This window comes from Astatotilapia calliptera, chromosome 7, assembly GCF_964374335.1.
Source record: "Astatotilapia calliptera chromosome 7, fAstCal68.1, whole genome shotgun sequence".
Classification (NCBI taxonomy): Eukaryota; Metazoa; Chordata; class Actinopteri; order Cichliformes; family Cichlidae; genus Astatotilapia; species Astatotilapia calliptera.
This window is the reverse complement of record NC_137428.1, coordinates 40,478,350-40,621,690: the sequence shown is the minus strand read 5'-3', so window position 1 is coordinate 40,621,690 and position 143,341 is coordinate 40,478,350. Positions and strand designations below refer to the sequence as shown.

The window sequence follows — 143,341 nt, the reverse complement described above, 5'->3', positions numbered from 1 at the left end:
AGGAGTACAGAAGGCAGTCTTGGGCCTATCCTCTTCCGTAACTGGGACCTGATTATAGCCACTTGCTAAATCCATGGTGGAAAACCAACGGGCACCAGTCAGCGCATCTAAGGATTCTTCAATGCGCGGCAGGGGGAATGCATCTTTCCTCGTCTTGTTGTTCAGTTGCCGATAATCAACACACATGCGCGGGCTGCCATCCTTCTTCTTAACGAGCACAATGGGAGAAGCATAGGGGCTGCTACTCTCTCTAATCACCTCGGCCCCTAACAACTGGTTAATATGCTCTTTCACAACCTCGTACTCTGAAGGGGGGATGCGCCTATAACGCTGCCGCACGGGGATATCGTCTAAGACTGGAATGTCATGGGAGATCAAGTTAGTGCAACCCAAATCAGTGTCATGAGCAGAAAAGACAGAGCTGTATTTCTTAAGGAGAGACCTCACCTGTCCCTGTTCCTCTGCTGACAGTTTAGACAAATCAATCCCTTCCATCTGATCCTGCACAGTAGGAGTGGCGGTGTGAGATGCCATTGTGGCTACGTTAGGGAGTACTTCTGTCACACCAGCGGGCAAACTGACCACATGAACATCTTCCAGGGTCCCTATAACGGTCCTAGGGTAAAGCAAGACCGCCGTAGTCCCTACATTAACAACTGGTATGTATGCAGTACCTCGAACCACTCGAACCAATGCAGGGGACGCTAAAAGTCCAGCCGGCAAGTTAACATCAGTAGGTTCAAATAACACAGTGGCACCTGAATATTGCTCAGAACAGGTGGCGGCCACTACTTTCATTACACCACCCGGAATGCAACATGCTCGCTTACCCCTCACTCTCACATGGCCAGACAAATCCAGTGGGGCTCTTATACTAACGTCATGGCACTCTTGCAGTGCCTGCACAAGGGGTTTAGGGACCTCTGTGGCAAAGCCCAAACTAAACAATGCTTCACCGTGTTGCCCAAAAAGCTCGTGGTAACACTTCCGAATGACATTCATCCCCAATACACCCGGAACCGTGGAAGGTCCTGCACCTGGAGGATCTTTAACGATCAGCACGCCACACTGTGGAAGGAACTTGTCACAGAGCTCTACACTTAGCTCGATGTAGCCAAGGTAAGGGATGGACAACCCATTAGCCGCTTTAAGCTGCAACCAATGACAAGCTTGGAGGCGCTCTTGACCCCAGGACTCAAAATGCTGGCGGAAAAAACTTTCAGTAATGGTAGAGACCATGGACCCTGTATCAACCAAACAAGGTACTTTTATACCGCCCATGTCCACATCTATATGAGGACAGGAGGAAATTAATTTCGAGACTGCCTCTGGACCATTAGAAACAACCCTTGAGCCAATAGACACCCCACCCGAACTGTGGCTCGGCAATACGGAGGGTGCTAGTTTTCCGAAGCCGTATTTAAAGGAGAGTGCCTGCGATTATGCAGAGGGGCCTGCGAAGGAGGCCGGGAACGAGGAACGCGTTCCCCATCACACTCCCGAGCAAAATGTCCAGGTTGCTGACAACGACGGCATATAATGGAGTCGCCCCGTCCTGAGCGAGGCATTCGATGGGGGCCCTGCAATCGAGCAATGCTCTGAGTGAGCTGATCAAGTTGCTCCTGCTGGCGCGTTAACAATTCCTTCATCTCGCTCATCTCAGACAAATGGGTAGACTGAGCTATTCCTGAGGGACCGCTATGGACCCCATACTGAATGCCATAAACAGAAGGGACAGAACTGCTTCTATGCCTAACGCCACTAGGCAACCCTTCACGTTCCCACCTAATAGCTTCCCCTCTAATCTCCAGCAATGTCAGTGTTGGCTGCCTCCTTACTAGCTGCTTTAACTCCCGCCGCAAGGTACTATCTAAGACCTGTTCAACAAATTGATCTCTTAATAAAACGTCAGCATTGGGCATGCCATTGGGGGCACTCGATTTAACTTTTTCCATAAGACCCAAGAGAGCGAGAGAAAACTCTTGCAGTGTCTCACTTTCCTGCTGTTTTCTAGAGAAGAAAGCTTCCTGCAATGCTACATAGGAGTCTGAACAGCCATACAGTTCTTGCAATATAGTGATTATCTTAGCAGGATCAGTCCTCTCTGCACTAGAGCGATATTTGATCTCCTCACGTGCTTCCCCTTCTAGGTGGTCAAACAGGAAAAATGCTTTATCAGCCAAAGACAAATGGCGTGCTCTAGCACAACCTTCTATTTCCTCCAACCATTCATTCAACCCTATACCTGATTTTCCTCTAAACATAGGGCACTTTCTGTCACGGGGCACAAAAACTAGTCTCTCTGCTACAGAGACACCAGCCGTTGGGGGGTTAACAGATGATGCAGTTGAAGTAGAAGGTGTAGCACTAGTACCTGGCCCAACAGCCCTCTCCTGACGCAGCCTCTCATTGTCTGCTTTCAGCTGCGCGATCAAGTCCCTGAGTTCCTGTAACTCTTCCTCCATCTCTGTAACACAGCTGTGAAATCCCACACCAAAGTAGCTGCTGCTTTGCCTTTATTCTGTACAAAAATAATATAAAAAAAAAACAATTTACGTTACACCAAACAAAAAAAGAACACACGTCTCTGTTTTAAAGAGTATATCCTGTCGACAACAACGCCAAGTTTGTGGCGAGACGAGGATGGGATATAAAGTAAATACTCTTCAGTTTTAAAGAACGACAACGCCACCCTGGGAATTTCACCCAGAGAATACTGGAAATGACACTAAATCACCAAAAAGGCACTTAGGTTCGTTATACTCAATCCAGAGACGAGGTTCAATGATCAACAAATTCACAATTTATTAATAATTATTTAAAACACCATATAAAAGCACAATCATAAATATTCAAGTACAAATATGCTTAAAAAGGTATTCAGAGCTGAGGCTTACCAGTGGAGGGGCAGGGATGCCACACACAAACTAAAGAAAGAAAACACACCCAAAACACAAGTGCAACAGACTATCACACACACTCACACTAATAAACTAGACAAGGCAGGTGTGTACACTCAAGGGATCCCACCACCAAGGCACCCTAGTCTCCTCCACGTCGGCACTCCGCATCTGAATAAAAGAAACAAAGAAAATGTTTAATATATTACAACAAACTAATGTGTAGCACCGGGGGATAACCCAACTGCAGGACCACACTGGTGATCTACAGCTAGAAAAAGGGCCTCCCACCAGTGGTGTAACAGAAAATCCAAACTACAAATCAAAAAGCAATAAAACAACATACAATCTGAATAAAACTCTAAAATCTGGAGCAAACGGAATCGCCGTACTGCTCCAACTTGCCGTCCACACGACGATAAGTTAACAGTCAATCAATATGCATGCCAGCTGACTCCGATAACCGGCATGCATATGGCCGTTGTCCACGCCGACGTCCACTGTAAAAGCTGACAGCAGCAGGGAAAGAATTCTCACAACGGGAACAGACGGTAAAAGCACAGCAAGGCAAAACAGCAGCACTTCAGTTCGCGTAGCTTGGCGCAAAACTAAGGCCCACACTTCCTGCGAAACATAATAAATAATTACTATAAAAGAACAATAGAGCGTAACAAAAGTTGGTTACGTACCAAGTAAGCCGGGTCACAGAATGTAAGCAGAATAGCTCAGAGGAGGCTTCTATAGCTACGACCAGCCGCGATGGAGGCTTCAGAAGAATAACCCACAAACGATCTCTACCACACCGAGGAAGTCAGGTGACCAAAAAGGAGATCACAGGCAAGCGATGCAGAGACACTCAAATGGCCACTATTTATACCAGCGCCCCCTAATGGGCCAGGCTGAAAGTGGGTTGGACTGAGGGATAACATTCATCCTACCACAAAAAGATGAAACTAGCTTCCATCATGGGCCTAAAAAAACGTCAGTTCCTCTAATGCCCAGCAGGGGCTCCAGCAGTGAGTCATAGACTTCCATGTTAAGACTTACAGCAGAAACAAACATGTTTACACTATGATACACAAACTGCTCTGTTCTCTATGGATAATTCCTCCCATCTTATGAAATTCATAACAGTCTTTTTGATACCCTCCTTAGTTTACATTGAATTGTGGTATACTTCAGTTTTAGTAAAGCATCAGGATATAGTAGGGTTTTTACTGAGTAAAACACCTTGAGACGACTGTTGCTGTGATTTTGTGCTTTACAAGTAAAGTGAAATTGAAGTAAATAAAATTGACATAGTGTGAAAATACTAAAGTTTCACACAAAGAAAATGTGTTGTGGTGCAATCATCATCAGACTTACTGTATATAATATTAATATGATGAGTAAAATAACAGAGCAGTGAAAATAGTGGAACGGTTTGTATCAAGTAACATGGGTACAAACCAGAATCTTCACTTAAATTAAATCACCATAAAAGCCAAAGTGACTGGCCCAAACATGGTTTCTTCTTCTGACCATGTGCCAAATAAATTTCATTACAGTTTCTTTACATTTTAGTTGAAGAAAACCAGCAAATCTTCACACCTGAGATACTGGAAGAAGCAAAAGTTCATCAAACTCATTGAAGCTACCTCACAGACTTATAAATCACAGATCCTGCAGTCACAACTGGATTTAATTCTCAATTAAATCTTGATTCTTGGTCCGTTTTTGAAAGATGAATATGATAAGCCGCTGGACTGTTAATGACAGAAACTCAACAAAATTTGTTCTGGAGGCCTTGCTCACACAGGAGCGTCCCCACAAGCTCGACTTATTCACTTTCTTTCCATACTTGACCTGTTTTGTGCTGAGCACAGCTCGCCATGTGCCCCCTTTGGATTTTATTTCATTTTGTTTGATTTTTACGAGAGCTTGTAAAAGACATTTTGATACCCCGAGCTGTTAAAGTGTAAAGAGCCTCCAGAAAAACAGGCCGTCACCGGCCTGCCAATAAAAAATGAAAACCCATTTAAGCCAATGGAGGTGCAGCAGCGTGCCGGCGGTCAGTCAATAAACCAAACAACGGGCTGGGTGGGTCGGATCCGCCTGAGCAAGCGTCCGAGGGAGAAGACAAGGTCACCGAAGGAACCGGACAAAAGCTTCGACACACAAATAACAACAAATCTAAATATCAATACGACCCTGCATACTCACAGTTACCTGCCCAGGTGACAGCTGTGACCTCAGAATCGACTCAAAGCAGCAGAGTCTCTGTAAATTCACACAAATGAAGAAGAAGAATCTCTGAGAGCTGAGACAGTCTGCTTACAGAAACATGATAATCATCAGTGCAGCTGCACAGCTCTCCATGTAGGACGTTAATGACACTGGAGAATACACCTTACCGACAGGTGACGTGTATAAAAGAAGCAGTCGTGATAAGCAGTGTATACATGTGATCGAGAAATGCAGAAAGTGACGTTTGAGAGTTTCGAAAAGCTCAGTTAAACATTTTCCTTCTAAGGACCGTCTCACTCTGTGAAGTTTTTGGGGACAGCTTGTTTCTCTGAGGTGGGTCTCTATGGTCCTGTAGCAAGTACCTACAGGCCACGCCCACAAACATACACAACTTAAAACCATGTTCAAGCATAGCAGGTGTTTTGGTGGGAACAACAGTTAGCGCCATGAGTTTTAGATTGTTCGGTTGATTTTGGCTGAAAGTTGCTTTCTGAGAGACTGCTGCTGCTCCACTCTGTGTGCAAGAGGAGGCACTAACACGCACACCTCTCACCTCTAAGTTTAACCATCACAAACCCAAGACTAAACCTAAGCCTAACACCAAGTCCTAACTGATATTTAATATCAGTTAGGACTTCCATTGAGAAAAAATGGTTTGTATCTGAATCATTAAAAGGAAGAAAAACTTTATGAAAACTTAAGAGAACACAAAACATTCTAATCTAAAACTGACTTCTAAGGTCATCGACTGAAAAATTTGAGGGAATCTGTTATTCTTTACACCATGATTTTCAGCACTTTTAACACTTTAAACCAACTCATTATCAACAGAATACACATTTAAGCTTTTCTGAACATGACTTCACTTCATCTTAGAGAAATACATCCAGCATGCGTCTGCTTATATTCTGTGTCAGATTTTTCTTCTTCCTGACAACAGAAGTTAGGAAGAAGTCATGAAGCTCATCACGATACATCAAACCAGTCACTGGAAGACAGCGACAGCGACACGGCCAACAGAGAAACAGATGATATCTCCAGCATCATGATTTTATTATGGAAAGGAAGAATTTGAAGATATTTGTTTGGAATTTCTAACCCTCACACACCCAGAGTTTAAAGCTTATTTAAATTTAGTTCGGTGTGGTTTCTGTCCTGGTCAGGGAAGAATGGAGCCACTCTTAATCATTCTGAGGTATGTGAGAGTCAGCTGGACAGGACCCAACAGTTCATGTAGGGGACTTGGAGAAGGTCGGTCATGAGTTTATATGAACTTACTCTTAAGTTCTTTCTCCTCAACACTGAAAGGAAACAGTTGAGTGGTTCAGTTATGTGACCAGGATGCTTCCTGGGTGCCTCTGGCCTATGACGAAGATCCAGAACATGCTGGAGAGATTACTTTTGCAGCTCTAAACTAAAATCCAAGAATCAACAAAAAAGTTTTTTATTTCGTAACACACGTGTTTGTAGGGATGTGAAATCACTTTGAGGACAAATCAGAGACAGGAATGGCCCTTGAACGAAGCGAGAGCTGGATGCTTTTAGAGATGTGGACCCTGAAGATATGACGATGGTCGCGGCGCTTGAGTCTGCAAAGAAAAGATTCTCCTCTCCGACATCACTTCTTTATCTATGAAACGTAACGTGCCGCCGAGATGAGATAACGCTTCCTGTGACTTCATTTTTCTTCGCCACGCGTCATGTTAATGCGGTTCCCCTCAGAGGCGCTCAGTGAAAACCTCGTTGATGGTCACATGTGTCAAACGCTCGCCACGGTGACTGAGAGCTCCTCTCTGTAATGGAGTGACGGACACCCCCACAAACACATTTGGGTAATTTGATGGGCGCTCCTGTTTATCATGTGATGCTTTCAGTGCAGGAGGAGGAAGCACATTGTGTGCACAGTTCACTCGCTGCATTTGTCAAAACAGAGATGTGCGTGGAGGCTAATGGTCCCAGAGAAATTAATGAGTCCATAAAACAGAAAAATCCGGCGTCCACACAAGCATGGCGGATCCTCTGACTTTGATAAACCGTTAAATGACAGACAGTCATCAGAGCCTGAATCACCTCTTCATCGCTGCAAGGTGAGTCTGCAGCGACACGCCTCTGTTGTGAGAATTTAACCCGCCAAATTAAAGCACGGAGCTCTTCACAATAAAACAAACCAACAGATAGCATGACCATCCACGCATCTCACGTATTCATGACCTTCAAAGAACTTTATGTAAAAGTTGCACCATGTCAAATGAGTTCAACACTTCTGTCCTGCAGGGTTACCCCAGGCCTGTAGTGGTCCCTTCCATGCCAATGAATATTTAATAAATGTATCCTGTAGGAGCTGAATGTGATTATGGTTTATTGATCTTTGGTAAATATATTGCAGCTGTGGTTCTGCAGGTCAGTCTTTGAACAAGTGAATGTGGCTTATATAAAGTGACAGTCTAGTTTTAATTTTCAAAGTTTTTCCTTTAATTTTTCTACTTTTCTGACAGCGTTGTGGTTTAGTGTTGAGCGTGTGTGGCTTCATGTTAAAATAAATAACTGTAAACAATAAAAGCAGCGCTGTAGCTAACGGACTAACAGCAAGTGTGAATCTGTGTGAATGTCAGGTAGAAAAAGTGCTTGTATGGGTGAATGAGGCATGTTGTACAAAGCACTGTGAGTGCTTAAGTAGAAAAGGGCTATATAAGAATCAGCTTTAGCTTTAGTGCTAGTGGAATGCGCCGGAAAAACACATCGCCACTTTTTTTTGATGCAGTGAGGAAACGGACCAATCACATTTAAGATAACATGGTTAACATTCAGACGTCACAAAAGTGTTTCCAAAGCTGCCAGTGTCATATTTAAACTGCGCTCATGTATTCACGGCATTAACTCGTGCACATATTTGGGCGTTTCCCCCCCAGAGTTTGTCCACTCTGCTCTGAATCAAGTGAGTTTGTAAATTTTGAGCTTTTTTTTTTCTTTTCACGCAGAAAAAAAAAATCAGCCTGCTGATTGGTCAGATGTGTCTGAGAGAAAAAAACAGGAAGAAGGTCCAGTATTACTGCCCACATCTGTTTGCAGTAAAGAGAAAACTCAGCTCATTTCTGGAGGTGTGAAATTAAAAGAAGGACAGCGCCGGGTTTTTAAGTCACATGAAGATGACCTTTATTTGACCTGACAGAAAGTAACAACGTGGAGACGACTGCTGGGATCTTTCTGTTTCTGTATCCTTGTTTGTCCTCTAACTCGGTCATCAGGTTTAAGGCTCTTAAAATGACTTGGTTAGTTTTAGATGCTGAACTGATCACTAAGTTTGTTGGAGTCTGCTACACCTTATCCCGTACTCACCTGCGGCTTTGAGAAAAAAAATCTCCCTTCCTCTGAGACATCATTAAAGCGTGACTCAGACGGCATGTTTCTGCTGCACAAATAGTGTGTCTGCATTAACGGGCCCACAGCTCGTCACACGTCTGTTTATCACCGCATGAATCCATCTCCATTGTTTTAATTTCATTAAAGGCCCGATGCACTTTATTACCTTTTTAGTGTCTGCAATATTTATGAGTGAGAAACACTCTGTGATGGCACTAATGCCAGCTGAGGAGCGGCTGGAGGTGGCGGTGGGGGGTTATACCAGGGAGCCCCCTCCCAAATGAATGTATAATCAGGCTTTGATTCCCAGGCCTGCGTCAGGCAGCTTGGGCACCATCTATTACCGCGGTGCCATTTCCTAAGTGTTTGCTCCCCAGCCCGACCCTGCCACTTTATCTGTTGGTTTTATTTTCAGAGTGCATGCTGTCCATATGTTACCCTAATAGTTGCAATAATTCTTGTGCAACAGGGCTCGTGTTTTATTAGTCCTGAGCAGGAAGAGAGCGGCGAGAATGCATTTTAATAAAAAGCCCTGTAGCAGCACACTAATGGGCTGACACAGGGGTATTTGCATAGAGATGAATTACGGCGGGCCGCCTTGACGTGACTTTTAAAATATGATTGAGGAGGTTATTATTGCTGCACTATGATACGTGTTAACAGGTTATTTTAGCGTGGCTAGTGCTAATAAAATTCCCAACAAAAGACTCGGGTGATGAGGGCAGGCTTTTTCATTGCCAGAGTCTACTGAAGGTGCTCATTTTGTCATTACTTAGCCCAGTCAACCCCCCCGGTCCCACAGAGGGGAAATAACAGGCGGCGTTTCATCGCCGTCCATCCTTCAGGAAGGCCATGACCGACCACAGCCTCATAATTAATCACAATAGTTTGTCTCCATTTTATTCAGAAACAGTGAAAGGTTCAGTCTGCTTCAGGTCAGTATCAGATCCTCCACAGCTGCTCTCCCCCCCCCCATAAGATGAGGTTTCTCTGATTGGACGAATGAATGTAAATGTAAACAGTGAAGGTCACAGACGAGACTGGTGAAGGCTTAACAGCCAACACACCTGATCAGAGTGCAACAAACTCTGTCATATTTAAAATATTCACCGCTTATTAACTGTTTATATTCTCAGTTAAGATGAAAACTATCATTAAGTTGATTTTATTCTGTAGTTGGAATCTTGATTATTTAACATGATTACTGATTAGCCAAAACAACATGCATTCAACCTAAAAAGTAACAGCATCTTTATGAGGGAGAATTTTAAATATCATTCAAATAAATAAATAAAAACTATAATCTTGAGGTGAGTCTAGGCGCAGAGTAGTGCCTGTTTGTGTCTGATTCAAACACCACTTCCTGCTGACAAGGCTCCACTGCAGGATGAGGGTTCAGGGTCAGGGTTAGGCCTAACCCAAAGAAGGCTGAGGACTGTGAATCACAGAAGATCTGCACAGGTGACTGCCTGCTATCACTTCCATTGCTAGATTCTTGGCTCTCCAGGGGCTTTCCTTCACCTCATAGATCATGTTGACTTCAGGCTTTGTTTTTGGTCATCTTGGCAGGAAGTAAAATAAACTATGACTGACACTGGATTTGGGGGGAGCAGTAACAATGCAGTTCTGTAAAGGAAATTAAATACAAGCTTCACAGTAAAAATGAGTGCAAAAAGAACATAAATATTTTATGACATATCTTCACAATCTTTAGAAACCAAAATCATAATCACTGAGCCCTTACCCATGCCTATTGTATTTATTTTCAAAGTTTTCTGCACTGATAAATAAGAACCAGCAGACAGAAACTGAAAGCTCAGAAACCTGAAAAGGTCAGCAGGCTAACAGATCAGGCTAACAGAGGGAAGCAAACATAATGAAGTAAAATCAGAAAATATTTACCTGTGAAATGTGGCAAGGTAGGAGTATGAGAAGAAAAAAACCCACTGAAATAACAAGAATAATAAAAAAAAGTGAGTATAAAACTATGTATCATCTGTAAATAGAAGCATTCACACAGTCTGAGACGAGGTCTGCTACTTTTCAGCTGAGGTAATCCAGACTGTACGCATTGGCCCTGGAAATGTTTGATTTCTGATCAAAGCCCAAAACATAATTTTTATTTAATAGCATAAAAGACCTATAATAAAACATAATTTGCAAATTTGACACTAATTTTATTTTAATATTGTTATACGTTTAAATGTCATATTCAGCTGTGAGAGCAGCGTAGTTCCACTCTATCAGCAGGTAACACAAAAGCAGTTATGAGGTGAAGAAGATGGATACAATTCCCTGGATTATAACACCACATGGCTGGCAGAAATACATTAATGTGATGGGATGGACAAACACATGTTTTAATCTTTAAATATTTTTAAATATTTATTTAAATCTTTATTTTAAAATCTGATGGCTTCTTTTGCATTAAGAGAGAAACTTTCATATTACAACAAATAATTTGACTTTCACAGTAAAAGCAGTGTAAAAACTGTCATTTTAGAAAACATTTTATGTCATTGAAAACAATAACAGTTGAATTCTGTCTCCATGATAACCTTCTTTAGTTTTGAACTCGTTTCCAGTTTGTTTGCAGGTGAGGACACCTGTTCATGCAGAGGAGCTTCTACAGGAGCTGAAGCTCCAATAAAGAGGTTATCGGTGAGCGAGGTCAGCAGCCCGGGCTGATAACAGATCATCTCCTCCATCACAGGTGCTCCTGCTGGAGCAGCACCTGCTTTAACACCTCCTCCTCCTCCTCTTCACACAGGATTGGTTAATGATTTCAGAGGCTGTCATTAAGCTGCTGTAGCACACACACCAGTTAGCAGTGAGAGTATTTCCTCTCTGACAGCTCTCAGAGAGCAGAGGAACGCTGCAGGAATCACAGCTGCACAATGTTTCCACTCAACCATGAATGTGCTTAAAGGGGGACTGCTCAGAGCACCACCATCGCCACCACAGCTCATAATGGAGGATCCCAGGGCGCTCCTTATCACACGGCTCCAGGCAGCATTCAGGGAGATAAGGCTGCCATGTGTGGGAGCTGCGGCCCCCGGGACACATGTCCTTGTGTGTAATCTCTTGTAGTACACAGTCAACTGAGAGCCCGTCAATGGGCTCTTTATAAAGGTCGGCATACGCATTAGTCACGCATACAGACACGGAAAGATCAGGTGGAAGTCAACAGGTGAGTTGCAACAGGTTTGAGTTGGTTTCTGCTCGCTGCTTCTTGTTTTACAGAGAAAATATGATCAGTGTCGCCTTCTGTCACCGAACATCTGTTTTTGTTTGAGTAGCTAAATAAGGAATTTAAAAAAAAAAGAAGAAGAAAAAACTGGTACAAAAATGATTCTTTGAAGCAGGGAGGGGATGAAAATCCAGACGTGCAGGAGAAACCCTGAAGCAAATGTTCCACAGTCCTGGAGATCCAAAGCTGGAAACACGAGGAACAACATGAACAGTCTGTTCTAAGTGTTTCTCTGGCCTTCAACTCAACGTGAGAACAAACTGGAGGTCATGTGATGCACACACAGCAGTATGGCAGGTGATTGGCTGTAAGAGTCACATGGTAATTTAATTCTGACGGAAAACGTTTCTGTTTTTTATGAACTTCTAACAGGCGTGACTCTAAAGGCTATAACCAGCATCTGGTTGGAAAGTTTATCACAGCCAGGCGTTGCAGAATCCGGCATAATATTCAGATTTTCAACTTTCTGCCTGTCCTTATACTAACCGCATGCTGCATGTTTCCTTCATGAGAACACAAACTCTCAGCACAGTGATTTTGACCCCACTCTGACATTTGCCCTTTAACCTGCATCACTTTGATGTCATTCAAACACTTTTATGTCACACTACAATTTCAAAATTCCAATATTGCGGTATTTTAAAAACACTGGACACATAAGAAATTAATAAATAAAACAAATCAGCCCATTGGCACTGGAGCCAATTATTCCATTTATTATTGTACTAATAAGGGGCTTCTTTCTATTGTTATATGTTGTATTACAGATATGTTAAAGGTGTTTAAGTGAAACCTGATGCAACTATCAGAGATTACTGTGGGTAAAAAAACAGAATGGGGCATTGTGGCGTTCCACAGGGCGCTATCATAGATCCTCTACTTTTCATTTACTTTTAAATTATATTCTTGTTTTTCAAAGCACAAAATATTTCCTCCTTCATGAAGCTCAGCTTTTAAAATTGTTTTAAGGCTTAAAGTTTGCATAATTAGAGGTGTGGCCTCTGATTGACAGGGGACTCTAGCTGCTAACTGTTTACTAGCTTCATTTGGAGCCTTTTGGAGGATTTTTAATTACATCATGTGGCCAATAATATGGCTGCTGTGAGGTTACTGTACTAACAGACTGTCCAAGAAGATGGAGCTCCAGGGTTGCTGAGTGAAATCAAGGATTTTAATTGGATATTGTTCCACAGCTGGAGTCCACAGACACCTTCAAACATCACTGTTATCTCACTGCTGCTAATGAGTCAGAACACTCAGTGAGGTGAGAATATCTCAGAAATGTCCTCCAAGCTTTTATTAGGGGACCTCAGGGTAATCTTTTACTGTCTCAGAGTAGGAAAAGGTTCATACTTGCATGGATTCCACTAGATTCAAAGATTAATTTCAGAAGGAAGGCTGTGTTTTCATAAATACAGACAGAAATTAGATTAAATATTTATTTTCCTGTTCGGTTTTGAGGCAGATTTGTCCAACTGAGTTTCATGTGCATAATTTAATGAGAAATGCACGAACCAAAGAGCCGTCTCACGTCAGTTTGAAACGCTCAACCTTTACTGTTTGAAGCAGACGACTGCTGGCCTTGATTGTTATTCAATAAAACTAAATACACCCCAATGCTAAAGCAAAGCACGCTTAGAGGCGGCTTCACGGTCCTGAACTTCAGAGCTGTGCCCTACGTAACAAAACCCACAAAAAAAGCAAACCTGACCCACCTGCTGTTTATGAGGGGCCACCAACCAGAAGAAAGCTGAAAGAGCTTGTTTGAGGGCCTGTAGAGAGGCTCAGTTAGAGGTAAAGAAGGATTATTTTGAGCTGTGAATCATGCAAAGCTGCTCTGGAAGGCTCTAAGAAAAAACAAAGATGGAGCAGAAATATGAACAAAGATTTGATTTTGTTCATATTTAATGCATCAATAAATCACTGCATTTATCATCTCTGTTAGATTAGCACACTGAAGCCGGATGCTTCACCTGATCGCATGCACAGGTCACATGTCTGCCCATTGACTGCTGATTAATCGGCTCATTGTTGCAGCTCTCATGTGCCTGTTCGGGGTCCTGCCCCTCGTGTTGGGAACCTCAGCAATGCTCATCATCTCCTCTGTAACACACGTCGGAGCCTCCAATGATGGTCTTCTTCATTAACCAACCAATCAGCAGCCCTCAGACCTTGCCCTGCAGACACTGCTGTGCAGAAACGTCTGATATGTTTAATTCTCCAGGTTTTAAATATCATCAGCTGGATTTATTCATCTGTTAAATCTTCTCTAGCCAGCCAAAACATAAATTAAAACAGTGAAACCTGGACCATAAATCCAGACAATTATCAAAGAAAAGTGAAAAATTTAAAAATCTGGAACTCAAACTAAAAATGTTTTTGCTTAAACTCTATTTTCATAAACTCAAAGATTAAATTTCTTGGATGTGATACGCTCCAAAAAGTTTATTTCTGTGCCTCCATTTTTTCTGTGGCTTTATTTTGATTAAATTACATAGCAATTACTTTTAAAATAAAATTTACTTTTAAATGTTTATTTTTAAATTTTAATTACATTTGATTTTAATTTAACTTTAAAATACATCTTAATTTTAATTGCTTAAAAAATTATGTTAATTGTTTTAAATTGCTGATGTAGCAGCTGCTGGAAGTGAGTGCCTTGTTGCTCTTCGTTCCTGTTAGATTAAGTTTAAAGTGCAGTAACATGTGAGAGTGTAGATTTTAGATCTGCCTGTAAAAGTCATGTTTCAGAAGCTGATGTTGATGCAGCCAGCAGAGATCTGAAACAGCCAATGAAAAAGGAGGAAATCCTTCACATCCTGCAGGAAACCATGTAAGGAGTTAATGAATGAAACGATCACAGATCAGAGAAAAATCCAGAGCGGCTCAGTTACATGTTACAGCAGTAATCTGACTATGTACACAGACAAGCTGTCTTTGAATACAGAACAAGTTTCAGCACAGAGGAGTTTTTTGTTTATATTTATTTCATGATTCCTGACGAGTCTCTTCCATCTCTGTCCAGATGCAAAAACAAACAAAATTATTTTATTTTATTTGTTATCGGTTTTAATATAAAATTTCTGGAATTTTTTGAGGAAAGGTTGGCTTGCAGCGAGCTTCAGGAGGAAAGCTCGATGATGAAGGATGAAGATGAGGAACTGTGTTCAGGAAATCCAAACATCTGCTGAGGAAAATACGTTTGAGCCTCCGGCAGCTTCTTCATCCATGGAAATGTCTCGAAGCCTCGTCCTCTATGACGCCAACCAGAAAAACCATTAAAACCATTAAAAGTGTCTCTGGCTGTGATGATGGAGGATGAAGGAGGAGGATGAGCCCCTGACAGCAGCTGGGGTCGATGTGAAGGTGTGAGAAGGCCGGCAGCTTCCCTGTCCATCAGATTGCTGACTGATTTCTCCTCATGTGTCGTGTTTGTACAACAAAAAGTTAAAAGATGATCTTCTAACAGGGGAAAAAAACTGCATGAAACATAAAATCATTCATCACTAAACAGCTGCAAACTAATCAATAAATCAATCGATTGGTTGGTTCTTCCAGCTTTATTACAAATACTCAATAATTTTTTTTACATTTCAATCTTTTATTTTCTCTTTTGTTTCGTCTCATTTGGTCCATTAAAAATTAAACATTTTTCTTCCTGTTGAGAAGCTCCACAGAGGTGCCAAACACGAGGGGCTGGACCCCTGTGGGGCCTCAGATGCTCAGTGAAGGCCTGAAGTGCCACAGGTCCGAGTCAGGGCCGAATGAAGCTCCTCTGGGGCCTGAAATGTGACTCTGGGTCCCTCTGAGCCTCGCAGTAGCCCGAGCAGAACCCCACAAATGGAAGGATGAGAGCCGTTCAGCTGACAGGAAATCAATCCGCAGCAGATTTAATAAATAAAAGATGAAGATGTTTTTTGGTTTAAAAATAAAAAGCAGATGAAGACTAAATATTTTATGCTCTGTCAGTTTCATAAAATACACGGAAAAAAGAACATTTGGAATTGTTCATTAAAAATAATAATTAATAACTTTTCTCTGCTGGAAAATGATAGATTAAAAATGTAGTCCTTTTTTCTGTTATTCATCAGTTTCATTTTTGTAATTATTCATATCAGTTATTAAAGTAATGCTTGGTGCTGTGAAGGGTTCATGTAACCAAGCATTACTTTAATAATACTATCAAATAATAAAATCAGAAGCTCCACATAAGTGAGCTGATGTTCAGAGAACATCTGGATCCTTCAGCCAGGATGAGCCCAGCTGTGAGGAGGAGTCCGCGGGAGGAGCCCGGGATGAAGTCCTCACCGGCCTCTAGCTCGTTTTAAAGGGAGAGAGGAAGTGGAGCTCTGAGAGATGCTTATGGCCACCGATTCATCAAAACAAAGAAAAACGAGACAAACATCACTTCGGGACTTCTTCTTCGTTTGTCTGGCTTATTCATTTATACTCAGCTGAGCACAAACAGCTGGAGCTGCACGAGGTCACGGCTTGAGCTGGACTCTAAATTTATAGGCTACCTCAGAAAAATGTTTAAACCATTTCCATCAACGAGTCAATTAATGGATTAATTCACCTCATTAATTACTGAAAGTCACACATTTTAAAACGATCCTTTAAAACGATTTTAAAAAATGTAAATAGAATAAAAGTGCATAAAAAGTCATCTGTATGTTCAGCCGGCCAGGAGCACCGAAACAACAGCGCCGTGGACACAATGACAGCATAATAATAATAATAATACATCAAATTATTATTATTAAAGATTTCAGCTTCAAGACCGCTACGATGGATTCAGACATTTAAAATTTATAAACACGGAAGTTCAGATCTCGCTCTCTTTGGCTTTCACAAATTATAATTTTAACAATAAATGATTTAAAAAAAACCCGGTTCTTATGCTTTATTATTTTTGCCGCAGTTTTTCGTGTCTCGTCAGTTTTTCTCTGTTTCTGTTTGACACAGGAATTTATTATTCATCATAATTCGTCTGGATCAGCTGATCTCTGAGTCTGTCCTCAGATCTGCTGTGTGTTTCACGTTTAACATTTAATTCAAAAATAAAAATTCAGAAGCACAAAAAAGGAAAAATGACATTTGTTTCTACCTTGAGGAGAGAAAAATAAAAATAATTATAAATTATAAAATAAATAATAAGTTTTATAAATTTAGTCACGTGATAAAGAGTCATTAAAACGATTAAATTAATGTTTAGCATTAAAAATGAAAAACCAACTGAATGTGGGGAAAAGAAATCAGCGATCAAATCTCAGGAAGAATCCTCCGAGCTTCAGCTCGGACTTTATTTTTAACTACTTTTAAATATTATTTTCATATTTTCAGCGGCAGTTTAAAACGGAGTTCCTGTTGACTGAAATGTATCCCCATGTTCTGCGTTTTACGTGTAAAAATGTGCGAAAATATAATTTAGACTGAGAAGAAGAGAGCACAGAGCTGCATTAAAACATGCCGGAGACGAAAATAACAAAACAAAACTGAAAAACAGGATTCAAAGTCATTAACGTTCATATCCGCTCTTTAATTATTATCCTAAATGTATAAAATATTTCCAGAAAAACCAAAAACTCGACCCTGCGTTAGAATCACAGAATTAAAATTCATCAGCTGAGCGCTGATCAGGAAACAGAACTCGGATTTAATTGAGCGGTGGCGAGGGTGGTGTTACCGCTGAGGGTGGTGTTACCCGGGAGCGCGGACTGGTCGGGACTGAAGCCGGGACAGAGCAGCGTGCAGCCGGGTGTGACTGCTCACAAACACCGACAGCCGAAGGAGAGAAAAAGCCCCCCAAAACTACAAAATCGTCCATGTTTTCTGCGTGATTTCAGCCGGGTTTAAAAAGGAAATCCAGAATCCGCCTCAGATGAAGCCGAGCATCAGCGACACAAAGCAAACACCTGCAGTTCTTTTTTTATTCAATAAAAGTGCATTACATGAGCCTGCGGGGTACACAACTGCGCAGACGCAACTCACAACCCAGAACATATAAATAAAATGTGCGCGAGCAGAAAAAAAACAATAATAAAAAAATGTAAATGTTTGCGCCGTTTGTGTCTGTACACGTGCTGCGTTCATGGTCTCCTCCTGAGAGGCCTTCAAGGAGCCGCAGCGGGGTGGTGTTGGTGGTGGGAAAGGGGTGGGGATTAAACCCAAATGAAAAGTAGAAAAACATTAAATTTAAATATTCACATTTCTATCCACTCACTCATATTTACAGTCCGCTCCGGCCCGCAGGTAAAAACCAGTCTGTCGTTCAGGTAAGCTCACGTGACTTCAGCTGAGTTCGGACTTCCGGTCCGGTTAGGAGCTGTCCGTGTCGGGCGCGTGCAACAGCAGCGCGGAGCTCGCGGGCTTGTGTTTCTTGAGCAGCTGTGTGATTTTCTCGTCGTCGGAGTTCGGGTCCAGCGGCTTGTTGTACTCGTCGTCCTCGTCTTCGTTGTCCGAAGTGCCCTTGAGCCGCTCCGTCTCAGAGTCCTGCTTCTTCTTGGCGGAGGCCATCTCTGCCGCGTGCTTCTTCCGCCACTTCGTCCTCCGGTTCTGGAACCACACCTGCGGCGGCGGCACACACAGAAGCCCACTCACATTTCGGATGATTTAGCTTTTATTATTTAAAGCTAAGACAGGAAACAGTCCCAGTTTTCACATTTAAATTCCTACAGAAACCAATACAGGCGACTAAACGGCAGCTTATTAAATATGAGAAACTTTATTTATAAAGGCAGATTTAAACTGTGACAGGTTAAGTCATCATTCTTTCTATAATTAATTTTCCTCTTTTGAACTCAGATTTAATTAAAAACACGTATTCTGACCCGATGCATGTAAAAGGTTAAAATTGTGAGCTAAAGCTCAAAAATAATAACTTACCTAAACCTAAAAATAAGATATAAGTTACAAGATAAATAACTTAAAACAACGTACACATGATTGTTAAAAAATGTTTTTGCTTCAAATTAATTAAATAATTTTATTGTGAGACAGGAAAATTAAAACCTGAATTTTAGCTGAAAAACGTGGATTCAAGCCCGCTTTACAAAGAGTGCGAAAGGAAAAACCCCTGATATAATGATTGATGAATTCTCTGCGATTTACCCACAAACACGGTGAAAGTTCCGTTTGTGGAAGCAGACGGGTAAGCAGCAGCACATATTGAAATAGGGGTGTCGGTTACCTTGACCTGGCTCTCGGTCATGCCCAGGGAGTAGGCCAGCCGGGCTCTCTCGGGGCCCGCCAGATATTTCGTTTGTTCGAAAGTTTTTTCCAGGGCGAAGATCTGCTGCCCGGAGAACGTGGGCCGCGTGTGCTTCCGTTTGCCGTCTTTGTCCAATAAGACAGAGCTCTGATCTGAAACGAGAGGCCGACACAGACATTCAGTACACACAGCCCATAGCCTGCTTCTATTCTGTTCTATTATTTTATTGTACGTCATGTTTCTGGGATCTAACACTTGTTTTCCACTCACGGGGCGAGCACGCGAACCTAGCGTCCCTCCAGTGGGGGCTCTGCATCACCCCCGGCCAGAAGATGGGCGTCCTGCCTGGCAGGTCCGCCAGGGGCTTCGGGTACCGGGCCACGGCCACGGCGGCCGCGGAGGGGCTGAAGTAGAGCCCGGGGGGAGGCGGCGGGCTGAGGCTGCTGAACCTGGGCAGACCCGTCAGGATCCCCGCGGAGGAGGAGGCGGAGGCCCCGGCGGAGGTGGCGCAGGGCCGGTTCAGGATGTCGTTAATTCCGTGCGGGGTGGCAGAGGAGCACTGTTGCGGGGAGCCGAGCCCGGAGGACGGGCCGGTGGAGCTCTTGATGCCCGGGGAGGCTGCGGCCATGCCGCCCGGGTTCGGGGAGGTGGTAGCCGGTGAGGTAGAGGAGGCGGGGCCACCGGAGGAGAGCGGGTAGGCCGGGTACAGCGGGGTCTTCATCTCGGTCATGCTATGCAGAGCAGCCAGGGGGGGCGTGCTGAGGAGGAAGGCGCTCTGACGGGACCCGTCCATCGGACCCGCCGCTAACATCCCCCCGGGGGGCGGGCCGGGCTCTGCGGGCAGGGGCGCGCACTAACGCCGCTCTGAGCCCATCCCGGGCCGCTCTGCGCTCTAATCCCACCACGGTCCTCTATGCAGACAGCCTGAGTCCAGCTCCGAGTCCCGGATAGGCACCAGGCGCACGCGCTGCTTCCGCCCGCGAGTTGCGTGAGATAATAACAGCTGATCATCCGCGCGAGACTATCAGCCCCAAGTTAGAGAGGAGGGAGAACAGGGGGACGGGGAGGGGGGCTGAGGACGGGCAGGGGTGGTCTCTCCGGATTGGTTAACCTGGGGGTGACGTAGACGTTCCCGGTTCAGGAGGGCCTCGTGATTGGCTGAGCAGAAATGAGATGAGTGATGGGAAATAAAAAAATGTGAAGAAAGAGAAAAACGAGAATTTAAAGGTCAGAGACAAAAGTATGATTTAAATAATCAGAGGAGCAAAACCAGGTCGGTTATTAAAACAAAATAAAATGAGGTAAAAAGAAATGAAATAAAGTAAAATAAAATAAAGTCAAATAGTGGAAATTAAAATGCATGAAAAAAAATTTAAACACACTCTGCTTTTGTGATTGAAATAATAAACATGATTTCAGTCACGCTTTACTGTTTAATAAAATATACTAAAATTTGTCTTAATAAATGAAAATATTTTTTAATCATTTTAAATCTAAACAGACAAACACTAGCCAGCAGGGGGCGCTGCAATAGCAACGCTTATATTTCGGAGGAATCACCAAGAACATTAAATTCATTTTATAATAATTATCCACATGACTCTGATTTCATGGAAAGGAAAGTGCTGCTTGATGGTTTGATGCCACTTTGTAGAATAGAATAGATGAACAGAAGAATCCTTTAATTGTCCCACAAGGGGAAATTTGGTTACAACAGCAACAAAAAAAGAAGAAGAAAAGAAATGCACATACATACAAACAAACAAACAAACAAACAAACAAACAAACAACAGTGTTTCCAGAACTGTTTTTTGGTTGATTCAAATTAATGCGTTAAACTTAATTCATACATTTTTAGGTTAATTATTGTATAATCTTTGAGTTTATTTATAATAACATTTACTAAATTAAATCTGTACAAACTGCTTAACTTAAAATTAATTAGAGCGCTCTTACTTTGATATAAAATATTAAATGTGTCTGACTTCTCCTGAATTCTTAAAACAAACAGTTTAATATAACGCTTCATTGTTATGCTGACACTGCTTTTTTGCAAGAAGTAAAGCTGACCTTTGTTTATTTATTATGTATTAGCTTTAGTTTGTCTGTAATTGAATAAGTTGCTGTTACTTTCAGTTAACGTAAGAATGGTGAGTTAAAGATGATCGGTCACACAGCTTTACATTTAGAAATAAAAGTTTAGCAAATTTTATTAAAGATAAAGTCAGTAAATGTTTAAGGGTCAAGATTTCTTTTAAAATTCAGAGGGCTCAGATTGCGTTGCGTTCATGTGCCCTGTACACCGCACGGATAAATGACCGCTGGTTTTATAAACAGTTTAACATCCAGCAGGTCACTGAGGACCAAATCCAATTTTGTGGGGCAAATCTTAGTAGCTGGGAGAGTTTATCCATAACAACACACACAGACCAGAAGATTAATCAAACTAAAGGTTTAAAGGAAAGGCTGGATTTTATTTAATTTCTATTTTTAAAAACTTCTTATAAACGTAAATGGAAGCTAAAGTGTATTTTTATAACTGCAAAATGAAGTTAATTAGTTTTTTCCAGAGGAACATTTGAACATTATCATTTTAAACAATAAAGATTATTAACAGCGCACACACAGAAAAAACAAAAACAACAACAACTGTAAAATACAGTGTAAACAGTTTTAAAATGAACATTTTTTCATGTTATTATTATTTTAAAAATTATTTTCCATATTTTCTGTTTTTTTTTAACTACACGTTAAATTTTTCAATTTTACAGAAACCTCCACCCCCCCCCCCCCCCGCCCCCTTTTTTAATTTTTTTTTTACAGTGTAATTCATGCATGAAATGAACGAACAAATAAATTCTGAGAGTGGCAGCCTCGACCGTCGGGCTGTGGATCAGACCTAAGAGGAACGTGTTTGTGTTTCAGCTCTAAACTAAAAAAAGTCTGAGATAAAAACCCTGCAGGTCAAACATGAGCTCAGCCTCTGTAAACATCTGGACGGTTAGTCACAAAGATCTGAGTCATTTCCTGTCTTAAGTTCTCCGCTTTAATTTAATCTCTTCAAACTTTCTCATGACCGCTCAAAATTTCCTTGTGACCCTTTACGGGGACTCGAGCCCTGGGTTTGGAACTCATTTCAGGCTTTTATTTTGAAGGAAATATTGGAAATTTGAAAAGCTGCAGCATAAAAAAGTGCAGCAGGTCCTTCTGGGGGATCATGAAAAGACGTTTTTTTAACACTCATTTACTGCTGATTTTCTATTTATTCGCTTCATCATCCACAAACAATTAATAATCAATGATAATGATGTTCACCTCTAATATAATTACTGAGGTGAAAATATGATCATTTATAATATATTATTAATATATTATCTTTCTCTCTTTTTTTTTGGAATACCTGTTGTTGTCGTTGAAACAAAATAAACCCCTCCCTATGGCAGATGTGGGGCAGATTTTCCTATTTGTTCCTCTAACATGTAAATGTGACAGAGCCAGAAACAAATGAGTCACAGAAAACAGTAACAGGAAGTGATGTCACACCCAGCCCTAGATTTGACCTCTCAGGCTACACTGCAGCCTGCAACTAAGGAAAAATTAGGCTTCATTAGTTTTTAATTAGTAAATTAATTAAATCTAGCAGGTCTTCGGTGATAAATAAGAATAAAAAACTAATAAAGTAAAAAAAAATCTGTTTTATTGCTTCCATTTTCCTAAACTTCAAACCTCTGCTCCTGTATAGAACCGGATGGAGTGATGACATCACAGCTGATCATTAACACAAAACATGGAAAATATGAAGCACTGCTTGATTCAGGTTACTTTAGTTTAGATGTAATAGATTACTTTGAGTCCTTTTAAGTTCACCCAGTGTTACCACAGTACAAAGACATAATACTGCTGCTAATAACAGTAATTAAATAATGTTTTGAAAATCCTTTAAATAAACAAACGATTTTGTTTTTAAATCTTTGAATCTTTGAGAAAATGTGTTATTGATTACAATAAACTACTAATAATTAATAATAATATTTCAGGCTCGATGCATTTATGCGAATAAAAAATTTAACTCGACAGACCTCAGATTGATTCTATTTATAAGTTTATTGATTTTGTATTTTTGATAAGAGAATTGTTGGAGAGAAATAACAAAGTAATCTGGAGCAGCTGGACAGATTAAATTATGGTGTTGTGTTATGATGATGATCAGGAAGATGCTTCAACCTGCTGAAAGAGACTGAAACACAAAATCAGCAGTGCGCAGGCGCCCCCCTCTGGTCAGACTGTGTCAGCACACGGGGTTCATTTTATACACGTGCCTTGTAATCAGCTTAATGAGACTACCTGTATGAAAATCCTACAGTGTTGAAGACATATGTGTAAATCCTGGAAACATGAAGTCAGCCGAGTTCACGACCAGCAGCTGCAGTTTAGTGTTTATGAGTTTATGAACGTGTCACAGAAACACTGATAGAGACTGGACGGAGCCTTCTCTTTGACTTCACTGAGCTCAGCTTTACACTCGCACAAAGATTTAATCCCACAGTGAAACTAAATAAACACCTTTGAAGAGTTGTTTGCATTATTTTATAATAAATCACAGTGATCAGCTGTGTCACTGTTTCTCAGACTGTGGGACCTACAAGATTTCAATTCAGTTTTATTTATATATCATCAAATCACAGCAACATAACTCACAACACAGCAACATAACTAAGGAAGGATTCAGGGTCACGTGGTCCAGCCTATAACTATATGCTCTACCAAACAGAACATTTGAAGCCTAATCTTAGAAGTAGAGATAGTGTCTGTCTCCTGAATCCAGCCTGGAAGCTGGTTCCATAGTAGAGGGGCCTGAAAACTGAAGGCTCTCCCTCCCAGTCTACTTTTAAATACTCTAGGAACAACAAGTGAGCCTGCAGTGTGAGAGCGAAGTGCTCTAATAGGGTGATATGGTACTACAAGGTCATTAAGATAAGATGGGGCCTGATTATTTAAGACCTTGTTTGTGAGGAGCAGGATTTTGAATTCAGTTCTGGATTTAACAGGAAGCCAATGAAGTGAAGCCAATACAGGAGAAATATGCTCTCTCTTTCTAGTCCCTGTCAGTACTCTTGCTGCAGCATTTTGGATTAACTGAAGGTTTTTCAGGGAGTTTTTAGGACATCCTGATAATAATGAATTACAGTAGTTCATGTCCCTAGAACAACACTCTCGCCAGTTAATTAGGAACTGCCTTTTTCAGCTAAGAAACATCTCCAAACTGCGAACTTTGTTGTCTAAATCTGAGTTAGAAATGGTTATTCATACTTTTAATTCATCTCGCTTAGATTATTGTAACAGCCTTTTTCTTTGTTTGAGCAAAAGGAATCTTGACCGTCTCCAGTTAGTCCAGAATGCTGCTGCAAGGCTTTTAACTAAGACACGAAAAAGAGAGCACATTACACCAGATTTACGTTCATTACACTGGCTTCCAGTACATTTTAGAATTCATTTTAAAATCTTGGTACTGACTTTTAAAGCTTTGAATTGTGATGCCCCTGCTTACATTTCTGATCTGTTAGAACCCCATGCTCCCTCTCGCAGCCTGAGATCTTCTAATCAAAGGCTGTTGGTAGTCCCACAAACTCTTTTTAAGACTAGAGGTGATAGCGGTGGCCCCCAGGTTGTGGAATGCTCTCCCTCCATCATTACGTTGCCTTGATTGTATTTATTCTTTTAAAAAGCAGCTTAAGACTCATTTATTTAGATTGGCTTTTAATTAGATTTGTGCTGTGTGTTTTATTATTGATGTATTTTATGTATTTCTTTTTTATATTACTGTGAAGCACTTTGTGGTTTTTATCCTGTGAAAAGTGCTATATAAATAAATTGATTTGATTTGATTTCAGCCTAGAAGTAATAAATGCATGAACTAGTTTTTCAGCATCACTCTGAGACAGGATATTTCTAATTTTAAAGATGTTGCGCAAATGGAAGAAAGAAGTCCAACATATTTGTTAAATATGTGCATTGAAGGACATATCCTGGTCAAAAATCACTCCAAGGTTCCTCACAGTGTTACTGGAGGCCAAAGCAATGTCATCCAGAGTAAGAATCTGTATAGCAGTGAAAATGTATGCTATGCCTACGGGATAGTATACAACGATATTGCCTAAGGGAAGCATGTATAATGTAAACAGAACTGGTTCTAGTACTGAACCCTGTGGAACTCCATAATTAACCGCAGTGTGTGAAGAACATTCTCTATATACATGAACAAATTGGAGTCTATTAGATACAGTGGCTTGCAAAAGTATTCAGCCCCCTTGAACTTTTCCACATTTTGTCACATTACAGCCACAAACATGAATCGATTTTATTGGAATTCCACGTGAAAGACCAATACAAAGTGGTGTACACGTGAGAAGTGGAATGAAAATCATACATGATTCCAAACATTTCTTACAAATAAATAACTGAAAAGTGGGGTGTGCGTAATTATTCAGCCCCCTTTGGTCTGAGTGCAGTCAGTTGCCCACAGACATTGCCTGATGAGAGCTAATGACTAAACAGAGTGCACCTGTGTGTGATCTAATGTCAGTACAAATACAGCTGCTCTGTGACGGCCTCAGAGGTTGTCTAAGAGAATATTGGGAGCAACAACACCATGAAGTCCAAAGAACACACCAGACAGGTCAGGGATAAAGTTATTGAGAAATGTAAAGCAGGCTTAGGCTACAGAAAGATTTCCCAAGGCTTGAACATCCCACAGAGCAGTGTTCAAGCAATCGTTCAGAAATGGAAGGAGTATGGCACAACTGTAAACCTACCAAGACAAGGCCATCCTGTCATGGTCCTGAGCCATGTTGGCCCAGTATTCTTAGTTTTCGTGTGTTTTGTATTTTGTTCCTTATTTATGCCTTGGTCCCTAGGTTGTTCTGTTAAGATGTTCCTTATTTGATTACCCCCTGTGTGCCCCTCTGTGTATCTGTGAGCCCTCGTTTCCCCTCCTTGTGTTTTATTCCATGTTTTCCCCAGCCCGTTATGTCTGTGCTCTCCCTGTGCTCTCTCTCCTCCTGTCTGAACCTCTGTGTACTTCCTGTTTTACAGTCTCTCGTCAGTATGTGTCATGTTGTGTTCACTCCTGCCCTGTCTCATTATGATTATCTGTGTCAGCTGTGTTTCCCGTGTGCTCCCACTTCCCTCATTAACCCTCTGTGTATTTATGTCCGCGTCTCCCTCAGTTCAGTGTCGTGTTCTCCCTCATGACTGTGTGCCCTTCCGTGTGTTTCCTCATGAGTCAGTTCCTTTATGACTTCCCAGTTTAGTTTCATATTATTTTGCATCGTCTTAACTTCCGTCAGCAATAAAACTGTTTTGAGTTCATTCCTGCCTCCGTGTGCTTGCGTTTGGGTCCTCATCCTGCCTGCACACAGCCTATTCATGACACGTCCACCTAAACTCACAGGACGAACAAGGAGAGCGCTGATCAGAAATGCAGCCAAGAGGCCCATGGTGACTCTGGACGAGCTGCAGAGATCTACAGCTCAGGTGGGGGAATCTGTCCATAGGACAACTATTAGTCGTGCACAAAGTTGGCCTTTATGGAAGAGTGGCAAGAAGAAAGCCATTGTTAACAGAAAACCATAAGAAGTCCCGTTTGCAGTTTGCCACAAACCATCTGGGGGACACAGCAAACATGTGGAAGAAGGTGCTCTGGTCAGATGAGACCAAAATGGAACTTTTTGGCCAAAATACAAAACGCTATGTGTGGCGGGAAACTAACACTGCACATCACTCTGAACACACCATCCCCACTGTCAAATATGGTGGTGGCAGCATCATGCTCTGGGGGTGCTTCTCTTCAGCAGGGACAGGGAAGCTGGTCAGAGTTGATGGGAAGATGGATGGAGCCAAATACAGGACAATCTTGGAAGAAAACCTGTCTGCAAAAGACTTGAGACTGGGGCAGAGGTTCACCTTCCAGCAGGACAACGACCCTAAACATAAAGCCAGGGCAACAATGGAAGGATTTAAAACAAAACACATCCATGTGTTAGAATGGCCCAGTCAAAGTCCAGATCTAAATCCAATCGAGAACCTGTGGCAAGATCTGAAAACTGCTGTTCACAAACGCTGTCCATCTAATCTGACTGAGCTTGAGCTGCTTTCCAAAGAAGAATGGGCAAGGATTTCAGTCTGTAGATGTGCAAAGCTGGTAGAGACATTGCAATGGAATCCAATAAATCTCCAATAAAATTGATTCATGTTTGTGGCTGTAATGTGACAAAATGTGGAAAAGTTCAAGGGGCCGAATACTTTTGCAAGCCACTGTAGATATGATACAAACCACTGCAGCGCAGTACCTGTAATACCTACAGCATGTTCTAATCGCTCTAATAGGATATTATGGTCGACAGTATCGAATGCTGCACTAAGGTCTAGCAGGACAAGCACAGAGATGAGTCCACTGTCAGAGGCCATAAGAAGATCATTTGTAACCCTTCACTAAAGCTGTTTCTGTCTGTGATGAGCTCTAAAACCTGACTGAAACTCTTCAAATAAACCATTCCTCTGCAGTTGATCAGTTAGCTGTTTAACAACTACTCTTTCAAGGATTTTTGAGATGAAAGGAAGGTTGGAGATTGGCCTTTAATTACCTAAGTTGCTGGGTCAAGAGATGGATTTTTAAGTAACGGTTTAAGGCCTGTGGTACACAGCCGATTATAAGAGATGTGTTGATCATATTAAAGATCCATCCATCTATACATTTTATTCCACTTATCCGGGGCCGGGTCGCGGGGGCAGCAGCCCAAGCAGAAAAGCCCAGACCTCCCTCTCCCCAGCCACTTCCTCCAGCTTGTCCGGGGGAACACCGAGGCGTTCACAGGCCAGCCGAGAGATAAAATCTTTCCAGCATATCCTGGGTCTGCCCCGGGTCCTCCCGGTGGGAAATGCCCGGAACACCCCACCCAGGAGGCATCGTTGTCAGATGCCTGAACCACCTCAACTGGCTTCTTTCGATGTGGTGGAGGAGCAGCGGTTCTACTCTGAGCCCCTCTCGAATAGCTGAACCTCTCACCCTATCTCTGAGGGAGAGGCCAGCCACCCTTTGGAGGAAGCCCATTTCCAAGACTTGTATCCGCAATCTCATTCTTTCGGTCACTACCCACAGCTCGTGACCATAAGTGAGGGTAGGGACGTAGATCGACCGGTAAATTGAGAGCTTTGCTTTTACGCTCAGCTCTCTCTGCACCACAACAGACCGGTGCAGCGTGCGTATCACTGCAGCTGCAGCACCAATCCGTCTGTCGATCTCCCGCTCCCTTCTCCCATCCCTCGTGAACAAGACCCTGAGATACTTAAACTCCTCAACTTGGGGCAGAAACTCGTCCTGACCTGGAGTGGGCACTCCACCCTTTTCTGGCTGAGGACATTGGTCTCAGATTTGCTGATTCTCATTCCCACTGCTTCACAGTCAGCTGCGAACCATTCCAAGGTGAGCTAGAGGCCAGAAAGCTGGAGGCTTCAATTAATTAATGGCAGGACTTCTTTTAGCACTGTTGTAGGAATGGGGTGTAAAATCAGTGTTGGGGATTAACGAAATACATGTACCGGCATTACGTATTTAAAATACAACATTTGAGTAACTGTATTCCGTTACGTTACCATTTGGAAAAGGTGGTATTCAGAATACAGTTACTTTGTTGAAATAAATAGATTACACTGCGGGTTTTTTTTCTTCCTGTTTCATATGTTAGGCTGTCCCCTCTCTATTCTTGGTAATGGACTACTTGCACTACGGCATGTGACGTATTTCCGTTTCCAAATACTACCGCTTGGGCGTTTCCGGTATGTTTGTTTATCTATCGGTAGCTATGCTAACGTCACTTCAGAATGAGTATAAAAAGGAAAGTATTTAAAACAGAATATTTTCAAAAACAGCAGAAGAAATACTCCGAGCATTGCTGTGTCCCACTTTGTTCGGCTTCAGCCAAATTTAACGGCATACTAAGTTTTCATGGTGTTCCGACCCATTCTGACTTGAGAAGACAATGGCTGGTAAACATTAGTGATGGGACGTTCTGTATCGAGGCTTCGGAGCGTGTGTCGAGTAATGGAGGGGGCGTTTCCGCGAAGCGCGTATCGAGGCTTGCTTCATTTATGGGAGGAGCTGAAAATGATGACGTCCGAAGCCTCGCTGCCCGGCTGTACCACGTGACTGGTTCATGAAGTGGTTCGAACTTTGCCGCGAGATATGACAGCGATATAAACCCCTCAGACTTCAATCAAAATGTGGGTGTTTGATGGAGAGTTGTGGTTAGTGAGAGTTGGAGAGAGTTTGGAGGTTTATGAGAGTGAGGAGAGAAAGTCAGGAGAGAATGGAGCCAGCTAAGAAGAGGAGGATGTCCTCCCTTGTGTGGGAACATTTTGATCTTATTCCTCCCAACAAGGTATGTAAATTTCTACAGAAGATGTATTTTCATGATACTGATGGTGCAATAAAACCTATGTTAAGCTGTCTGTACTTTTGTACAAGGTGAAGTGTTTGCTATGTGCCAGGGAGCTGGGATATAACAACAACATCCATGCTTAGGCACTACAGAGCTTTGCATGAGAATAAGGGGAACACCGATTGTGGAGCAAGACCAGGTGAGCCATCAAATGCAATGATAATATAGCATGCAGTAATGTTACTAAATGATATAACAATATTATACAACTGTTATAAGTTACGTGTGTGATATTTATATTTGTGCTTTGTTTTTATTGTCTTTCCTCAGGAGAACAATCTCAAATAGATGAAGACCTGGTCAGCATGGTGATTGAGGACTCCCAGCCATTTAGCATTGTGGAGGACAAAGGATTTAAAAGATTTGTTAAATCATTAAATCCTAGCTATGTTCTCCCCACTAAAGGTCATAAAAGCAGTGAAAATTTAGTTTTTACAGAATAAAATGTGAACAGGCAGGACTGAGGCTCAAAGCCTCAGTGTGTAGCTGTCCATACCTCAACGTTACAAAAGCACAACTACTGTCCACACCCCAACCACACCTCACAGTAAATGATCATTTCCATTTCAAGCATTTCCAAATAATCATTTCCCATACTGCCACTATAAATATACACAGTGTACTGCCATCACTACAATATACATGTTTTACACACTCCTTTTGTTGTTGACATTTACAGGCTGTGTGCAAAATGCCACACTCTTCAAATTCATGCCAGCTATTATTTTTACGTCCAGTAGGTGTCCTGCTAGAGCAAATGAAGCTTCAAGAAGCTTCGTGAACCAATTGGATGAAAAGCTTCAGTGCTTCATGGGGCTTCATCTGCCCATCACTAGTAAACATACATCATTTCACAATTACCTCTCACACCAGGGTCTGCAGCAGACATTTCGCCAGTGATCAACTCATAGAGCCAACAACCCTTGATGGTCGAAGGTGGCTTATTAAAGGTGCTGTACCAACACTTTTTGAGTGGAATGGCTATAAAGTTGAACCACCCCGGCGTAGTGTTTGGGAGAGGACGGAGCGACGCCCTGAACTAGTTCCTCCTGACGATCAAGAAGAGCACAGTCTTACAAGAGATCATGACTACTGCTCAGTCCCTGAGCCGTCTGCATTAGACATATCTGCATCAGCTGCAGAAGACCTGTCCGAAGACGTGGAGACTCTGAGGAAGGAAATACAGGAGTTACGTGTCCAGCGAGAATTTGGGTTACAGCGTTTTGCTGGCTCCGACACTGACATCCGATTCTATACCAGGTACACCTAAGTTCTATTCAAGCTAACTGTTTAAAATATACCAAGGTCACCATCAGTTAAATTTCGAAAGTGTTTCCAGTCTTAATGAAACACAATAGAAATTTACTTTTTCTCTGCTGATTGTATGTTTCATGTAGATGCTTTAGTATTTAAACGATATCCTAATGCTACAGGTAAAATACAACACCAAATAGACTCTTAATCAGACTATGTTATACAGCATACCATTAGCATATTTGTCACAGTTTATATTATTTTTATGTCAGTGTGTAATGTTAATTAATGATTGACACGATGTATGTCTCTCTCGTGAATAGATTTCCAAGCTATGATCATTTGATGGCATTTTGGTTTTTGATTGAGCCTTGCATCTATAAAATGATCCAGGTTTCAAGAGCCAAGTCAGCTGCCAATAGGAACGAAGAAGTGTTGACACGTGCACGCACATCAACAGTAGGTTATGGGTTTGTTGGTAGTTAGAACTAGAGGTGTAATTTTAATGTATTTATGTACAATAACATTACATTATGTACAATAGCATGTATGCTAAAGGACTCAGCATCCTTTACATACATACACCTGTGTACTACAGCACCTCATTGTTTACCCCATAGTACGGTATGGTATGCATAACCATTACAAAACATTTAGCCAAGAAAAGCGTAATTTTACTACAGGGAGTGCAGAATTATTAGGCAAATGAGTATTTTGTCCACATCATCCTCTTCATGCATGTTGTCTTACTCCAAGCTGTATAGGCTCGAAAGCCTACTACCAATTAAGCATATTAGGTGATGTGCATCTCTGTAATGAGAAGGGGTGTGGTCTAATGACATCAACACCCTATATCAGGTGTGCATAATTATTAGGCAACGTCCTTTCCTTTGGCAAAATGGGTCAAAAGAAGGACTTGACAGGCTCAGAAAAGTCAAAAATAGTGAGATATCTTGCAGAGGGATGCAGCAGTCTCAAAATTGCAAAGCTTCTGAAGCGTGATCATCGAACAATCAAGCGTTTCATTCAAAATAGTCAACAGGGTCGCAAGAAGCGTGTGGAAAAACCAAGGCACAAAATAACTGCCCATGAACTGAGAAAAGTCAAGCGTGCAGCTGCCAAGATGCCACTTGACACCAGTTTGGCCATATTTCAGAGCTGCAACATCACTGGAGTGCCCAAAAGCACAAGGTGTGCAATACTCAGAGACATGGCCAAGGTAAGAAAGGCTGAAAGACGACCACCACTGAACAAGACACACAAGCTGAAACGTCAAGACTGGGCCAAGAAATATCTCAAGACTGGTTTTTCTAAGGTTTTATGGACTGATGAAATGAGAGTGAGTCTTGATGGGCCAGATGGATGGGCCCGTGGCTGGATTGATAAAGGGCAGAGAGCTCCAGTCCGACTCAGACGCCAGCAAGGTGGAGGTGGAGTACTGGTTTGGGCTGGTATCATCAAAGATGAGCTTGTGGGGCCTTTTCGGGTTGAGGATGGAGTCAAGCTCAACTCCCAGTCCTACTGCCAGTTTCTGGAAGACACCTTCTTCAAGCAGTGGTACAGGAAGAAGTCTGCATCCTTCAAGAAAAACACGATTTTCATGCAGGACAATGCTCCATCACACGCGTCCAAGTACTCCACAGCGTGGCTGGCAAGAAAGGGTATAAAAGAAGAAAAACTAATGACATGGCCTCCTTGTTCACCTGATCTGAACCCCATTGAGAACCTGTGGTCCATCATCAAATGTGAGATTTACAAGGAGGGAAAACAGTACACCTCTCTGAACAGTGTCTGGGAGGCTGTGGTTGCTGCTGCACGCAATGTTGATGGTGAACAGATCAAAACACTGACAGAATCCATGGATGGCAGGCTTTTGAGTGTCCTTGCAAAGAAAGGTGGCTATATTGGTCGCTGATTTGTTTTTGTTTTGTTTTTGAATGTCAGAAATGTATATTTGTGAATGTGGAGATGTTATATTGGTTTCACTGGTAAAAATAAATAATTGAAATGGGTATATATTTGGTTTTTGTTAAGTTGCCTAATAATTATGCACAGTAATAGTCACCTGCACACACAGATATCCCCCTAAAATAGCTAAAACTAAAAACAAACTAAAAACTACTTCCAAAAACATTCAGCTTTGATATTAATGAGTTTTTTGGGTTCATTGAGAACATGGTTGTTGTTCAGTAATAAAATTATTCCTCAAAAATACAACTTGCCTAATAATTCTGCACTCCCTATAGTTCATAGCTTAAGGAGTAACATTTTCCCTTTTGTTTTCACCTTCCAGAGGCAGCTGCTACAGCCAATTGACGAGTTCTTTCTTTTCCTGGTTTTCCTGTCAGTTGGTTTGAAGGAGAGGGACCTGGCACATCGATTTAGCATACACCAGTCCACAGTGAGCCGCATTATTGCAACATGGACAATTTTTCTTGCCACTGCACTGGGGTCTCAATGCATCTGGCTTACATGTGCAGACGCGCTACCTCTCTGAGGAATTCAAAGATTTCTCAGACACCCAGATGATCCTTGACTGTACAGAGCTGAGGTGTCAGACACCATCCTCACCACTTCTCCAAAGTGAAATGTACTCTTCGTACAAATCCCACTGTACGATGAAAGCCCTGGTTGGCATAGCTCCACATGGTCCAGTGACATTCATCTCTAATCTGTATGCTGGTTCGGTTAGTGACAAGGAACTATTCAAACAATCAGGCATTGCTGAGAAGTTGACTGAAGACATGGCAGTGATGGTAGATAAGGGCTTCCTAATCACAGATTGTTGTAAATGCAAAGTGTACTGCCCACCTTTTCTATCTAAGCAGAAGCAGATGCCAGCATACCAGGTTAAGGAGACGCAGGCCATAGCCAGACTCAGGGTACATGTGGAGCGAGTCATTAGGAGGATAAAACAGAACAAACTTTTTGATAGCATCATTACCATGTCACATGTTTACAATATCAACCAACTGTTTGCAGTAGCATGTATGCTGTCAAATTACCAGAACACAGCATTAGTTAAAAAAATGGGTTAAGTGAGACAAGATGGATTTTTCCCAAGACACCAGTGCCAGTACCAGGAACTTATGGAAAATGACCTGCAGCTGAGGCCACTACAGTTGCATTTCTTCCTTGACAATACTTGATTACAGAACTGGTACTTGAGTGCTGATAGTTGAGTTCCAGTTATTGTTAATTCTAACTCATTGCAAATGTTGAATGTTAATAATACTGTTTAATTATACTACTATATTACTACTCAGAGTCAACAAAATTGTTTATCAAAATTATAGTTGAATCACTAAATCGTCAGAGAATCACATTTGCTCAACACCTGCCACAGGTGGATGAACCCGAATGCTGCTTCAATACCTCAACTCTTTACGCTCATTGTTATTGTTATAAACAGCTGCACTCACAGTTCAGACCCTCACTGTGGCATTAATATTTATGTTTATTGTAAACTTTTATTCTGCATCTGCTGCTGGAATATCATTTTCAGCTCTGTGAAGTACATGTCCAGTAAAACAAAAGATAACTTGATTTTAATCGTTCAGGGTTGTAAACAGGTCACAGTAGGCTTAAGGTCTTTTATTTTGAAAAGCACAGAGAGGAATAACCCATCAGCTGCTAAAGCAGCAGCTGAGGTTTATTTTGAAGGAGGAACATTGCTTTCAGGTATGCTTGGTGAAAGAAACGAGTCCGAGTCTTCTCTCATAACAAGTTTCAGGTTTATTAGAATTTTACTCGCGTGCCATCAGCTTCTGCTTCTTCAGCTTCTTCTGTGAAACCTGCAGAGAGAAGAGAGAGGCAGAGTTATGACATCATCGATCAGAGAGTTTGCACCGCTGCCTTGGCCAACAGTCGCTCAGTTTTAACAGGGTTGTTTTCATGGAGAATCCAAAGGTGTCCTAAGGAGTCATCACTGCGACAGATGATGAAGAGGAGGAAGGTGACGGGTTCAGATGTGCAGCCAGAGGAGCAGGATTCACTGTGTTTGCTGTGGCATTCATGGGACCTTCAGTAAAAGGGAAATCACAGCTCTCCAGGTCCCAAGAGACTAAGCCAACTTTAATTCCCCTAACCTCGCTCCGTGCTGCATGTTTGAAGCCCCACCCCTCGCTCTTCCCTCTCCACGTTCTCACCTTTTTCTTCTGGGCGACCTCCTCCTCGGGCTTGGGGACGATCTGCTCCTTTTCTGTCAGGATCATCTCAATGTGGCACGGCGAGCTCATGTAGGGGTTGATGCGGCCGTGGGCGCGGTACGTACGCCTCCTCATCTTTGGCGCCTTGTTTACCTGGATGTGCTCAATGACCAGAGAGTCCACGTCCAGACCCTGAAAGCACAAACACGGGTCAGAACCACCACGAGAAAATAGGACTCCATCGATCCTTTCAGAGCTCAAATCATCAGATATTAATCATTTATTAATCAAAGGCTCTGATTGGTTCACCTATTGCTTCCAAACATTTGGAGATGAAGACTAAACGTCACCCGAGAAACCAACTGCAGATCAATAGATGCTCAGACATCAATAATCAAACTGAGGCCTGAAGCATGTGATCATTAAAGTGGTGTTGTCCTCTCGTTCCAGCTGTCTGTGATTCTCAGATTGCTCAGACTGTAATTGTTCTTTTCATGGTTAATACAAAGGTGTCCTAAATGGTCATCACTGCAATCTGCTGCTCACCGATCAGCTCAACAACAACCAGCTCCACAGAGCTGAAACCGAGCTCAGGGTCATCTCAACGTCTCCGCCTGCCCTCATGTGGAAGCTCGCCTCCCTAAAGCCTGCCTGTGATCGCCACCTGTAGGCTGATGTCACGATGCAGATAATCATTTTAAACTTAAAGAACGCTCTTGTGTCATAACTTCATGAAATCAAAGCCAGTGTCCTCAGGGACCTGCTTTCTGTTGGACCAACAAAATCCAGATATGCTCAATAGATTTAGATCAAATGTGCATACTCTGTCACGTTTAAGAAGTTGAAACGCACGACGAGTGTCATTGAGAGAAAAATATTAGTGTTCAGTTTGAGAACCAAGTTAAAATGTGAGATTAAAGTGTCGATAAGTCAAAGCTGCCACGGCTCCTTTAGTTCATAAAAACAGCGTGATGAGTTCAAGGACGTCACAGAGGCAGTACAGAAAGCTGCGTCTGGGAAACAGCAGGATGGATGTTACAGCTCATGCCATACAGACGAGCTACGACTCATCACAGACATAAGACAGCTAACTCATTTGCAGAACAGTCCAACATTTGGACTTTAGTCTTAAAATAAACAAGTATTTTTCATTAATGCGACGCTGACATGCACACTACTTAAGAGACGCCACATTTAGAAAACTAACAACAATTCGATCACACAAACTACTTTGCACATCACTAGCACAGTTTCAGGTGTTTAAAGCTGCAGACAGACGGGTGTGACCTTCAGACTAAATTGGTATCGATCCTTTCAATATAAAAGTGTGTTCCAGGGAGTCCATCTCTGTCTGCTTGCTACACCCGTTGGCCCCTCACCTCCTCATGACCTCACCTTCAGCTCAGCGTTGCTCTCGGCATTCTTGAGCATGTGCAGGAGGAACTCGGCACTCTTCTTGGGCCAGCGTCCCTGGGTCCAGCCGTGCTGTTTGGCCTGAAAACAGAAAACATCAAAGGTGCTTTTAGACCATGCCTCAGAGCTCAGAGGCGGGGTAAATCTGGCCGCCTTCGCTGCTGCTCAGGTTACTAGATTTAGTTTCATCTTTAATCCAAAGGTGTCCTAAGAAGGTCATCAATGCAGCTGTCAGAGTGATGCCACGCTCGCTGGGACCTCACCTGAGCACAGCGGCCAACGCCGCCGTTGTAGCGGCGGAAGGGGACGCACTGGTGCTTGACGATGACGTCCCTCAGGTACTTGTTGGCTTTGCGAATGTGCATGCCTTTGATGGCCTGGGCCGTCTCACGGGTGTTCTGAAAGTGAGGACACAGACGGGTCAGAGACCGGATCAACAAAGTGGCACCTTTATGTCGTAACCTTCATGACATCAGCATGACGTCCAGATGTCGGGTCAGTTCTGAGGGCCTCGGCCGTCACATTAGATTTAATGAAGGTTGAATGTGTTTATAGATTTTAGGGGAGGCAAACAAACCATCAGAGAATCTCTGCGATCTGATCGATTCGACAGAAAACCAAGTCTCTTTAATCCACAGCCAAACAAACCTAGGAGCACTGCAGCCATCTTTAAAACTAGAGCTCCTCCCACTGACATAAACATTAGACCAGCAGCTCATTCAATCACAGCAGATTGTCTATTCAACATTTCTAAACACACAAAAATTACTCAAGCCATTCACAGTAATTTATTTTTCCTGGAAAATCCTGACTTATTCACTCCTTATCCTCGGGAGCAGAGCTTTAAGTACCTGAGCTTAAATATTAACTTCAAATTATATACACAGAAATTCTATGTAATTACGGGAGGATTACACCTGTATTCAAAAGAGAGATTAAAAGTGTCACCAGTTATTTTCAGACATCTCACACATTCTGCAGCTGAAGCAGAGCTCCAAACAAACTGGGCTGTTCACAGAAACCAGGCTCATGCTGTTACCTGAAGCTCTAATGAACAGACCTCACTGAGGTTTATGCTTCAGCGAGACAACAACCTCGAAGGATATTTAACTACACATCACAGACAGCTCATAAACACCACTGACTCCTCCTGTGTGGTCAGTGGTGAAATGTACTGAACCATAATCACTTCTATCAGGACGATTAACCACAGCATCAATGTAAGGATCACTCAAACTGGGTGTGAGGAAGTGGAAAAACTGGGGGGGACAAACGTGTCTGCGTGAAATAAACTAACTACAGTACAGTGTTTCTATTGGCTGGGATCACAGATAGACATAATGCAAGAGTATAAAACATTTCAGTGCATCTCCCATCACTCCCGCAGCAACGAGCCATTCAGTTTCATGACTCTGAAGTAAAATTGGATCATTTTTCTCTACTGAGTCAGAGCACCATATTAACTCTGAACCCACATCCACGTGTGTTTAATGAGTTATTAGAGCCCAGATTCAGAAGCCTGCTGCTGCTCATGTAACCTACTCTGAGCCTCTACACACCTTTACACCTGAGAGAATCTACTTTAACATGGACACGCGTGAGATGACAGATGAACCCTGTGATCCCCTTTGTCTGTGCCCACATGTGGACTCTTACCTTGAAGTGCACCCGGAGGTTGGATCCCCTCGACTTGCATGCTGAAACACAGAGAGAAGCCGTTAGCACCCCCAGCAAAGACCCGGATCACTCCACCAGTGAGTGCGGCAGCTCAGTTGTGTCATTAGTTTGTTTTCATGTGGAATCCAAAGGTGTCCTAAGAGGTCATCACAGCCACCAGCTAACCCCCACACATAGCTGAAGTTCACCTTTACTCACATTTAGTCGGGTTCTCGGGGTCGAGAGAGTAGCGGACCATTGTCAGATATCTGTAAGAAGAGGCACACGTTAGTTTCCTCAGGCTAGCACACAGCAGGTAAGACCATCTTAGACAGCACCGTCTCAGGTGACGTTAAACAGATTTAAACCCCACAAACACGGAGAAAAGGAGCTGCTAGGGCCGCTTTACAACTCCTATCCACGCCACACGGAGCCAACATGGCGGACAGCCGCCGGAGCCACCAACCCGGCGTCTCCGCAAATATCTTCATAAAACTTCATTTAATGGCTCCAGACACACAATTCAACCATCAGCGCACACATTTACACACAGCTGACACGATCCAGATGCTTGCAGCGCAGGATGCAGTATTTTTACTCAGATTTAACATGGATTCTCCGCTTCGTGAGCGGGACAGAACTCCTACCTCTGAGGCCGCGGAAGGAAGAGGAAGTATCCCGGACGGCGCTCCTCTACTTCTGCCTTCCTGTGAGGGTTACCGCCCCCTGGCGGTGAGGAGGAGGAGGACGGTGCTCGGGGCGCAGTGAAGCGGAATGGACAGCAGGGGGTGGTATTTCACACACACACAAAATACGCGAGAAAAATTGTTATCCCGTGGTTACGCCATGATTATGACGTAAACACGATAATAGTGATGGGAAGTTTGTCTCTTTTCAGAGAGCCAGCTCTTGTGGCTCGAATCTCAAAGAAGAGCTGGCAGTTTTGGCTCCCAAATGGCTCTTAATTTATTATCATCTGTAGCCTCATATTTGACAAATATGAATGCTCTGTGTGTTGATAAACCCTTTTGCATTTAGTGTTTTTATGAGATGCCTTATAATTGCCTAATATTGTGTATTTGTTCTGTTAGAAAAGCAGGCATTCTTACTTTTGTATAATATTTTAATCAAACTTTTGATTTTAATTCAACACAAAAACAAAGCACTGCAAACAAATCCACAGAAGAGAAACAGAACCAAACTCAGCAGCCAAACAGTATGTCCTCAGGTTGACATTCAGAATAATCAAATGCCTCAGCTTGATGAGCTGATGCAGTTTCTCATCTTAGTTAGTATCTGCTTCTTCTTTAAGCTGGAGCGAGATGCTGCTTCGTTTACAGTTGTCAGTCATATTTACATGTTTTTACGATGCACTTGGACTCTCATTCTCACCGCAGTCTACTGTCTCACTCACTGACTGAGGAATATCGATACTTCCAATACCAGCATTTCATGTTGCAGGATCAATTCCCATATGAAAAATTATAATATCTAATTTGATTAAATTAGTTTTTAATCATAAATATGACATACAGACAAAAGTCGGCAATACCCTGTTAATAAGAACTACAGTCGTCTTCTGCCTCTCATTCATGCTTTTTTTGTTTTGTTTTTTACAGCTCATTGTGTTCTGCGTCCTGATTGGCTGTAGAGCATTGTCAATCAATCTCCGTGCTGTGTCGCCTGTACAGTACAGAATGTGCTTAACTTGTCAAATTTACATAAAGTGCTGTACTGTATGTTGTAAGTTTTCTCTCCAATAAACAACAATGTTGACGAAATGTGTTGCACCGTCGAAGGCAGAGGAAGATGCTAAGCATTGCACAAAAAGTTGGACTTCTGGACATGCTAACAGAATGTAGGAGTTACTGTATTTTTCAGATTATTAACTCATTCTTCTTGCTTCCTCTACTTCCGTACCATATCGTTGCTGTTGAATTCTCTCACAGCTGCTCTGTTCCCATATTCTGGACGTGAAAACAGGGTTTGATCTTTGGTTTCATTCTGTAATACTGGACTTATTTTTCTACGTAGGTTTGAACTTTGAGAGTGGTTAAATAAGAAAATAAGAAAAGTGTGAAAATGTTGATGCCTGTCTGAGAACAGTGTATAAAATGTGTAGTGAGGGGTTTTACAGCCTTAAAATGTAATTGTGCCCAGAATGCACTTTGTGAATGATGATAAACAGATCAAACTACCAGCGTTAGCTTCTGTTCTTCAATGTCACAGACATGAAACTGCTGTAGGTTACTCCCACTGTGATAAATCCCCCACACTGAGGCTGTGACAGGAGGAGTGAAACAGTTTTTGACATTTTAAAGGTTTTTGTGTGGATATCTACTCGACTTATGAAATGAAAAATGCTGCTAATGCTAAAGAACTGATTCTGGAACCACTCGTGTGTATTCGGAGGGCCTGAACTCAAAAAATATTCGTAGTATGAAGGTAAATCTTAGCATGACTTTATTAATTAAAATAATGTGTCATAATGTGTTTTCCTGATTTTACTTTACTTGATTTCCCTCTAGTGGGGAAGAGAAATTATAATTAAAATTGATTCAGTGGTGGTCTTTTTTTTTTTCACAAGCTGGAAACAAAATGCTTTATGAGGAATTTCAAGTGTCTGATGATTTTTCATTTTAAAAATATAAGTGCTTGTATTCACTCCAAGGACTCCTCCAGTTATCTGCTGCACAAAAATGCTCCACCCAAGAGTTCATAAATGAAGCGGTGGCACAAAAACTGCAGTTCCTCTGATATCCAGAAGAGGCAGCAATGAGACCCATGTTGAAACTTTACAGCAGAAATAACTAAAACTCACCTGTTTAAACTGTATCAAGGCTTAAAGTTTGCATTATTGGGGGTGTGGCCTTTTGACTGACAGGTGGATGGCGACACAGCTGGTTGTAGCTGCTAGTTGACTGCTAGGCTTCTCCTGATTGAATTCTAAACTGAACTGGGCCTCTGGACCTTGTTTGTGCAGTTGTGACCTACAAACTGTACATTTACCCAGTGAAAAGGTGAAACTGTGTTTAGAGCGTGAATGAATGACATGGCCTGCAGGTATTAAAGCAGTCATTGTTTATTTGGTATTTCATGATGAACTGTGAGACGCTGGACGGAGCTACATAGAAAACCCCGTGTGCAGCCTCACAGTGAGTCATGCACATCATTGCACTGTAAAGAAAGTCAAAGCTCGAGTGACGACACCTCAGGCCAACATACAAAAATAAAGATATTATTTACAAACAACAACATTTTCCCATCAGCACGTGTCAGTGTTTTCATCAGACAGTGAAAAGAAGTTCAACATGTAGAAATCACTGTGGTTTCATTAGAAGACGCACAAATATCTGTACACGTGCCACATCCTCGGCCCGAAGGCTCATCTGCTACCTTCACATCAGTGTGTTCATCACAGTGTGTCTGAGAGCGAGTGCAGACCACAGGCTCCGAAACCTCAGCAGCCCCACACCATTGCACACCCCACACTGTGGAAATGTTTGAGCAGCTCAGTCAGAGGATCTCCACACTCAGCATTCCTGTTTCTCACGGCTGAAAAAAATCAGTTTCATCATCTTCAAGTTAAAAAAAAAATTTATTTTTTTATTTTTTTAAATAAATTCTCTCTAAAACCTCGTTACCTGTTCAGTTCTGTTACAGTGTGTCGTGAATAATGTTTGTGTCACACGGTTAAACACTGTGATTGTGTTTATAGTTGCACACATGATAATATGTGATTGTGTGACTGTTGTTGTCCCAGCCCGAAATGTTTTAGGAGAAATATATTCACGAGATAATAACAAAAAAAGAAATGTTCAGTGAACGGCTACATGGTCCTACTAGTGCTGCTTTTTTCATGGGTTTCATGGGAGATGAACTGAACCTAATTTGATGAACATCAGAGAAGGAGAGACAGTAAAAGAAAAAATGTCCCCCTCAAAGCCCTGATGCTCTCAGAGCTTCTACAACTTTGTTCTTTTACTTATTTCATGAACTTAAGTTCATTTATTAATTAAGGTCACTAATAGGGTAAAACACGCCAGAGGAAAAATGGTTGAACTTCCTGCTGTTTTTGTCACCTGTGGTTTTAAGACTTATGCGTTTCCCCGTTAGCTCATCCCCATTCTCCCAGAGCTAACAGAGCCCATCACCAATCATTTACAATGTTTTCTAATTGTGAAACAGTAATTCTCATTATTTCTGCACAGCTAACAGTTTCTACACTGTTAGCTAGTAACCTCATTTTTAAATTGTGAATCATTAATTTTCACGATTTCTGCATTTTGAACCCATAATAGTTTTGTAATTGTTACCTTTAATTTCCATCAATTTTCTAATTGTGAAACGTTATTATCCATTTATCCCCATTGTTAGCCGTTGTTCCCACTGCTTTGCATTGTTTTCCCATTGCTTTTGTATTTTTGTATTGCTAACCATTAAATCCCACTGTTTCCCATTGGTAAGCATTATTTCCCATTATTTTCTCACAGTCATGTGTGAGTTGCTGATATTTTCCATTGTCTGTGTGAAATGAACACTTCCTGATGCTTGATACAGCGTTGATGCTGTAACTGCGTCTGTCCCATCATCACCTGAGATCTCCCGCAGAGCGCGTCGTGATCAGAGTCGCTCTGTGTCTCCAGCGGCGACCCGAACCTCAGTTTCACAGACTCCTCCCGACAAACTGTACGAAATAAGTGAAAATCCAAATGTCCTTCAGTCTTTACAGCCGTAGATTCACACAGGAGGAAGTGGGCGTTACTGTTCAGAGAGAAACGTGTGAAGCAGCGCGACTCGGTAACGGGACCGAGGAGGAGGAACCCTCATTAGATGCTACAGACTGTGTGGATCGCGTCGGGCTCACTGAAGCTCTTCAGATACCGCTCAGTGCGACGTGAAGAGGCGTCAGAGACCTGCAACACAAACAGGAAGTTAAATAGCCGCCAGGTGAAATCAAAGAGTATTTAATTCACTCGGTCTGACGGTCACGTAAAAAATGTAACTGTAGCAACGTTTACATAAAATCAAAGTAAGAAAAATAAGAAAAGCAAATAAAACTTCAAAAGGAAAAATAAACTCCAGGAACACGACAGAGTACGGTCATTGTATAAAACATATACTTTTTTATACTTTGAAATATAAAAATAACAGTAAAAAAAATTAATTTCAATTTAATTTGAATCATAAAGCTTCAAATCACAACAACAGTTAAGATAAGATAAGATAAAGACTCTACAACAATACAGTGAAGCCCCAACAATCAGACGGCCCCCTGTGACCAAGCGCTTTGGTGACAGTGGGAAGGAAAAACTCAGGTCACACTCTCCTCAGTGTAATATCACAATACAAGTAATACTTGTTCATACAGTATTATTAATTTATTTTTATTATTATTTTTTTGAAATATAAAAAATAAATAACCTGATTAAACCGAATGTTTGGTTTTACAGATTATAAAATGTGGAGGTTTTCGATCCATCGCAGTGTCCGTTGTTTTTATGGAGCTGATAAACGAAATCATTATTTTTATTTGTATCACCTGAATGTTTGTAAACAAAAATACAAACATAACAAAACAAAAAAAGTGCATCTGGTGATCTCTGACCTTCGCTGCTGTGTTCTGTAATTACTGACGTACACGTGAAGCAGAGACCCGTCGAGCCGCTCGCTCTGACTGTGGAGGACGCGAAGTGGTGGTTGGTGGCTCAGAAAGGTGACAGACGATGGAAGCCGGAGGTCGGAGGTGGAGGCTCTGGTGACGCAGTGAAGACGAGCCAGGTCGGTGTAGATGGGTGGGCGGGGCTTCATTTGAGACAGGGGCTGAGCACGGTGGGGGTCGGGGGGTAAACGAGGGCCACGTTGACCCGCTCCGAGCCATTCTTTGGACAGACGATCTCGGTGAGGCCTTCGGGCCGCGGCTGGCTCAGCAGCTCACCTGCAACAGCGAGAACATCAAAGACGCTTTAATACAGGAAACAGGAAACAGAGGAAGTAGGACATTCCCGAAACATCACAGAGAAACCATCACACGTACAGAAAGCAGGATGCTCTGGTTTTAGGAACAGAAGAGGCAGCTGCTCTGCTGTTATCAGGGAGGAAAAGTTCTCCTCCAGCATTTCAGATATAAAACAATAAATTATCTGATGTTGGACCAGGATGCTGGGTGGACACTGATCTGCCAGTCAGACAGATCTCAAGGCAAATCCGCCTCCAGCTTCTGGAAGTTTCTCCTGTTCTCGCCTCTAGATTTGTAGTTGTTTTTTTTAATAATAAACTGCTGGCACAAATTTAAATAACTGAAGACTCACAGACATCTACAGGCAACAATAATCCTTCACACTAAACTCCATTTACTTGTCTTTAGTAAGAACCTGCAGCAGCAGAAGCGTTTATGAATTCGGCCACAAGGTGGCAGCAACGTCCAGCTGTGACTTCATGCTGCAGAGCAGAGTCCCACCAGCAGGGGGCGCCTGGTCCTCCTCTGTAAACTACAGTTTAAGGTCAGTCCTGGGTTTTGCTGCAGGTTTAGCTAGTGCACACAGCTGAGGGTCTCTGAGGTCAAAGTTCAGCCTGGATTCAGATTCAGGATAATTTTTTCCCCTCATTTTTATGTAATTTAAAAGTGCGGAGGAATAGATGTGTTTGTGTTACTGGGGTGAATTTCATGACGACGAGAGCTCTGAATTTTCTTCAAGCATGACCTGCTGATAAAGATACTTAAAAGGGGAAATGGTTATAGGAGGTGAAAGGTTAAAGGTCGAGGCAGAGATGTTTAGTTCAGTGTCTCAGCTCTCGTGCTCTGCAGGGCGTTTTTCTTCTACTCTCTCCACTGTTATTAGAACTCATAACAAGGCGAGATTTCTGTAAAGCAGTAACAGGTCTGAGCTCAGAGCTGCACACAGGCGGCTCTCTGACTTCAGTTTCCTGCAGGGCTGAACGCCGTTCCTGTGCACGTCTCCATTTATAAGGCGTCCTCATCGTTTGTGTTTCCGCTGTGGATAAAAATACGATTAAAATCACGCACACACTTCCTGTGTGATCCCTCGTGTGTTTCTCTGGCAAACAAAGAAAAGCTGCCATCTGCAGATCGACACAGCCATCCTTTTTCCTTCATCATCATTATGGCTCCCTCCTCATCGAACAGCTCAGAGCCCAGCCGGCGACTGCTTGAGGAGGTTCACGCGAGCTCCGCCGGGATTCAGTTTCTTACTCAAACCATGTTTATAAATCATTTTAATATCTTTTTCCATCCATGGAAAACTGTGTGAAAACTGGACTGGGTTAGTTTGAGCTTGTAGCCACGTGTTCTGTTTATAACTCCAAGCTGCACTTTATGAAATGATTAGCGCTCTCCATCTTTGGATGGATGTACTGATGAGGGTGGATGACGGATGACCTCAGGAAGCGTGTGACACGCCCTCCAGTACTATTACAACTTGCCGTTCTAAAACACGTTTGAGTTGCTTTTTATTTCCCGTTTTATTTTGACAATCTCATCAGTTTCCACATTTTGAATTAGCATTCCTTATGTTCTCATAAGGAATGCTAATTCTGTTTATGTTTTTCATAATGTACTCTCCGACACTCAGCTCCACCTGGGTGTTTGTTGTTGCAGAGCGCTGATCATTCAGCCGCTAACAGAGACACGCCCAATGCATCACTCTGCTGCACGAACAACACTGAGCACGCTCCATAGCCAGTGCCTGGATTACATTCACTTCATTTTCAGGGCATCAGCACACACACACACACACACACACACACACACACACACACACACACACACACACACACACACACACACACACACACACACACACACACACACACACACACACACACACCCCTAATATCCTAACCTGCAGAGAGATAATACAAGCCTCCTGCAGCTCGGGACTGAAGCCGTGAACATTTACACAAATTAAATGCCAGATGTGCTCGTGATGTTGGATGATTTGTGGCAGTGTGCACAGTGGTGACCTGCCACATTTTGAGCTGACTGATGTTGAATCTCCAGGATTTTCAGAATAATTCTTCCTGGTCAGATCAATCTGTTAATCTGGCTTTTCGTCCCAGTGTGCCTTCAGAGCAGCAGACCAGCAGGTATGGCACATCATTTTGCTCTCCGGAGCAGGAAGGCCAAGGTTTCGAGCTGTGACCTTCTAGCAGCTTCCTGTCATCATTGTGAGTCACTGATATTACACAAAACTGCATCTCAAACGTTCAGCTGCAGTGAGAACCAATCATCTAGCTCCAGAGCTGAAAAGCAAAGTGATGGCTGAGGAGCCAAAACCTGCAGTTCCTCTAATATCCAGCGCGTTTTACAGAAGAAATAAACACGTCCAAGTTATTGTGAAGATTGAGAGTTTGTGTCTGTGAAGTCAAAGGAGCTTGCAAAGAAAAGCGTCTGGACTTCTTTAAGTTGCTTGAAGACGTTTCACCTCTCATCCGAGAAGCTTCTTCAGTTCTACGGTCAGATGGTGGAGAGTCCCAGATATAAACCTAGTGGGAGTAACCCCCCACAGAGGGACAAAAGGACCCCCTGATGATCCTCTAATCGCCTGAGCCGAGGTGTGAAACTGGGCGTGGGTCCCAATCAGCCAGGGTTTCAGGTGTGTTCATTGTGAAACCTGGCCCCACCTTGTCATGCGAATTCCTGAGGTCAGATGGCCCAGGCTGTGAGTGGGCGTTAAGGCGTCTGGGAAGGGATCTCAAAACTGGATTATAGATGGCAGAGAGTTGGTGTCGTAAACCCCCGCCTCTGTTCAAAGATGGTCGCTCACAGTGGACATAGATGGCTTCTTTCACTCCTCTTTCAAACCATCTGTCCTCTCTGTCCAAAATGTGAACATTGGCATCCTCGAAAGAGTGTCCTTTATCCTTAAGATGCAGATGGACTGCTGAGTCTTGTCCTGTGGAGGTGGCTCTTCTGTGTTGTGCCATGCGCTTGTGAAGTGGCTGTTTGGTCTCTCTGATGTAGAGGTCTGGGCATTCCTCGCTGCACTGTACAGCATACACCACATTGTTAAGTCTGTGTTTTGGCGTTTTGTCTTTCGGGTGAACCAGTTTTTGTCTGAGTGTGTTGCTGGGTCTGAAATGCACCGGGATGTCGTGCTTGGAGAAAACTCTCCTGAGTTTTTCTGATACACCGGCTACATAGGGGATGACAATGTTGTTGCGTCTGTCTTTCTTATCCTCCCTCGCTGGTGTCTGATCTTCTTTTCTGTGCCTCTGTTTTGAGATCCCTTCCCAGACGCCTTAACACCCACTCACATCCTGGGCCATCTGACCTCAGGAATTCGCATGATAAGGTGGGGCCAGGTTTCACAATGAACTCACCCGAAACTCTGGCTGATTGGGACCCACACCCAGTTTCACACCTCGGCTCAGGGGATTAGAGGATCATCAGGGGGTCCTTTTGTCCCTCTGTGGGGGGACACTCCCACTAGGTTTATATCTGGGACTCTCCACCATTTGACCTTAGAACTGAAGAAGCTTCTCGGATGAGAGGTGAAACGTCTTCAAGTAACTTAAAGAAGTCCAGACGCTTTTCTTTGCAAGCTCCTTTGACTACGATGACCAGGTCATCGTAGTCAAAGGAGCTTCTTTAAGTTGCTTGAAGACCTTTCACCAAATGGTGGGGAGTCCCAGATTTAAACCTAGTGGGAGTTTCCCCCCACAGAGGGATAAAGGACCCCCTGATGATCCTCTAATCGCCTGAGCCAAGGTGTGAAACTGGGTGTGGGTCCCAATCAGCCAGGGTTTCGGGTGTGCTCATTGTGAAACCTGGCCCCACCCTATCATGCGAATTCCTGAGGTCAGATGGTCCAGGATGTGAGTGGGCGTTAAGGCCTCTGGGGAGGGAACTCAAAACTGGATTATAGATGGCAGAGAGTTGGTGTTGTAAACCCCCGCCTCTGTTCAAAGATGGTCGCTCACAGTGGACATAGATGGCTTCTTTCACTCCTGAGGAGTGATTGAGAGTTTGTGTTAAGAAACATGAGTTCACATCTTTAATGATCCTCTAAAAATCCAGCCGTAAGTATTTTACACCCAAACCAGAGTTTTTCTGGATGCAGAAACCATCAGAGTGGGTAACAAAAACCCAAAGGAGTTCCACAGGCATCTATTATCGATCCTCTGCTTTTTATTGATGTGTAAATTTTACTTTTGTTTGTCAAAGCACAAAAAGTTTCCTCCTTCATAACAACATGGAGCCTTTTGGAGCATTTTTAATGCCATCATCGAACTAAGCACGCCGCTAACTTACCTACAGGCTCCAGAACAGGTGATTATAAATCTACGGGTGGTGTCATGGGGGCTACGACTCAAAGAAATGAAGCAGATTTGTTTCCGACGGATGTTTTTACATCAGCTGCCTCCAACATCACTCACAGCCCGTCTGTCCGTCCGTCTCAGCAGCACTTAAACCATTAGGCTTATTGATCGTGTGCGTTCTCTCAAAGTGTCTGCAGCTGCTGGCTCTGCTGGCCTGAAGCCAGCAGTCACAGACACAGTCAGAGTTACGGTCAGAGACGATTATTTGTAAGGAAAAACAGCTCTATCATAACCATTTCATTAAACCCGAGTACTGCAGAGCAACCGGAAGTACTGGGATATTTTACATCTGAGTATTTCTGCAGGTCTTTGCCACCGGCTGTGTGGCTGCAGGAGCTCCTGCTCCTCAAAGTCACTTCAGCTACAGTTTGTTTCTAACCTGCTGCTGAGCTTTGCTGCCACGGCCGGAGATCAGATGTTTATTTCATCAGTGGACGCAGCTGACGGCTCACACATCCGGCTGTGTGCCCTGAATTAGGCCGCAGCCTGATAACTCCTCCTCCTCCTCCTCCCTCTGACTGAGAAGAGTCACGCAGAAAGCCACAAAGACCTGATTTCAAGGAACAGGAATGTTCCTCCCCCCTCAAACACCATCAGCAGGTAGAGGAGTCATGTCCTCCCTCCTGCTCCTTTGCTGTCAGCCATAAAAGGGAACAGCCGCCACTCGCAGAGAGGAGGAGGAGGGGAAAGTGTACCCGTATCCAGGAAACTCCCACTGGGATGTTTGGAAAATGAGAGAAGTAGTTTCACTCCATTCAAAAACTGCCCAGACCTCCGATTTCATTTCCTCCTCTGTTGTGAGGACGATTTGAGGATTTGTGAGAGAACGTCTGCAGCGGGGAGGTTATTCCAGAGCTGAAACAGGAAGTTAGTCTGCAGCCAGTCCGACCCTCTGGAAGTTTTTCAAGCAACACTGACAAAAAATCTGATGGTTCCACTTTTTAAAACAGTCTCATTTTTTAACTTTTCTCTGCTGAAGCTGAATGTTGGAGTCATTATGAAGAATTTCCAGTGCTCATGCTCTGCTGCCCTGTTTTATTCACTTATTAAAGAGAGATTTTCTTTTATTTCAGTGACTTTTTTGGCCACGATTTAGCTCTCTACATAAATTCATAACACCAAACTCCCCGGTTCCGATTAGCCTGTAAACACAGCAGTCTGTTACTCTGACAGTTTCACGTTTCCTCATCCTAAACAGGAAACTGTGTTCACACAGACGAGCTCCTGCTGCCCCTCAGTAATGTGACGTGACAGTAAAGAACCGTATTTAAGGCTCATCTCATGTTTGAATCAGTTCATCACTGTGAACACAAACAGGTCTGCTGACTGTTCACAGTCTCGCCTCGCTCCTCCTGGCGTCACTCATCCTGCTGGAATATTTGCTGTTTAAATATTTACAGCCTTCGACCTGAAATAGAAATTTGTTCACAAAGCCGGAGAGGCCACACAGAGAAGTCTGCAGAGTCACCCTCGCTCCATATTGATGAGGGACGATCCCGTCTCTGCTTTCACCGCTGCACACAGAGCGAGGCGATAACTGGGCCACGGCGACGACCCGGCTCAGAACAAAACATCACACGGGAGCAGAAATCTGCTTAAATCGCTGCCAAGAGATTTCAGGGGACATCATCGACCTCAGCCAACCCCTCGCTGTCCTGCTGAGAGCCGTGAAGCTGCTGCTGTCCTCACTGAGACTCGTTGTTTACAGGGTGGAGATGCTTCAGCCCATAAGTTATTTTTTATTTCCATAACTATCTCATGAAGCAGCTGCAGAGCCAGCACTCATATACTGTATATAACAGACAAACATGGCCACTGTGACACAAACTACCCGCACAGCAGCCAAATTAGGTGATGCCATTAAAAATGCTTCAAAAGGCTCCAACAGCCAAGCAAACTTTAAACCAAATACAGTTTAAAGAGGTGACTCACCGAAGTGCACTCTCCCGGTACACTTTATCATTTTTCTCTGATCAGGACTGAAGTTTGAACTTTGTGGTTGAGAAACATTTAGTCTCCATATCAGCGACGATCAGTATCAAAGGATCTGATTGATAAAGGCTTCATAGTTTATTAGAGCACACAGCTTAGATGATTGGGGGGTTACTGAGCACGTGCAGACCCACGCATGTGTTAACAGGAGCCGTTTGTCTTTTTCCAGGCCTCACTGTGTGTGTGTGTGTGTGTGTTCCTCTGTTTTAACACACTGAAGTGTTAATCCTCAGACTGAGCCGATGGCCTCTGTCAGCCTGGCAGCAGCTGCTCCTCATTCATTCATTCTCGTCGCTGTGCAGCTTTTCTCGTCGAGGACTATTTGAAGAGGATCCGCGAGGCGGCCGAGCTCTGGTTTCTGCTTTAAAGGTCACTGAATGTGCCTTCACATCTGCTGCTGCTGTCACCACTGTTAGCAGCTCAGGACTCAAAGGTCAAAGGTGAAAAACAGCAGCTCGCGATGTGCATTTCAACCAAAGACCAGCAGCAAAGCACCAGAAAACCTCCACGGCCCACAGTTGACACTGTGAAACAGAGGTGGGACCAAGTCATTGTTTTGCAAGTCTCAAGTAAGTCTCAAGTCTTTATCCTCAAGTCTCAAGTCAAGTCTCAAGTAATGTCAGGCAAGTCAGAGTCGAGTCTCAAGTCACTGGTGTAAAAGTCCGAGTCAAGTCACAAGTCTGAAACTTTGAATTTCAAGTCCTTTCGAGTCTTTAAAAAAAACAAACGAAAAAAGAATGTTGCAGTTATGCTAAATGTAAATATTAGACCATGTAATTTTTAAATCTGTGTTTTTCTCAACACATGACAAAATAGTGAACTTAGAAAATATACACAAATTGTGAAATTGCACCTCTTTAAAATGCAGCTCAATTAAACCTAGCTCCAAGAATAATTTTCACCGACAGTTCTGAGATAAGCTGCATGTTATTCTTGGATGCGGTTGTAGGACCAGCTTTAAAATCGCATGACAAAAATATCATACACATTAAAAAAAACTGTATCACCAACGTAGCCTGGACAACATTTGCTAGTTAGATGAAGTCAGCTATCTCATCGTAGCATATTTATATGCATATTTATAATCATACGGTTCTTGGAGTGAGTGCACACACTCATGAAGTTTAGTAACTTCAGGTCACTGCAACAAGCCCAGGTACAGTTTACCGACGGATGGGTGCAGGACCTTGAAATGCACCGTGTAGAACGAAAGACCATCGTACGTATCATAAGTTTACCAGTCTCACAAATCGTCGTCATAAATACACATTCCTTAACCGTTTATTAATAGGACCTTTGAGCTCAACGGTAATTAATTAGTAGTGGAAATAATTTCTGGTACCCATCACAGAAATGTAGCAGTGACAATAATATTGTATGCTGTAATCGCACTGGGCAATCAGTGATACAAAAAAACTGTTTTATCCTGTGAATAAAAGTATATGTTTTTGTCAATGTACCATAATAACAGAAGCGAAACGCAATATTGTGTCAGGACAATTCACTATTTATGCACAATAAACAAAGGAGCATAGCGCGACAATTTCTGTTCTTGCTTGTAACCTATATCACCAATTATGTTATGAAAATGACGTATTAACTACTAAAAAACACTGACCTTTGTGTAAATGCTTGGAGCAGACTAACCTGTGAGCTGGAGTGTTCTGGGACGTTATATTTGATCTTTGAATGGCTGCAATCCAGGCCATCCGTCCGCGTCTTTGTTACTTCGGAAACATGAACAATTTCTCTTCAACGACGTAATCCGATAACAACCGATCTCTTTACCCGTCGGCTTCCCGTGGCTGTCATGCGACCGGCTATTGCAGTTAATAATACAACAGCTTCTTGACATTTTTGTGTTTCTTTTTATCGCTGTATAACTGATTTTAATTGAAAGCCTGCGTGCGCTATTACCGCTTGCCACGAGTTCCCAGAATCCTTTGCGGTTCTACCCGTGAATGACGTCACATTTTCAATCTCTATATAATATGCATGTTAAATTTTATATTTGGGGTAAAATATCAAGTCTTTTCAAGTAAACCGGTTCAAGTCCAATTCAAGTCCCAAGTCATTGGTGTAAAAGTCCAAGTCAAGTCACAAGTCTTAGAACATTTTTTCAAGTCAAGTCTAAAGTCATAAAATTAATGACTCGAGTCTGACTCGAGTCCAAGTCATGTGACTCGAGTCCACACCTCTGCTGTGAAATACAGCCAACTATAAATACACAGAGAAGTGCAGACCCCGGACACCACACCAGGATCTCAGGCACAAAGAAAAGGCTCTGCTCCATCTCTAACACTGAAACACTCATGAAAAGGACGTTTCAGGAGAATCTAGTAGATTATATTACCACATCATTATTAACTGGCTGAAAATAAGTTTCTCCACAGCAGCTGATAGGAATGAAAAACTAAATCTGCTGACTACATTTCTGCTCTGTAACCTAACAGTAGCATCAGTTTGAACGCCGCTGAGCAGTGAGCTCTGCCGCCCTGAGTCAAGGAAGTGTGCGAGCAGGATCTGCACTCCATAAAATCCAGGATATGTGAAATGGAGCAGAATGAGGTGGCGGGATGAGTCTCAGAGAGCCGCCTCAGACTCTGGCAGACCCAGATACCGTGACCGCACCGCTAATCTCCTGTGATCAGCAGCTGTACTGGCAGTGAGGCCGATCCTCAGGAATGCGTGGCCTACTTCCAGAGCGCAGGAAAACCACCAGAAATAACTGCAGCCGGTCAGCCGGCAGGTCTGAGCGCAGCCACGCTACCCGAGCAGCAGGATTAACGGCAATCTCTGCTGTGGAGGTATGAGAGGAATGTGATCACGCTGCTGAGGATCCAAACAGTGAACGATGGACCGTCTGTGTTTCTGTTCTGGTGATTTACCTGCCAGAGAATCTGAGCTTCACAGGCAACTATTAAAACCGCTCAGGATCGGCACAGCTGCTGTGAAACTCACCAACACTACTACCACGGACATATCTCACTTCTTCTGAATGTAAGGAGGATTCATGATGAAGCATTTCTATTTCCTCTGATCGTTAAATAGAACAAACGTCAGAAACTTTCACTTCCCTGTGCAAAACAGCCTGAAGCTCCTCTCACATCCCGGCCTCGGCTTTCTCTCCAAAACTCCGGGATTCCCCAGAAATCTGCTGCTAATAATCCTCCACTCGCCCTCTGTGTGTGTGTCCAGCTGTTGTGTAATGACATTAAATGGTTTACAGCTGAGCAGATAATTTGGGGTTATTTCAGCGTGGTATATTTCCCACCTCCTCCAACATAAAACTGAATAAACGAGCTGATTATGTAAGCCGCTGAATGCCCCCGATGGAAATCTCAGTTCCAGGAAGCGTATTTCAGTGTTTCCTTTCAGTCAGACAGAAAGCAAACATTTTACAAAAGGGATCTTTTTTGGAAAGGTCACAATTTTTCCACCCTGACGTACTCAGGCTGGCGTGCTGTGACCCAACTTCTGGTTTCAATATGACAGAGTTCGCGTCACAGCGATGCGCTTGCACAAAAACAGTGAGCAGGTAAGTAAAGAACGTTTCTGCTACACGACAGAAAGCAAGTGAGGCTCTGGAACAGAACCAGGATACACAGGATAAACAAAGCTGCGCACCGAGCAGAGGAAAATACAACACAGGTGAACCCGGGACAGTGAAGACAACAACAAGGGTGAGAACAGGAAGAAAGGAGAAAAGGTGAAAGAATGAAAGAGGGACAGTAATGCAGAGGTGAAGTCAAATGAATAATAATAAGGCAGAAAATAAAGTAAAGATTGGACAGAACGGTTCAGGTGAACTCACTCAGGAGAAGAAAAGGGCAGTAACACAGCGAGCTACAAACAGGGAAACAGGAAGTAAAATGTTATAATGGTGCAGGTGAACTCAAGACAATACACAGGCGGGAGAGAAACATGAAATATGTCTGCATTTATCCTCCTTAACTCAAACATCTTCATGCATACGATCACTCTCAACATCTATTTGTTTTAAAAACTGTTTGAATATAAAACCCACATCTTTTTTATTTTCATGTTCATCACCTCCCTGTGAATGCCGCGTTATCTTCTCTGTTTCTGCCATGCACCTTCACTCTGAACATGTCAACAGATGTCGAGGATCAACCAGCCTCAAATGAACCGACGCTGTCCTTCAAGATCAGGCTCTTCTCATCACATCATGTATCTGGACTGTTTTCAGTGTTTTAGTGAAACCAGTCGGAGCTTCTTCGACGTCCTCTGCTCTGCGAGGTCATTATCCTGCAGTCTGATCACATGACCCCACAGCGCTGTTACATAATCCTGATAATAAGCAGAGCGCTAAATATCAGACACACACACACACACACACTTCCTGTGTTACTCAGTCTCAGGCCGACAGACCAACAGACAGCAGATCTCATCCTCACACTCCAGAAACACTGCAGGCGTGTTCAGAGGAGAAGGCGATGAGAAACGCTCCAGCTGCTCCGACGAGAACCGACAAGAACTGGGGGTCAAAAAACCGAAAGCTCATTTTAACCAGACAAGAATCTGAAGGCCTGACCTCGTGGTTCAAAAACATGAATTACAGCTTAAAGCACCAAATCTGACTGAACTCAGAGTTTAACAAACTGGAAACAACAGGAAGTAGGAGGCAAAAAGCTTCAAGTGTGACACTTTAACCTTAAGCAGCACGTTGTGCCTGCTCCCTCTCCGATGACGGGAAAAGAAAAAGGCTGCGGTAACGTGTTGGAGGTCAGACTAATGGACTGTAAATGCTCTGGTTTAGTGAGCGCAGCGGTTCTCCTCACTGCAGTCCTGTGTTTGTATCTCAGTGGTTTTTATGGCTGAAGACTGTTCAGTTCAGCAAACAGTGGGTCAGCATGACGACGGCAGCTGTGGCGATTGGATCCATCTGTCCAGAGCTCGTAATCACTGAATGTGTAAAAGTTAATAAAGCAGCGCTCCTGTAGAAGAACTCTATGAGCAGGCGAGATCTCTGTGCCATCACAGGAGGATAACTACAAAGTAAATATGAAGCAAGGGCAAATATTCCGCCCGTTTCAGCCGTGACTTTTTTTAAAATCTGCTTTTTGATCACAAAGCTGAAAACGTGAAATAAAAGCAGCTGGTCTTCACTGGGTTAGAGGCCTTATGGGAGTGTGTCAGCCAAAACATTTTAAATATGGAATTTAATGAGACATGAAGAGTTTCTTATCTGCAGAATGAAGATTAGATTTAACTTTGTCGCTGTGCAAAGTGCTGAAACAGGAAATGGAGTTTGCTTCTAAGCAGACGTGCAAAAGAACAGTTTTACATACAGAGAGAGCCGGAATATAAGGTTAAAGGTTAAAGAGCTGCAGCATGAACAAAGTTTGTTTTCTGTACATAGTAACTGCAGGATGTACAGTTGGATGTATGTACAATACAAACAATGTAAACGTCAGAGGTTCAGCCAGTGGTGAAATCAGAGCAGGAATATGCTGCTCCAAAAATTGCAAACTTTTGTGTTCAGTAGTTGTTGGAAAGCAAGCCAAAAGGTGCAAAAAACCCAGGGACAGGTAGGTTCAGTGACAGGCCATTGATACTGCAGTGTTAGTGTGTGCTGCACAGGGCACCAACACTGCAGACCAGTGTCAGCTCTAACTGTCTGCTGGGCTCAAAGTCCACATCAGTCTGTGCACAGAAACCATAAATCAGGCTTCTGGCGGTTTAACATCCCCATAAAAATCATCTTAAATACACACATTGTGTTCCAGACGTGGTTTGTGTTTGCATCCAGGGAACAAATGCGTTCCTGCAGCCCTCACTGAGCTGCTCCCACTTTTCACTTTCCACATTACCTTCTTAAATTCCACTGAAACTGTAAGCTGCGATCAATGAACGAGCCTCCCGCGGTGCGTTTATTGTCTAAGCTGCTGACTGAAAGATTGAGGCTGAGTTTCCACCTCCGGCAGGCCCAGTGCTGTCTAAATAAAGCCAACAGTGCCAGCAATAAACCTGGAAGGAAACTGTAGAGACAAACGGATGTGTTCTTATTGTGAGCGGCGGCTGCTTTCTGAGTAGCTGCAGGGCTGATGTTAAGGGTGTCGGGATTCCTAATTTACTGAGCTGACAAACAGCTGCTCGCGGGGAGCAGTGCTTTCAGCAGCCAAACACCTTGCTGCGGCCAGGCTGTGATTTAGCCGTCAAAACTCTGAAAACTGATGAATGTTCAGTTACACTTGTTTTTTTCAGAGTCAAAAGGCCATGCTGCAAACAGCACGTCTGCGCTCAGCGTTTCTGGTCTAAAAGCAGAAGTTAAATGACTCATCCATTCTGAGCATGAGTAACTCTCTAACTCTAAGCTAGATTACACATCAGGAGTGGTCTTCAGCTCCTTTTATTTCCCATCCCTTCTCCTGATGACTCTCTTCAGGTCGACTCATCTGCGGTCAGATGATGAGGAAATCCTCCACGCTGCCAGTCACATGTCTGAGCAAACAGAGCGGGATTACAGTGTGGTGATGTAACGGGATTGCCTTCCTCACCATCTCATTATGTGTCACTCACATGAACAGAAAGAACACAAATGCCTGTCAGGTTGTCCCATCAAGGCGAAGCTCGAGTCTGGTGCTGAAACTTCACAGAAACCGGACGTGTCTGAACAGGTGGCCTGAAAGCCAACCATCACTCATCATCTGAGAACAAACCACAAACTTTCTGCTTCTTTATTCCAGCACAGACCAAAGTTCCCCAAAGTGATAACATCAGTGTTTGTCCGGTGAAGGTCACATGATCTCACCGAAAGCTCCCAAACAACCATAAATGGAGCGTCTAAAATAAACTGCTTTCATTGTTTATGACGTCAGATCCAGCACGAGTTCCTCTTTTAGGCACTCAGTGAAAACATTGACGAGTTCAGACATGTCGCTCCTCATCCTCACACACAGGTAACTGCTCACCTGAGACCATCACAGATGCTCTGAAGGCCTCACAGCGGATTCTTCACACACTGAGATGTTTATGAGCCGTGTGACAGCTGTGGACGCCTCAGTGACGGATTCTTTGTTCAAGCAAACATCACAAGGCAAAGAAAAATAATGACCCTTCATTCTCTGATGTCTTAATTAAAAAAAAAATCTTAAACTGCAAAAGTCGCAAAAGAGAAAACAAGGGTTACATTTAGTAGGTGTTTAAGGGGTAAAGAGTTAAAAAGAAATGTTTTAAGTTTGGTTGAAAAATTAAATGTGAAAAGTTTTCATCACAGTCTGATAATAGGATATGAACTTTACCCGAGTTTACCTCTGTACATTTGTTATAAAGCAAGAAAAATTTTGTGTTATAATTTAAACATGAATAAAAAGTAGAGGACCGATAATCGAGCCCTGTGGAACGCCACAATGCCCCATTCTGGTTTTTGTTACAGTGATCTCTGAAGGTTACTGCTTCCATTAAAACTCTGGTTTGAGTGTAAAACTTTTCAGACTAGATCTTTAGAGGCTCATTACACATGTGGACTCATGATAGAATTTAAACAAGTGATTTATAAAAATCACTGCTCCGTAGAGCTGGGCGATAGAACGATAATGATATGTATTGCGAAATAACTTTTTCTCGATAGAAAAATCAAACTATTGCGATAGACCTTTTGTCTGTTCTTCTGTAAAACAAACTAAGATTTATTTTTATAATTAATATTTGGTTTCTAAGTGGAATTGACAATTTAGTAGCCTGTTTTGTTTGATCTATTTTGAAACTTAAACGCTTTAGCGGCTGCCTTTTGTATAGTTTGCAACATTTGCCTTTATTTATCTGAAAAAGTCTCATGTTCCTTAAGTACATCTACCCTGTTGAACTTATTATGGGAAATAAATATTTAAATAAAAACAAGCTGCTGATTATTTCACATTTTACTTGTGAGCAACGGCACATTTAAATCTTACAAATATAGTTATTTGGCTTATATCGTGATATATATCGTTATCGCCTGAAATGAAAAAAACATATCGTGATATGAAAAAATCTCATATCGCCCAGCTCTACTGCTCCGTGAGTGCTCAGCCGATGCTTGGTGAAAGGCTGCTGACAGCAGTCACACAAAAGCCTTTAGCTGGCATACACAAGATTTATTATCTGCCAGACAATCTGTGACTCTGCTTTCAGAGTGAGAATCAGATGATGCTTGCTTACACACTACATCTGCTCAAGGCTGAACTTTTAAAGTCAGTAAAAACCTGTGACATCGTCACGGTGATTAAAAAAACATATGGAAATGTCTTTAAAATGTGTTCCCAGGAGGCTCCCTGTTTTCATATTTCCATATCAAATGATTTAAATTTGATTTATGTCCCGTCCAATGAAATCCTGCTCAGACAAACAGCTCAGTGAGTTAATCCAAAGTCGGAGCCTCCAGTCTGAACACGCCCAGACTGATACCTGGCTCAGGTTCAGAATGGGCAAACATGCGACGCCACGGCAGCCTGAGGCTAAACCACCTCTGTGCGGTGAAAACACAAAGTGCGGGAGGTCGGCATTTGCAGGGCGTGAACACCTGACGGGCAGGTAGGTCGCATACAGACTGCACTGACTGCAGCACGACAGTTAAAGAGGCTCTGCATCGGACCCGGGATAATCCCAGCACATCCTCTAACTGGATTAACTGGAGATGCACAACAAGAGTGAAAGTGCTCAGACCACAGCCGCAACACGTCCTTCTCACACACGCACGCACACTTCTGTTAAAGATTAAATAAATAAATAAATTCTAAATACAGAATATAAACTCTTAGTTACTGTCAGTGAGAGTACAGTCTCTTTGGGTCTGTTTGGGTTTTGGGTTTCCAGTCTGAGGATTGTTGTGGAGGACACGTTGTGGGCATGTGCTCAGACTAAGTCTTTCCTGTCAGGTCCTGAAGCTCCAATGAGTCGGAGCTGTGAAGTCAGGATGTTCGAGCAGAAGCTATTTTGACTGCTGTCTAATTTGGCACCAACATGACTTCCAATGAAGCTCAGAGAGGTATTTAACATCGACTGCTTCAGGCTGACAGAAATACCCACCAGTCACAGTGAAGGTCCAGACTCCCCGAGGAGCCAAAACAACGTGAAATATACAACTTATTTTACAGCTGAGCCGATCAGCCAAATGATCAAACTATAGTCATCTTAAATTATTTCCCTAAATCATTTTAATGTTAGTTCTACAACAAAAGGCATCGGGACTGTCATACTGACAGTCATGTGTGTAATATATATATATATATATATATATATATATATATATATATATATATATATATATATATATATATACACCCAGCACGCCCCTGCGGGCGGTTTATCCTTCAAGCTCGGGTCCTCTACCAGAGGCCTAGGAGCTTGAGGGTCCTGCGCAGTATCTTAGCTGTTCCCAGGACTGCGCTCTTCTGGACAGAGATCTCTGATGTTATTCCCGGGATCTGCTGGAGCCACTCGCCTAGCTTGGGAGTCACCGCACCTAGTGCTCCGATTACCACGGGGACCACCGTTACCTTCACCCTCCACATCCTCTCGAGCTCTTCTCTGAGCCCTTGGTATTTCTCCAGCTTCTCGTGTTCCTTCTTCCTGATATTGCTGTCATTCGGAACCGCTACATCGATCACTACGGCCGTCTTCTTCTGTTTGTCTACCACTACTATGTCCGGTTGGTTAGCCACCACCATTTTGTCCGTCTGTATCTGGAAGTCCAACAGGATCTTAGCTCGGTCATTCTCCACCACCCTTGGGGGCATCTCCCATTTTGACCTCGGGACTTCCAGGTTATACTCGGCACAGATGTTCCTGTACACTATGCCGGCCACTTGGTTAAGGCGTTCCATGTATGCCTTGCCTGCTAGCATCTTGCACCCTGCTGTTATGTGCTGGATTGTCTCTGGGGCATCTTTACACAGCCTGCATGCATATATATATATATATATATATATATATATATATATATATATATATATATATATATATATTTATTAGGGGTGCAACGATACACAAAATTCACGGTTCGGTTCGATACTTCGGTGTCACGGTTCGATATTTTTTCGATACAAAAAAATGTTCATGCATTTTTAATTTGTCATTTATTAAAATTATAAATATATATTTTAACTCAAAAGTATAGTTTTTAAATTTAACCCTAACCCTTGTGCGTGTTTTTTATTTTGACAGCGAATGCGCACCTGCGGACCACTTATGTGCAGCCCTGGTTATTTAGCTCGTCATATTGCAGCCACAGAAATTATTTTGTCCATGAAACCATAAAGCTGCACTTTCTTTTTGCCTTATAGTCTGATTTGTCATAACTTTTCCGTTTTGTGGTAAGCTTTTCTTTGGCTGTCACTTCTTCACCCTGACCTCTCTTATTTGGCTCAGCAGAACTAAAATATATATCCTGCTGCTTTTACACACGGACTCACATAAGCTCAGCGATTCTCTGCGCGATCAACCTCTCACATGTTTAAGCTGCGGGAGATTTCACTTGTCATGTTTGCATAGTAAGCTAACCATTGATAAGACGATGTCAGAGGAATTGGTGCGCAAATTATCATCACTCACAGATCAGTGCTGTCGCTCTCTATACACAGTTCGCGCGATTGCAAAGTGAAAGCAAAAAAACAAGCGCAAATTCAAACGCGACTTCAATATGTCACATATTGACAGTGGCTCACCGATGCCAATGACATAATAACCCAGCTACATTTCCGAAAGAATGCAAAAGCATTGACATATATTTTTCCTTCCTATGATAGCCCGACGGGCAGGGCAGATAGATTTTGGTAGCCCGACTGGAAAAATCGCTAGCTCCGGGACGTCGGGCTAGCGATATCGCGAGCCCTGTATCTGATTGAGGAATCACTCATCTTTGGAAAAGAGAGTTTATTACAGAGAAATGTCTCTTTCCAAAATAAAAGCTATACTATCCGCTTCTTCTGGGCTATATTCTCAGTAGCATATTAAACATATCAGGTCCCCATAAGGAGAATCCTGTGCTAACGGCTGTCTAAATGACTCGGGTAAAGTTTGTAGCATGCTTGTCATTTTTGTCTGCTTCCACTTGTCTTTGCACTAGGATGATGTAAATGTGCAGTCATATTCGTTGTGTTCCCACTAGTGCTTTCAGGTTAATCTCGTTGAAATGACCTTAACGCCACAACACGGCAAATCTCCGTTAACGAGCTACCCTTGATCGCCCCGTGCATGGGGCTAGACGGCCAACACGTTAAGGAGCTAACTGCGCTAACACGCTAGCTCCCGCCCATGTAATTAAGCATTGCATGGCACATCCAACATACTGTTTTACTTTAGTCCATGACGCGCTTACCTTCAGGGTCATACGTCACATGAAAACCAAAATAATTCCAAACGCCAGATCTGAATGAGAGTGGGGGAAGTTCAATTTGCCATGTTGCAAGGAGAGCTTAACTTCTGTCTCGCTAGCTTGCCCTGCGCTCTTCCTTCTGATGATGCTGTCTGTGTTGAGCGCTCAGTGGATCTGCGCTCGACAGTGCAGCCTAGGCGGAGTAGTCGAACGCAGATTCACTGAGCGCTCAACACAGACAGCATCGTCAGAAGGAAAGTTGATAAAATAAATTACAAATTTTGTATTGTTCGATACATATGCGTACCGAACCGAAAGCACTGTATCGAACGGTTCAATATCGATAAGAATATCGTTGCACCCCCTAATTATTTATTTATATATATATATATACACACACACACACACACACACACACACACACACACACACACACATACATACATGATGGACAACATACACCACATGCAGATTGTAGAAGAAAGCAACAGAATGATGAGCGCATGCATCACTACAAATCAGAAAGTGCATGATCTTACAATAATTCTTAGATTTTAAAATAACTCAACAGTTTTACAACTTTTCCCTCTTTTTTAACAGCTGGTCAGAGGTGAAATGCTATCAGAAGCAACCTTTAAACGACAAAACTGTTATTAAGGACCCAGAGTCGGGCTGATAAAGACCGTTTTAGAAGTTTCTGCACAGTCAATGTGAACTCTGTGAGGTGAAGGTCACAGGTTTACCACACTTGTGTGCACTCAGCAAACAGTTGAGCCATCAGCGTGGTGTGTTTCACAGTGAAGAACAAACAGTATTTTTGCTCGATATGTGCACACAGAGCTCCTCTGACTAATTATTACCATTTTATTTTACAGTCTAAATGTTTTTAAAAAAAACCTGTAACAGATGATCTGTGCTTCAAAAAGATATATAGACTGAAAACTGACAAAGCAATCGCAAATAGGTGTTTCAGTTGGACGCCTCCATCATTTCCACAAGCCTCAGATCTCAGAGCTTGAAAACAACAAGTTTTCACATAAAAATGAATTTTAAAAAACGGATCATCAAATATCAGAACTGTGGTCAGTCATACTGATATCACTGATAAATTGATGAAGAAATCATCCGCGTAGCTCACAGGTGAGTCAGGGAATAATGACAGTGCCATGTACAGTGTGCACCCCGGGGCCCCAAAGGACGGGTCGAACCTGCTGCAGAGTTTGCATTGAGGTCACAGTGAAGCGAGACAAACGGAGGAAACACAACACAGTGTGAGAAAACGCAAACATTTTTCAGTTCCTTCCACAGCGAGAACAAACTATGTTTAGTCTGTTCGACTCCCTGGAGCCGAACTGATCAACACTCGGCAGCCAAAAATATCATGACCATAAAAGGCCCGAAGAAACATTCTGCTGACCAGCGTTAACGGGCAGATCTGCTTGCAAAGGTATGAGAGTGTGTGTGTTTGTGGACACTGTTAGAGGACCAAAACAAGTCCCTTTTTTTCCTCACTGCCTGCTGATCTCGATTATCTAATAACAGCTGCTCCTCTCATCCTGTTTAACCGTTTAAACCCCCCCCCAAAAAAAACCACCTGACCTCTATCGATAAAATAATAAAATAATAGAATATCAGTTTTCACACATGTTGAAGATTTTCTCTTTCATTAAGTGATGATAATCAAACCACAGAGTACAGTTTTAAACAACCAGGTTAGTCTGCATCCACAGACTCAGATACCTGCTAACTGTTCTCAGCAACATCCAATCAAAACCCTCAAATTTCACTCAGCACAACTGAAGCTTCATGGATGCTTTGTTAGTACAATTACCTCACTGCAGCCACGTTATTAATTAGATCAGGTCATTAAAAATGCTTCAAAAGTCTCCAACAGCACAAACACGCTCCACAGATCCAGTTCAGGTGAAGCCTCGAAGACAAGTAACAACTACAACCATCTACCTGTCAGCCACACCCATAATCATGCAAAGTTTAAGCCTTAAAACAGGTGAGTTATGAAAACATTCTCCTCCATACAGGTGTCATGAAGGAGGAAACATTTTGTGCTTTAACAAACAAGTATATCTTTAAATATGAATAAAAAGCAGAAGATTGATAATAGAGTGGATCCCCACAATCTCCTATTCTGGTTTTTGTTACCCACAGTAAGAAAACTGAGTCACTGCTGGAGTTTCTGCTGGACGTCAGAGGAACTGCAGTTTGGCTGCTTCTGGCAGCAGCCGAGCTTTGACCAGCTAACCGTGACGTCTGCACGTTCTGTTCAGAGTTTACTTGTGTTCATTTTTTTTAAAGGATTCTAGATCTTTTTGTCTTCTTTTTTTTTTTCCTGTGACATGAATCAAACCTTTACACCAAAATAATCATAAGAACTCTAAACTGTCCACATTCTGTTATCTAATCGTGAAGCGGGGCAGCACCTGCGTCCGCTCACTGAACCTGAAGCCTGTTTCCTCTGACAGCCGCTGCTGGACTTTCCCTGCAAAACAAACCCTTTTTTCTGAGTTTGATGTCTGGGAGGAAGTGACTCCACGGCTGCCCACTAACAAAGTTGTTCTCTTCAAAAAAAAAAAAGAAAAAGAAGAAGATCTGCTTTCTTTTTCCACGAATGAAAGGAAAAAGAGAACTGCCTGACGTGTTCGAGCTCATGGAGCTCTCACGGAGGACTTTCTCTCTCTTATAAGCTATAAAACGACTCGTTGAACATCATGAATCATATTTGCATCAAATATTTCAGACCAGGCAGGGTCCACCTTGAAATTACAAATTCAAAATTCAAATTTTATTTGTCACGTACACAGTCATACACAGTACGATATGTAGTGAAATGCTTGGACAACTGCTCGTGACCTAAAGAAAAAAAAAGGAAAAGGCTATGAATAAGATAGGAAATAAATATGAAAAATTAAAAAGTGTAAATTTAACTAGGAAGGAATAAAATATAAATTAAGGTTAAAAATGAAATAACTGTACAACACAATTTAGAATGAAGGGTAAATTTAACTGGGAAAGAATAAGATAAAATATATAAATTAAAGTTGAAAATAAAATAACTGTACAACAAAATACACAATATAGAACTATATAAGAATGTATGAAGAAATATAAATAAATATATACACAATAACAGCAGCTGTATTAACTGGAAATGAAGAATATAGTGACCAGTGTTGTGCAATCCACATTTATTACACAATTATTGATCTTTTTTTTTGCTCATTTTAAAAAATGTGTTTCAGTTTTTACAGTCAGATATGATGGGCGGTTTTCATTCCCAGGGTTCATCATCCTCTGTTATCAAGCAGGGTGTGTTTACTTAACTTTAAATACAGTTCTTTGTTGACCCTGCAAGAAAACTTACTCAAACTGACTCGACATTTCTCATTGCAGAGGGTTAATGAACCAACATGCTGATTAAAACTGAGCAGCAGGTGAAGATCTGCAGGGTCCATGTGACACCTCAGGATGAGAATGTTTTGAATTTGATTGCACCGACTCCAAAATGGGGTTGACGCTCAGCCACTTTATTAGAGATATCTGTTCAACTGCTCATCAGTATCTAATCAGTCAATCACGTGGCAGCAGCTCGGTGCATTTAGTCATGTAGACATGGCCGAGATGCCTGCTGAAGTTCAAACTGGGGATAGGACTGATGAAGAAAGCTGATCTACAGTAAGTCACCGAGTGTGGCATGGTGTCGGTCTGAGTGTTTCAGAAACTGCTGATGTGCTGCCATTTCCCACAAACATCTCTGAGTTTACAGAAAAAATATAATACTGCCGCTCTATGGAAAGCAAGCTGATAGAAGGTAACAGGAACTCAAATAAGCACCTGTTACATCCAAAGTATGCAGAACAGTATCTTTGAACCTAGCAGCAAATGAGCTGCAGCAATTGAAGAGCACACTGTGTCATTCCTGTCAGTAAGAACAGGAAAGTGAGGCTGCAGTTCACACACTAAACAAAACTGGACAACAGAAGGTGGAAAAACTAAATCATGACGTGTCACGTCAGAAGAACTTTAAACTGAAAGGTCAGAGAGAAAATGCAGACTGCTCTGTGCAGAACCCGGTGACAGTCGGGAGAAGAAACCCCAAAAACTCAGCGACACAAACTAAAGCATGAATGAAACAACGCAGATCAGCTTCATCAAGAACATCTACTTTAGATAATAAAAATGAATATCACAGCAGATTCACAGCACTAAAACTGAGAATATCAGACGACTTCTTTATCGGTACTGACCTCACGTGTTTGAGAAACACCCTTTGTGCTTCCACCCTTTTATTTTGTCCCCCAACTTGCTGATCCTGATCAGAGCCTGAAGATCTCCCAGAGCAGACAGAGACTTTTGTCTGCATCAGTCTGATTATCATTGATCGACGTTCACGCAAACGATTACTTTGATTATTGATTAGTCAGCTGGTTATTTGGCTTGTTTAAATGACAGTAAATATCAACTCCACCTCCTGGAGCTTCATGAGGACTAAAGAGAAACTTCTGGGTGTTTCCCCACAGGATAAGGACTGTGGCACATCTCCTCCTGTGGGAGTGTGTGTGTCAGAAAACCAATTTTCTTCCTTTAAAAAGTGCTCTGAGCTGAGTGAGCCTGCGCTGGGCTGCTGATGATCTAATGTGAATAAATCCAATAAAAGCAGCATGATGTAAGCGACACCTTACATCGCATCACGTGACTCTGCTGACCACTTTACGGGTGCAGCATTGAAAGCAGGTCACACTGCAGCTGCAAACACAAGCAGCAGGATTAACTATGTCCCCGAGGCTGGGAGAGGGGGAGGGAGGGGGGCATCCTGCACCTCTGTGCACCTCCTCCTCCTCTCTGTCTAACCTGATGTCAGAGGCTTTTGTTCAGCTCTCTGAGGCATCCTCTGCATGTTTCATGGAGCCTCGTTGAGATTCAGGGCGTGACTGAATCTGATTAACAGGAGCCGCAGAAGCACTAAAGCGAATCTGTGGAGGTAAATGTCACGCTCATGTTACAGTGAAGTCAAACAGGAAGCAGAAACACCGTGAAGTCCATTACACTCAAAGAAAACTCAAAACCCTTCGGTCTACAGCGTCGTTTGGAGAAACGTCTGCTTCCTCTTCAGTATAATGGAATAAACGGCCCAAAGTGCTAAAAAAGGCAATCAGTGAAGCACAAAGTCACCCAACCTTCCACTGGGTCATTAACCCATTGCTGCTGTTAGCCAGTTTTACTCCTACACTGAAAAAAAGGGACTGGCCATCTCTTGGATTTATGTAAGCATCTTGCATGTATTTAACGCAATTGCCTCATGTTTTAAAGATAAATGTAACTATATAGTGTAAAAACTACATGATATGCAGAAAGGGTGTATTAAATTGTTCATATCATGTTCAGGTGAAGTAAGTCAATAAGATAGCAACGTTAAATCTCGTGAAACCACGCGTGATTTCATCTCGCGGGCTTTGGATCGTGGTTTAAAAAATGCATCCATCTCAGTCAAGTCGAGCAGCCAACTCTACGTTTTTTGGTATGTCTTGATTTTTTGAATTAATGTTTACCATATTTCAGCCAAATGTAGTTAAACGTCTAGAGTGCCGCCATGTAACATGCTAAAAAAGAGCCGTTAGCTTATTTGCTGTTTTATCTGTTGTCAAAGAATTGGCGCTTTTTCATTTGAATTTGTCTTTGGCACAAGAGCCGTAATATCACATTAAACCTAATTACGAGGCACTCACAACATAATTTGGTTTTCTGTGTGAATAGATTTGCCAACTGACTCTTCAGTTACATTGTGTATTTACTGCACCGTGGTGTTAGTGAGATTTTGGACATTGAACAGCTTAAGCTAATATCATCAGTGGCATTATGCTAGCTTACATCCCTACCCCTCCTGCCCTCACCTGCTGTCCTTTTGTTTTTGTTTTTTTTTGCTGCACATTGAGAGATGACCTCTATTCTGCATTTCACCAGGAGTCAGCTGATGGATTGTGGGTTCAAGGTGTTATGGTAAGAAAGTATATTCTATTTTCGCTTAAGGTTTCTGTAACTTAATTATAATAGGTTTTTTATAATTATTAGGTGCATGCATACTCAAATAGACCACCCTATTAATACAACTGAGAAATCCAAAATCTGCCATAGGTTTAACTTATACCTGTATGTATTGTCAGAAAGGTGATTACTGGACTCACATTAATGCACACTTGAACTAAAATGAGGTTGTAACTTGTGGGTTCTTGGGTTGCAAATCAGAAACAAACATCTTTGGATTTTTTTTAATCCCATAAGATCTGGAAACACAGTTTTTATTCAACAAAACATTACTGATTAACCAAGCACAGTGCCTGCTGTTATTTCAAAATAATTTTATGTTATTTCAGATAAAATGCAGCATTCCAGTGCATCCCAACCATGCCTTTACAGTCAAGGTTTCTGACGGAGCTGAGTTTTTCTCTGACAGTCTGCTGAAAGTGTTTGCAAAGTGATCGGGGGAACAGGGCACAAAGCTAAAGGATGTAGCTGCCATGATGACAGTAAGAACTTTAAAATTCTTTAACTACAAAGTGTATATGTATTGCATTAGGTCAGTAAAAGATTTTTATGCTGCATCCATTGAAACAGTCAACTATTACCCGTGAGTACTGATTCCACCGAAAGGATGCCATAATTTTCGTTATGCATTTACTGGCCCACTGAGAAAAATTTATCTTTTTTTAAAAATAAATGTTCTGGAAACTATATATCCATAAAGTTGATGTCAAACAGGAACTTTTGATATTTCTTTGTAGATGCTGGTGTTGCATGTTGACTGGTTTAAGTTTTTGTCTGGGATCATTTTCTTCTGTGCTACTGAAAAGTTCACAAATCTCTGTTTTCTTTGTTATAATACTTTAGGATGACATTAATGCTCAAAGGGAGTCTCATCAAAGTGCTCCGCATCCGTGTGAAAGACAATTGCAACATCTTCTCCACGCAGGAGTTCATGGTGAGTGTTTTATGAGTAGATTGTGGCTTTGCAACATTTAAAAATGCATTTAGTTATCCACTTGATCCTCATTGGACCAGTTAGGACCAGTAGTCCTCTTTAATAATTTGAAGTTCACATGAGGCCTGGTAGTGAACTCGGCCGCCGGCCCTTGAGGCCCCACCCCTGTATTAGGGGTCACATCAGTGTGAAAAAACTTTAAATTTGTCATTCTAGTGAACAAAGGAAAATCCCACCAGTATTTACATTAGCTTTTGTTTGAAAAAAAAAAAAAGACCAACAGCTAACCAAATTGTGGGGCTGAAAGTCTAAATTCTAACATCTTCTGAGTGACAAAACCTGGATTTCTGATGGGCCAGTGTCTTTCTAACAAAAACTAATGTAAAGCATTTGAAATTATTATGTTTTTCACTCTGTCTTAGAAACTCTGTTAGACCATGAATGGCAGCATGGCAGGCAACTCTTTGGCTATAGCTATTTACTATGTTGCTTGCATTGGTTTAAATTACTCTAACATTAGAACTGGTAGATTAAAAAGAGATGAGTTTAAAAAGGAATCTTAAAGAAATGTTTTGTGTTTAACCAGGACTTGACTGAGGCCACTGCACAGATTGAGAAAACCACAATGAACATCTGTCTCCAGAGGATGCGGCAGGCAATGACTTTTCTGATGTTGTTCTTCAAGATCTGGATAACGTGACCTTTGCAGTAGCCATGCTGTTTGGACCTTTTTTATTCCTTCAATATGAGTTAGCCATCACAACTCTGCTACACTTTTGAGGTGATTCAAAGGGTGGTAATGGAGTTGGATGCAACTCAGCTCTCAAGAAAAGCTCACAACTAAGACAAAACTGCTCCTGCAAGGAAAGCTCACTGTTATGCATGCAAGCTGATCAGCTCTAGGTGAGAGGACATTTAAATCTCACACTTGTTCTGCTGCATTTTTGAAGCTCAATTCCAGGAACGGATCGCAGGGTTCATTTTTATAAACTCTGCAACTGCCATGAGGACGAGCCGTTTTTTGTTGTTGTTTGTTTTTCCTTTTGCTCTGTACAGCATTTTGGCAGCATTTTTAAATTTCTCTTTGTATTTTTTCTTTCTTTTACTAGTGAAGAGATGTAGCATGAACAGTTATACAGTCTAAATATCCCATATGGGTCGTGTGAAATGGTATTTTCAGTTTCATTCAGTTGAAGTAAAGAACGTTGAATATTTCTAAGTGTGCTGTTTTGAACCAAGATGTCACAGTATGATCAGTGCCGTAATTTTTGACAGTCACTGTATCAATGTTATTTTTGCATCTCTTGAATAAAGGTTTTGACCTGCAGGTGCTAATTTCTTTAGTTATTGGGGTAAAATGGGAGGTGTTAATAGGAAGGTGTTTGCCAATTCAGTAACCTAATTTAATGTTAATGGAAACTAACATTACCTCAAATTGTTTAGTTATAATTGTTGTTTAACTGAATCTTGACGTCAGAGGCCTTAAATAGAATGTTTTGTATTGTTCTTTCCCAACATTTTTCAAAAGAAACAGTCTAATTTCTTTGCTGTGATTGATTCCAGAGAACACGGAAGATCTGACATTATTTAACTGTTGATTTATGTAGATTCAGTGGAGGAGTAATGTCAGTTTAATTCTTTACCTACTGCAGTGAAATTAGACATTTTGTTTTGAAAGGTTACTGGTGGATGCCAGCAACCATCTTGGAAGAGAACAATACAATCTGTTATAAGGCCTCCATTTGAAAATTGTGTATTTGATGCTAGAATATAATAGCAAAATGTAATTTGAAGATAACATGTAGCATTTAAGTGACCAAGTAGTATTGGGTAAAGGTTATTGAATCGTGTTGGGATAACGTGAGAAAATTGTGAAGGATTAAAATATTCCAAGAGATCAAATTACTTCATCAAAACATGTTTAAGTCACATTTTATCAACACAAATTGCACAAGTTTATTGAACATGAATAAATTGTGTTAATTTAACTCAATTGTTTAAGTTGCTGCCAAAGCAAAACATCTGTGTGCAACAAATGTCCACCATTGAATTAAGTAAATCCAACAACATATTTTTTTCAGTGTATAAAAGTCGCCCCATAAGTCATAAAAAGGAATAAAAAGCAGGCACTGCTGCTGAGGTGAAATCAGAGATCAGACATCCATCATCTCAGACTCCAGACTCACAGAGCCACCCTGAAAACCTCTGAAGAAACAAGCTCAACTAGTTTCCTACATAAAGGAATTTTAAATGAAAAACATTTAAATCACCTCGATCTTCTTTAAACTATTACATTTAGAAAATGGAATAATAATAATAATGATAATACATTAAAGCACACTATACATATTAAAATACATTATGTTTTCACTTCATTTTAACTGACTTTAATGAGCTTTAATAGTTTTCATTTTTTATTACAAACAACATATGCTTTTGTGTTTTTGTATAAGATCAACGGTGAGATTTACTCTCACTCAGAAATATAGTGAATATAATTAATGATAAAACAAAATAATGGTTCGATAAAACAGAATGTGACAAAAATATAACTAAAGTAGCTCTTAAGTATGAAAGCTTAAGTTATTTTACTTCTATGAGCTGTTTTAGTTTATTCTACTCTACTGAGCTGTTTCAGTACAGAAATTTCCTAATTTTTGACATAAAGAAAGTTTTTCTCGGTCCTTGCCATCTGTCTGTTTTCTTTTGAGAAATAATAATAACACACACATTTGTGTGTGTGTGTGTGTGTGTGTGTGTGTGTGTGTGTGTGTGTGTGGGGGGGGGGGGGGGGGGGGTCTGGAGGGCCTATCCCTGCCCAGTGGCCCTGCAGGAGTTTTTGTCCGGCCCTGTGCATCCAGCATTCAGGTTTCCATTAGCAGTTAAAAGGGTCACACAGTGACTCAGAAGTACTTTTACTTTTACTCATATAACAGTGTTAATATAAACAGCTATAAGTGAGTCTGTGATTGATCTGCATGTATATGGGACAAAGCCCCATCCTGACTGTTGGTGAGTGAAACGGAGATTAATGAGGTCTTACCTGGGAAGGGGTGTGGGTTGGACGACCCTCTCTTGAGGCACTTGGAACAGAGAACATGTACAGAGTAGTGCAGACCGGGCCACTCCTGCAGCAGCATGTTCAGCTCCTCCACCAGTGGAGTGATGGCCTGCCAGGCAGTCCAGATGTTGGGCAGTGAGGCGTGGCTGGCGATGGAAAGAGTCTCCACCTGCAGCTTTCCTTTGGCAGGCCGGTGGCTGATCACCACGGGAACTTTACCCCGATAAGCGAAGATCTGGTGCTTGCTGTCTGAACGCTGCACCACGTGGCTGTTGATCTGCACGCTGAAGCGTGCGAACAATCCAGGAGGAAACAGGAAAGGGAAACTGTACTGGATGTGCAGCTGCTCCACAGAGAAGAAGTTACACAGAGGCAGAGAGCTCCCGCCGGCTGAAGCATCCACCTGGACCTCCTCGCTGCTGACGTAGCTGGGGAACTTGTACCACACAGTCGCGCCATTCAGAGGCTTGCTGCGGGGTTTGTTTATGCAATAGCAGATCCCCATTTTCTCCAGTAGCTCCATGATGAGATGGAGGTCCTGCTGGGTCTGGATGAGCGGTCTGAGGAGCAAGCGGATGACATTAGAGGGTAGGAGTCCATGCTGGAGGAAGCCCTCAACGTGGTGCTGCAGATGGGTGACCCTGAGGTTCTCTCCCTTCTCGTCCTCTATGACCAGACTCACTCGCCCCTTGTCCCCCCTCTCCCCTTCAGAGAGGAGCCGGTCCAGCAGGGTGGACTCATCCCTCTGGAAGAACACATTGAGAATTGCGATGAATCGTGGAAGATTGTGAAAAACGTATTCCCTTAGCGTGAGGCTGTCCTCAAAGTAGAGCAGCTTCCCACTCTCGTGCAGGTAGGATAAAGCGCTCTGCAGCCGGTCCTCAGTGAGCCCTGCCTGCAGGCCCAGCCGGGCTGAGTCCCACCACGAGAGCCACAGGTCTTTGGGCTTAAAGTGCAGCTCCTCCAGCATCTGCCAGGACTTTGGCAGCACACGATGGAGGTTGGGGAAGATCTCCCTGTGTTCTGCAACGGACATGAGCTTCTCCCTCAGCCTTGGGATGTTCCTCTGAGCACCTGTGCAGCAAACTCTCAGGACAGGAGAGAGGATCTGCAGCCGGTGGTTCAGCATGTACTGCAGCTGGGCTTTTCGGCGCCTCAGGTTTTTGTCAGTGACACCGTAAAAGAGGATGTGAGGGCTGGAGGTGCGGACGTTGTAGCCCTGCTCCAGAGCCTGGTCCACCTGCAGTGCCAGCCCCCTTAAACTCTGGATGTCCCTCTTCTCCTGCAGGCCAATCTGCCTGTGGATGTCCAGAGTCTTCTCCTCCACCTCCACCTCCGCACACAGGTCTGTGTGCGTGCCCACCAAGCAGACTACAGCATGGGGCACTTTGGCGCAGAGCAGGTGAAGGAAATACCCAACATGGGTGTAAAAGTTCTTGGGCGAGTACGTTTTGAGGTTGATGACGAGAATGTAGAGAGCACCGGGGGAGAGAAAGAAGGGTTTGATCAGGTCGTAGTTTTGCTTCCCTGACAGGTCATACACAAGGAACGTGAGGTGGCGATCAGCGTCTGCCACCCAGTTGGTGACTTCAATTCCTTTGTTTCCCTGGTTACTGCTGGCGTCCTGCTGCGTGCTCACCAGGCTCTGCCTCAGCCGGGTTTTCCCTGCGTTTTGGGTCCCCATCAGGACCAGTTTGAGCCGCGGCTTCACGGCAAACTGAGAGTGTGCAAGCTCCTTCTGATACACTGCGATGTATGGGATTCCCTTCATGCACACCTCGTACGGTGGCTGGATCAGAGGGTTATCCTTCACTTTCCAAATGTTCACTTTGGAAAGCTTTCCAAAATTATCTGGAAGAATGGCTATTTGGTTACCCTGTAAAACGAGCTCCTCCAGATTCTCCAGCTCCACGATGGAGTCAGGCAGATATGTGATGCTGTTATTGTCCAGCCACAGGTTCACCAGCTTCCCCAGCTGGCCGATTTCCTCTGGAATATGAATCAGTCTATTCCTGCTCAGGTAAAGCTCCTCTAATCCCGTTATGCTCAAAATAACCTGGGGAAAGTTTTCAAAGTCATTTGAGGACAGATTGAGCATTTTGAGTCTTTGCAGGCTGCCGAAGGAGGGGGGCAGCTCTCTGAGGTGGTTCCCGTCCAACATCAGGCTCTCCAGGTGCTGCAGGTGACAGAAAGTGTGGGGTAAGGAGGACATGTGGAGGCTGCTGAGCCACAGGATTTTGATGGACTGCAGCTTCCGAACGTCCACCGGTAACACCTCAAACTTATTCCCAGAGCAGTCGAGCTCCTCCAGCTCACTGAGGGCCATGATCTCGGGGGGAAACTGGTTCAGCTTGTTGTGATCTGCATCCAGAGTTCGCAGGTGGGCGAGGCCGGAGAACGACCTGGGGAAATCGTGCAGGTCGTTAAAGCTCATGTCGAGCTCCTCCAAAGACTGCAGAGCTCCGATCTGAGCTGGCAGGTGCTGGATTTTGTTGTGGCTGATGCACAACTTCTTCAGCCCTCTCAGCTGCCCCACGCCCTCAGGAAGGCTCCTCAAACAGTTGTGGCTCATGTCGAGCTCCACCAGCCGCCCCAGCTCAAACACTACCCTAGGGACAGAGCTGAACTTGTTCCTGCGGAGGACCAAGACGCGCAGGTTGTTCAGGGAGGATCCCAGGCCGTCCGGCAGCTCCTGCAGGGAGTTGTTCCCCAGGTTGAGCGCCTCGATGTCGGCTATGTCGTCTGGCAGGATGATCTGGTTGTTTTTGGAGCAGAGAGTGAGCTGCCTCAGGTTGCTCCGCAGCTTCCTGGAGCGGAGGGCGGCATCCCTCCACAGCCTGGCCGTTTTCAGATTGTTCTCCTTGTCCTCCATGGCGCTGCAGCCGGACCCCTCCTCCTCCTCCTCCTTCTCCTTGTTTTCATTGAGAGTTTTCATGGATCCTGAGCGGGCAGCATGGTGGACGGAGTCCCTCAGAAATCAGCGCGCTCCTCACCCACAAACCCTCCTCCTGAGAGGGCAGACGATCCGCTTCGAGTCGGGAAATGATCGAGTTTGTCGAGAGGAGCGGGAGGCGTGTGCGCGGCCGCGGAGGCATCCTTTTCTCCTGCGCCACTCAGCACACAATAAAGGCAGACCTCAGCGCTCACAGCTCCGGCTTTAAACCGAAGCTCCGGAGCCTCGTTTCTCCTCCAGTCATCGCCGCCGCCCTCATCGCCTCCATTAGCCGTCCTCCGCCTCTTTCCGTCCTGGTGGATGTGCGCGTTTGTGAGCGCTCTCCGAGCCTCCGTGTCGCTTCCTGGGAGCGGGGAGTGGAAGTAAAGGAGCAGCCGCTCACTGCGTCAGATCTCTGAGCCCTCCTCCTCCCTTTCTCCTCCTCCCTCTCTCCTCCTCCCTTTCTCCTCCTCCCTGCACTGTGGGGAGCAGCAGGAGGAGGTGGAGGAGAAGGGAAAGTAATCGGAGGGTGAAAGCTTCCTAAACTGTGCAAAGAAATTCAGACCAAACACAAAAACAGTGAACAGTTCGACAGAAACATTTCTGCCGAGACAGAGAGAGACGATCAGCTGATGAACGCAGAATTTATAAATGTAGTCTGAATATTCATGTTTACACATGCAGAGGTTCAGAGTCCAAAGAGGATAAATGCGAGTAAAAAAATAAAAGAATAAAGGTGATAATATTAGTGATAAAGTCTGAACATGAGCCCGAAAAGACTGTAAATGTGAGTTCTCCGACGGCAGAAGAAGGACTCTGCCTCCACGTGCTGGTCATGATGTGGAAGTACACCAAACAGCACGTTTAATTCCCAGGCGTCTCCTACAGAGCTGTTCTAGCTTAGTGTTAGAGTGTGTTCACTCATTTCAGTATTCTGGTTGGAATTTCATTAGTTTCTCTCTTTTTTATTATTCACAGCATTTTAGATGTTTTTGATACTGCAATCATACTGTTAAACTGAGTAACCTTGATAACCTGCAGTCTTACACACACCACTCAGGAGCTTCTCTCCTCCTGTCATGCTTACATCTGCAACACATGTAAGACCACATCTGTCTACAACACTGAAATCCACACACACAGATCTTTATTTGTCCTCTGCCTGAAATCTTTCTACCTATAAAAGCACGTTGGGACTGAAGCTGTTTCCAGACTACTGCAAGCTGACAAAACAATAGGATATCTCATTGGCTTTGATGTTTCCACTGATGGCATAAAATCTAATATTGTGTTTAATTAAGTAGACCAAACTCCATTTTTATCAACTTGTTATTAGAGCTCAGTTTAAGTAAGTTACCGGTACTTTTCAAAAAGCTGATCAACTCAGTTTATTTGAGTTGATATAAATTAGAAAAACTAAGTAAACTGGAAATGTATTCAAACTGTTTTTGTGCATTCTCTCAGTTTAGCACCAGGTTTATGAACTTGCTAACTAGCCAGTTTTAGCCTAGCTTTTCATATCACCGATGCTCAGTGTGTTGATTGTTTGAAATAGAAAAGTGAGCAGCTATAAGAGCCCAGATGAAACTTATTCAGAAGATGCAGCCGTTAGGGGGCGGGGCTTGTTTTTAATCCATACAAACCTTTATAACATATGAACTGTATATTTTGACCCCTGTATTTATTTCAATGCTTTGTGATTGCTTTTCAACATCTGTGACATCGATTAATGTCACAGATCTCAAGTGGGTTTTTTGTAACAAAACGTGTTTAGACAGGTTTTGTTGTGAAAGTCCAAAGCCATAACCAGATTACCGGCTTGTTAAATAGTTAAAGTCTAGGTTGGCTTTATAGTTGAAAATAAAGTAATTCAGCTTGTCCTTCTAAAGAATTAAATTAAATCCCATGTTTCACTACATATCGTACTGTGTATGACTGTGTACGTGACAAATAAAATTTGAATTTGAATTTGAATTTGAATTTGAATTTGAATCATATGAAACATTTTGGGTAAGCACTGCCACATGTTTTATCAGGTCATTGTGCTTATTAGAAACTTTATATATTGGATGTTAGCTTTTAACAAGCATGTAATGATTACATTTAAATTAGGTGTTCTTTTTTAAACACGTATTTATTTAGGCCTAAACTGACAGTGGCGGTACCACACATTCAGACACAGTAATAGACGGTGTTTTTAGTCTAATTTGGTTGTATGAGGTCTACATTGACCTTCTGTCTTGTAAGTTATAATGACTGCACAACCATTAGGGATCAAAACAGCTTCTAAATAATTTTTTGGTCCCTGTACTTGTTTCTTACTGTCTTTGAGGCTCGGGACCAGCACTCCCCACGTTACATCAAACTCGTACAAGTCTAGAAATGGAGCTGTTGGACAGAAAGACATCAACTGAGTGGTAAACATTATTGGGCAAGTTGCTACAAATTGTTTTTTAATTTAGTAGAACTTGAAATGTTTATCTGTGGGTAAACATTTCGTATTTCACAGTCAGAAACATCAAGTTATTCTTAGTATTGTATACTTGCAATGAATAAGCTGTCCTAACGTAGTTCTTTTAAGTAAGCTTTACTTAGATTTTTTGCATTGTTTTTTGTTTTTTTTTTAGTTCTGTGAACTAATTTGATTTTACAGTGCAGTTGTTCACGGGTGACTGGTGCATCTGTCATCATCAGAGACCTTAAGGCCAATTAACTGACCTGTTTTTTTTCACATTTCCCCTCTGAATGGAATTAGTTCAACCTCTACCCCTTTTAAGGGAATAATTATTTATTCTCTGTTGAATCGTTAGTGTTCTCCTTCACAAAAAAATAAACAGTCTCTAATTGTTATGGTAGTTTTCATTTTAATGGAGAGCAACAGAATATCAACCAAAATTAAAAAAAAAAAAAAAAGGAAAAATCACATTACATAAAATGTATAAACTGATTTGCATGTCAGGGAGTGAAAGAAGTGTTTCAATGCCCTGTAATTTTTATTGTGCCAAATCACAACAGTCTCCTCAATGTGCTTCCTTTTCCAAGATGGCGCAGCGAATGGATGCCCTGGCAGGCGTATTTTCCGTCTTGTTTTTTTTGCATAATTTGTGTTTCTGGACACTTTTCTGGATATTCTTACACCAGAGAAGCGCTTCTTAACTACTGTCACATCTGCGGTGGATAAACTCCCACCACTTACTCTGATTCAGACACATGACCCTGTATTGTGGTCTATGCACCTGTTCCATTCTTGCACTGATCATCACCTGCACTCATGTATGTATCAATCTGCTTAGCTCTTTTTATCTTTAAGTGTTTGTCTTATCGTATGTCTTGCACAAAGTACAGCAGCAATTTCCTAATGTTGTAAATCTGCTCAACATTTGGCAATAAAACTCTTTCTGATTCTGATTTATACTGTAAGATGAGGACTCTACAGTAATACAAAGAAACCCAAAGAATCAGATGATGCCTGTTAACAAACACTTGGTCACAGTGGAAAGGAAAAACTCAGTTTTAACAGGAAGAACCTTCAGCAGAACTAGTGCTCAGGGAGGGGCGGCCATCTGTCGCCAGATGTTCACTCTCACTTCACTTTAACATATAGAAGGAAGATGTTTGTTTGCACGATTATTTAGTGCAAACATGTATTCTGTCAGATATCTCAGACTTTTATCTGAGTTAGTGCTCAGCTAAGATTAAATAATTATTGGTGGTAATTTTTACATCCATGTAGATGAGAGTCCCCTTCTGCTTTTGGATCATCTCTCCTCATCTCATTTCCTTGATTTCTTTGCTCGTGTAACAGGTGCATTAGAAAGATTTTATCATTATTTTTCATGAATATTTATATGTTTATTTTGTGTATTTGTATTTTTGTGAACTTTTGTTTGTGTGACCTTTGACTTCCCATGTGTGTCACTTCCTACTCTCCTCAGTCAGCCGAGGCCTCGCTGGGCAGAGGTGAGTTTCTGTTTCTGCTCCAGTTTACAGAACAGTTGCATGCAGTAAAGGTGCTAAAAAAAGGTTCAAACCCAGTTGGTTATATTTTTATAATATTGTTGGATGTTTTTAGTCTAAACTGTTTTTCTGTTGAGTGCAGCACTTTATTGTAATATGCTAATTTGCTGAACTTACGCTAGGTTAAGAGAACATGCAGGTGGTTTCTCATGCGGCCTGCTACTTTTCCCTCTTATAAAGGTGTGCACGTAGAAAATTTAAATGGCAGCATTAAAAAAAGATCAAATAGAAGAAAGTCTATTAATGTTAATGTTTTTATTCATCAGAGCACAAATAAAAAACACAAGTTCACCTAAAGTATTTTCTTTCAAGTCTCCAAAAACTCAAAACCTGATAAAAATGAACACTGAGCAAAACTCAAACGTCTCATTTTGTGCCGATGAACTCTGCCGTGACCACTACAGGGCGCCATCTCCGTATAACTGAGTGGACGCTGCGACTGTGGTCATCTACGTTTAAGTGGTGTTACATGGAGAGAAAGCAAGTGAAGCGCAACAGAAGCCAGTTAGAATCAGATTGACAGACTTTTAACTGACACACCAACGCTCGGCTTCATTACATCCATGAACCTCCTTTCGGGTCCTCTTTTCCTCCTGTCTGGCAGCTCGAGTCTCAATTATACCTTTAAAACCATGAGAATAAAATCAAAGTGTGAATGAGAGTTCCCGATAATCAGATTCTATAGAAAACATGGAGAATGTAGAGTATTTACTCTGAATATGTTCATTTGTTCCCTTCAATAAAAATCAATCAGTTCATCAAATAAAATCAGTCGTTGATCGACTCAGTTTGATTGACAGGACAGATGATCAGAGGTGCAGAGAATGGGTGGAGTTTGTGAATGAAGGAGCAGCCAGTAAAGGAGTGGATAAGACCTGCAGCACCTACATCATAAAAGGAGACCAGACCCTCCTCATAATCCACAAACACCCCTATCATCTCAGGACCAGACTGAAGACAGAGGGGGACTGGAGGACCAGCAAGAGCTCTGTATTCATTTCCATTTCTCAGCCACACAGTCCAGAAACCATCCTGAGGACACAGTGGGATTTTTCCCTTCCTGTTGATCGACTCTCTGGCCACTCCTAAAGTCCAGGCAGTCTTTCCTTTAACCTGAACCTCAAAGTAAAATCTGCCTGAAGAGAAACTCTGCTTTCCTAAAACATTAGGGCATGGAGAAAATCTCTCTGGGTTGTCAGGAAGTTTCTTCCTCACATCACCACAGTGCACTTGTTTTTCATCATCAGACAGGATGAGTTTAGAATTTGCTGTATCCGGATCCAGAGTCACGTCCACTGCATACTGCTGGACCCTCTTCAGCTCAGCCTCAAACAGCTTCTTCTTCATGAGTTTCCTGAGCGTCTCCTCCAGCTGAGCCACAGCTCTCACCACAGTCCCCTCGTATGATGGTGGACGGACGCTCACTCCTCTCCAGTCCTTGGTGGGTGGAGCAGCTTTCAGGGACAAGAAGCTGGAGTAGGTGGAGGTGGTCTTCAGAGCGTGAGAGCTGCTCCACCTCAGATCTTCTCTTCTTCAGCTCAGAGATTTCCTGTTCCAGATCTTTGATCAGACCTTCAGCGTGTTTCTCTTTTGTTTCCTGTTTGTCTTCGATCTCCTTTATGAGCTCCTTCAGGCCTCTATCGACAGACTTCTTTAGAGCAGTGAAGACCTGAACACCTTCTGCTTTCTGTCTGTCTGCATCACCTTTACTCATCTTCACTGACTCTTTGATCTGCTGAATCTTCAGTCGTCTCTTCTGGATCATCTGCTGAATTTCAGCCTCTGTCTTCTCCAGCTCTGCCTTCTTTCCTTCATATTCGTCCTTCAGAGGAACAAACTCGTGGTTCTTGTGGTCTGAAATAGAGCAGCGTGCACAGACACATGTCTGGTCAGTCTTACAGAACAGCTCCAGAGGTTTATCGTGCTTCTTACACATTCTGCCCTCCAGGTTCTCCACAGCATCAATCAGCTGATGTCTTTTCAGACCTTTCTTTGTCAGATGAGGCTCCAGGTGAGTCTGACAGTAGGACTCCTGACACACCAGGCAGGACTTCAGGGCCTTCAGTCTGGTTCCAGTGCAGATGTCAGGGAACTTCTCCTGGTTTGGCAGCTTGTTGCTCTGAGCTGCTGTAGCTGGCCTTCTGCTGAACTTCACATTTGAACTGAGCGACCACCTCAGAGATGAAGGTGTTGACCCTCAGATGAGGTCTAGTGTTGAAAGTTTCATTACACATGGGACACTGACACCTCTTATTTATGTCCCAGTACTCAGTGATGCAGTTTTTGCAGAAGTTGTGTCCACATGGTATACTGACTGGATCAGTGAACACATCCAGACAGACGGAGCACAGAAACTGATCTTCAGATCGCAGACTGCTGGCAGCAGACATGTCTGCACTCTGACGGAGAAAAAAAAAGAAACACTTTTTTTTTAATTCACAAAAAAAAGAAAAGAAAAAAGTGTCAGGTTTGTACTCTTTACATGTGTCTGTCAGCAGTTAGAGTTACTATCTATCTACTGTGATAGGATTTATATTCCTGTAAAAAGCAGAGTGATGAGCAATGACCAAAACTGCAGGTGAATATAAAAAGTGTGTAAATCTCCAAAATGACTCCATGTAGTCACCTGAGGTGACTGGCATATTATCAACCTCTGATGGTTCTTGAATAATGTGTAATGTACTTTCTGGTCCCAACAATTTAATAGCAAAATCTACAAAAGTTTAACTTATCCTTCTTAATTAAATATTTGTTTAGAGTGTTACAAACTATAAACTTTTCCTTCTCTGTGTTATATTCAGAGTATACATCCATTAGTTTATTTGATGCGTGACATACTTTTATAACATACCACTTTACAAAAAATAAATGTTTTTCCAATTAAAGCACATATTTATTTTGAAAATGACTCAGAACATTTTATTAAGGATAAAGGAAGCAGACAATAACCTTGTGTTCTTCTGTGAAGTTAGTGTTGGATGAAGGGAGCAGTATCCTGTTGGCCAAGGATCAAATGCAAACACATGACACTACAGAATGAAGTGAATGTGAGCCTTTACTGGCTGATGCAAACAGGAAGAGTGGATAATAAAAGCCAGAAGAGTCAAGAAAGGAGTAATTAAAAAGAAAACACAGCATGAAACATCACAGCAACTACTTCTTCTAAATACTAAAAATGTCTTTCTTACATAAATGGAAGTAAAAGGATATTGAACGTAGTCTGTGAGCAGTTGGCAAACTTTTGCAGACAAGTCTGTGTTTTCTATGCAAACTGCAGCGAGCTCGTCAGCCTGCAGACACCAAAGCGAGGGAGCTTTTCAGTGCAGCACCAATTTCACCAGAAGACTGCCAGTGAAGCAATCCACATTCTTCCATAGTGACCAGTGGTTACCAAGAAGTCATAAGCTGATGTTGAGGCCTGTTTGACTGCAGTGTAAATGATCCACATTCCAGTGTTACACTGCATTTTTAAAATGTTGCCTCACCGCCTTCCCTGGTGGGTGATCTATCTCTACACATTTCAGAATAATTAATGAAGATATTTGTTAGTGAGGTGTGTTTACAGATTTAAGTCTTCAGCAGAAAACTGAGCTGATGGTCGCTCACATCAGCTGATTAATTCATGTGGCTGTAGGATGAGCTCTTTGGAGGTCCTGCTGAACTCCTTTATTTGCAGCCGTCCCTCCTTCACCTGCACAAACACCCTGATTAGAGTCAAGCAGCTCAGTGTTCTTCTGTCTGCTGGATTTCTGCCCCCTGCTGGCCTGGAGACAGATGACAACAGAGAGATCAGAGTGACAGCATCACAGGCAGAGGGCTTCATTCTCAGATACAAACACGTATTCAGTACCTGACAGTAGAAATAAAGGGCAGTGATCACCAGCAGCAGAGTCAGCGGTAGGATGAGCATTGTGATGAGAACTGTGAAATCTGTTGGAGCTGATAAAAACACATTCATCTTTGTATTAAAGTGAAAATAGTAGGATAAAAAGGGAGAAACAAGAACGTAATACTGTGGTAATTTCTAAGTTATTACCATTCAATTAATGCTGGTAGTTTCTTCTTGATGCATTCTCAATCATCCAGGAAAGTAAATCTCCAAAAAGTTGATTCTGTTCATCTGGACGTAGCGTTTTATGGGAGAAACGTTTCGTCACTCATCCAAGTGACTTCTTTAGTTACTTCAGTTCAGTTTGTACATGGAAGAAGTGGAAAAGAGGGCTTTGCTATCCTACCCTGGAACACCACCAAGCCATTGGTTCAGATATGTGGATGACACCTGGGTGTAAATCAAATCTCAGGACATACCACAATTCACTGATCACATTAACTCGGTGGACCGACAAATCAAATTCACCATAGAGGATATGAAAGTGGCAGGTTAGCCTTCTTAGACTGTGAGATTTCCATCAGTAATGAGGGACATCTAAAAGCTGACGTGTACCGTAAACCTACACATACGAATCAGTATCTAAGGTTTGACTCTCATCATCCACTGGAGCACAAACTGGGTGTCATCAGGACGCTACAACACAGAGCGAACACCATCCCCACTGACACAGCGACCAGGGAGGCAGAAGAACGGCACATCAAGAAGGCCCCTTAGTAAATGTGGTTATCCTAGCTGGACTTTTGTCAAAGCTGGAAAGGCACCTAAAGAAAGCTCCAGCCGATCCAGGAGAGAAGGACAACTGCTGCCCAAGTGAAAACCTGTAGTGATCCCATATGTGTCAGGAGTATCGGAACAGTTGAGACACATGTTTTCTAAACACCGGGTCTCTGTGGCTTTTAAACCCCAAAACATGCTGCACCAAAAACTGGTCCACCCCAAGGATCGGGTCCCCCAAACAGAGTAACATAGTGCACGCTGCTAAGTTCCAGGAGGATTGCCATGAACATCGGGGAAACCAAACAACCTCTGGCGAAGCGGATGGCACAACACAGAAGAGCCACCTCGTCAGGCCAGGACTCTGCAGTCTATTCACACCTACAGGCCAGTGGATACTCTTTCAATTATGAGGATGTACACATCTTGGACAGGGAGGAATGCTGGTTTGAGCGCAGAGTCGAGGAGGCCATTCACGTGAAATGGGAAAGACCATCTCTGAATCAAGGAGGGGGCCCAAGGGTACATCTTTCGCCATCTTACAATGCTGTGATTGCAGCCATTCCCCAACTCTCTGTGAATGGTACTCATGGCCATTGATCAGTGGTCTTTGGTCAGTGGTTGTTGATCAATGGTCATGAGAATTTGCATAATTAAGATTAAGGAACTCTCCTCCCAGCCCACTGTTCCTTCAGTGGGCTGGTTTCAGTCATTATGCAAATGTGCTGTTTATAAGATTGGGGAAACCTGCAGTCAGCTGAGACTGAAGAAGTCACTTGACGAAACGTTTCTCCCACAAAACACTACGTCCAGATGAACAGAATCAACTTTTTGGAGAGGCTGGTAATTTCTGTGTAATAAGCAGAGCTTATTACAGAGCTGCAAAATGCTGAACTGCCTGTTTTTTTTTTATTAATAACATATATGTGATTATTATGTGTCACAGATTTAAGCCCCATGTGACTCTCCACCATTTAAACTTAGAACTCAATAAGCTTCTCAGACGAGATGTAAAACATCTTCAGGAAACTTAAAAAAGTCCAGACGCTTTTATTTCCAAGCTCCTTAGATTTTGCAGCTCTGGTTCCTCATTATTAAACAGAAGCTACCACTAGTAATTGAGTAGTAATAACTTGGTAATAACTTGAGTGGTAATAACTTTATTATGTGGTAATAAATTACCACATTACATTCTTGGATTTAATTATATTCTGCTGAAATAAAAACATTTAGTTGGAAAAATAATTAGCATATAACAAACCACAGTTTCTACGGGCTTAAAAAGAATTCAAACCGACAGATGTCACTGAAACATCGATTTTATCTGGCTAATGTGGATTCAGGTCATAAACAGTATCATCAAAAACTCTGACAGCAAACTCAGAAATTCCAGCTTCCGACTTCAACTGGAATGTAACATATCCTTCAGGAAGCCAGGTGACCTGGTTCTTTGGGTCATCAACTCATTCAGCTTTCAAAGCTGTAAACATCTGAGAGTCTCTGCTTCAGCTTACCTGACACAGTGACAGACAGCAGGCGGCTCTCAGAGGAGAAGTTATGAGCGATAGCATAGACGTGATAAACACAGCTGTAGTTTCCTTGGTGGGCGAGCTTTGCAGCAGGAAACAGGAAATAAGCAGAGTGATTGACAGCTGGTTGGGTGTAGTTGTATGCTGTGTTGGAGGAGGTGAAGGTGAGCTGGAAGAAGCCTCCTGGGTACTGTGGCTGGATGGAGCAGCTGATGGTGAAGTTAGAGCCCCTTGATACCCGAAGCTCCTGTTGCTGGGCTTTGGAAACCCCGTTCATGGAGGACACAGAGATGACTGGCTGAACCAGGAAGTCTGTAAACACAGAAAATCTTCTGAATCTGAGGTGAAAGAGAGAGGCTTGATTCATTCATGAGAGGTGGAATGGTGGAGCATTTTGGTGTTAGCAATATTTAAAATGGTGAAATACCACAAGCTTGTTAATGCTACAATCCAAAATAAATCCAAATTTGTGTGTCCACTTCTTATTTTTAAAGTCATTAAAGATATATGCTGTGCAAACACTCCACCCTGGAAACAGAACAGCTCGAATAACTGATTGAAAGCTCCAAATGATCCTGACACTCACACCATGATGAGTGGATTTTGAACACGACTGTAGTTTCTGATGGTTGAATTGTACACCAGTGTAATTAATTTACACTGTTAGGCTGATATAAACAAGTTTTATGTTCTTGTACAGACAGAAGGAATTCACAGTAATGGTTTAGAGAATCGTCTTTGAACTGTTACAGGCTGGGTTTCCTTGTTTGTATTTCTGATAAAATACTACTTATTATTAATCTATTGCTCTCTTTCACAGCATGTCTTTTGTCCTGTCTTTCTTCTCTCACCCTAACCAGTGGCGACAGATGGCCGCCCCTCCCTGAGCCTGGCTCTGCTGGAGGTTTCTTCCTGTTAAAAGGGTAGTTTTTCCTTCCCACTGTAATCAAAGCGCTTGCTCATAGGGGGTCATATGATTGTTGGGTTTCTTTCTGTATGTGTTACTGTAGGGTCTACCTTCCAAAACGACGCACCTTGAAGTGGCTGCTGTTGTGATTTGTTGTTGTATAAATAAAACTTAAATTTAAAGGAATGGTAAAATGACAGCAACATGGTGGCACAGTAGTTAGCACTGTTGCCTCACAGCAAGAAGTCCCTGAGTTAAATTCTGCCATCGGACCTCGGTCTTTTTGTCTGTCTGCCTGCTCTGCCCATTTGTGCGTGGGTTCCCTTCAGGTACTCTGGCTACCTCTCACAGTCCAAAGACATGGAGTCAGTGGGGTTAGCTTGATTGGTAACTCTAAATTGCCCATAGGTGTGAGTGTGAATGGTTGCTTGTCTCTTTGTGTTAGCCCTGCAATAGACTGGCGACCTGTCCAGGGTGTACCCTGCCTATTGCAAAAAGACAGCTGAGATAGACTAAAGCCCCCTTGCAGCCCTGACAAGGATAAGAGAATGGAATGCATTTCTTTTAATAGCTAACTGAGATTTCTGCAGAGATCTTGCATCTGTTTCTAAAAACTGTTTTGATTGCCGGTCTCTCACCTCTGACATTTGGGGCAGCTTTGAACTCCAATTATTTCTGATGGAACTCTATTCTCCTGTGCTGGGTGCACTTGTTTATCACCATTCCAAGTTTAACAAGGATTTCATTTCAAGACCTTTCTGTCTTTTTATCTGGGATCTTACCAAGATTTGACAGCATTCTAATTCCTGGGGTTTTTTATATTCACGTTTGCTGCTACCAAAAATGTCTTGTGAAAGATTTCCCTTATCTTATTGACTCTTGTAATGTTGTTCAATCAGTCAGGGATCCCACCCATGACCATAGACATACTTTGGATTTAGTTTTATCCTGTGGTCTGCAGCTCCGCGATATTGACATTTGCAAGCTCAACTTTTCTGGTCAGATGCCTGTTATAATCCAAATTTCTGCACCATGTCCCCGAGTTAAACCTCTTTTACCTGCGTGCAAATTCTGCATCATCCCTCCTGCTACTGCTGGATGTTTTTCTGCTGTTTATCAGAATATTGGTGCACTTCCCTTGGACAATTACTCCCTTAAGCTCAGCGCTGATCATCTGCTCACTTTGTTCAGCATGTTCTTGATGCTGTTCCTCCTTTTAAATCTAAGTACATTAGACCTAAAACAAATCCCCGGTTAAGCAATATCACTCTCAGAAGGACCTCCAGAAAAGTGGAAGGAAAATGGCAAAAAGATCAAAACTACAAAAACGAAGTATTAAGTATCAGACATCATCTCTAATAATTGTTACAGGCCCTGTGTCCAGTGTGAAGGTTACTTCAGCCACCTGTGGAAGCTTTTTACAGTTTTTTGTTGATAAGGTTGCTACTACCAGGTCTAACTTTGCTTATAAATAAATGGATTGATTGATTGATTGATAATTAGCTAAGACAGCTGGGTCATTTTCTCTAATGGTTACATTTTTACTTGAAAAGAAATGTATTAAGTCATTTCTTGGTACGCATAAGGCATTCAAATGAATTAAAACTCTGTCTGGGTCTTTGATTGAATACTAAGCTGGAGTTGAGGGTTGCTACCACACCCCCCGCCTGTGCTAAAGGATTCTGACAATGGTATAACTCCATCAAAGCTCTGTACTACTTACTTATTAAAAACAGAGGTTAGGACTTTTTAAACAGAAAGAGCTGATCCAGATGTGCTGTACTGGAGTGCCGGTTCTGCACATCAATAACAGAAAGATCTTTTCTTTATACTAGACTAGCATTTGATTGAGCTAACATATGAAAGCATGGCACTCTCGTGATGCACCCACACAAAAAAGATACAACTCAAGTGAGCATGTGCAATTGGTGCGAACCAGAACAGGTGTGATCAGTGTGGTCCAGTATCACATAGAGCTACAACAGGACCAAGGTATGTTTTAGTTCCTGCTGTCAGTTCAGGTTCTCCTCCCTCCTGTCCTGTTCCCTGTTCCCAAACAACCTGTTAACTAGTTTAATTATCCTACAGCCTTTGTGTCTGTACTTGTCTATGAACTTTGAAAGCTGTTAGGCTGAAGGAGTCCTTCAGGCTGGTTGGACATTGGTTTAGAGGATTTCTTAAGTTCTGCCATGTTGTGACTGCTGGAGACAGTCTGTTGCTAATCTTGCTGCTATCTTTCACAGCTTCATAAATCTCTGTCATATATGAAGTCATGGATGATATCATCAGTATGATTACCTGAACAGGTTAGTTTCAGGATTTGGTAAGAAGAATCTGTCGTTGCACAACCCCTCAAAGGAGATGTGGATAGAACACACTCAGGTGTAATCAACCATGCAGATGTGCGTGAGGAGCGTCGCTTTTCTATAGAAACAGCTGAGCCACAGTCCAGATGTTCACAGAAAACAGCTGCTTCTTTCAGGGTCCAGGAATCATGAGAGCCACACAATGGTCTCCATCCTGCCAGATGTTTTAACTCCAGTGTACCTGCACAGCGACTGGGTCCTCCTACCAGCCTGACATCATTATCTGAAGAGAAAGCAGAGAGGAGCAGAGAGTCATCAGTAAAAGAATAAAGTGAGTTTGACCAGATCAAAGCTGCAGCTCCTCTTCTACCTGAGCAGGTGAGTCCAACAGCTTTGCCAGGTGAGCAGCTGTTTCTAGCTGAGCCTGAGCTTCTACAGTCCAGGAGAGCAGACTCATGGCCTCCACACTGGAACTCTTTGCTCCACACTGAAGCCTCCACTTCTTCATAGAGCGCCCCCTGGAGGACCGAAGGAGGCCCACAGCCGAGCTGCCTACAGACCACCTCTGCATCCTGCTGGTCAAAGTCATCTTCACACACTGAGGACCAGCTCTGGTTATACTTCACCTCCAGTCTGCCTGAACACAGACTGGAACCATTCAGCAGCCTGACAGAGTCTGGAGAAATCAGAGAAGATCAAACAGAGAGATCAGAGACAGCAGACACACAAGAAAAAGATGGCAGCAAACAACTATTCACTGACTCAACCTCAGCACAACTCAACATGACTTCATCATTAAGGATAATAATAATAATAATGGATTGCATTTATATAGCACTTTTCTAGACACCCAAAGCACTTTACAATTCCATTATTCATTCACTCTCACATTCACACACTGGTGAAGGCAAGCTACAGTTGTAGTCACAGGTGCCCTGGAGCAGACTGACAGAAGCGAGGCTGCCATATCGCGCCATCAGCCAAAACCAGTAGGCAGTAGGGTGAAGTGTCTTGCCCAAGGACACAACAACCAGTAGCCTACAGACAGAGCTGGGGATCAAACCGACAACCTTCCGGTTACAAGAGAAGCTTCCCAACCCCCTGAACCACGGTCACCCCCATTAACAACAGAACACATCTTTATAACAGCACACACTGGAGACATGTTAGCATAACAGTTAGATTTCATAATAAAACAGCTGTAGTTGCAGGCCCAGCCTACTGGTTCCCTTTGTGGATGTGTAGTATTGTCCCTTTTTCTTGTGGAACCAGTAAAATTGGTGCAGCTGATGCAGGGACATAACATGGCCAGAGAGACAAATTTGTTGACATATTATATTTTATGTTTCTTTATTTTCCTTTTGGTGGTGATGTTGTATTGTCTGTGTAAATGCTCATTTGATGGTTTTATTCCCAATTCTCCTTCCTATCTTTGTCTTGCCTTGAATATTGTTCTATGAACCCAGTACCCAAAAAGAGACGGTCTGAATCTCTCATCTTCTGAGTAGGCAGTGCACAGCTAGAATAGAGCCAGGGGGTGATGGGACTCGTACTGTTCCAACTCCTTCTATCTTCCATTTTTATTCAATTCTATTTTTTTAAGTGCCAAAAAAAGTGCCACTCCCACCCACACTACCAACCAGGATCCACAAGGAGTAGTGGAGTCTGCCACGATGACAATATCTTGAACATCAAAACTTTTCTTGTTCTTTGACCACCACTGTCATTCCTGCAACAATGCTACAGTACACAGTTTTCTACCTTCTACCTCACACAAAAGGGTTTGTAATCATTTATCATCCACTCTTTGTGCTCCCACAGTATCCTAATTACTTATGAATGTGACGTAGAATGAAAGTAGAGACATGAGGAATCACTGGATGTTTCATATCATCAAGCTAATTAATTAAGCCTTTCCCCAACTCTGAAAAATTAATTCTCGATTACTAGACCAAGCTTATAGAGACGAATGCTTTCCTTTCCTCCCATTCTGTATTTCAAACCAGATATTTCATCACCAAACCTTTTTAATAGTTAATGATGGCACGCCTTGCATCTTGTGTATCAAAGGATAAACACCAGCCATCCAACGTCGCCTGAAAGCTTTTAATATATTTTTCAAAAGTATTTGTTGATATATTTAGGCCACTTCATGGCCCAACATATCCTGGACTTCATAGCGCGGCAGTGGGTGTGGATAATTTTGCGGAAAAAACGGCAGACAGCTGAAACGGAGCGGCCGAAGAGTAAACTTTCAAAATTAAGTACCGAATATTGTGTCACTTATTTATGTGCGAATGTTAAATAACGAAGAACATTAAAACATTACTGTTGGCCACATGTCGGCAAAGTTATGTGACATTAGTGATGTTTGTACTTTCTGTGTTAACTTGGTTTTAAAGCCTTTAAAATATACGCCGTTCAATAGTTGGCCTTAATCTTACAGAGAATCTGATGATTTCATGGATAATTAAAGTCAGTCATATATCCACAAACACAACAAGCTAAAAGTCAGTGATGCTGCTCGGTTTGCAGTCCTGAATATCACGGCACAAGCAGGATTCACTGCACTGTTAATGTTAGCTATGTTATATTGCTGCCTCTGTTCGGTGGTGTCGAGCCAAACGGATTTTAACGTGTGTTTAAACGAGCTGACGGTTCACTCGTTAAGCTGAAAGAAAGATGCTTTAATCACAGGAGTCACACATGTGTCCACTGCACCATCTGGGAACTCTTCTTGTTTAGCACTCGTAATAACACAAACACTAAATCCTCCTGTTTGTAGCAGTGTGTACACCTGAGACTGTCACCTGTCTGTCTGTCCTGCACTCTCTCTCTTTTTCTTTCTCTCTGATTGTGGAATAAAAGTATGAACATGTGTTTATAAGTCACACTTGTGTTTGAATCCTGCAGCTTATCACACATTTGATTTCCATGTGTGACAACTGCAAGTGTCCAGAGTGAGGACAGACTGAGGGACCCACTGCTGCACATCATCTGTGAGGCTTTGCACCCCTGATGATCCACCAGGACAAACTCAGCAGTGTGTGAGGAAGAGGAGGAGGAAGAGCCAGCAGCAGCTGACAGATGGAGAGAATAGACAGACTGTTCCCTGTTTGTGAAGGACTGCTGGAAAAGTTTAAAATAACTAATTGTCTGTCCTGAATCAGTCTTATTAGGTAATATTCAAATAATTTTATCATTCCAGTGTTTTCAGTGTGGGAGAAAGTACTCAGGGCCTTCAAGTTACACACTATGAAAGGCAGCAACAAGTTTAATGTTCAGAAACCTAAAGTATGTATCAGCAGCAGAATGGAGCTAAAAATAAATGTTTGTTTCAGTTCTATGAAGCTTTGAGTATTTTGGATCAGTTGCACTGCTGTGTTTGTTGCATCATATTGCTGTAATTGTTTATATGCTTTATATATTCTGAGGTAAGTTGATCTATAGTGTTACATAATATTCTATAAGGATGTTATGTGTTTGGACACTTTCTGCCCAGTTTGACCCATTTAGCAGAAGTCAGCCTGTTTAAGGCTCTGATATCTATTCTGTATGACTTAAAGCAGTTATGACATGGTCTGATTTTCTCACCCAATAAAGGAATATTAAAAGAAAAATATTTGTCTCTGATATATAATACATCTATATATACACTGTAACAGACACTTCTCTTTGAGTGAAGATTTAAGGTGATAGGAAATATAAATAAATGCAACTTGAATCTTTACTGAAGCTCAGTATTTGACACAGAGTTCAAGCTCACTGTTGTAATAACTAATAATAATTTATATAATAACTTTTTTTTTCCTTTTTTTTGCCTGTCCCGTTTGGCTCCTTTGCCATCAGAATTATTGTCTATAGGTGGAGAAAGATGCCCAACGGATTTACTTTACCAAATTGACCATCCCAGCCCTACCATCCATTTGATTCACCTTTTATTGTTTATTTTATTTTCACTTGCTGAATACGGGACAGACTTGACTGGGGGAAAGAAAGAGGGAATTTATATATTTATATAATAACTTTGAAATTGGCCATATTATATTTACATTACCAAAGTGAGATGATGTCATGATCCTGGGTCTGTTGACCCAGCGTTTTGAGTATTAGTTTATGTAAGCCCTTCAGGTTTCCTAAGTTCATTTGTTATCATGCCTAGGTGTTTCTAGTTCTTATTATTTCCCCCTCGTGTTTCCAACTATGTTAAGTCTCCCCTGCTCTTCATGTGTTTCATGTCTGTGTCTTACGTTGTCAAGTTCGGGTTGTCATGTCTACGTCTCATTATGTTTCCTGTTTTATTGTGAAGAGGTCTGGTGTTTCTGTGTTCATCATGTTCAGTTTTACTCTCCCACCGTGACGTCGTTATGTTCATGTGTCAGCTGTTTCTCCATGTGTTGCCACTTTCCTCATTATCCTCCTGTGTCTATTTAGTGTGTGTGCTTTCAGTCATTCTTTGTCAGGTCGTCTGCTCATCCATGTCTCATCTCCAGGTATCTCTGTCAGTTCACTGTGGTTAAGGTTTTTCATGTTTTGTTATTAGTTCACCCAGTTTAGGTTATTGTTTTAGTTTTCATCGATGCCCTATTATTTTGTACCCTCGTTGCTAGCCTCAATAAATGGCTTGTTTTGTTAATCCACACCATGTTTTGGTCTGCGTTTGAGTCCTCCTCTGCAACACATACGGTCTGCCCCAGCCAGACCGTGACAGATGACTTTAGTCTCATGAACAACATTAGCTAATTGTTATTAACTAGCTAATCTTAAATGACTGTTCAGTACAGAAATGAAGCCCAACAATTATGTTTTTACAGTCCTGTGGTCTCAGCCTCAGATACTCAAAAAAATCTATCAGAGCTCATGTAAAAACAAACAAACAAATGAACAAAAGATTTTCTCCTTCATTTCTGTCAAACAAAGCTGTATGAAAAATTTCCAGCTGTTAGTATCATGGTTGCTAGGCAACCTGGGCAGCGCGACGGAGGCTAGACCGTCCCATTTCACAATCCTACAACCCTCGCACTTCTGGCCTTAGCGGTGTTTGAGTACGCGGCCCTTGTGGACTGTTAAGGCTGCGTACTTAAAGGCTGCAGACCCTGAATTGGGATACAGCCCTACAGCTCATCAGGCTAGTCGGGGGAGCAACGCTTGCACTGCCGGTGTTCTGGGAATCCATCCTACCTGAAAAAACATCCTAGCCAATGTTTCTGCGCAGACGTGGCGCATTCGCACAAAACCAACGCCAAATTGACTTCTTTTTCTCTCACCCATCCGGAATACTTGTTAAGGTTATGGTTTAAAGTTTAGAGTAGGATGGTTTCTCAGAACAGGCTCCTCAACGCAGCCGGATTCCCAGTCTTTCCAACAGCCAGCTGTGGTGAGTAAAAAGGACATCGGTTTTGTCACTGAACTGTGAGACAGCTAATGCTGCTGCCCCGGCCTGTAGCTCAGTTCGCTGTAGCTCAGCCGGCAACTCGGCCGTCTCTATCCTCTGCTGAACACTCGGGGGAGTTTAGTCTGCCAGCAGAGGATTGCGGAACGCTACCAGGGCTGGAATGGACTGACTGCTCTGCACAGCCCCAGCCGCTGCTTCATAAGCCTACTTCACCTACATCACTTCACCTACCTGTTGGTGCTGCAAATCCACCCAATCTAGCACCTGCAGCCGCCACACCACCATCACCATCGGCTCTACCACCTGCAGCTGCAGCGCCCGAGCAGGAGATCAGCATGCCCGGGGACCCACTCTGCCCAAGCAGTAGGTCAGCGCGCCGGAGGGACCCACTCTGCTCGAGCACGAGATGAGCATGCCAGCGGGACCTGCGTAGGGCGCGCAAGTTCCTGGTGTCAGCAAGGAAGTTTTGCCATCGTGGGCGGCCGCCAGAGCTGCAAGGCTGCCACCGGACCAGAGGCAGGCTGCCCGTGCTGCTACGCCGCTACCCCTGGAACCGTGGTAGGCCACCGGACCTGTGACACTGCCGCCGGATCCGGGGCATGCCGCCGGAGGTGCAACGCCGCCACTCAACCATAATATTCTATTAGAGTGATTAGAGCATGCTGTTGGTATTACAGGCACTGCACTCCAGTGATTTGTATCATGTCTATCTAATAGACTCCAGTTTGTTAATGTAGATAGTACATGACTTAATAATTGATCATCAAATCGATTTACTCTGCCTTACAGAAACCTGGTTGCAGCCGGATGATTATGTTAGTTTAAACGAATCAACACCCCCGAGTCATTCTAACTATCAGAAATCTCAAAGCACAGTGGCAGCAATTTTTCACACCAGCCTATTAATTAACGAAAGCCTGATGCTTAGCCTTGTCCACCCCAGCTGTAAAACTCATAAACCAGTCTTACTTGTTATCATATATCGTCCACCTTGGCCTTACACGAAGTTTCTGTCTGATTTCTCAGACTTTTTATCTGATTTAGTTCTCAGCTCAGATAAAATAATTATTGTGGGTGATTTTAACATCCATGTAGACGCTAAAAATGACAGCCTCAACATGGCATTTAATCTGTTATTAGACTCAATTGGCTTCTCTCAAAATGTAAAAGAACCCACCCACCACTTTAATCACACTCTAGATCTTGTTCTATCATATGGCATAGAAGCTGAACATTTAACAGTGTTTCCTGAAAACCCTCTCCTGTCTGATCATTTCCTGATAACATTTACATTTACAGTAATTGATTACACAGCAGTGGAGAGTAGACTTCATCACAGTAGATGTCTTTCTGAAAGCGCTGTAACTAAGTTTAAGAATATAATCCACCCACTGTTATCATCTTCAATGACCTGTACCAACACAGAGCAGAGCAGCTATCTGAACGCTACCCCAACAGAGGTCGATTATCTTGTTAATAATTTTACCTCCTCACTGCGTACGACTCTGGATACTGTAGCTCCTGTGAAAACTAAGGTCTAGGGATGGGTATCGTTTAGGTTTTATCCGATACCAGTACCAAACCGGTACTTTTGAAACGGTGCCGGTGCTTAAACGGTGCTTAAAGAATCAAGAACAAAAACTTTGTCCAAAAACCTCTCATGTTTAGCTGTTTTTTGTAAAAAGATAACAATGTTAGCCTTTTCTGCAGCTATAGGGCATATATGGTATCACTCTTGGCTGGAAGCAGTGCTTAAACAATGGAAAAATACCAACTTTGTCCAAAAACCTCTCATGTTTAACTGTTTTTCACTTTTTCTTTGGCCATTTTAGCCTTTTTGGCCAGGGTGAAGGGAGTATCTGCCATCAAACAAGAAGACAGCCGCATGTAGCTATGATGATGTTTGCTAGTTCACCTTATATGCATTAATGTAATAACGTGGTTAGCCTACTCAACGTAAATTACACACGAACAACATTAAGCTACTCACGCAGAGAAGAACGGCTGCTGCTGCCATCATCATCCGTCATCATTTCTGCTACACTGGCAGGGCTAGGGGCCAGGACTCTCCTCTTTGGTTCCTTGGGGGATGTTGCTAACTCTGGGTCCGATAACAGGCACCACACCCGCAGTAGATGTGCTCGGTGTGAGGTCTCGCAGCAAGCTATCAAATACGGCACATTTCTCGGCTTTTAAAAAAACGCTATGCGTCGCCAGGTGTTTCATCAGATTCGAGGTGTTACCTCCTTTGCACAGTATCACCTTAAAGCACTTGTTGCAGGCTGCTGAGTTTGTATCTTTTGCTGTGAAGTACAGCCAGACTTTGACCGCTTCGCCTTGGGCATTTTTAATCTGTAGCTCTGCTCTAAAAGAACGTACGTACCTGGACCCGCCTACTACGCTCGCAAAGGTAAAATGATTGGCTAGAATTCAAAGTGTGTGACATCTCAGGAAAAAAAAGCACCGAAATGTGCGCTGCTTTTCGGTCTGGTTACTACCGTTTATGTCAGAACCGGTGCCATAATGGCACCGGATATCGGTACCCATCCCTACTAAGGTCTCTAATCAGAAGTACCTGACTCCGTGGTATAATTCTCAAACACGTAGCCTAAAGCAGATGACTCGTAAGCTGGAGAGGAAATGGCGTGTCACAAATTTAGAGGATCATCATTTAGCCTGGAGAAATAGTTTGCTGCTTTATAAGAAAGCCCTCCGCAAAGCCAGAACATCTTACTATTTGTCACTGATTGAAGAAAATGAGAACAACCCCAGGTTTGTCTTCAGCACTGTAGCCAGGCTGACAAAAAGTCAGAGCACTGTTGAGCCAACCATCCCTTTAACACTAATTAGTAATGACTTCATGAACTTCTTCACAAATAAAAATTTTATCATTAGAGAAAAAAATTACCAATAATCATCCAACAGATGTAATATTATCTACAGCTACTCTTAGTACCATTGATGTTAAGTTAGACTCTTTTTCTCCAATTGATCTTTCTGAGTTAACTTCAATAATTACTTCCTCCAAACCATCAACGTGTCTTTTAGACCCCATCCCTACAAAACTGCTCAAAGAAGTCCTGCCATTAATTAATGCTTCAATCTTAAATATGATCAACCTATCTCTAATGATCGGCTATGTACCACAGGCCTTCAAGCTAGCTGTAGTCAAACCTTTACTCAAAAAGCCATCTCTAGACCCAGCAGTCTTAGCTAATTATAGGCCAATCTCCAACCTTCCTTTCATATCAAAAATCCTTGAAAGAGTAGTTGTCAAACAGCTAACAGATCATCTGCAGAGAAATGGTTTATTTGAAGAGTTTCAGTCAGGTTTCAGAGCTCATCACAGCACAGAAACAGCTTTAGTGAAGGTTACAAATGATCTTCTTATGGCCTCTGACAGTGGACTCATCTCTGTGCTTGTCCTGCTAGACCTCAGTGCAGTGTTCGATACTGTCGATCATAATATCCTATTAGAGCGATTAGAACATGCTGTAGGTATTACAGGTACTGCACTGCAGTGGTTTGTATCATATCTATCTAATAGACTCCAATTTGTGCATGTAAATGCAGAGTCCTCTTCACACACTAAGGTCAGTTATGGTGTTCCACAGGGTTCGGTGCTAGGACCAATTCTATTTACATTATACATGCTTCCCTTAGGCAGCATCATTAGAAGACTTAGCATAATTTTTCACTGCTATGCAGATGACACCCAGCTCTATCTGTCCATGAAGCCAGATAACACACCAATTAGTTAAACTGCAGGAATGTCTTAAAGACATAAAGACCTGGATGGCCGCTAACTTTCTGCTTCTTAATTCAGATAAAACTGAGGTTATTGTACTTGGCCATAGAAATATGGTATCTAACCAGATTCTTCCTCTGGATGGCATTACCTTGGCCTCCAGTAACGCTGTGAGGAACCTAGGAGTCATTTTTGACCAGGATATGTCCTTCAATGCACATATTAAACAAATATGTAAGACTGCTTTCTTCCATTTCCGCAACATCTCTAGAAATATCCTGTCTCTTAGTGACGCTGAAAAACTAGACCATGCATTTATTACTTCCAGGCTGGACTACTGTAATTCTTTATTATCAGGATGTCCTAAAAACTCGCTGAAAAGCCTTCAGTTAATCCAAAATGCTGCAGCAAGAGTCCTGACAGAGACTAGAAAGAGAGAGCATATTTCTCCTGTTTTGGCTTCCCTTCATTGGCTTCCTGTTAAATCCAGAATTGAATTCAAAATCCTGCTCCTCACATACAAGGTCTTAAATAATCAGGCCCCATCTTATCTTAATGACCTTGTAGTACCATACCACCCTATTAGAGCACTTTGCTCTCACACTGCAGGCTTACTTGTTGTTCCTAGAGTATTTAAAAGTAGACTGGGAGGGAGAGCCTTCAGTTTTCAGGCCCCTCTTCTGTGGAACCAGCTTCCAGTTTGGATTCGGGAGACAGACACTATCTCTACTTTCAAGATTAGGCTTAAAACTTTCCTTTTTGCTAAAGCATATAGTTAGGGCTGGACCAGGTGACCCTGAATCCTCCCTTAGTTATGCTGCAATAGACGTAGGCTGCCGGGGATTCCCATGATGCATTGAGTTTTTCCTTTCCAGTCACCTTTCTCACTCAGTATGTGTTAATAGACCTCTCTGCATTGAATCATATCTGTTCTTAACCTCTGTCTCTCTTCCACAGCATGTCTTTATCCTGTCTTTCTTCTCTCAACCTAACTAGTGGCGACAGATGGCCGCCCCTCCCTGAGCCTGGTTCTGCCGGAGGTTTCTTCCTGTTAAAAGGGAGTTTTTCCTTCCCACTGTCGCCAAAGTGCTTGCTCATAGGGGGTCATATGATTGTTGGGTTTTTCTCTGTACCTATGAAGCGCTTTGAGGGGACTTTTGTTGTGATTTGGTGCTATATAAATAAAATTGAATTGAATTGAATTGAATTAGATGGAGAGTTCTCTTCATACACTAAGTTTAATTATGGAGTTCCAGTGGAGTTCAGTGCTAGGACCAATTCTGTTTACATTATACATGCTTCCCTTAGGCAGTATCATCAGAAGGCATAGCGTACATTTTCACTGCTATGCAGATGATTTATTACTTCAAGATGTCCTAAAAACTCTCAACTCTGGATAGTCAGATAAGATATACCAGAACACCAATGTGCATTTTTAAAGGAACAGAAAGTGAAAGTCTACAACAAAGAGAGCACACAGTCATGGATAATATCTTCAACATAATTACCTGAGCAGGTGAGTTTCAGGATGTAGTCAAGCTGATCTGATATTGCACAATCCCTATTGGACAGAGGAGTTTTGGACACAATACAGGAAGACCTGATCAACCACACAAATTTGTATGAGGACTGTGTCGCTTCCATAGAAACAGCTGAGCCACAGTCCAGTTGTTCACACACAACAGCTGCTGCCTTCAGGGTCCAGGAATCATCAGAGTACCCCATTGGTCTCCATTCTCTAAGATGTTTTAACTCCAGTGTACCTGCACAGCGACTGGGTCCTCCTACCAGCCTGACATCATCAGACTCTGAACAGAAAGCAGAGAGTCATCAATAACCAAATAAAGTGAGTTTGACCAGATCAAAGCTGCAGCTCCTCTTCTACCTGAGCAGGTGAGTCCAACAGCTTTGCCAGGTGAGCAGCTGTTTCTAGCTGAGCCTGAGCTTCTACAGTCCAGGAGAGCAGACTCATGGCCTCCACACTGGAACTCTTTGCTCGACACTGAAGCCTCCACTTCTCCATAGAGCTCCCCCTGGAGGACCAAAGGAGGCCCACAGCCAAACTCCCTGCAGACCACCTCTGCATCCTTCTGGTCAAAGTCAGCTTCACACACTGAGGACCAGCTCTGGTTAGACTTCACCTCCAGTCTGCCTGAACACAGACTGGAACCATTCAGCAGCCTGACAGAGTCTGGAGACATCAGAGAAGATCAAACAGAGAGATCAGAGACAGCAGACACACAAGAAAAAGATGGCAGCAAACAACTATTCACTGATTCAACCTCAGCACAACTCCAAGATGACACTGGAAACATGTTAGCATCACAGTTAGATTTCATAATAAAAAAAAAGCTGTAGTTGCAGCCCCAGCCTACTGGTTCCCTTTGTGGATGTGTAGTATTGTCCCTTTTTCTTGTGGAACCAGTAAAATCGGTGCAGCTGATGGAGGGACATGACATGGCCAGAGAGACAAATTTGTTGACATATTATATTTTACGTTTCTTTATTTTCCTTTTGATGATGATAGTGTATTATCCATCTATTTAAGCGCTCATTTGATGGTTTTATTCACAAATCTCCTTCCTGTTTTCATCTTCCCTCAACATTTGTTCTGTGAAACCAGTACCCCAAAAGACACGGTCAGATAGAAAGCAGCAAGATACACAGAGCTTTTTTTCTTTTTTAATAAAGCAGCAAACTATTTCTCCAGGCTAATTGATGGTCTTCTAAATTTGTAATACACAATTTCCTCTCCAGCTTATGAGTTATCTGCTTTAAGGTCTGCATTTGAGGGTTTATACCTGGAAGTCAAGTGCAACCCCAATTCCCAATGAAGTTGGGACATTGTGTAAAATGTAAATAAATGCATCAACACTACATATGAGCGGGCGGAGGGAGGTTTTGGAGTCTTCTCACACCCCCGTTCTCTGTGACCTGCTGGAGCGGGGGGGCCGGGAGGAGGAGTTGGCCGTCCGACTGGAGTGTGGGGCCTGCGGAGTCGGGGCGGTCTGCTTCTTCCCACCGCAGGGAAAAAGGGTAACACCACCTGGGTCTGGGTGCAGTTCCCCCCTCCAGGGGCAAAGGTACCTAGACCCGGTTCTTAGAGTGCGCTTGGGGAGTGTGATCGTGTGTACAGCGTCTCTTTATGTCTGTCTCCACGTTGGGTGAGTGTTGAGTAATTGCATATGAGAGCATGAGGGTGGGAATGGATGTTTGTGTCTGTGTGTGCCTGTATGTCTGTGTCTATATGTCAGGTTGGGTATCAGACGCCACCTCTCTGGGGACATCTCAGGCCCTTTAAGGGATGGAGGCCTATCTCCCCCCACCACTTCCCCTGCCAGTGGCGGACTCCCTCAGACATCGGTACGTTGGTGGTTCTTTGTGTCCGGGGGTGGGTGCCCAGGTACACACCGGCTCACTCCTTGGTGGCTGCTTATCGGGGCCTGGAGCCTGGGGCTTCCTCGGGCCACTTTGGGGGTGGGGTGCCCTTGGCCTCTCGGCCTGGGGCTCGGTCATTCTGGCGCAGCTGGCTGCCGGCGGAGCTCACGGGTACGTCACTGCAACCCCCCCTGGCTTCTGCTCCGCGGCTGCTGGGTGAGCCCTCATCTGGGACTCTCCTCAGCTCTTTCTGGGACAGTGGCGCGGCTGCCCCTCTGTTGGTCTTCCTTGGTCTCTTGTGTTCTGGGGGCCTCTGGATGTCTGGAGTTTTGATCTCCTCCATACCTGCTTCATGCCCTGGAGGACGGGGCTGTGGCTCCCCACACCCTCTAGCAGATCATTACATGAAGGAACCTTTTAAAAACAAGCGCGTCCATGCTCACAGGTGTACACACGGGTGATCACACCCACAAACGACACCCTTTTTGGCTCCTACCTCAAAGCACACTGTGCGCTGTCGATCTTACGTGCTGCACAGTAATGTTTAATATTTAGTATTTACTATTATATTCCCATATATCATTGTGATGTTGTTTATTGTATTGCTCTTGTTTCATTCTGCTTGTTTTCTTTTTTCTTTTTCAACAGGTGATCCAGGTGATTGATATATGCATTTTTTTGTGTCTGCTTACTAAGTTGGTTTTTGTTTTTTTGCCCTTTATCCCTGTCCCTTTTCTCCGCTGTCCCCCCCCCCCCCCCCGCTTCCTTACTCCCTTTTCTTTTCCTCATTCAAGTCTGTCTGAAAATAAAATAAATAAATAAAATAAACAATAAAAGGTGAATCAAATAGACCATTACGGCAAGGCTGGGATGGTCAATTTGGTAAAGTAAATCTGTTGGGTATCTTTCCTCGCCTTTAGACAATAATTCTGATGGCAAAAGAACCAAACGGGACAGGCAAAAAAAAAAAATGTAAATAAAAACAGAATACAGTGGTCCTTTCCAACGTATATTCAATTGAATACACTAGAAAGACAAGATATCTGTCTTCAAACTAACAAACTTTATTATTGTTTTGTGTTATTTTGAATTTGATGCCTGCAACCTGTTCCAAAAAAGCTGGGACAGGGGCAGCAAAAGACTGAGAAAGTTGAGGAATGTTCAAAAAACACCTGTTTTAAACATTCCACAGGTGAACAGCTTAATTGTCATGGTATAAAAGGAGCATCCCCAATAGTCTGAGATGTTCACAAGCAAGTATGGGGTGAGGTTCACCATTTTGTGAACAACTGATTGGACAAATTCAGCAGTTTAAGAACAATGTTTCTCAACGAACAATTGCAAAGAATCTAGGGATTTCATGATCAACTGTCCATAATATAATCAAAAGATCCAGAGAATGTGAAGAAATCTCTGCACGCAAGATGCAAAGCCGAATACCAACACTGGATGCCCGTGACCTTTGATCCCTTAGGTGCATTAAAAACCGACATCACTCTGTAAAGGATATTACCACATGGGCTAAGGAATACTTCAGAAAACCATTGTCAGTTAACCTAGTTCATCGCTACATCTACAGTGCAAGTGCAAGTTAAAACTCTACCATGCAAAGCAAAAGCCATATATCAACAACACCCAGAAACACTGCCAGCTTCTCTGGGCCTGAACCCATCCGAGATGGACTGATGCAATATAAATGTGTGCTGTGGTCTGACAAGTCCACATTTCCAATTGTTTTTGGAACTGATAGATGTCGTGGCCTCTGAACCAAAGAGTAAATGGGTCACCCGAATTGTTATCAACGCAAGTTTAAAAGCCAGCATCTGAGATGGTATTGGGGGTGTGTTAGTGCCCATGGCATGGGTAACTTGCACATCTGTGAAGGCACCATTAATGCTGTAAGGCAGCAGTCCCCAACCTTTTTTGCACCACGGACCGGTTTATGCCCGACAATATTTTCATGGACTGGCCTTTAAGGTGTCGCGGATAAATACAACAAAATAAAACTAGTACCGGTGCCGAAAAAAAGAAAATTTATTCATAACACACGTGAAAAGATCAAGGAAAACCGAGTAAACGATAAAAACGATAACAAAACAACGCTCAAAACCGATAAAAACCCTGAAAACTATACATTTCACACCTGAGCCTCACTCTCGCGGCCCGGTACCAAACGACTCACGGACCGGTACCGGTCTGAGGCCCGGGGGTTGGGGACCGCTGCTGTAAGGTACATACAGGTTTGGGAGCAACATATGCTGCCATCCAAGCAATATATTTTTCACGGACCTGCCTTCTTATTTCAGCAGGACAATGTGAAGCCACGTTCTGCATGTGTTACAACAGTGTGGCTTTGTAGCAAAAGAGTGCAGGTACTAGAGTGGCCTGACTGCAGTCCAGACCTGTCTCCCATTTAAAATGTGTGTCACATTATGAAGCTTCTGTCCTGTGCCACATCATCAATAAACACTAGTGTTCCACTGCCACTGGCAGCTATGGATGCCCGAGCCATCACACTGCCTTTGCTGTGTTTTACAGATGATGTAGTATGCTTTGGATCATGTTCCATGCCTTCTCCCTTCTTTTTTCTCGCTGTCATTCTGATAGAGGTTGATCTTGGTTTTATCTGTTAAAAGTATGTTTTTCCATGTTTTTCTATTCTTGAGGCATATTAGTGGCTTGCACATTGCAGTTAACCCTCTGGATTTAATTTCATGCAATCTTCCCTTTATTGAAGACTTATATATCCATACGCCTAACTCCTGGAGAGTGTTGTTCCCATAGTTGGCTATCGTGAAGGCAGGGCTTTAGACTAACTTTTTGCCACAGCACAGGGGACCTTTATCGCGGCATATAATGTGTGTTTTAATTGTGTGTTTCAGTTCGAAACATATTAGCGGCAGTCACAAATGCAGTATTGCCGGCCATGATCTTTCCACACTCACAACAGTAAATGCAGTGCATCTTATTGTCAGATTTACTGTATCTTAGCCAGGGAAACTGGTCAAGCCACTTTCTTCAATTTGTATACACTTTTAAATTAATTCCCCCCTGGGCTTTAGCTTGGAGTCTATCATTTTTTGGCTTTTTATAGCATATAACTGCCTTAAAAATATTCTGCAGTGAATCAAAAACTGAAGAACACATTGAATCAACATATGATCATTACCCAATGCTACTGAAGTGAAGCAGAGGAAAGTTAGAGGTTTTGCTAAGTGTTTTGCAATTTTGGCAAAAAAAAAAACAAAAAACAAAAAAAAAAACAGCGGCCGACAGCACTGTCCATGACTTGTGCGTAATCATTGACTGTAGAAAACATGGACGATGCGACAGCGCCCCAAAAATGAAGCCAAAACATCTCTATCGACCCCTGGTGTCTGGCTGCAGTATAGGTCATAAACCCTGCCTCCTCCATGTTAGTGGATGGAACTGGGGTCAGACTAAAATAAATAAATTCTCCTTAGATAATTTTTTTCCAAAGATTCTTTCTTTTGTTATCAATAGTTCTCCTCATGCTGATTGATGTCCAAGGGTCATCATGTCCAAGGCATCTCCATTCCCATAAGTTTGATTATAATTCCTACCGCAGTGATGTTAAATTGGGGTGAAACGTCATCATAACAGCTTTGACTGGCAGCTGCAGTCACGGAGAAACTTGCGTATATCTGTTCGGGAATAGCAGATAGAGCGTAGGCTCTGAGAGGAGGGCCAGCGTTTACGCTACGAAAACACGACCGAGTGTTTTAACCTGACAGCCTGAGGTGTCAAACTTTACTGGACATAAAAGACGGACTTTCTCATCACTTTCCGGAGTTCAAGTTTTGCAACACGGACCCTCCGTTTGCATCTCACCCGAGACGCCACCTCAGGTAAATTTACAACAGTGATTATTATGACTGTTTACATTCCCCCACAAGCCGACACTGACCGAGCACTCAGGGAACTGTACAGCGCGATCAGCAGTGAGGAAACCGCACACCCAGAGGCGACGTTTATCACGACCGGGGACTTTAACCCTTTAAGACCTACCATAGAACCAAGTTCGCCAGAGCTTATATTATATTTTTACATGCTGTGGAGCCATTTTTGGGAGCATTTCAAGTTGCTATACATCAATACAACCATTATAGCCCAAACTTTAATAATATGTCTGCATTAGGTGCATAGTAATTACATAAATTGCAAAAAAGTGCAATAAACTACAAAAAAATTGAAAATCGTTTTTGTTTTTTTAACATATATTTCTAGTTAGAGAAATTTAAGAGGCTTATCCCTCAAAACTGTAAATACAAAAAAGTTACACAAACTAGTTTCCCACCACAGGAAATTTATTTTGAGTGTCTTCATAGTTTTATTTTTGAAATACACCAATTTTTATATACTGCAGGAAAAACGAAAATAAATATTATAGTGCAAATTTGCAAAATAACAGCATATGCATCAAAATAAACTATTTCCAGCAGTGCAATATGAGTCTTAAGCATCCCAGAAACGACACAGAAAGTCATAAAGTCAAACATAACTTTTTAAAACACATAACAAGTAAAACACAAGCTCATAAGGCCCCGATCGTAAAAAACTACATTTCCGCAAAATGACGTCACTTCCGGTTTCGGGCAGGTCATGCGGTCATGTGATAGTTCGCGCTGATGGACGTAGGAAGTGTTACAAACAGCTGATGGATCGGCGAAGCGTGTTTCTGGAATATCATGTTTTTGTTGCTGCAAGTGATTTTTATGCAGTTTTTGCAAAGCTATATGTGGAAGGAAACTGTGACCTAGGACAAGCTGATGGCATAAGATGTAAGTACAACTCCTCCAGTTTCATATGCAAAAAAAATTATTGCGCTAGCTTACTTGGTTGCAGAGCTACCGGGATTTAAAAATAGTTACGCAAAACAGAGCGTGCCCGCTCCGATCGGCTGTAAAGGGTTAATAAGGGAAACCTGAAGAAAGTTTCACCAAAACTCCACCAACACATCCATTTCAACACTCGTGGAGACAGGCTACTTGACCACTGCTACACCTCTTTCCGGGATGCGTACAAAGCCCTTCCCCGTGCTCCATTCGGGCAATCAGATCACCGCTCCATCCTGCTCCTGCCCTCCTACAGGCAGAAGCTGAAACAGGAAGCTCCAACCCTGAGGGCGGTGCACAGTTGGTCGGAGTCTACGCTGCGGGACTGTTTTGATCACGCGGACTGGGGAATGTTTCACGTGGCTGCTAATGACATTGATGAGTACACAGACTCAGTCTGTAGATTCATCAGGAAATGCGTGGAAGATGTCGTCCCAACCAGAACAATGGCGGCGACGTGGAAACAGCTCAGGGGGCCGACCGTGCGCATGGCAACGGCGGCGACTCAGGCGAAGGAGATCTTGGGGACGAGCCGGCCGTGCAAAGTGTGGACGAGGAAGTGGCAAGTCAACTGCAGGACCAGACGAGGCTGGACCAGAGGGCAACATAGCAGCCGCGGAACCAGAGGAAGGCGAGGAGGCTGGACCAGGCGAGGCGGAAGGCGTGGATGAAGCTGCTGCAGGCGGCGTGGATGAAGCTGCTGCAGGCGGTGGTGGAGCCGGTGGTGGCTGAACGGTCTCGCCAGAACTGTCAGCAGACATAAAGACGTGCTGGCTGGGTCCTCCTGGACCCCCAGCTGATGATGGTGATGGCTGAACCGGCCCCTCGGGCCCTCCAGCTGACGAGGCCGCTGCAGGCGTGGATGACGGTGATGGCTGAACAGGCCCCTCGGGCACTCCAGCTGACGAGGCCGCTGCAGGCGTGGATGACGGTGATGGCTGAACGGGCCCCTTGGACCCTCCAGCGGAGACGGGTGGCTGAACGGGCCCCTCGGACCCCCCAGCGGAGATGAAAAAGTGCTGGCCGGGCTCTCCAGAACCCCCAGCAGACACGAGGGAGGGCTGGCCGGGCTCTCCAGAACCCCCAGGGGACAAGGCAGGTGGCGGCGTGGGAACTGCGGAGTGCTGGATGGGCTCATCCAAGCTTCCAGCAGGAGCTGATTTAGAAGTCTGAATGTCCGGCTGTGGGGTGGCGCGCCGGCGGCGCGATTGTCGTTTCTTCCCCGCAGACGGCTCCAACGAGCCGGGCAAAACCACATCCAGCCGGTGAGGCTGGCGCGGCTGCTCCAGGGTGGCTGTTGTTTGTTGCTGCTGGGCCAAGTCCGATATTTCCAGAGCTCGTGCCGCCTCCCGGGCTTCTTTCAAACTGGCCAAACATCCTCTGACCTGTCGGAGATAGGAATTTCCTTCGAGGATTGCTTCAATAGCATTTATCCCCACAATCTTTGCCCTTGTATTAGAAGTGTGGGTTATCCACTCGACTAGGCGTTGGACTCGTATCAGATCGCTCTCCCCAGGTAAGTCTGCTGGGTCCATGTTGTGGTCGCGTCATTCTGTTATGAATCGCTGTGCAGCAGGCAGGAGTTGGACCCAAAATGCAGGCACTCAGGCACGAGGTTTATACACAAAGAACTCAGTTTTATTTGCTAGCAGGGGAAAGTTATACAAACGCAAACTAAGCTCACAGTGAGACACAGGGAGCTCCACACAGCATGAGGGACGATGCGACACTGACTCAGAGAAACACAGGGTTTAAATACACTGGGAAGTAACGAGGGGAATGAGACACAGAAGGAGAGCACAACTGGGGGAAATCAGAATCACTCATGTATATATCTTTCAACGTAGCACTCTTAATTCTTATTCTCATGTATATATCTCATGTATATCTCATGTATATCTCATGCACATATCTTTCCACGTAGCACTTTTAATTCTTATCCCTACTTTTATTTTTTTCCATGTCTATTTAAGTGCTATTTATGACAGCATGTTTGCACTGAAGCACCGCAGCAATTTCCTAATGTTGTAAACCTGCTCAACATTTGGCAATAAACCCCATTCTGATTCTGATTCTGATTCTGAACTGACGAGACAAGGAAGTGTAAAGTGAACACACTGAGATCAGACACGGACTTTCAAAATAAAACAGGAAACACAAATACAGACTCAGAGACGCGTGCTTAACACAGAGACCTGACTACACTACAGGGGATACACAGGCAGGGATGACGGAAAACAGAGGGAGCACAGAATAAAGACTGGGAAACCAAAACACAAACTGTCATTCATAATATCAAAAATAAGAGTACAAAAATCTAAAACACTGGGTCACCGACGCAGAACCATGACACATCCAGTAATGCATACACTCTTATATTGTACATATATCTATTACTCTCAGATTTAGCCATTCTTATATTTTGCTTGTTTTATGTTATTGTATTTTTTTGCACACGTCTGTTGCTTGTGAAGCTCGCACACAAGAATTTCACTCGCATGTACTGTACCAGTGTACCTGCACATGTGATGTGACAAAAAAAGTGATTTGATTTGATTTACTTTTATTACAAGTATTATACTTTAAAAACAACAGGCGGCACCCTGCTGCAGCTCCTGTGCAGAGCTGAATATTAAATATGTGCAAACAGCAGCATGTTTTCAGTCTCTTGCCACATCTGTAAAGACAGTAACATCTTTTTTAAAAGCTTGTACTTCAGTAACTCCTCATTAATCAGGAACTATGGATTAAAGTACTGTAGCACAGGCACAGGACAGCTGTGATGAAAGAAAGGGAAGAAGTTTCTCCAAACCTCTGGACCCAGGAAACCCAGCTTGATCCTAATGGTCTCCCTCACTAGTTTCTCTCCAGGGTGAATGTAGCTGTTGATATAATATGGACTATTATTAAATGAAAAGAACAAATTAGACTACACTACTGAAACGTTCTGCTGATTTTTTTAAAGTTTCCATGTTACCAGGCTGTAGACGGCTCTGAAGATTTAAACAGTTTTGGATCCATTACACTCACAGTCTTATGTTAAAATCTCAAAGGACAGCATTATATTTTTGATATTAACAGTAACTCTGGGCTGTGGAGTGTACAGCTGATCTCGCCGCTGTCTAAAAATGGATAAAAAAAAACATAAGAAGTGCTGAATCCTTCAATAACACAGACTATTAGAGTATTAGGTGTGTAGCATCGCTAACTAGCTAGCAACAGCTAGCTAGCTAGTGTATGCTAGCGGCTAAGCTAGCAAACAAATTAACAACAGAGTGATTTTAGAACTATAAGATGATAAGCTGTATGTCTTTTTTTATAACAGTGACATGGTTGTATTGACCTTAATTAAACGAGTCGTCAGTCGCGGTAAACCAGCAAAAAAACTCAAGCAGCCGGGCTACAAAAAATGTGTAGGGGGGCGTGTTTGCGGTCACGTCCAGTGTTGCCGTCTCCTCAGTAAGGAAAATCGCTATTGGCTGTCCTAAAAGTCGCTAGAAGTCGCTAAATGACATCATCGCCAAATTTGCATAATTGGTCATGCTAATCTAATTGTAACCTATGTTGTTGGAGAGAGAAATAACATCGTGGAAGAGACATAAAGTGAGTAAAAAACGTCCTAAATGCATTTAGAGTTTATTTAGAACTACAAATTAAATTTCTTTTAGCAATTGTTTTTTTAATGTCACAATTCCAACCCTGCTCCTTTACCCGGGCTTGGACCGGCAAAAGTGACCCGAAATAGGCACTCTGGTGGAGTTACTTTGTGTGTGTGTGTTTATAAGTAGTTTTAAACCATCCACAAAACAGCATAAAAGTAAAAGAAGAACTGACTGCGTTACAGCACCCGCTGCTTGTTGAGAGTAAAAGCGATACGCGCTTTCACGTCTTTTTAAGCATATAAGGGGTCTGAAAACTCGCTAAATATAGCGACAAAGTCGCTAAGTTGGCAACACTGGTCACGTCCAGCGGGTGTGTGGGCGAAAGCGTTACACAGTCGCTCCACCTCAAGTCACTACTGCGCAGACTCTGGCTCTGTCCATCTTTTCTACAGTCAATGTGTGTAATAAACAAACGAATAATGCAGAAAACAGAGATTTGAGATGGGAAACTGGTCTTGAAGTACACTGAGAGAGAGAGAGAGAGAGAGAGAGAGAGAGAGAGAGAGAGAGAGCTGTGCATGAAGTGGGATTTTATCGTGGTGAAAGCAAAACGGGAAAAGTAAGAGGGAACTTATGACGATGTTTAGCAAATGTGAAGCGTAGTTTTGATCTTCTTTTGCTGCTGGTTCAGTGAATTTTGGTTGGAGAGAGAGAAAAGCTGCAGTTTCAGAATCTAGAGCAAAAAAAAGACGTAAACACGAAGCATGGACCCGACACATCAGAATCTGTGAGCTGTCAGCTTTCAGCACCGACGGCGTGTCCGTGTTCATGCCGTCGGGTGAGAAAGCTGCCATCTCACTGATGTTGACGTTTACCTGCTCTCATTTGCTGTTTTAGCTGTTTGGTGGTTGTTGAAATAGATTTGTCAGGTTTAACCTGAGATTATAGCATTTCTGGCAAAATACCTTTATATTTAATAGTTGATTCAGGATTTAATAAATCGATATCACCTTATTCAAGCTACTCGCCTCTCTCTATCCGCCTCCACTTTCAAACGTACACACGAGTAGGACTACAGGTCCCGCCCTCACTATCTCTAATTGGGTTTGACCACCCAAATAGAATGGGCGTAATGTGTGTCTGTTGTTGACCACACGGAGATTGTCAGAGTTGCAAAGTCTTTTTGTTTATGTTTTTACTTCAATGGCTGGTTGCACCGGTGCAACCTAGGAATTTTTTTTGTCGCACCATTGAGAAATTAGATTGCATGTCCGGGGTTTCGCTTCCTCATGGAAGAGAAACCCCGGACATCCAGGTTTCTCTTCCATGGACATCCAGGTTTTTTGCGTTGCTGAGTTCACCAGTGCTTTCTTTCTTTCTTAGGATGACGCTTGAGGTCCACATAGGCAGAGTGGGCGATGCAGCCCACGAAATGGTCCGTCAGGCAGTATCCCATGCTGGATACTGGTCATAACTGAAGGGATGAACCTCAGGGGTGGGCGGAGCAATGCAGGTAGAGCAGGACCCTTGGACAGAGGGTATTTTAATAACATAACAAAGGAATTTCTCGACACTTTCACATGTGATATATTTTAAATTAAAGCACGCAAGATAGACAGCGCACAATGTGCTTTGAGGCAGCAGCCAAGAAAGCTGTAGTCCGCGTCTGTGAATACCCGTGTGTACACCTGTGTGCATACCTGTGTGGATCAGCATGCTTGTATTCCAAAGGTTTCTCCATGTAACGATCTGCTAGGGAGTGTGGGGAGCCACAGCCCCATCCTCCAGGGTATGAAGCAGGTATGGAGGAGATCAAAACTCCAGACATCCAGAGGCCCCCAGAACACAAGAGACCAAGGAAGACCAACAGAGGGGCAGCCGCGCCACTGTCCCAGTAAGAGCTGAGGAGAGTCCCAGACGAGGACTCACTCAGCAGCCACCGTGCAGAAGCCAGGGGGGGTTGCAGTGACGTGCCCGTGAGCTCCGCCGGCAGCCAGCTGTGCCTGAGTGACCGAGCCCCAGGCCGAGAGGCCGGGGGCACCCCACCTCCGAAGTGGCCCGAGCGAGCCCCAGGCTCCAGGCCCCGATAAGCGGCCGCCAAGGAGTGAGCCGGTGTGTACCTGGACGCCCATCCCCAGACACAAAGAACCACCAACGCACCTGAGGGAGTCCGCCACTGGCAGGGGAAGTGGTGGTGGGTGGAGATAGGCCTCCAAACCTTGGAGGGCCTGAGATGTCCCCAGAGAGGTGGCGTCTGAAACCCAACCTGACATATAGACACAGACATACAGGCACACACAGATACAAACATCCATTCCCACCCTCATGCTCTCATATGCACTTACTCCACACTCAACCAACGTGGAGACAGACATAAAGAGACGCTGTACACACAATCACACTCCCCAAGCGTACTCTACAAACCGGGTCTAGGTACCCTTGCCCCTGGAGGGGGGAACTGCACCCAGACCCAGGTGGTGTTACCCTTTTTCTCTGCGGTGGGGGAAGGCAGACCGCCCCAACTCCGCAGCAGCAGGGAGGCCCCACACTCCAGACCGCAGTCGGACGGCCAACTCCTCCTCCCGGCCCCCCTGCTCCAGCAGGCCGCAGAGAATGGGGGTGAGAGAAGACTCCAAACCACCCTCCACCCGCTCATTGTAGTGTTGATGCATGTGTGTTCTAAGGTGCAATTAAAACCCAGGAGGGCATGGAGCTACCTGCCAGAGAGCAGCAGGTAAGCGCATAGAATGTAGTGTAAAGCGCTTTGGGGGTCCTTAGGGACTGAGTTAAAGCGCTATACAAATACAGGCCATTTATCATTTTACCATTTATAAATGCCCTACCTGGCCCCCTGGCAAAACCTTGCTAGACCCGCCCCTGCACAGTTACCAGCTGTCAGCTACATAAAAAAGGATCCTGGTGTTATTTGTCCCTCAGAAACAGTTCATAACTTCCCTTCAACTAATTCATGTCACCTAAAAGGTAAACCTGTTTCTCCATCACCTGTTCAGCTCTGATGATTCAGTAAGGACATCTCCTGGTTCCATCTTCATGTTTCCCTCTCACCAGATATCCAAACCGATATCATGACCAGCAGCTTTTACAGCTGTGGCTCCAGCAAACATCAGCTGATATTAGAAATTAATATTAAATAAATTCTAACAACAGCTGATCAAGCTTAAACACGTTGCTGTTGTTTAATGCGACATCTGCTGGTTTCCTCTTTCTGGAGCAAAGTGGGCAATAAACAAACAAGAGAGAAAAGCCAATCAGCTGATTATTGATCAGTTTCATGATTGAATGAGAGAAGAAGAGGCAGCTGACAGCGTAAGGACGCAGAATAAATCCAGCTTTGTGTCTTTTTCCATTCTAGCTAAAGTACGGGACATGCTGTGTTCCTTCTCAGCTCAATACAAAACGCGGAATATTTTCTCTGAATGCGGGACGATTCAGTTTTTACAGGACGGTTGGCAACTCTACTAATCTTATGAATAAAATAAAGTTCGCTATCAGTAACATCATAGCACTCACCTAGCTGGGCGACCGTGGCTCAGGGGGTTGGGAAGCGTATCTGTAACCGGAAGGTCGCCGGTTTGATCCCCGGGCTCTCTGTCCTGGTCGTTGTGTCCTTGGGCAAGACACTTTACCCTATCGCCTACTGGTGTTGGCCAGAGGGGCCGATGGCGCGATATGGCAGCCTCGCTTCTGTCAGTCTGCCCCAGGGCAGCTGTGGCTACAACCGTAGCTGCCTCCACCAGTGTGTGAATGCGAGAGTGAATGAATAGTGGCATTGTAAAGCGCTTTGGGTGCCTTGAAAAGCGCTATATAAATCCAATCCATTATTATTATTATTGTATAGAAACTCCATCATGCTTGTACGCAGTACAAGTTATTGTAATTGATTGTAAAAAGTTAGCACAACGAAAATAAACTCCACCTAAACTTGGTTTATATCTGACCCAGATAGACTGCAGGTCATAACTTCTTACCTGAAGTTCAGTTCACCTGACACTCGGACCGGCGACCGCCTCGGGTCTCTCCTCTTCCTGCCTCCCCTTTTCCTCATCCACCTGCTGGCCTCTGTGGAAGCTCCACCATAGTCACCACCAAACAACTGAGTTATTTTTACACATCTGCCAGCATCTGGCCAATCCACCACCTTTCATTGTTTATACAGTTACAAAAAAAAAGAAAAAAAACCCATCCGCCTATAAAAATGAAAAATCACCATCGGCCCACCGAGCAAATGCCTGGTATCCCTGATGGCCAGTCCAGCTATGGTCGTGCCATCAGTTAACCCTTCGTGTGCCCAGGGTTGCTGACCCCTGGTTTATACTCATGGGTAGTAGTTATAGGCTATGTGACATCAGCACTGGAGATTGGATCTCTTCGTAGGCCTTGGAACATTAGCGTGACTGAATCTGATTTTTTTTTCTTCAGATTTTATTGTTTACTGGTTTTAGAAAAATGTCATCCTTTCTGTGATAACTTAAATTCTACTTGTGGTGTCAGCTATAATACTAGCTCTACAGTTGTTTGTTAACCAGAAAACTATACATAAGTGTCTAATAATGATGCCTGGGTTACACATCCTTCATATAAACGCTCGTAGTGTGGTTTCTAAGATGGATATGATTAGAATCTGGGCCTGTTTAACTGGTCCTGATATAATTGTTGTTTCTGGCTATCCAAATCTATACTGCATTAAGACATGGCAATTGATGGATTTAACATTTACCGTTCAGTCTGTCACCTACCAGAAATCATTCTGGTAGGTGATTTTAATTGGAACTGGCTTTCTTCTGTGTCTGATGAAGGCACACTGCTTGCTTTTAAATCTAACGCAAATTATTCCCACATGCCTTGATCTCAAATCCCCAGATAAATCTTCTCTTATTGACCGTTTTTTTTTCTTTTTACTTTTCCATATCAGCAGTTTTTGTCAATGACCTGATTGATTACTGCGTAGTTGGTGCTATGAGAAACACTAAAATCTCACTCCTCAAGCATCACATTATCACAAAAAGAAATTTAAAGCTTTTCAGTGAGAAATTTCAGGGTTTTTTCAGTTTTTCATGTCATATTGACAATATCAGTTTAGCTTGGAAATATTTTCAGGAGAGTTTTATCTCCTTTGCAGACAAATTTTTGTTAGGTCAGTGTGAAAGGTTGGGACAGCCCCTGGTTCAATTCTGAATTGGCCGGTCTCCTATATAAAGGAAACCAGGCCTGGGCAGCTGCTAGAAAGTCTGGATCTGATGCTGATTGGCTATGTTTTTGTCAGCTGTGTAATCTGTTTACTTTCTCCATCAGGAAGGCTAAATGTGACTACTTTCTGACTTTGACCACTGACAGTCTAAAAGACCCTAGGACAGGGGTCACCAACCTTTTTGAAAGTGAGAGCTACTTCTTGGGTACCGATTAATGTGAAGGGCTACCAGTTTGACACACACTTCTCAAATAACAAATTTCCTCAGTTTAACTTAATTATGTGTTATCATTAATAATTAATGATATTCATCTATGTACGGACACTAATTATGTTAATTATTTTTCACCATAATTATAAAGAATGCAATTAGGAAACAAGGTAGGAAACATAAATATCAATATGCAACGCTTTATTTCTATATATCTCTGCAAGTATTTACATTTTGAAGTGATCACTTCTACAACATTTTCACTTACCACTAACAAATTTTAACAAATCATGCACTGTTACATACATTATTTTTGTATGTATGTAACATACAAAAAATCAACTTTCAAATTTTACAGAACTTTTCACCAAATTGGCAGCATTTTAAAGCAAATTGTCACATGTTACACTTAACAAACACATTTGTTTTTCAATAATTAAATTAAACTTTGACATGACACTGTAATGTTGCCACTGAGAACATCTAATATGGCTTTCTTTGTCTGTTAGTGGGAAACCTGGCATTGCATGCTGTTCACCAGTGTGTTGTAATCTGGGGTATAACTTGACACTGCAACTCTGAGTGAGTCTTGCAGATGTGCATCGGAGAGGCGTGTTCTGTGTTTGTTCTTGATGAAGTTCATGTCAGAAAAGGCTGATTCACAAAGATAGGTTGAACCAAACAGGCTGGCAACCTTCATAGCTGCTGTGCACACACCACTGTACTTTTCTGTGTCAACAAGGCACCAAAAGTTTGGTGCACCCAGATAGGCTTTGAGGTGGACGTCATTTTGCAATGTTACAATTTCGATTTCCACCTGTCCAGCATCCAAGCTGAACATTGAACTTAGTTGCTCAGCAATGCATGTTGTGTCCACATTCATGAAAGGATTGGAAACAAATGAGACACATGGCTCAAGCTGATCAAGGTCACAAAACCTGTTCTCAAACTCTTGACCAAGTCGGTTTATGACTTGAGTGTACTTTTCTGCAACTTTGTCAAAAGTCTCAGATGCAGAAGCATTGTCTTTCAGCACCATCTGCACAGAGGGAAAGTGCAGCACCTTTTTTCTCTGTAAATGCACAGAGAAAATGTTCATCTGGGCTTTAAATCCATTTAAAGCACTTATCATGTCAGCAACAGTCTTACCTTTGCCTTGCAGCTCACAGTTCAAATGGTTCAGTTTCCCAGTAATGTCTGTTAAAAACGCAAGGTCAAGTGTCCACTCAGTGTCCTCCAGCAGAGATGTGTCTTCCCCTTTGGATTGCATGAACTCCTTGATTTCACCCAAAAGTGACAAAAAACGAAGCAAAATCCGTCCCCTGCTGAGCCATCGGATTTCCGTATGTAGTAGCAGGTCACCATATTCAGCTGACAGCTCCTCCAATAGCACCTTGAATGTTCTGTGCTGTTTAGCTCTGGAGCGGATGCTGTTTATGATCTTCACGACGGGAGTCATGACGTGCTCGAAGCCGATCACGTTTGGGCATAACGCCTGCTGGTGAATGATGCAGTGGTAATGCATGAAGTTTGGGAACTCTGTGTCACCTTTACAGTGAGCGATGAATCCCGTATGTCGGCCGATCATAGCAGGAGCCCCGTCGGTAGTCACTGATACCAGCTTTTCCAACGGTACCTTTTTCTTCGCGAAAAACTCCTTCACCGCGTTATAGATGTCAACTCCCTTCGTTGTTGTCTTTAGCGGCAGTAGTGTCAGAAGTTCTTCTTTTGTGGAGAAACCATCAAATACCATCCGGATAAAGACCATCAGCTGTGCTGTACTGCTGCTGTCGACGGACTCGTCACACTGGATGCTAAACCAATTGCACTTTGCCAGATCCTGATCCAACTGATCGGCCAAGTTCCCGGACATAGCCGACACTCTTCTAACAATTGTAGTTGCCCCCAGCTGGACATCAGAGAGAGTGGAGATTACATCGTTTCCATATTTCTCGTCTTTAAGCACAGTTTTTGCAATTATCATCATTGCTTCTTTGAAATACTCCCCGTCTAAAAATGCCTTCTTTTTCTTAATCATGAAATGTGTAGCTCTAAATGAGGCTTCGGTTGCTTTTTGAGAGTTTTTCACCGGTCTCGTGAAAAAAGACTGCTGTTTGCTCAAACCTGCCTTTAATTCGCGGGCCTTTTCCGCTCGCAGTGTGCTGCCCTTTGGGTAGTTAGCATGGTAGCTTGTGTGACACGTTCGGAAATGTCTCTCCACGTTGTGCCGCTTTGCCGTTGCCACAGTTGCCCCGCAAATGAGACACACGCATGAATCTTTCACAGTGGTAAAAAAAACCTCTTCCTCCCATTCACTGTGAAAATTATATGTTTTCTTCCTTTTTTCCGCCATGTTTTCCTCATCTCCTCACCTTTGCCTTTGCTGGTCTTCACGGCAACTGTTTCCGTGGAGACCAGCTAGCACTAAATATTAGATCATGATCTAATATTTAATAATAAACATTTTTTTAATATATTATCTCTAACAAATTAACGCCAATGCAATTGTGATAAAAAAAATAGCAAGAAAAAATAAAAATAGATGCAGCTTACTGGTAAGTTGTTATGGTGAGCTATTTTTAGAACAGGCCCGCGGGCGACTCATGTGGTCCTTGCGGGCGACCTGGTGACCCCTGCCCTAGGAGGTTTTGGCAAACCAGTCTCTCTCTGCTAGCTCTTATTCCTCCGATCTACCTCCTTATTTAATTATTGACTCCACTCCTGTGTCAGACAAAACTGAAATGCTCAGTTGGCGGACACCACTGGACTTTTAATGTTGTGTTTTATTGATTTTTACCATGTTGTCCCCTGGCCAGGGTTGTTTTAATTCATTTTATATTTTTAACTATTTAAATATAATAAATTATATTTTAACTATACAGTTTTTATTTGTGTGCTTTCCCTTGGCGGCTCCACTGCTCTGTCCGTTTGGAGGAAGATTTCCCTCCTTTAAAAAACACTGTGGAAATAAAATCACCTTCGCTCCGTTACATAGTGGCAGCATAGTAACGTAAATGGGAGATCTGCACAAAAGCCACAGTGAAAGCGACAGGGATTCCAACTGCCAAATGTTATGAAGCCACAGAACTTACACTAAGGCTACATTCACACTGCAGGCGAGAGTGCATCAAATCAGGTTTGTTTTTTGTTTTTGGACCCTATCTGATCATGTTATGACAGCGTGAACGGCACAAATCCGATATTTTCAAATCCGATCTGGGTCACTTTCGAATGTGGTACTGAATCTGATACATATCTGATGCTTTAGAAAACGACTGCTGTTTGAACAGTCATGTCGCATTAAATCGTCTTTTACGTCACTGACACAAAACAGACTCCAATTATCAGCTCCGGAGAAGACATCGCGAACACTTCCTGGTCAATAAGTGTAGATGTTAGTGAAACTGTTGAGAAGACAACTGCAGATTCTGACAGAAATCTGCAACTATCCTCTGAAGCACCGCTCCTCTAAAACAGCAATAAAGATAATTATTAGGTTATGTACATTATGTAAATAACAAAATAACTTAAAGCAAAAATTGGGAAACGTAAAGTCTGAAGTCTTTATATTGTGGCATGCAGAGGAATCTTTACAAGGAAGCTCACAGAGAGAGATTGAGCTTGTTATTCAACCCCAAGCTGGTAGGGGGAGCTCTTTATTACAACACTTGCTGATGCTACACTGTGCTTCGTGGGTCATTAACAGCATAACAGAACTCACTTATGGTTGCAGTCATTCTATAAAACAATAACTGTAAGTGACTTTGAACCGCAGTACAAACACAACATTCAAGATAACAGTTAAAAGTAGTGTAACCATAAACAATAAAACAAGAACATCTAAACAGCAGCACATGTCCCAAGGCACGATGGGAGAGAACTAGCTGTTCCCCCAACACGCCACAATATTAAGGGCCATCAGTCAAACAGTACTGTTGGGTCTGGGTCTAAACAGAGCGCGTTGTTTGTGACCTCTTCTTTTGTGCATGCGGGCCACTTTGAGCGTTCACACTAGAGTGCATTTGCTGTCGCATTTTATTTGTAGTGTGAACAAGCAGACAAAAATCGGATTTGATCAAAAAATCGGAATTGAGCATCAAGACCTGCAGTGTGAACGTAGCCTTAGACTCTGCTGTGTGACTTTGATGATACTAAAAAAAACAAGCCCAGGTGATCTGTTCAAATATGTAGACATTAGTTTGTTAGTTCCCCTCATAATGACAATTAAAGAAGCTGCTGTTGAAATGTAGTAGAAGGATCCTGAAAGATTTGTGAGAGAGATGTAGTGGCTGATGAAGATGGACAGACATAAAAAAGCAGAGGATTTCTGAAGCTCTGCCAGAGTGTGACTGATGGAAACAGTCTGCTGCTATCTTTTGCAGCTTGGTACATTTCTATCAAATATGAAGTTGTGGATGATTTCATCAATACGATTACCTGAGCAAGTGATATTCAGGATGAAGTGATTGTAATCCGATATTGCACATTCTCTCAGAAGACATCCTGGCTGAACACAGTAAGGACTGATACTCCATTTAGATCTCCATGTAGACTCCTTCTTCTGTGTGACAGAAACAGCTGAGCCACAGTCTAGATGGTAACAGAGTAAAACTGCCTTCTTAAGGGACCAGAGAAGGTCATATACTGGTCTCCACTCTCCCAGATATTTCAGCTCCAGTGTTCCTGCACAGTGACTGGCTCCTCCCACCAACCTGACAGGCTCTAATGGAAAGCAAAGAGCCATCAGTCAAAGAATAAAGTAAGTTTGAACTACATCAAAGCAGCAGCTCCTCTTCTACCTGAGCAGGTGAGTCCAACAGCTTTGCCAGGTGAGCAGCTGTTTCTAGCTGAGCCTGAGCTTCTACAGTCCAGGAGAGCAGACTCATGGCCTCCACACTGGAACTCTTTGCTCCACACTGAAGCCTCCACTTCTTCATAGAGCGCCCCCTGGAGGACCGAAGGAGGCCCACAGCCGAGCTGCCTACAGACCACCTCTGCATCCTGCTGGTCAAAGTCAGCTTCACACACTGAGGACCAGCTCTGGTTAGACTTCACCTCCAGTCTGCCTGAACACAGACTGGAACCATTCAGCAGCCTGACAGAGTCTGGAGACATCAGAGAAGATCAGTTCATTCCACACACTCCTGTGTTCTTCTGTGTTTATTCAACACATTAATACAAAGTCATGTATGTAGACTACTATTTAGAATATAATAGAATCATTGTACAGCTACAGCATCTGACCCAGTGTTTGTGCTACTGGTTAATTAATGTTCTTTCGTTTAGTGTTATTCATGGTTCAGTTTCCCTGTTTTTCACACTGTAGTCATTTGCATTTCTAGTTCTCTTAGTTAGGGTTGTTTTGTTCTCTCATGTATCGCTGTGTGGTTCAGTTCAGGAAAAGTTTAACTCAAAGAGGCAGCTTTTACTTGTTGTGACCAAAAAAAATTAAAAACATTAGATGCAAGAAAACATAACCCGAAACTGGAAACTGAAACCTGGAAACTAGAACTAGGAACAGACTAGGAATCTCCAAAAGTTGATTCAATTCATCTGGACGTAGCGTTTTCAGTGAGAAACGTTTTCTCACTCATCCAAGTGACTTCTTCAGTCTCAGCTGACAGCAGGTTTCCCCAATCTTATAAACAGTACATTTGCATAATGACTGAAACCAGCCCACTGAAGGAACAATGGGCTGGGAGGTCGGGAACTGATCTAATGGATTGCATTTATATAGCGCTTTTCGGGACCCCTCAAAGCGCTTTACAATACCACTATTCATTCACTCTCACATTCATACACTGGTGAAGGCAAGCTATAGTTGTAGCCAAGACACAGGTACTCAATATGCGTACTTGTGTTCTCGTCATATGTCATCAGTTGGAGACCAAGTACTGTTCCAATTCAAAGTACGCATCAAGCCGAGAATGTGAAAAATTCCCGGATGTGTTCCCCCTTCCGCCTGTTTTATCGAGCATGCATTGGTGGTGACTTGTGTGTACTTGGTACAGCTAAATATCCCAGAATGCAGCAATGATGGAGGAGCGCAGCTAAAAACTTTTAAATATTACTCTTTCTGGGTCACAAAATAAACTTTTAAGTTATTTTCAAGCGAGAATGTAGCTGTGTAAACTTCAAATATCTGCTCGATTTATCAAGATATCATATATTTCCAAATTTGGTTTATTTCAGTGCTTTATTTGTTCCTAAGTAAATCAGTTTGGCTGAGATTAATGTTAAGCTTCATAACATATTAATTAAAGTTAATTTAAGAGGGGACAGTAGTAAAAACTCCAGACCTGTGACATCCTCGGGTACGCTGGTGTTCCAACTGTACAAATCGCGAGTCCGTGCTCGCGTTCTCGGCAAGTCTGGACTCACCAAGAACGCGAGTACGAGAAAGGGCCACAGACACAGACTGGGAAAGAACAGACATGAGAACACAACTTACTGGATGACTAGACATGACAGGTGGAACACAGGGGAGGCACAGTAGCAAAAGCTAAAGACTAGAAATTATAAATAAACCACAAAATAACTAAGAGAACTAGAAATACAAATGACAACACTAGGAAAAACAAGGAAACTGAACCACATATAACAATAAATCAAATAATATTAATTAAGCTACACACAAAGATAGGACCATGACAGTAAATCATGTTTCCTAGTTTAATTTCCAGTTTACTTGAAAAAATAAACATTCTCATGTTTAATGTAGAAGGTTAGATGTTTATACTGCAACTTGAATTCACCTCACATTTGTGGATCTGTGCGATGGTTAAATTAGTCTCAAAACCCCACTTGGGAATACAACCTGATCTGTGTGTATTGCACGTTTTGTCGACACAAAGGTAAGATGTTGTAAGTGAAAGAGACATTATGTGTAGTTTTAGACATTTGTATCCAAAGAAAGGTTTTTGTTGGGGGTTTTGAAATATTTCATTTTTTTCTTATTTTACATGCATTGTGGTTGTTTAAATCAGCGGCCCCCAACCTCCGGGCCACGGACTGATAGTGGTCCGTGAGTCGTTTGGTACCGGGCCGCGAGAGCTGAGGATTGGACGTGAAATTTATGGTTTTCAGGGGTTTTATCGTTAATTCTGTCTTTTCCCGTGTTGTAGTTGTGTTTTGTTTTGAAATAAATATTTACGCGTTGCCATAGCGACCAGAGAGCATTAAGGGGCAGAGAGGTGGATGTTACTCTCAATGATGTTGGCGCATTTCAGGAGGACGCTGCTAATAAAGTTACACAATTACGCAGTGAATTCACACTTATTATTATATTTACAAAATATAGTTTTTGTCTTGGTCGTATTATTTAATTTTGTTGTATTTATCTGCGACACCTTAATGGCCTTTCCGTGAAAATATTGTCGGACATTAAACCGGTCTTTGGCGCAAAGAAGGTTGGGGACCGCTGGTTTAAATGATTTTTGTGGTATATTTGAGTTATTTATTACACTTGAAGGTATTCATGCTTTAATAAAAAGGCAAATGGAACTTAACAAAATATTTACATAAAGCTAATTTTCTGTTTCATAAATCTGTGGTCTTGTGTGTTGTGTGGGTTGGAGGTCTTATTTACTCTTACAGAGACTGCTACTGCCAGTCTCCTTCCCAAACCTAGCAGATCAGTGAGCATGAATCTGAGAAAGCCTGAGATAATTCTAAACTGGAAGAGCCTAGGTCTAAGATTTGTGATACAAGCCCTAGATTCAGATATTGTAGATGTTATACTTGGGGTCAGCAGTATAGATCTCTTTATATAAGATAGAGGGACACATGTCCCCGGTTTACGTAAGCATCAGGCTTTCAAATGAATTAAACCTCTGTCTTGGTCTTTGGTTGATTAATAAGCTGGTGTGGAAGATTGCTGCCACACCGCCCCCTCGGCCTGTGCTTCGAGTATTCTGATAGTTAGTATGACTCGGGGGTGTTAATTCATTTAAACTAACATTTGCATCCTGCTGCAACCAGGTTTCTGTAAGGAAGAGTAAACCTATTTTGTTGATCAATTGTTACTTCATGTACTAACAGAGACTTTTATTTTTTTCTGTCTTTGGGATTTTTTTCTGTTTAAGTTGTTTTTTAGGGTTTGTTTTTTTTTGCTGATTTTTAGCTTGGTTTTTTTTTTGTTTGTTTAGGAGCTGACACAGTCTCTAAGGGGATTGGAGATAACAGGAGGAGAGAAGCTGCAGAGAGGCGTATAAGACTGCAACTCTGCTTCCTGGTCCCAACTCTGGATAGTCACGTTTTTTGGGGTTTAATAAATTTGGCCAGATTTCTAGAAATGAGAGCCGCTCCACCCAAGGTGGGATGGATGACAGCTCTCCTAAGAAGACCAGGTTTTCTCCAGCAAGTTTTCCAATTATTTACAAAGCCCACATTGGTTTTTGGACACTCAGCCAGCCAGCAATTTAAGGCAATTTTAGTGATGTTTGATTGACGTAACTGGGTGTCATTACTGCCGACGTGAATAAGAACTTTACTGAATTTACATTTACCCATAGCCAGCAGTTTTAATTTCGCTCAATGTTGCCTGCTCTGGCCCCTGGGAGACAATTGACTGTGGTTTCTGGTGTCTTTAGCTTCACATGTCTCAGAAAGAATCACCAGTTCCCATGGTTTGACGCAGTGGGTGTGTCGCAGAGTGGGGAAAAGTTAGTTAGTTAGTCACACGGTGCACCGGGGGCTTCTATTTAAGACCAATCTACCTCTGCTTGCTTTGTATTTGTGTGTGGATTAAAGCATGCACTTGTGAGTCCTCAAAAGTTCAACACAAATGATTGTACACATTTGTAAATCTTTGTTTACATTTGTGTGATCATATCATACGCATATGCAACACTTTTGAAGCAAAATGCTATTTATAATGCAAAGACAGATGATCTGTTAATGAAACTAGTATAGATTTGATTATGTGCAATCATAAACATGCCACTATAGTGATATAACCTCAGAAACTAAACACAACTCACATACAGATGGGTTGGGTGGCCAAAAGCGTAACATACCAGCAATTTGTCACATATGTTACATTTGGGGATGAGAACGTGATGGTGCTATCATATGTAAACATGCCACTATAGTGAATATACCCTAAGAAACTATACACAACTTAAATGAGCATGTATATCTGATATGTACCTGCACAGGTGTGCTCATTGTGCTTCATTAACATATAGATCCGTGCTGACTTCTGTTCTAGTTCCTGCTCTCAGCCCAGCTCCTCTCCTGGAACATTTCCCACTTCCCGTCTTGCTCTCTGTTTTACAATAACAATAACCAGTTTCACTTCCTCCAGCCTTTTTGTTTGTACTTCTCCATAAACACCTGCTGAAAGCAGCAACTTGGAAAGTTTAAATCCCAACTCAAAACTCATCTGTTCAAATCTGCATATTCACTATGAATCCACTGCTTTTGTTTTATTGTTCTTATTCTGCCATTGTTTTACTAAGTGTTTTATCCTATTGTAAAGTGTCCTTGGGTGACTTGAAAGGCGCTCATAAATAAAATTTATGATTATTATTATTATTATTAAGCTGTTAGGCTGAAGGAGTCCTTTCTGGCTGGTTGGTTGGCTGCTATTCTTGCTGCCATCTGTCACAGCTTGGTACATCTTTGTCAAATATGAAGTCACGGATGACTCAGTATGATTACCTGAGCAGGTGAGTTTCAGGATTTGGTCAGTGTAATGCGATGTTGCACAGTCCCTCAGAGGAGATCTGGACAGAACACAATCAGAACTGATCAACCACCCAGTTGTGCGTGAGGAGTCTACCATTTCTATATAAACAGCTGAGCCACAGTCCAGTTGTTCACAGGAAACAGCTGCTTCTTTCAGGGTCCAGAAAAAGCCATACACTGGTCTCCACTCCCCCAGATGTTTAAACTCCAGTGTACCTGTACAGCGACTGGCTCCTCCCACCAACCTGAAATCAGGCTCTGAACAGAAAGCAGAGAGTCATCATTAAAAAAATAAAGTGAGTTTGAACCAGATCAAAGCTGCAGCTCCTCTTCTACCTGAGCAGGTGAGTCCAACAGCTTTGCCAGGTGAGCAGCTGTTTCTAGCTGAGCCTGAGCTTCTACAGTCCAGGAGAGCAGACTCATGGCCTCCACACTGGAACTCTTTGCTCCACACTGGAGCCTCCACTTCTCCATACAGCGCCCCCTGGAGGACTGAAGGAGGCCCACAGCGAAGCTCCCTACAGACCACCTCTGCATCCTGCTGGTCAAAGTCAGCTTCACACACTGAGGACCAGCTCTGGTTAGACTTCACCTCCAGTCTGCCTGAACACAGACTGGAACCATTCAGCAGCCTGACAGAGTCTGGAGACATCAGAGAAGATCAAACAGAGAGATCAGAGACAGCAGACACACAAGAAAAAGATGGCAGCAAACAACTATTCACTGATTCAACCTCAGCTCAACTCCAATATGACTTTTAGCATCACATTTACACTTTGTAATCCAACATCTGTTATTGCAGCCCTAGCCTACTGGGATTTTCCTTTGTGGGTGATTATTGATGATTATTTTTCCCTTTTCTTGTGGAACCAGTAAAATGAGTGCAACTGACTTCACTAAACAGTCAGCTCTGGTACCAGGACATGGCCAGAGAGAAAATATTTTATATTTTAAGCTTTTTATATTTAAGCTTTTTCATTTGTCCTTGGTGATCATAGTGTATTGACTTTTATGTGTTCTTTTGATGGTTTTATTTTCAAATGTCCCTTCTGTCTTCTTGTTCACTTTGACCTTTTTATTGTTATATTCCACATCCACAGGATCTTTTAATGGTCTTCAGTGTGTTTTCAGTGGCCAAAGAGAGGACCGAGTGGAGGTGTATTTGCGTTCCCGGGGGAGCTGCAGAAAGGCCTCGGGGCAGGGAATCTAACTTCCAACTTTTATCAACCACAGAAAGCTGACTCATTCTATTTTATCCTTGGTACAAGCAAAATGTGCAAATGCAAGAAACATGAGAAACAACCATGGTTGTTGACTCCAAATCTCCCGAACACTACGTCGATTTGAGAACGCAAGACCGAGAGAGCGAGACCAAGACAAGACCGAGACCAACGTCCATCGAGACCAAGACGAGACCAAGACCACGTAAAAGTGTTCTCGAGACCAAGACTGGTCTCAAGACATCCAACTCTAGTGTGTATGGATAATAGCAAACACTAAAATACATGTTTTGCATGTAGCAATGATTTTTTTTTCACTCAAATTTAGCTTTTCTTCACTCAAAATAAATTTCTCCTCAAAATGTAACACGTGCACCTGCAAATTTATTTTATGTGCACTCAGAATAGTGGCACAAAAATAATGCCATACTTTTAAAGTAACGGTTTAACAACTGCCAGCTTGAAGGCCTGTGGTACATAAATGATTTGTCATGGTTTACGGAGCAGGTCGTGAGGTGTTAGTGAAGGAGGAGCCAAAATGGTAAATGGCCTGTATTTGTATAGCGCTTTACTTAGTTCCTATGGACCCCAAAGCACTTTACACTACATACAGTCATTCACACACACATTCACACACAGGTGATGGCAAGCTACATTGTAGCCACAGCTGCCCTGGGGTGCACTGACAGAGGCGAGGCTGCCGGACACTGGCGCCACCGGGCCCTCTGACCACCACCAGTAGGCAACTTGTGAAGTGTCTTGCCCAAGGACACAACGACCGAGACTGCCAACTCTTGAGCCACGATTGCCCCATGCGAGCAAAGGCTGATGATATCAGTGAGCGTTTATTTACAGTGCAGGATAACAAACAAATGCGAGAGCGAATTCATTACTAGTTAAGGTTTAAAAAATGGTTGGTTCAACAGAGCTCTGACTTTTTGTTAGTGTGGCTACAGTGTTGAAGAGAAACCTAGGATTATTTTTATTCCTCCAGCCTTTATTTTTGTACTTCTTTATAAACACCTTGGAAGGCTGTTAGGCTGAAGGAGTCCTTTCAAGCTGGTTGGAGGATGGTTTAGAGGATTCCTGAAACCCATGTTGTGACTGATGGAGAGTCTGCTGCTATTCTTGCTGCTATCTGTCACAGATTGGTACATCTCTGTCATATATGAAGTCATTGATAACTTCATCAATATGATTACCTGAGCAGGTGAGATTCAGGATTTTATTCATGTAATCTGATGTTGTACAATCCCTCAGCGGAAAACAGTCAGAAAGAATCGACCACACAAATTTAAATGAGGAGTGTGCTGTTTGTATAGAAACAGCTGAGCCACAGTCCAGATATTGGCAAACAAGAGCTGCTTCTTTCAGGGTCGAGAGAAAGCCTGGTCTCCACTCTCCCAGATTTTTTGCCTCAAGAGTTCCTGCACAGCGACTGGGTCCTCCTACCAGCCTGACATCATCAGACTCTGAACAGAAAGCAGAGAGTCATCAATAAACAAATAAAGTGAGTTTGAGCCACATCAAAGCTGCAGCTCCTCTTCTACCTGAGCAGGTGAGTCCAACAGCTTTGCCAGGTGAGCAGCTGTTTCTAGCTGAGCCTGAGCTTCTACAGTCCAGGAGAGCAGACTCATGGCCTCCACACTGGAACTCTTTGCTCCACACTGGAGCCTCCACTTCTCCATACAGCGCCCCCTGGAGGACCGAAGGAGGCCCACAGCCAAGCTCCCTACAGACCACCTCTGCATCCTGCTGGTCAAAGTCAGCTTCACACACTGAGGACCAGCTCTGGTTAGACTTCACCTCCAGTCTGCCTGAACACAGACTGGAACCATTCAGCAGCCTGACAGAGTCTGGAGACATCAGAGAAGATCAAACAGAGAGATCAGAGACAGCAGACACACAAGAAAAAGATGGCAGCAAACAACTATTCACTGATTCAACCTCAGCACAACTCAACATGACTTCATCATTAACAACAGAACACATCTTTACATTGGTACACACTGGAGACTTGTTACCATCACATTTACATTTACATTTCATAATCTGACAGCTGTTATTGCAGCCCTAGCTGCAATAACTTCTTTGTGGGTGTGTATTATTGTCCCTTTCTTTAGTGAAACCAGTAAAATGAGTGCAGCTGATTCAACTCAAAAGTCAGCTTTGGTACCTGACACAGGGACTGGACATGGCCAGGAAGAAAAATTAGTCAACATATTACTTTTTATTCTTTTTAATTTGCTCTTGGTGATGATATAGTGTTTATGTAGTGTGAAATAGTGTGTAGTCTATCAGTGTGTTCTTTTGATGGTTTTTATTTCCAAATGTCTCTCCTGTTTTCTTGTTCTCTTAGACAGTTTTATTGTTATATCCCACATCCACAGGACCTTTTAATGGTCTTCAGTGTTTTTTCAGTGGCCAAAGAGAGGACCGAGTTTAGGTGTATTTGCTTTCCTGGGAGAGCTGCAGAAAGGCCACAGGGCAGGGAATCTAACAACCAAAGATTGAGATTTTACTTTGTGACTTTGATCATACTGATAAGCCCTGGTTTAAGTGATCTATTCAAATATGTGGACAGTAGTTTATAACTGGGTAGACTAATGTTCCTGTTTTAATTCATCTCCATATTATTGCGTTAAGTTGCACTGGGTTGGGAGTGGTTGTGTGCGTCACATTTGCGGTGAGCCAATGGCTGTAATGGGGTTGGACTAATTGGAGGCAGGTATAATTGATTGCACTGATACGGTAGTCTACTTATAGCCCAAACTACAAACACCTCTGATGACACGATATGTTTGGGATGGATGGGTTGTGTGCTGTGAATTATATAGTGTACCGTGTTATTTTCTCTCTCTGTGCAGGCCAGGTCCTACTATATGCCACAGCCTTAAGGCAGCTGTGTTGCAGAGGCCGGAGTGATCACTGGCTATCTACTTACAGGGTGGTGGGTCTCAGAAGACAAATGCTAACCCTGTTGAAGTTAACAAGGTGTGGAGAGCTTTGTGGCATAGCTGGCTCTTGCCTTGGACTGTGTTTTTACTTTATATGCAAATGGTACACTGGGCTGTATCTTCTTTTTGATCATTGTGTTAAAAATTTATTTTAGAATTTCATTGACTGTCATCTTTTTGCCCACGGCTGAGATGGTTGGTCAGACCTAGAATCTTTTTGTGTGTAACAAGTTTGTTAGTTTCTATCATGATGCCAAGTAAAGAAGCTGCTTTTGGAACACAGCAGAAGGATACTGAATAACGAGCCCTTTTAGAAAGGTTGGTGGTTTGTTCAGAAGACTGCTGTAAACCTTTCTGAAGGTAAAGGATGGAAAAGAGAGGACAGAGACATGTAGTGGGATGATGAAGATATTCAGACCGACAGATGATCTGGTAATGAAATTAGTGTGGGATTTGGATATATGCTAGCAAATGTAAACATGCCACTCTAGTGACATAGCCTCAGAAACGAGACACGACACAAATGAGCATATGCAAGCAGTGGCGGTCCTAGCCTGTTTGGCACCCTGGGCAAACACTCCCCCTGGCGCCCTGTTAACTAATTTCACTTCCTCCAGCCTTTGTGTTTGTACTTCTCTATAAACACCTGCTGAAAGCAGCAACTTGGAAAGCTGTTAGGCTGAAGGAGTCCTTTCAGGCTGGTTGGAGGTTGGTTTAGAGGGTTTCCGCATCTCAGCCATGTTGTGACTGATGGAGACGGTCTGCTGCTATTGTTGCTGCCATCTGTCACAGTTTGGTACATCTCTGTCATATATGAAGTCATGGATAACTTAATCAGTATGATTACCTGAGCAGGTGAGATTCAGGATTTGATCAGTGTATGCCGATGTTGCACAATCCCTCAGAGGAGATCCTGGCTGAAGACAATCAGAACTAATCTTCCATCTAGATCTCCATGAGAAATTGTGGCTCTTTTTAACAGAAAAAGCTGAGCCACAGCCCAGATGTATGCACACAACAGCTGTTTCTTTCAAGCTCCAGTCAGAGCTATACACAGGTCTCCACTCTCTCAGATTTGGCGCTTCCAGTATACCTGTACAGCGACTGGCTCCTCCCACCAACCTGAAATCACTCTCTGAACAGAAAGCAGAGAGTCATCAGTAAAAGAATAAAGTGAGTTTGAACCACAAAAAGCTGCAGCTCCTCTTCTACCTGAGCAGGTGAGTCCAACAGCTTTGCCAGGTGAGCAGCTGTTTCTAGCTGAGCCTGAGCTTCTACAGTCCAGGAGAGCAGACTCATGGCCTCCACAGTGGAGCACTTTGCTCCACACTGGAGCCTCCACTTCTCCATACAGCGCCCCCTGGAGGACTGAAGGAGGCCCACAGCCGAGCTCCCTACAGACCACCTCTGCATCCTGCTGGTCAAAGTCAGCTTCACACACTGAGGACCAGCTCTGGTTAGACTTCACCTCCAGTCTGCCTGAACACAGACTGGAACCATTCAGCAGCCTGACAGAGTCTGGAGACATCAGAGAAGATCAAACAGAGAGATCAGAGACAGCAGACACACAAGAAAAAGATGGCAGCAAACAACTATTCACTGATTCAACCTCAGCACAACTCAACATGACTTCATCATTAACAACAGAACACATCTTTATAACAGGAGATATGTTAGCATCATGTTTATATTTCATCTCCTCAGCGGTTATTAAAGCCGTAGCCTACTGGGATTCTCTTTTGTTGATATGTAGTATTGCCCCTGTCTTGTGGAATCTGTAAACTGAGTGCTGCTGACTCCATTAAGTAGTCAGGAAAAAAAACATGTTGGGTCTTCATCTGTAACAAAACACTGGAAAACCATATACAACAGCTGAAAGACAAGACAAAGGAAAGTACCTAAATAAAGATAAAATGTTGCTATTTGTTTGTCTGTACAAGTGAGTGACAGAGAGAGAAAGTGAGAAAGAGAAATGTGGCTGTATATGAGTTTCTGTCATGAAGCATACTACAAAATTAGGGTGAGACATTGCAACAATGAACCCAAGAGCCAGAGGCTGACAGGAAAAGACCCCAGAGGCCCTGGCCGGCCACAACCACCCAACAGTGGGGGGCTCTTTGCCTCCACTGTACCTGCACAGGTCAGTTTCAGGATTTGGTCAGTGTAATCTGATGTTGTACATTCCCTCAGAGGAGATCTGGACAGAACACAATCAGAACTGATAGACCACGCAGATTTATATGAGGAATGTCTTTCTTCTACATGAACAGCAGAGCCACAGTCCAGGTATTCACAGAAAACAGCTGCTTCTTTCAGTGTCCAGGAATCATGAGAGGCACACAATGGTCTCCACTCTCCCAGATGTTTTGCCTCCAGTGTTCCTGCACAGTGACTGGCTCCTCCCACCAGCCTGACATCACCAGGCTCTAACAGAAAGGAGAGAGTCGTCAGTAAAAAATGAATTTCTCTCTGATTTCTCCTTTTACCTGTAGAACTGTGTTTTGCCCCAACCTGGACTCCTGAAGAGAAAAAAAGAGTAAAAACTGTAAGTGTGAAGATGGAATTTGATTGGAGGTGAGATGAGGACAGTAGAGAGTTACATTTTAGTAAATTTATGGGACTACAGATGTTGAAAAAAGTTAATAGATATACTAAAATTCATTCAGTTATATCTAACTGATACAAATCTATATATATGTCTATATATAAATCTAACTCAAAATTTGAAATGACAACTTAGAATTCATGGTTCGTTTTAATGATGATTTGCTACAACTAATATATGAACTGTAATCCAGACAGTCTCAGTACATGAGGTCAAAGATGTTTCTGTTCTTTGATTTTCATATCCTGAGATTTTATATAACCATCCACACATATGGACAGATCAGTGGTTTCTGTCACTTCTGGGAGTAAGGCAGATGGTGAGGAATAAAGTTAGACTAGAAATGTTCCATCCATGTCACAATCACAGTATGCAGGAGGGTTAAACCAGTCTCTTTTGTGGCTTCAAGACAAAACATTGTAAACTGCTCCTCCTTTGAAGTTTGTGTGTTGTACCTTTCTGACCAGTTGATTTTGTACACTCTTTCAAGATCATCGAGGTCTGTGGACCAAATGCTCCTAGCTGTCCCAGGATCCACAAAGGAAATCAGGCCTTTGCTGTTGCTGCTCCTAAACTGTCATGACCTCCCCAAAATTAGACATTTCTAAAACCTGTTTCAAAACCAACTTTTATTCTCTTCATTTGTGTGAAGGAACATATTTGATACCAAACCAGGACAAGATTGTCTAAAAATAATTTGATTGGTCAGAAAAACTAAAAGTCTGTGAAATGAAAGAGTTCAGAAGACAAGCATTTTCAGGAACATGTTCCTAATAGTATAACAGCAAATGTTTGTTCTGTTTGATTTTGTTCTGTTCACAAGCAGCTGATGCAGTCATTACAGAGCAGTCTATAAGTTTTTTTTGCAGTGGGCTAAAGTTCATTCCAGCTGGTGGAAACAGCCTTTAGGTGTGTTCAGCTGGTTGTTCAGTGTGGGCTTTAGAGAGAGATGAGATTAGTTTTGTCAGAATGGAATTATTTGAAGTGCCTCAATTCTATGCTTTATATTAACTAAAATGCCATATAACCATGTAATGTAGTATTAAGTGGACACGGCCCTGAAAATAAAGGCGTTAGACTATGTGTCCTTGGTGGGTAGAGAGCTGTAGACTCTTGCTCATGCTTGCCTGGGAGAAAGTAGATAACAGGGGACCATCTTCTGGTGGAAAGTTACTGAAACGTTGTTTAGACTAGAGAGGGACCAGCAAATTGATTGATTGTTTGATTGTAATTGATTGTTTATTCTTACAAAAAACAGGAATGGGATATTACACTGTTTTATGATGCATTATACTGCTGATTTATAAGAAATTTTGTTTTCAGAGAATCATGGTCTTATTTGTCTGAAACATACTGCACAGGAAGCCAAGATCATAACTTAGGCTCACTGAGAGAGAAAAAATGTGAATGCTTAGTATGAAGGGGGGAGAAGCTATAAGAGTGTGGGTAACTCAGACATTTTGAGATTTTCCTGTGCACATCTCCCGTCCGGACGTTTGTAATGCTCAAAGTGTTGTATGGAATAAAGAGAATTTTATTGATTAAAGTGATTGTTGATTGAGCGTTAAACACAGAGTGTTGTTCTTCCTTCAGCCCAAAGATGAAATAATTGGGGGTATTTAACAGTTTCCTTTAAAACTGGATTACAGCCTGCGTCACTCCTACATTTGTCATGAGTAAAAGCAAAGTGAGTCTGAATTATCATCACTGAATTTGAACCCATGTGACACTGCAGGAATATCAGGATACATAACTGTGAAAAGAATAAAATCTGTCCTAAATTTTCTGAAGGATCTGAACCTTTTTACTTTTCATGTGTGTGTCAGAGTCCTACCTGAGCTCCGCAGCAGCAGCAGCAGCTGCAGCATCAGCATCAGCAGGTGATCCATGTCCAGGTAGAAGTCTCCCTGTCTGCTCTTTGTTCTGATCGTCACCTGTGCCATCCTCAGTGTTTACCTGTTGCACTTTTACTCACCTTGTTGTCTCCACTTGAACTGAGTGCAGAATCACAGACAGCTCTGATCGATGATCAGCTTCTGCCTCGATTTACTTTCTCTTTAAGTTTCATAACATTTCAGTAAAGCTGAGCTGCTGAACTCTGAGACACATCATCAATCTGTGAGGAAAACCACAGGAAAAAAGAGGTGTTACTGTTGATCCATGACATGGTCACGAGGGAATACAATGATGTGTTGATTATTGTTAAATGAGCCTGCCTAACTATTGAAAACAGTACTATGCATCAAAAAAGAGAAATGTTGCTTTGTAAGTTCACATCTGAAGATCAATGTTCATGTAAAATCCTAACTCTGTTAGGATTTTACATGAACAGAGCTCCAAAGACAGAGAGCTCCAAAGTTGTTTCTGGGATCTGCTGGAGCCACCCGCCTAGTTTGGGAGTCACTGCAGCCAATACTCCAATTAATTTTTCTTAAAACACAAACTCACAACAAAGTAGAATTTAGAGAGGAATATTTAACCAATCTACTCCCTCGGACTCAAACCGTTTTAGTAGTATTTTCTCGAGATCTTCTCTGAGCCCTTGGTATTTCTCAAGCTTCTCGTGTTCCTTCTTCCTGATGTTGCTGTCATTCAGGACCGCTACATGGATCACTATGGCCGTCTGGTTCTTTTCGCCTACCACCACTATGTCTGGTTGATTAGCCACCACCATTTTGTCCGTCTGTATCTGGAAGTCCCACAGGATCTTAGCTCGGTCATTCTCCACCACCCTAAGGGGCATCTCCCATTTTGACCTTGGGACTTCCAGGCCGTATTCGGCACGGATGTTTCTGTACACTATGCTGGCCACTTGATTACGGCGTTCCATGTATGCCCTGCCTGCTAGCATCTTACGCCCTGCACCCTTTCCACAACCTGCACCTGGGGTCTTACTCTGTGTGATAGACCCCAGCCTCTATGGATCTTGTGCACAAAGCTTGTTCCTGTGCTGCCATGATTAGTGCCTCTGTGCTGTCTTTCAGTCCAGCTTTGTCCAGCCACTGGTAGGACTTTTGGATATCAGTCACTTCTGCTGTCTGCCGGTGGTACATACCATGTAGGGGCCTGTCCTTCCACAATGGTTCCTCATCTTTCTCCTCTTTCTTGGGTTTCTGCTGCCTGAGGTGTTCACTGAGCACGGGATCAGTTGGGGCCATCTTACTGATGTATTTGTGGATGTTTGTTGTCTCTCCTGGACCGTGGTGCTGACACTCACCAGTCCCCAGCCTTCTTCCTTCTGCTTAGCGTACAGCCTCAGGGTGCTGGACTTGGGGTGAAACCCCCCAAGCATGGTCAGGAGTTTCCTTGTCTTGATGTCCGTGGCTTCTATCTCCTCCTTTGGCCAGCGTATTATCTCGGCAGGGTATCTGATCACGGGTAGGTGTTACCGTTCAGCTAACTTCTCAGGACTTGCCTGACCCTCTGCAGGTACTTGGTGGTTGCAGCTTTTCTAGCGACCTCTTCATGGTTCCCATTTGCCTGTGGGATCCAGAGGTACTTGTAGCTGTCCTCTATGTCTGTATTGTTGCCTTCTGGTAGTTCGATCCCCTCAGTTCTGACTACCTTCCCTCTTTTTGTTATCATCCGACTTAATTTCTGCAGTCTGAACGGCATTCAAATGTTATTGCTGTATATCCTGGTGCATGGTGTGGATCAGTGAATCAATATCTCGTTCACTCTTGGCATACAGCTTGATGTCATACATGTACAGGAGGTGGCTGAGAACTGCTCCATTCCGTAGTTGGTATCTGTAGCCAGTCTTGTTAATGATCTCACTGAGGGGGTTCAGGCCTATGCAGAACAGAGAATCTCTTTGGTAGATCTTTGGTAAATCTCACTCATGAGGAGATTTTTGAAAAACAGTAAAATCCAAAAAAGGTGGAAGAGATTCTGCGATGAAGACAACAGGGGTGTATGACGTGGTCTGCCCCTTTCAACCTACAGCAGTGTTGGAACGGAGGAGAGATCGGCGATGGAATTATGACTCTTTAAACACCACAGACACAAGGAGCCCGGACCCTGATTAAAACTGACTGACAAATTACTTGTGCACATTTTTTTTAACATTTAGGCAATTTCTTTACTGTGCATTAGATCCTCATTCTTCTCAGTAAGCAAAGATGATTGGACACGAACAAAAGAGGGTGAGGGAATAGCCAAGTGAGGATGCACAGTGTGAACTTGTTTCTTATTCTGATACTGGTCACATTATTTTACCATATAAAGCCCACATGGGTGGCTGCTTCACACCACCCTATTCAAGCAGTTAAACAGATTGTAACTCAGGAAGTGGGGAAAGCATTCACACCAGGAGAGTCTCTCAGGTATAGGAAACTAGTTCTGCCCCAGGATGAAGGAGAGCTGTGATGTGATCTCTCAGTGGAGAGAGCTCACTCCATCCTCCCTATTCTGGTATTTTAAAGAGTAAGCAACCTAACTAATAGAGTTGCAAACTCCCAGCAAAAAATAAAAAAATAAAAAATAGGGAACCACCCTCCACCTCATGATGCTTAATCGACGTAATCAACTTTAATTTGATGCAGTGTGAAAAAAAATGCCCAGAAATAAATTATTTTTCAAGAATAATTAAATAGATTTAACATCTTTCTTCAAGAGAATTGCAGACTGCACAGATAGTATCTTCCCAAAGGAAAAAGTACTATAGCTTACTGGGGTATATTAGACTTAATAGTTACTATATACAGTAATGGACTTCTATACATTTTACATCAGATTAAAACTCTGGGTGTAAGATTCAGATAATTATTTATTAAAAGCTAGATATTTTAAATGAGAATAAGAAAGAAAAGTATGTCTTTGTGCCCCCTTTTCCCTGTTTATTTTGTGAGGTGCTTTTTTGATATTTAATGGATCGGATTACATTTTTTATTTCTCTCCGATATCCGATCCAGTAATTTACGTCAGTATCGGACCGATACCGATACGTAATATCGGATCGGTCCATCTCTAGTCAATAGTGTTGTCCTGTTCTAACTGCTTCAATCTATCGCCCTCTTCCTGTATCTACAACTTGGATGTTGTTTCAGGTGCTTATAAGTATTTTGTCGCTAAGCAGTGACAAAATGTTTTCATGATAGTCTGTCTGGTTTACCAAAACTGTGGATCTATACTCTATACCTTTGTTGATGATATTGTTTTCCTGACTACATGATTGGAGTGCCTTCAGCATGAGATCACAACAACAGTGAGCTCAAGGTGTTTTATATCGTAAGATAAAGACCCTATAGCATTAGAGAGAGAAGCCCAGTAATCAGTTAGCCCCTTGTGAGCAACAAGCTACACCACATTCAACAGTCAGGCAGCTCTCCTTCCCTATTTTTTTTTTTTTTTTTTTTTTTTTTGGTGTGTTGCCGGAGTTGTGGGCGGGTGGGTGCATGGGGGCCCAGCCCTGGAGCAGGGTGCCGCCGGTGCATCGAGCCACCTGTGGGGGCTCTTCAACTGGTGGGGGAGATTGTCACATCTTGCAGGAGCTTTCCTCTCCTCAGGAGCTCCCTCTGCAGGAGGGGGAGATACAGGAGAGGTGGAGGAAGATCTCAGCCTGGGTGTTTATTGTCTTATGTAGTCTGGAAGATGAGTGGATGGTGGGGTGGGTGCAGTTTTCTCTGTGTTGGGGTTGGGTGGACTGTCCCGGGCTCTGTGGGGCCGGGCGGCGCTGCTGCACTGGGCCCTGGTCTGGATGGGCCTGGGCCCCCTTTCCCTGGCGGGTCGCGGAGTGTGGGGGTGCCTACTGGGGTCAGCGGGGGAGCTGGCCCCAGGGAGGGGTCACTTGCCCCTCCCTTCCTTCCCTCCCCATCTCCAGCTGCCTCCCTCTTCCCGCTCCACCACAACCACCCACACATGCAGGGCCTTGGAGTAGGGGTATGTCACCAGGGTGCAGAGGAGGCTACCCCCCCCCCCCCCCCCCCTGTCCCCTTCTGGCTGCCTCTGCCTCAATTTTATCCCACAACTTAGACATTCACATTACTCACACTCTCATTACACATACATATAGGATCTTGGGGGTGGGCACGATACACGGAGTCCAAAGTACCATCAGGGTGTACACCTCACCCCTGGCATCGTTGCCCACCTCTCAATTTTAAATACACGTAGACATTGAGGGCTAGCAGGAGGGACCATGCGCTTACCTGCTGCTCTCTGGCAGGTAGCTCCATGCCCTCCTGGGTTTTAAATGCACCTTAAAACACACATGCATCAACACTACAATGAGCGGGTGGAGGGAGGTTTGGAGTCTTCTCTCACCCCCATTCTCTGCGACCTGCTGGAGCGGGGGGGCTAGGAGGAGGAGTTGGCCGTCCGACTGCGGTCTGGAGTGTGGGGCCTCCCTGCTGCTGCGGAGTCGGGGCGGTCTGCCTCCCCCCACCGCAGGGAAAAGGGAAACACCACCTGGGTCTGGGTGCAGTTCCCCCATCCAGGGGCGGGGGCACCTAGACCCGGTTTGTAGAGTACGCTTGGGGAGTGTGATCGTGTGTACAGCGTCTCTTTATGTCTGTCTCCACGTTGGTTGAGTGTGGAGTAAGTGCATATGAGAGCATGAGGGTGGGAATGGATGTTTGTATCTGTGTGTGCCTGTATGTCTGTGTCTATATGTCAGGTTGGGTGTCAGGCGCCACCTCTCTGGGGACATCTCAGGCCCTCCAAGGTTTGGAGGCCTATCTCCCCCTACCACCACTTCCCCTGCCAGTGGTGGACCCCCTCAGACATCGGTGCGTTGGTGGTTCTTTGTGTCCGGGGATGGGCGTCCAGGTACACACCGGCTCACTCCTTGGCGGCCGCTTATCGGGGCCTGGAGCCTGGGGCTCGCTCGGGCCACTTCGGAGGTGGGGTGCCCCGGCCTCTCAGCCTGGGGCTCGGTCACTCAGGTGCAGCTGGCTGCCGGCGGAGCTCACGGGCGCGTCACTGCAACTCCCCCTGGCTTCTGCTCCGCGGCTGCTGAGTGAGCCCTCATCTGGGACTCTCCTCAGCTCTTTCCGGGACAGTGGCGCAGCTGCCCCTCTGTTGGTCTTCCTTGGTCTCTTGTGTTCTGGGGGCCTCTGGATGTCTGGAGTTTTGATCTCCTCCACACCTGCTTCATGCCTGCTTCCCTATTTTTTTACTGCCTCACAGGTTTGTCAAAGCAATTGGTCAACAGCTGTAACGTAATGTTCTTGTGATTACAGCCTGAACAGGAAGCTCCAAGCTTGTCACTGGGGTTTCTTCTGTGTGTTAAACAAGTATGCTTTTATCCAAACCTGACTAGGTATGGTCAATTGGCACCAGCCGAACACATTTAGGAAGTTAGTGGCTACAGAGGGGTTTAACAAAGGCCGCATAATGCAAAAATATGAAATGGATGAAGAAAATATGGCTATGCATGTGCAAACTGTTTTAAAAACCAGAGAAGCTTTAAAGGACAACAATTGTACTTTACTTTCACAACCATGTTTTACTGCAATGTTTCACAATGGCAGGGTGTGATAAATTGCTCTAAAAAAACCCTCCAGTGTATTATGGAATTTAAAATAGACTTTAAAAACATATGACATCACTTTACTTTCTGCCTCTACTCACACATTTTTTATCAAAAACTTTCATGAGGTCACAAATTCAGAGTCTGTGACAGACTGAATTGATAAAAAAATCCACTTTCATTGTGGTTAATGAAGATCCAAAGTCCAGAAAACAGGGAAGAACAGCAAATGTCAGGATAAGCAACATGATGCAGAGACAGAGACTAAACAACAGGAAACAACTGCTGTCATACAAAACTCAGAACTCCAAACACCAGAAATACAAGAATCCAAAAGCAAAAAACAGAAATATTTTTTTCATTACTTAGTAGCATCACTCTTATTAAGATTGTTATTAACTGACTGTTTTTAATGAACGTGAGAATACTTACCGGAATTTTTCAGGATAAAGGTATTTATTGTGTTTTAAAGATTTCCTGAGTGTCCCTGAGCCCACGCTTGTGTGTTCTGGCCTCACAGCTGTGCAGCTGTTACTGACATGAAAGGAAATTAATGACCTACACATGAAAATACTCTGAGGTCTCTTGAGAAGGTTTGTTCTGTGCAAAGATTTTGTTTTGGAATTCAGCTTCTTTCAGCTGCACGGTCGACAAGCAGATCCACATGTTTGATTTTGGTGGAGTTAACAGTAAAAAATGTACTAAAGTTTAATCAAGTACAAACTTAGAGAATTGATGGTTATAAGTGATGGATTTAGACCTTTTATAGTTTAACATTTATAAGAATCTGACCTACTGCCATGAATTTCCTCTTACTTAATGTTTGCTTTGGTGTTCCTTTGCCTTTTTTTTCTCTGACTGCTGCAATTTAAGCCGCACAGAAGTTTAATAAGCATCAGTTTAAATATTACAAAGTAAAGTAATTAAATGCCAGTTTGTAAAAAATAGTCTACAAAAACATCAACACTGTTTCAGTAACTGTAATCTGTTGCTTCAGTCCCAGAGGAGTGATGGATTAACTGTGGGAACCATATGGGAACACAGAAACACAATTAAACCTGAAAAACAACCAAACAGTTTAAGGACTCACCCGTGGAAGGATTCAAGGAAAAGAGATCAGCAAACAGACTCAGATATTCAGAGCAGAGCTTTGTAGAGGACAGAGCTGCTTCACAGATCAGTCTTGTATTTTGTCTGTTCTGTCTCTGTCGGCACTGCTCGCTTCCTTCCTCAGACCGCTGTGCTGTGGACCTGTCTGTTCACACTGCAGCAGAAATATAAAAGCACCACCCACTGAAACTATGTGAGACGTATATAGTGTGTCATCTGAGCCTCAGCAGAACGTTTGAATGGATGGCTGTGCATTTTGCACCCCTTTCTTAAAGTATTGAGGTTCTCTGAAGGAATAGCTTCATGGTTTTATTTTTGCCTCTGATGTCAAACAGCTGCTGATGGTGCTGGTTGGAGCTCTGAGAGAAAACAAAGGCTGATCCTATGAAGGTTTCATCAGCAGGAATGAAACAGAGCATCCAAGCTGAGAAGAAAGAACACATTCAGCCTCAGCCAGTAGCAACTTTCTCTTGTTTCAGACTCTCAGCTGTCTTTCTTCCTGCTGCCTGGCACGTCCATCTTCATCATCCTTTTTCCAGTATTTCCTCCCTCCCTGCTCTGCACATGTCCAGACCCTTTCAGCCTCTCTGACTCTGAGCTGTCCCTCTGATGAACTCATATCTAAATCTTCAGCTCGCCCTTCCGTCTTTTTGTCAGTGCAACTGTCTCCAAGCCACACATCACAGCAGCTCTCACTACTGTCTGTTATGGCTCTAGCAGAGCCTGCTGTGGTGTTTGTCTGTGTGGGTGGGTCCTGCCCTCTGTCCAGCCTTTGGTACCACCTCTCTGAGCAGCTGTTTCTACTTAGCAAACATGCCAGAGAGAGAAGAGCTCCAGTGTCAGATAGTGATGGGAATTCCGGCTCTTTCTAGAGAACCGGCTCTTTCGGGTCGGCTTGTAACCTATATCACCAATTATGTTAAGAAAAATGACGTATTAACTACTAAAAAACACTGACCTTCGTGTAAATGCTTGGAGCAGACTAACCTGTGAGCTGGAGGGTTCTGGGACGTTATATTTGGTCTTTGAATGGCAGCAATCCAGGCCATCCGTCGCCTCTTTGTTACTTCGGAAACATGGCTCGAACAATTTCTCTTAAACGTCGTAATCCGATAACAACCGATCTCTTTACCCGTCGGCTTCCCGTGGCTGTCATGCGACCGGCTATTGCAGTTAATAATACAACAGCTTCTTGCCATTTTTGTGTTTCTTTTTATCGCTGTGTGACTGATTTCAATTGAAAGCCTGCGTGCGCTAGTACCTCTTGCCACGAGTTTCCAGAATCCTTTGCGGTTTTACCCCTGAATGACGTCACATTTTCAATCTCTATATAATATGCATGTAAAATTTTATATTTGGGGTAAAATATCAATTTGAATTTGAACTCGGTTTCAAATAATGAGCTTAAGTAAAGATTTAAGTTGCAGTTATTTAAATCTTCACTCAAAGACAAGTATCTTTTACAGTGTATATATAGATGTATAATAAACAGGACACAAATATTGTTCTTTTAATATCTTTGCATTACTAAATTTGGCTCAGTGCTTACATATATGAAAATGTACGAGCTGTGAAAACTATTCCTGATAGAATGAAGAGTAGACTGATATATTAAACATTCCTTTAATGGGTGAGAAAATCAGACCATGTCATAACTGCTTTAAGTCATACAGAATAGATATCAGAGCCTTAAACAGGCTGACTTCTGCTAAATGGGTCAAACTGGGCAGAAAGTATACAAACGCATAACATCCTTATAGAATATGATGTAACACTATAGATCAACTTACCTCAGAATATATAAAGCAGGGGTGTCAAACTCAAATACGCAGTGGGCCAAAATTCAAAACTGGAACAAAGTCGCGGGCTAACGTTAATATTTATTGAAATATATTTATTCCTCCAGATATAAGAATGAATCTTTTCTTATGGACTCAAACACATTTTGCTAAAAAACTGAATATGGAACAAGCAAAGCTTAATACTAAACAATATATATATTAGCTGTATAATACCAGTAGGCCAGCTCTGATAGTAATTTGGTATGGCTTCACGGGCCAAATGTAATTAGGCTGTGGGCCAAATTTGGCCCGCGAGCCAGAGTTTGACACCTATGATATAAAGCATATAAACAATTACAGCAATATGATGCAACAAACACAGCAGTGCTACTAACCCAAAATACTCAAAGCTTCATAGAACTGGAACAAACATTTATTTTTAGCTCCATTCTGCTGCTGATACATACTTTAGGTTTCTGAACATTAAACTTGTTGCTGCCTTTCATAGTGTGTAACTTGAAGGCCCTGAGTACTTTCTCCCACACTGAAAACACTGGAATGATCAAATTATTTGAACATTACCTAATAAGACTGATTCAGGACAGACAATTAGGTATTTTAAACTTTTCTAGCAGTCCTTCACAAACAGGGAACGGTCTGTCTATTCTCTCCATCTGTCAGCTGCTGCTGGCTCTTCCTCCTCCTCTTCCTCACACACTGCTGAGTTTGTCCTGGTGGATCATCAGGGGTGCAAAGCCTCACAGATGTGCAGCAGTGGGTCCCTCAGTCTGTCCTCACTCTGGACACTTGCAGTTGTCACACATGGAAATCAAAAGTTTGATAAGCTTCAGATGTGACTTTGAGGGATGCAGACCCTGAATTAGGCTGTATCCTTCGGAGCCTGCGTTTGTAGACCAATTACGTTGCAGTAATGCAACAAAGGTTGTCCCAATGTGAAGGCTGCTCCAAATGTGGCCGACAAATGCGTCCTTCATTTCCCTGAATTTGAAGGAAGAGTCGGGTGTATCCTTCATGGCCCAACCTATCCCAGAATTCATAGCACAGCCCAGCCAATTCCAGTTTCCAACAATGGTGGCAGCAACTTACTTTTAATATTACTCTTATTACTCTTTCTGGTTCACAAAATAAACTTTAAAAAAATTTTTAGGCGATGATGTAGGTGTGTAAACTTCAAATATGACTAGAGCCGGTGAGAACAGGCACATCGTTGTCAACCCCCCCCCCCCCCCCCCCGTCTTTCGCTAATTAGGTTAAACATGATATACAAGTCATCTAGATAACTTAAAAAGGTTATCGTTTGGCTTTTTCTCAGTGTTTTATTTGTCCCTGAGTAAATCTGTTTGGCTGAGATTAAAGTTAGTTTAGATTAAATAAAACTTTATTAATTCACACAGCTGAATAAATGTCAAACAGAAAACTGATTAAACAGAAGTGTGAGATGGTCGAGAATTTACTCCAGTATCCTGTTATATTTTAGATAGCAAGGAGCAGACGGCTGAGTTTGTTAAACTAAACTGAGTCAGCTGGTGATGCAAATCTGAGGGCTAGACCGTCCAGTTTCACAGCCTCTCACTTCTTGCCTTCTTGGTCTGCAAAGGACCCAGCCCACTTCGACCGCAAAGGCTGGGTTCTCTGAAGGATGCGGCTGAGGTTTTGGGACACAGTCAGTCTCTGTACTGCACGTACGGCACTGTACAGCTGCTTCCTTGTGCTCTGTGTCGAGGAGGCTGCTGATCATTTAACTGTTCTGACTTCTTTTGTTTAGACCAGCTTCTAGGTAGAGTTTTATTTTGATGATGTTATTTGATTAACCATCTGCATTAGTTGAAGTATTTAATAGTTTAAAAGAAAACGCACCCAGCTTTGCTCTCTTGCTTCTTTTTTCAGACTCACTTTTTGTAACTTCCTTTTTTCTTTTGCTGCTCTCCTTCTGTCATAAGTCCCCCCTGACACTCCACCCTGCCTCCACCTCTCTTCTTCCCCTCTTATGTTTGGATGGTTGCCCCCAGATATTTAAACTCATCTACCTTCAGCAGTAATTGACATCTCTGCGGATGTAGTGAATTTCACAATTCAACAGAAAACCCTGAAATAGTTCAAATGTTGCTCAGTTATTATAGTAGTTGACAAATGAGCTGTAACAGAGTAGCCCTTTATATTAATTATATTGGTACA

General features: G+C 42.9%; 4 protein-coding genes, 4 long non-coding RNA genes, 4 other non-coding genes and 1 pseudogene across 17 annotated transcripts; 3 read left to right on the top strand and 10 right to left on the bottom strand.

The window, feature by feature from the left end:
- Window positions 1-2,780: 2,780 nt before the first annotated feature.
- On the bottom strand, window positions 2,781-3,555 carry LOC145429719 (uncharacterized). Its single transcript, XR_013910003.1, has 2 exons — window positions 3,247-3,555; window positions 2,781-3,071 (listed from the first exon to the last, which is right to left on the bottom strand). It is a non-coding gene; the product is annotated as an uncharacterized LOC145429719 (long non-coding RNA).
- A 7,993-nt stretch (window positions 3,556-11,548) lies between these two features.
- On the top strand, window positions 11,549-15,306 carry LOC145429718 (uncharacterized). The gene is made up of 2 exons (XR_013910002.1): window positions 11,549-11,676; window positions 14,840-15,306. It is a non-coding gene; the product is annotated as an uncharacterized LOC145429718 (long non-coding RNA).
- A 2,346-nt stretch (window positions 15,307-17,652) lies between these two features.
- nkx6.1 (NK6 homeobox 1) lies at window positions 17,653-19,977 on the bottom strand. Its single transcript, XM_026174666.2, has 3 exons — window positions 19,217-19,977; window positions 18,926-19,098; window positions 17,653-18,303 (listed from the first exon to the last, which is right to left on the bottom strand). Exons 1-3 carry the CDS (start codon window positions 19,755-19,757, stop codon window positions 18,055-18,057), a joined length of 963 nt encoding a protein of 320 aa, XP_026030451.1. The 5' UTR covers window positions 19,758-19,977; the 3' UTR covers window positions 17,653-18,054.
- A 10,260-nt stretch (window positions 19,978-30,237) lies between these two features.
- On the top strand, window positions 30,238-35,034 carry LOC145429715 (uncharacterized). Its single transcript, XR_013909999.1, has 3 exons — window positions 30,238-30,702; window positions 31,020-31,155; window positions 32,990-35,034. It is a non-coding gene; the product is annotated as an uncharacterized LOC145429715 (long non-coding RNA).
- rpl17 (ribosomal protein L17) lies at window positions 34,414-38,691 on the bottom strand. Of its 2 annotated transcripts, none has more exons than XM_026174665.2 (7): window positions 38,561-38,691; window positions 38,133-38,182; window positions 37,914-37,954; window positions 36,521-36,655; window positions 36,240-36,338; window positions 34,845-35,036; window positions 34,414-34,490 (listed from the first exon to the last, which is right to left on the bottom strand). In XM_026174665.2, exons 2-7 carry the CDS (start codon window positions 38,170-38,172, stop codon window positions 34,443-34,445), a joined length of 555 nt encoding a protein of 184 aa, XP_026030450.1. In that variant the 5' UTR covers window positions 38,173-38,182; window positions 38,561-38,691; the 3' UTR covers window positions 34,414-34,442. The 2 variants fall into 2 exon arrangements, with proteins under 2 accessions (XP_026030450.1, XP_080159794.1); XM_080303668.1 differs by having other exon boundaries at window positions 38,465-38,582.
- On the bottom strand, window positions 34,563-34,630 carry LOC113027530 (small nucleolar RNA SNORD58). Its single transcript, XR_003273090.1, has one exon. It is a non-coding gene; the product is annotated as a small nucleolar RNA SNORD58 (small nucleolar RNA).
- On the bottom strand, window positions 35,312-35,378 carry LOC113027531 (small nucleolar RNA SNORD58). The gene has a single exon (XR_003273091.1). It is a non-coding gene; the product is annotated as a small nucleolar RNA SNORD58 (small nucleolar RNA).
- Window positions 36,418-36,485, bottom strand: LOC113027529 (small nucleolar RNA SNORD58). Its single transcript, XR_003273089.2, has one exon. It is a non-coding gene; the product is annotated as a small nucleolar RNA SNORD58 (small nucleolar RNA).
- Window positions 38,021-38,090, bottom strand: LOC113027532 (small nucleolar RNA SNORD58). The gene has a single exon (XR_003273092.1). It is a non-coding gene; the product is annotated as a small nucleolar RNA SNORD58 (small nucleolar RNA).
- Window positions 38,692-40,979: 2,288 nt separating the features above from the next.
- mfhas1 (multifunctional ROCO family signaling regulator 1) lies at window positions 40,980-75,850 on the bottom strand. Of its 2 annotated transcripts, none has more exons than XM_080303662.1 (3): window positions 71,598-75,850; window positions 43,522-43,851; window positions 40,980-42,829 (listed from the first exon to the last, which is right to left on the bottom strand). In XM_080303662.1, the coding sequence occupies exons 1-2, from the start codon at window positions 74,548-74,550 to the stop codon at window positions 43,721-43,723; spliced, it is 3,084 nt and encodes a 1,027-aa protein (XP_080159788.1). In that variant the 5' UTR covers window positions 74,551-75,850; the 3' UTR covers window positions 40,980-42,829; window positions 43,522-43,720. The 2 variants fall into 2 exon arrangements, with proteins under 2 accessions (XP_080159788.1, XP_026030434.2); XM_026174649.2 differs by having other exon boundaries at window positions 43,555-43,851.
- LOC145429712 (uncharacterized) lies at window positions 67,103-70,634 on the top strand. The gene is made up of 4 exons (XR_013909996.1): window positions 67,103-67,575; window positions 67,950-68,102; window positions 68,464-68,554; window positions 69,141-70,634. It is a non-coding gene; the product is annotated as an uncharacterized LOC145429712 (long non-coding RNA).
- A 2,954-nt stretch (window positions 75,851-78,804) lies between the features above and the next one.
- Window positions 78,805-81,890, bottom strand: LOC113026177 (E3 ubiquitin-protein ligase TRIM21-like; annotated as a pseudogene). The gene is made up of 3 exons (XR_013909994.1): window positions 81,753-81,890; window positions 81,514-81,559; window positions 78,805-80,963 (listed from the first exon to the last, which is right to left on the bottom strand). The product of XR_013909994.1 is annotated as an E3 ubiquitin-protein ligase TRIM21-like (transcript).
- LOC113026169 (scavenger receptor cysteine-rich type 1 protein M130-like) lies at window positions 81,434-140,054 on the bottom strand. 3 transcript variants are annotated; one of them, XM_080303659.1, is made up of 19 exons: window positions 139,345-140,054; window positions 132,618-132,899; window positions 130,665-130,697; window positions 130,311-130,604; window positions 129,391-129,696; window positions 129,026-129,313; window positions 126,772-127,077; window positions 126,424-126,693; window positions 124,338-124,643; window positions 123,975-124,259; window positions 119,111-119,416; window positions 118,749-119,033; window positions 98,941-99,246; window positions 98,564-98,863; window positions 88,283-88,588; window positions 87,905-88,195; window positions 84,685-85,011; window positions 82,415-82,503; window positions 81,434-82,328 (listed from the first exon to the last, which is right to left on the bottom strand). In XM_080303659.1, the coding sequence occupies exons 2-19, from the start codon at window positions 132,724-132,726 to the stop codon at window positions 82,185-82,187; spliced, it is 4,551 nt and encodes a 1,516-aa protein (XP_080159785.1). In that variant the 5' UTR covers window positions 132,727-132,899; window positions 139,345-140,054; the 3' UTR covers window positions 81,434-82,184. The 3 variants fall into 3 exon arrangements, with proteins under 3 accessions (XP_080159785.1, XP_080159784.1, XP_026030427.2); XM_080303658.1 differs by having other exon boundaries at window positions 130,311-130,697; XM_026174642.2 differs by lacking the exon at window positions 130,665-130,697.
- Window positions 140,055-143,341: the final 3,287 nt, after the last annotated feature.

Bases quoted from the DNA above. Each gene is read 5' to 3' on its own strand.
- LOC113026169 (XM_080303658.1), bottom strand. From the start codon at position 132,726: ATGGCACAGGTGACGATCAGAACAAAGAGCAGACAGGGAGACTTCTAC. The intron at 129,697-130,310 runs GTACAGTGGAGG...TGATGTCTCCAG, and splicing joins CCTGAAACTGACCTGTGCAG to ACTCTGTCAGGCTGCTGAAT. The intron at 88,196-88,282 runs GTAGAAGAGGAG...CTTTCTCTTCAG, and splicing joins TGTTGGACTCACCTGCTCAG to ATAATGATGTCAGGCTGGTA.
- rpl17 (XM_026174665.2), bottom strand. From the start codon at position 38,172: ATGGTCCGCTACTCTCTCGACCCCGAGAACCCGACTAAAT. The intron at 36,656-37,913 runs GTAAGAGTCCAC...CCTCACTTTCAG, and splicing joins ACCTCCGGGTGCACTTCAAG to AACACCCGTGAGACGGCCCA. The intron at 34,491-34,844 runs GTGAGAACGTGG...TTCTCTCTGCAG, and splicing joins AGGTCGCCCAGAAGAAAAAG to GTTTCACAGAAGAAGCTGAA.
- nkx6.1 (XM_026174666.2), bottom strand. From the start codon at position 19,757: ATGTTAGCGGCGGGTCCGATGGACGGGTCCCGTCAGAGCGCCTTCCTC. The intron at 19,099-19,216 runs GTGAGTGGAAAA...CTCTCGTTTCAG, and splicing joins TAGGTTCGCGTGCTCGCCCC to ATCAGAGCTCTGTCTTATTG. The intron at 18,304-18,925 runs GTAACCGACACC...CCGCCGCCGCAG, and splicing joins TGACCGAGAGCCAGGTCAAG to GTGTGGTTCCAGAACCGGAG.
- mfhas1 (XM_080303662.1), bottom strand. From the start codon at position 74,550: ATGAAAACTCTCAATGAAAACAAGGAGAAGGAGGAGGAGGAGGAGGGG. The intron at 43,852-71,597 runs GTAAGACCTCAT...TCGCTGTTGCAG, and splicing joins CAACCCACACCCCTTCCCAG to GTGAGCTGCTGAGCCAGCCG.